General features: G+C 40.3%; 3 protein-coding genes and 1 non-coding gene across 5 annotated transcripts; 2 read left to right on the top strand and 2 right to left on the bottom strand.

Annotated features, from left to right (window-relative positions):
* Positions 1-8,933: 8,933 nt before the first annotated feature.
* On the bottom strand, positions 8,934-22,661 carry DHODH (dihydroorotate dehydrogenase (quinone)). The gene is made up of 9 exons (XM_054579029.1): positions 22,632-22,661; positions 20,482-20,694; positions 17,539-17,738; positions 15,124-15,206; positions 11,771-11,958; positions 11,088-11,201; positions 10,154-10,307; positions 9,815-9,974; positions 8,934-9,323 (listed from the first exon to the last, which is right to left on the bottom strand). Exons 1-9 carry the CDS (start codon positions 22,650-22,652, stop codon positions 9,269-9,271), a joined length of 1,188 nt encoding a protein of 395 aa, XP_054435004.1. The 5' UTR covers positions 22,653-22,661; the 3' UTR covers positions 8,934-9,268.
* A 209-nt stretch (positions 22,662-22,870) lies between these two features.
* Positions 22,871-87,879, top strand: PKD1L3 (polycystin 1 like 3, transient receptor potential channel interacting). The gene is given in 37 exon segments (XM_054579234.1): positions 22,871-22,913; positions 24,419-24,885; positions 25,583-25,702; positions 30,786-30,896; positions 34,708-34,757; positions 36,345-36,623; positions 39,627-39,758; positions 41,748-41,924; positions 43,212-43,339; positions 43,437-43,563; positions 44,218-44,346; positions 45,270-45,501; positions 50,239-50,432; positions 52,594-52,824; positions 53,846-53,947; positions 54,234-54,412; positions 56,839-56,985; positions 58,350-58,546; positions 58,876-59,075; positions 59,559-59,739; positions 60,597-60,789; positions 60,880-61,114; positions 64,410-64,509; positions 72,183-72,323; positions 72,932-73,117; positions 75,617-75,932; positions 76,831-76,964; positions 80,568-80,695; positions 81,288-81,448; positions 82,903-83,113; positions 84,111-84,212; positions 86,232-86,363; positions 87,127-87,191; positions 87,470-87,489; positions 87,623-87,653; positions 87,655-87,850; positions 87,853-87,879. Coding segments are annotated over 36 exon segments (5,589 nt in total). The 5' UTR covers positions 22,871-22,913; positions 24,419-24,590.
* On the top strand, positions 69,592-69,754 carry LOC129075334 (U1 spliceosomal RNA). The gene has a single exon (XR_008529638.1). It is a non-coding gene; the product is annotated as a U1 spliceosomal RNA (small nuclear RNA).
* Positions 87,803-109,620, bottom strand: IST1 (IST1 factor associated with ESCRT-III). 2 transcript variants are annotated; one of them, XM_054579231.1, is made up of 10 exons: positions 109,494-109,620; positions 99,311-99,413; positions 98,730-98,910; positions 97,845-97,932; positions 94,295-94,378; positions 93,633-93,743; positions 92,263-92,466; positions 91,390-91,482; positions 90,229-90,286; positions 87,803-89,153 (listed from the first exon to the last, which is right to left on the bottom strand). In XM_054579231.1, the coding sequence occupies exons 2-10, from the start codon at positions 99,396-99,398 to the stop codon at positions 88,960-88,962; spliced, it is 1,101 nt and encodes a 366-aa protein (XP_054435206.1). In that variant the 5' UTR covers positions 99,399-99,413; positions 109,494-109,620; the 3' UTR covers positions 87,803-88,959. The 2 variants fall into 2 exon arrangements, with proteins under 2 accessions (XP_054435206.1, XP_054435208.1); XM_054579233.1 differs by lacking the exon at positions 109,494-109,620 and adding an exon at positions 108,746-109,057.
* Between the last annotated feature and the right edge of the window lie 6,675 nt (positions 109,621-116,295).

Here is a 116,295-nt window from a genome sequence, read left to right as displayed (position 1 = left end):
TCAAACCCCTTTTAGACACTTCTGCAACCTGGCTGAGATGGGGCTCTAAAGAACGCACTTCCTTTTCACAATCGTTTCCCCTATCCTGCAGTGACATCTCCCTATTGCTTAAAAGCTCTCCAACCTGAAATCAGTTAAGATGTATTTGTTGTATCTTCTCTGATTGCTCTTTGCATGAAATCACACAAAATGGTTAAAGCTAAGTGTAGACTAGCACATACCACACTCAGTGGCAGTGGTTCTTATGGTTTTATAGTCAGCAATTAATCCAAATAGGCAAATGAAAAAAATTTGTATGCTTCAGTCAAATACCTGCACCTGTTTACCCCAATTACTATTCAACTGATATTTAATAACAACTCAATAAAAGATTGTTTTATTCATTAAAAAAAGGTAAATGGTTCTTAAATTGCAGTGCACAAAAGAATCACTTTGGGATATTCATGGTGACACTGAAGTAATACCACAATAACTAGAAACAATGCAAATGTCCGTTAGTAAGGGAATGAGTAAATTATGTTTAGTACAGTCCTGTCATGGAATATTATGCAGCCATGAAAATGAATGGACTATGAAAGAACCTGGATAATCTCCGATTTTGAAAGGAAACTCCAAGTTTCAGACGGTTACTTTCAGAATGACACCACTGTTTTAGAGTTTAGAACTAAGTAAAACTTGGCAATGGATTCTTAGATATGACACCAAAATTACAAGCAACAAAAGAAAAAATTGATAAATTGGTTCATAAAAAATTAAAACCTTTTATCCATCCAAGGACAATATCAAGAAAGTGAAAAGACAGTCTGTGAATGGGAGAAAATATTTGCAAATCATATACCTGATAAGGATTTAAGGTAAAGAATTCCTACAACAACAAAAAGACAACCCAATTAAAACATGGGCAAATTGTTTGAATAGACATTTCTCCAAAGAATATATACAAATGGCCAATATGATCGTGAAAAGATGCTCAACATCACTGGAAAATGTCATTAGGGAAATGCAAATCAAAACCACAGTGAGACACCACTTCATGCCTACTAGAATGTCTACAATTTTTTTCGAGTGTTCACAAAAATGTAGAAAAATTGGAATTCTCATACATTCCTCATGGGAATGTAAAATATTATAGTTTCAATGGGAAAGAGTTGAGTAGTTCCTCAAAAAGCTAAGCATAGAATTGCCATACGACCCACCAATTCTCCTTCTAGGTACCTACCCCAAATAATTGAAAACAGAGACTGAGACAGATCATTGTACACCAGTGTTCATTGTGGCATGATTCACAATAAACCAAAAGATAAAAACAATCCAAGTGTCCTTCAACAAATGAATGGATATACAAAATGTGGCATATACATGCAATGGAATATTATTCACCTATAAAAAGGAAGGAAGTTCTGGTTCACACTACCTCAAGAACACATTATGCTAAATGAAAGAAGAAATCAGACACAAAAAGACAGGTATTGTATTATTCCATTTATATGAAATAGCTAGAAAAGGCAAATTCATAAAAAGTAGATAAGCGGTTACCAGGGGCTAGAGGGAGAGAGAAATGGGTAGTTATTGCTTAATGGGTACAAAGTTTCTGTTCAGGGTGGTGAAAAACTTTTGGAAACAGCGGCGGCGGTTGCATAACATTTTGAATGTAATCGATGCCACTGAATTATATACTTGGTTAAAATCAGAAATTTTGTTTTATGCATTTTATTACAATAAAAAATTCAAGAAATAATAAAGTAAATAAACGTCTTTACTTGGGGCCAAAAAAAATTTTTTTAAAGAAAGCAAAACTAAGCAATGTGTTATGTAGGCATTTTTAAAATTTTTAATGGAATGGAAAACAAAATGTAATATGTTACCTCTTATGGGAGGTGGGAGGAAGGCATAGGAGAAAAGCACATAGGTAGACATAAATATAGATAAGTTATTGTTAATGATCCAGCTTTTTGGTGGGGTGATAGGTTCATAAATGTATGTTATGTTATTGTGCCTTATTTTTTAAAGATATATATCATAATATACCTCATAATATTTATAGTGTTAACATTTTAAAATATGAAGGAGGGGAATCATCTGACAGAGGCAAAGTCCAGATGCCTCTTTGCAGACATGTGATGCAATAAGTTTGAGCAAAGTCTGTGAATCTGCATTTGAAATGGCCATAACCTCTCCCCGTCCCTGTATGCACACTGCAATGTACTGCAGCAATTCCAGTCATAAGGGGTAGCCAATTTTTTCACCCCTTTAATCTAGGTTTGGCTGTGTGACTACTTTGGCCAATGGAATAGTAGCAAACAGAAAAAAGACTTGAAACATGCTAGTAAATTAGGGCTTACCTTCTGTTACTGCACCTGGAACCTGGGGGCTGCCAAATGAATGAACGAGCCCAAGCTACTCCTCCATTGTTGGAGGATGAGAAGTCACGTAGAAGAGAACCCAGGCATCGCTGCCCACCAGCCTCAATTACTCAGAAGCTGACCACAAGTGCATGAGTGAGTCCCTGCTGAGATCAACCCTGTCCAGCCCAGCCCAGCCCAGCCTGCTGACCAACAGAATCATAAGCTAAATAAAAAGATTAGTTGTAAGCTTTAGGAAGGTTCACCTCAGTAGCAAATGTGAACTGATACAGCCAATAGATAAAATGTGAAAATGGAGCTACTCTGGCTAAATCTGGGGTGAGGAGTTTAGAATTTTTAAAAGATTTTATTTATTTTTAGAGAGAGGGGAAGGAAGGGAGAAAGAGAAAGAAACATTGATATGTGATTGGTTGCCTCTTGCATACCCCCAAGCGGGGGCCTGGCCCACAACTCAGGCGTGTGCCCTGACTGGGAATCGAACCAGCAACCTTTCGGTTTACAGGCCAGTGCTCAATCCACTGAGTCACACCAGCCAAGACAGTACAAAATTGATCAGAGGTCAAAGCTGTGAGGATATTAATATAAGTTTAAAAATTAAATCTGTACTCAGAAGAATTCATATCAACATTCCTCATTTCTTCAACCTCCATTTTTGGAACAGACATTCTTTAGGTCCCAGGAAACAAGTAGGGGTCATGTTAGCATTTGTTTATTCATCTTTATCACTATACCCTGCAACGTCTGACACACGAACACTCAAGTCAGTTTGCTGAATTGAACAGATGTTAAACATAGCCTCTGCCCTCAAAGAATTCTGACTTGAGGGAGAAACGAATACTACAGCAGAATCAAATGCTGCTTGTCACAGCAGCTTCTATCTGCAATAAGGATCGGGGCCTCAAAGGCAGAAAAGCTGTCATTGGAACCTGCCCTACAAGTATATGAGAAGAATAGGCACTCACCTCATAATAATAACAGCTAACCTCGTGAGAGTTCTTACAATGTATCAGGCACTATTGTGTGTGCTTTCTGTGTGTTTATTCATTTAATTCTTCAACAGCTCTAAGCAGATCCTTTTATTATCTAATAACTCTATTTTCACAAATGGTATGGAGAAGATAAGGAACTTGCTCAAGGTAACATAACTAGTAAAGTGCATGAGGCAAAATTCAAACCCAGGCCAAGCCCTTGGCCACCCTGGGGTACTACCTCTCCTGCTTGATAAACTTTACGGGATTTTCAAGACCCCTCACATAATCAGTCTCAAGTTCTCACCAGTAGAGTCACTTTTAGGGATCAAATAGAGACAAATCCTCTACTGAGTTAAGAAGACATTGCTTACCTGGAAGGGGAAACATACTCACTGGCTGACCACATTAGCGCCCAAGGGTATCAGTTCTAAATGTCTGTCAAAGTCTATTAAGAACCATGTATATTGGGTTAAATCCATGACCCAGGCAGTGCCACCCAGTAAGTAGAGAAGGCAAGGAAGACCCTAGAGTCCTGACACCAAACCCGAGAAGCCTGATGCTGCAAAGTGGATGCTCCTTCTGAGCATGAGCCACCCAACCACCCTCTCACACCCCCACACAGCCCCAGCCCACCCCCATCCAGGCCTGGAGGATATCACAGCCAGGAGGCAGGCAAAGATCACATGGCCATGGCTGAGAAATGCATTAGGAAATAGCCCCAGGAAACTGCCTGGCAAAGCATTTGGGAACAGTGTACCCTGGGAGCCAGCCAGGTTCTGGGAGCAGCTGAGCCATCTACTCATTCCGATGACAGATCTCTCTAAAAGGAATGGTGTTAAAATGGGTTTCTGCTTTTGAGCCATCAGTGTAAGAAATCAGGGATTTGTGTAATTACAGTCCCAGGAAGTTGTATGAAATTAGTCCTGGACACACAGAAAAATCAGTGTCGCTGTACCTGGCTGAGCCCCCAGTGACTCCTCTCTGCCAGGGGAGCACTGAGCTCTGTCCACTGTTGTAGAATGTGACCCAGTAGAGCCTGGCCAACTGTGTTTGTCTTTGTCTCTTCTGAGACACGGATGCTGAAAAGTCCGTTATCTTCATCTCCGCACCTAGCACAGCCACTGGGAGGAAGTCAGATCTCAACAAATGATTGCTGGAAGAATAAGTGTAGGAACAAACGAATACAGGCCAGCCCTATTCTTTGTCTCTATCTGATATCTACATGTACATGCATGCATACAAATATGTGTTTGTATGTGTGTGTTTATATTTTAATGGTAACATCAGAGTCTCAAATACAGTTGAAGTTCTGACCCAACCACACTTTTTGCTCTGTTGAGGTAGGAAGATGTCACTAGATCCATTAACAACTAAAAATTTAACATCCAAGGGAAGGGTCAAGGCCCAAAACACTGACCAGTTTCTCAGATAACCAAGGATTGAAATGGTGTCACCAAGGTTAGAAGTCTTCCACATGCTTGGGTTGTGCTGACCCAGGAAACGTTCTGACCCTCCAGGCACAGCTTTGTTCCCAGGCCCACCAAGGAAACCCTAGTGACTAACAGACGTCAGGTGCTGTGGCCAGGTTGCCTTCACATGCTGTTAATTCCTTTAGTTTCCTGTGGAACATGTTCCAAATGGAGTTTTCAACACCCAGGAGACCTCTTGTTGGCTGGCAAGGGTCCAAGGAGTTTGCATGTTTATTGCATTCCTTTCCTTAAATGCCCTGCCTTTGGAGCCTCACTCCTGTGTTGCTGCCCAGGTGTTTCACAAACCTGCCATGTGCTAATTCCAAGTCATTCCCACCCTGCCCCTGTACACACACCTCTCAGCCCTGACCCCTGGTGTTCTCTTTCATGTGATAAACCACTCTAACTATTTCCCATGTTTATAACCACAAAGTTCTTAAGAAATGTCTGTTGTCTCTCAAGAGTCACTCAACACTAGAGGGTAGGTAGCATAATAGTCTGAGGACATTCTCACGGTGTGCTGGCTCCAGAAATCTACACCTGGAGGAAAGAGAAATCCTGAAGTGTGTCTTAGCCAAGTAGAAAGCAGATAACATATCTTGCAGGCAAATATAGAATTACCTCAGTTTGGATTTTTTATAAGCTAGAGTTAAATTTGGCTAAATATGAGAGAAAATCCCAACACATAGGATTTTATTTTCTCAAAGAGGTGGGAAATGAAAATAATAATAAAAAAAAGAGGTGGGAAAGTAAGCAAATAGACCTGGTATGGTCAGTTCTGTGAAGCTCTTTCTGGCTTCTGCTTTTGAGGTGACCCCGATCCTTAGGTCTAATATGGCTGCAGAGCTCCAGCCATAATACTTATGTTTCAGGCAGCAGACTTTGCAGAATTGCACATAGTACTTTCATATATATCTCATTGAGTAGATTTTGGTCATATATCCACATCCAGCTACAATGGAGATCAGGAAATACAGACTTTATCCTGGGAATCCAGAATGTAAGACCATTTACAAGACAACTAGACTGATCTCTTGAGAGATGGCTGTTCTCGATTTTAAAATACTAAAGAAATATATAGGTAAGCCTTAATTGACTATAGAAGATGTCTTGAGGACAGTAGGGAAAATTAGAATATGGACTGAATGTTAGACAATGTTAGAGAATCATGGCTAATTTTCTTTGGTATAATCATAGAATTATGTTTTTGTAGGATCATGTTCTTATTTTTAGAAAATGCAGGCTCTGAGACAACTATACTTGAACAACAATAAATTAATTCTCTTTTTTTCTCAATTAGTTAAAATAAGAGGGAAAAAAATAGATAAAAAACGCAGGCTCTGAAGTGAGGTGCAAGCTAAGAGTGAGGTAGCCTGACATCTACCACTTCCCTCAAAATGCTTTATCAAAATACAGTACAGCTCTGGCTGGTGTGGCTCAGTGGATTGAGTGCCAGACTGGGAACCAAAAGGTCGCTGGTTTGATCCCCAGTCATGGCACATGCCTGGGTTGCAGGCAGGTCCCCAGCTGGGGATGTGCAAGAGGCAACTAATGGATGTATCTCTCTCTCTCTCTTTCTCCCTCCCTTCCCCTCTCTCTAAAAGTAAATAAATAAAATCTTCTTTAAAATATAGTATATGAATAGGTAAAAAAATTAATAAAGAAAACATGGGAAAGATAATAAGGATTACTGATAGATAGGTGTAGTGGGTGGAGGAGGTATAGATATTTACTATAGCATTCTTTCTACCCATTTTACACATTAATAAACTGAGGCACACAAACTATACATGATCTCCCATTGCTAATAAGTACATAATGTGCCTGGAACATAGTATGCATCTTTGTAAAAGTTGCTGTTAAGGTATCTTTTAACCCACCAAACTACTGGTTTTCTAGGTGAGAAAACGGGGCCTCAGCGGGGTTTGGTAACTCTCCCAAGGCCAATTCCAAGTCTGCACTCTGTCCACGGTGAGTCTGGGATCACCAACATATCCTTGGCTGAGATGGTCATTCTCCTGTTATTATCTCTCTACCCCACAGCCCCCTGCTGGTACACCTGGCTCAAAGGAGTGAGGGACTTACCCATCACCACCACATAAAACTTGCAGATTTTGCCTTCTCTAATCAAATGAGACCCTGGCTGGCCTTCCTGAGTGGCAAGCCACCTGGACCTGGAGAGCAGTCCTCTCCCAGATGGAGCCCAGGCTCCCATCTGCACTGAGCAGAACCAAATGAACCCCCAGTGTCCTGCACACTCAATTTTTCTGCCAGAATGGACACTGAGATTTCATATATATGTATATATTTTACTGACTTTAGAGAGGAAGAAGGAGAGAGAAAAAGAAACACATTGATCGGTTACATACCGGGGATCAAACCCACAACCTAAGTAGGTGCCTTAACCCGGGAATTGAACCTGCAACCTTTTGGTGTATGGGGCAATGCTCAAACCGAGCCACTTGGCCAGGGCAGCAATAACTTTGTTTTTTCCTCATGCTTCGTATCTGCGTCTTCTTTCCCAGCCAGAGAAAACTCTCTGCTTTTAAAGGGGCCCATGTGATTAGATTAGACCCCCCCAAATAATATCTTCAAGAGGATTCATATCTTAAACCTCTTTAATACAGCCCAGTCCCAGGACTGCTGTTTCCTCATATTCATAGGTTCCCATTTTGATGGTTGTATTGTGGTTGCGTAGCAGAAGGTACTTGTTGGCACGAAATCCATACTGAAACATTCAGGATGAGGAGGCATCAAATCAGCAATTCACTCTCATATGATTCAGTATTTAAAAAGTTGTTTGTACTATTCTTGAAACATTTCTATATTGTGTATGCAGATAGATTAAAAAGATAGGTAGCTATGGATATGTATGTTCGTATATACAAAGAAAAATAACTGGAAAAACCTAGAGAGACACAAAAATTAACTGTGATTACTTCTGGGAAGTGGAATTGTTTGAAGGGGGAAAAGTAGACAGCTCTTACTGGGGGGCTACATTCGAATTTATTTAAGTAGGTATTATTTTCATAATAAATCTTTTTTAAAAATGTTTTTTAAAAAATCAGGAGGCACTGGCTGGTGTGGCTCAGTGAACTGAGTACTGGCCTGTGAACCAAAGGGTAGCTGGTTAGATTACAAGTCAGGGCACATACCTGGGTTGCGGGCCAGGTCCCCAGTAGGGGACACTTGAGAGGCAACCACAAACTGATGTTTCTCTCCCTCTCTTTCTACCTCCCTTCCCCTATCTAAAAAAAAAAAAAAAAAAAAAAAAATTCAGGAGACTGGCTGCTGGTTTCTTGGCAAAGAGTGAAAGGGTAGAGGGAGGGCCAGGCTGAAGCCAACATGAAAAGATAAGGCAACAGGACACGTTATCACTATTGCAGCCACATGTCTCTCCAGAGCTACCAAGAAATCAGTTAAAATACACTCTGTACTAAGGGGATGGGAACAAAGGTGATTTTCTGTTGGCTGTGAAGGTGTGCCAGCCATCAACAGCACTTCCCAGACAAGATTTGCAACTTCTCTTTCACCATGTGCTTTTCCGTATTAAAAAGATTAGTGTTTCTCTATTTCTTTAGTTAATGACTGTAACTCTTTAGCCTCTTGTTGAATATTTTCTAGCACCTTGTGTACCAGTCTCTCTGGTGGCACCCCAAGTCACATGACCTGACTTGAAAGCAGGAAAACAGCAAGTACATTTCTTGTGATGGGTTGGATTGTGCCTCCCCAAAATTGATATGTTGAAATCCTAACTCCCCAATACTTCAAAATGTGGCCTTAGTTAGAGACAGGGTCTTTACAGAGGCAGTCAATTAAAATGAGGTCACTGGAGTGGGCCCTCATCCAATATGACCGGTGTCCTTATAAGAGGTCAGGACACAGGCACCGAGAGGGAAGTTGATGTGAAGACACAGGGAGAGGACAGTCATGTAAGAAGACCATGTTTAAGTCTTCTTACAACTCCCTCTATGTTTGAAATGTTTTCAAAATAAAGTTAAAACTTAAAATAAATAAAAATAGATAGAATGTAAAAGAGTCAAGCTCCTGGGAAACCCACTGCACAACCCTGGCAGGAGAGGCCTGGAAGGACCTATAGAGTCGGAAGCCAGTGGACCTTTCAGAAAGGGCTGGGATTTACCCAGATTATAAATGGCTTTATTTTTTCCATGATTTTTTCCCCCCCAAATAACTAATGTCCTTGCAATGTTGAAGAATCCTGGTATTTGAGTCTGGAAAAACTCCCAAATGCAGTTCATGGTCTGGAAAGTGATTGAAGAAAGCCTCGTGTTGATTGTGGTGACCCTCACAAGTGACTTTTGCAGTCCAGACTGGCCTCAGAGAAAGGGCTCTTGTAGTTTGTGGGATGTGGCTTGAGACAGAGTCCTTCCTCTCCTGATCAGCCACAAAGGCTTGCCTGATTCAGTGGGAAGGTTCCAGATCAGGCTTCCTGCCGACAACGTCCTCACCTCCGATGATCTGCACCAATGGCATCTGTGACTCTGGTAAAACCTTGCTCCCTGGACAAGAGAAAACAAAACAACTTCAGCAAATGATGAAGGATGGGCCCTGTTCTTACCAGAAGCCCACGTTCATCTGGGCTCTATCTGCTCCATAACTGTACCTCCCTCTCTCTCTCAATCCCAAACACACACCTCACGCCCCCTATACCATCTTCACCCAGCAATCCAGAGGTATGAATGCCTAGGTCTTCAGATCAGGAAGGCAGTCAATTTTAAGTATTGATAGCTCCATGAATCAAGCCAATGTTGTGAATTAAGGAGAACTCCTCAGGCCTATACACACCAATTCCTTGGAAGTTAATCTTGAATTCCTCGACACTGTTCTTGTCAGGGAACAGCAGAGTAGTCATTTTGCTCTACGTTCAGAGTATACCCCTCAAATCCTTTTTGCATGAAGAGTAAATACAGATCAATAGGCTCCCCTTGATTTGAGTCATTCTGAATTGGTACATTAACTTCTGTTTTGAGCCACATGTGGCTCCACTCACTTCAAAAGGATCTCCAGCTCCCGCTTCACTCTGCCCACCACAGGCGGCCCCCAGTAGGTGAGGGCCGTGTACAGCTGCACCAGGCAGGCCCCAGCCCGGATCTTCTCCAGCGCATCCTGCCCACTGCTGATACCGCCAACCCCGATGATGGGAACTCTGCCTGCAGAGAAGCACAGGGCAATGCCATAAAGGAGGGCAGATGTGAGAACCAGAGGCTCAGTTTGGCTTCAGCCCTAGGCCCACCTGCTAAATGCAGTAGTTCAGGGGACACCAATTCTGATCACAGCCCCAGACCCCAAGACACATACAAATCTGAAGAGATGGACACTGAATGCTTGCCTTGGGTGAGTGCATACATCTCCCGGATGGTTTGCGTCGATAAGTCCCGGAGGGGCTTCCCACTCAGCCCTCCTGTTTCAGAGCGCAGAGCACCCTGAAGGCCAGTAGGGCGACTCACAGTGGTGTTTGTGACAATCAGTCCATCAATGCCCAACTGCAGTGTGAGAGAGAGAAAGCGATCCAGTCATGGCACATTTGGACTCAGAGAAGCTTCCCTGGGAAGTCTGAGACAGCAGCCGGGCCAGGTACCCACACCTACAGCCCCCAGAATCAAGAACTATCCCAGACCTCATTATGCTTCTTGAACAAGTATCAGGATGAGCCTCAACATGACAATAGCTGCCATTGTATAGTAACCACCCATAAAGTTCACTAGAACGTGGTTATAATCCTTATAACTACCCACTCTAGAGTATCCTGTCCAAAGTCTCCAGGTAGTAAGTCGTAGAATCAGGATTTGAGCCCAGGACTGTTGGGCTCAGTCTGTTTCCACTACCCTCCTATGACAGAGACCTGGTGTCAGACTGAAGACAGAGAATACAGGCATACCTCGAAGATACTGCGGGTTCAGTCCCAGACCACCACAAAAGAGCGAGTGTCCAGTTTGTGAAAAAACACAACACCCATGAAGCACAACAAAGCGAGGTATGCCTGCTCTCCAGTATGACCAAGGCTGGCCAAAGATGCAAGCACAAGCCTGAAAGCCCTTGCTGGATGAAGAAGAGGAAAGAGGGAAGAGGCGTAAGAAAAAGGCATTCAAATATTTATTCAAGCATTCACTTTTTAGTATATGATGAGCTAAGTCATAACAGATATCAAACCAGACCTCCGAATCACAGAAAGGAAACCAGAGGCTGCAACTGGCTAGCCCAGCTGGCTGAATGGTCCCTGCCAGCACTAAGGGGCAGATGGACGTCGCCGGCCCCACACTCACCTCTCTCACCACACTGGCAATATCCTCCTTGTCCTGGGCTGTGAGGTCGGGCGCGATCTTCACCAGCAGGGCCGGCTTGTGCGGTCCCTTCAGGGTATCCCTCTCCTGTATTACCTACAGCAGCATGTAACCAGAGATGGGGACCCCTGAGACCACAGCCTGAGGGTGCAGCTGTGACGGCAGCTGCAGACCAGCGTTTCTTTGCATCTGCTATCAAACTAAAGCATGAGCAATTTCCCCTTTTTGGGAAACACAGGTTCACCCCATCAAGGTGAATCCAATTCCATTCTCTTGAACCAAGACATCCCCAAGATTGAGTCCTTAATGTGCCCATTGGCATTGGCTAATATATTATGGCTTATTTAGACTTTTGTTCCCAAAAGATAATAAGGCTGTGTAATTAAAAGTCATTCAGTTCATTCATCCATTCACCGTACTAGGTGCTAGGGACAGTGTGGTAAATGGGCGATACAGTCCCTCTTATTGTTTAACATAAGGGACAGGTAATCGAGAAGTTAATTACTATTGAGCACAATTGGTGTTATGATAAGGGATTAATGGTACAGTGAGGGTTCCTAACAGGTTCAGGTGTTAGGGACAGTTCCTAGACAGTGACATTGAAGCTTGGCCCTGGAGAATGAACAGGACGTACTGGAGCTGGGCCTGGAGATGTAATTTCCCACCTTGGTCAGCAGGTGGCGCAGCTCAGCCTTTCCCTGAAGGCTCCGCAGCCCTGGGGTGTTGGGACTGGACACATTCACTACCAGGTAGTCAGCCAAGGGGCCCAGGACTCGAACCCCCTCAGCATAGTCCGAGGCAGCGTCCACCGACGTCTTATTCTTCCCCAGGTTTATTCCCAGTGGCAGCCCACCTGCAAATATCGCTGGTCAAGATTTTGTCCCCACACATCATCTCCTTGACATGAACAACCCATGAACAGCCTTTAGGCCTTCCACCTCCGATGAGAACTTCTGGCACCAGCGGACAAATACTGTGAAATACTGCATCGTGCTGCTGCCTGATGACCAGGAACAGCTCACCATCTTGGTCTACAGAGCAGTGTTTGGTCAATCACTAGGATGTTTTACTGCACTATGCCCGTGTTGTATTTTAAAATTTAATGGAAAATGGAGAAATTCAGAATGCAAACACTAGTGATAAAAAAAAAAAAGGGCAAGGTTTATATGAGGGGAGACCCCCCAAAAAAACAGAATTTATTTATAAAAAACTGTGTATTTATTCTTACATGTTTAAACTTCAGTCACCTTTAAAGTACTCTCCATTTGATGCAATATACCTATCAAGGTATTTTTTTCACTGCTCAAAACAGTTTTTGAACTCGTTGATTTTGATGCCTTTAGTGCTTCTGCTGTTTTTTGTTTCAGCCTCTTCCATACAGGCAAAACATTTCCCTCTGAGGACTATTTTTATCCAGAAAAGAAAAAAAAGTTGCTCGAGCCAAGATTGGGTGAATAGGGAAGGTGGGGCATGGGGTAGGGGGGAGTCATGCCATTTTTGGTCAAAAACTGCTGAACATTCAGCAGGATATGTGCAGGTGCACTCGTAAATCACCCGTCATGAAATGGGCAAACATGTTGAGTCTTCAAAAAAGTTCACTGAAGCCAAATGCAGCCTCTCACAACAATGCCAGCTGGTGCACTGATTCAGATGGGTTCCTAGAACACTCACCTAGCGGGGGAAGCCTGTCCTACACGGGACCTGGCCTCCAGAAGATAATCCCAGGTTATTTTGGGGCGGGGACCCCTCATAAATGTAATAAAAATGAGGACAGAAATCAATAGGCCTGTCAGAAGTTTACTCTCAAGGGCTGCTCGCTGGACTTGGGTAAAATGACTGGGTGTGCAGTTGTGAAGAAAAACCAAAATTAAAGACTATGTATAAAATACTGGAAAATATTTTCAATTATCATGCCTAAAATGTAGAGGTATAATTGTTTTATAATTTCAGTTTTCTGAGAAGGGCTTTCCCCTTACAACTAAGGTGACTGCACATTTCAGTGTCCCAAGACAGCCCCGGTTACTCCTTTAGCCTGGGCATATTATTGTACTAAAGTGTCTCAATTTGCGTAGTAAGTAACACAGCCACCTTATTTAAAAATCCACTGGATTATCACTTGACTTGCATTTTGACCTTGCAGAAAAATATATTTCAATAACAGGCTTTATATGAAAGGCGTTTTCTACTAAAATACCATCTTATCTGTAAAGGTCAATGGTATGTTGATTGTACCAACTGCTTTTCTATCCGATGATTGGGAAAAGACCTGAAACATCGAGTTAGCTCAGAAAACTTGTGTTAGGTCAAAGGGGATCAAAGAACAACAGCTAATCCTCCTAACTGCCTTCTTATACACTAAATGCAGTCACCCTTTTGTCATCAGCTTGAAAGTAAATGAGATTTATGTAGCTAATTTTGTGTGTGTTGGGAAGTGGACATGGTTAGAAACCATTAGACAAAGGTTAAATAACATCGTTTCCAAGTTTTCCAAGTGTAGCACCCATCAAGCTAAGGGCATTTGTAAGCGCTCATTCTTTTCCACACAAGTAAACTGGTTTGAATGAGAGTATGGCTTTCACATAGCCTAATGGATCTTTCAATACTAATCACTTGCCCACATTGACAAGATCTTGGAGTTAGGCTCCACAGCCTTTGTCAGCTCATGTTCCTTGCTATGGTGCTAGCAATAAGCTGTCACTAAGGCTTCTAGCTCCTGGTAAATACTACGTGCAGAGCTCAGCTATAGGATTTTGCTTCACTCCAATGAATATTAGCACCAGAGTAGGGGTGAGGGGATGGGCAAGGGAGAACGGGAGAAAGCTGGTATAAAGAGCACTGTGAATAACTAAAAGGAAAGGGAGGCAAGAAGGCAGGAAAGTATCACAAACCATAAAAGTCATTATGACCCTCAAAATTCCTCAAATGGCGACATCTGTAGTATAGCAGGGTCTGGTCTGCCAAAACCAGTGATTTCCAAACACTTCCTGCTCCCCTAATCAGAGATGAAAACCTCAGCCCTTTCAGCCTCGCTTCCTGAACTGACTCCGGTAACTAGATTCATCTCACCTTACCACGAAGATATCTAATGAGACTAAAACCTCTTGGAAGGATTTACAATGAGGAGAAAGGCTGTGGCCCCAAATAATCCTGGAGAGCACCTTCCAGGTATGGTGGGGACAACACAGCAGTACGACCATTGAGTGCATCCAGAGGGACCACAGAGCGGAGAGCCCCAGGGAATGAACAGCATCTCCGAAGGTGGACTTGCCTTCAAAAATCATGGTTTCTTCCTTGGCTGGTGTGGCTCAGTGGATTGAGTGCCAGCCTGCGAACCAAAGGATCATTGGTTTGATTCCCAGTCTAGGGCACATGTCTGGGTTGCAGGCCAGGTCCTCAGTGAGGGGCATGTAAGAGGCAACCACACATTGATGTTTCTCTCCCTCTCTATCTCCCTCCCTTCCCCTCTCTTAAAAAATATATAAATAAAATATTTTTTAAAAAAATCATGGTGTTTCTGAACTTCCAAATACCAAGAGTAGTTATCCCTGAGTGGGGAAGAATGGGAACAATTTCAATTTTCTTCTGTATGCTTCTATGTGGTTACTAAGGCTTCTATAATTAACGTGCAGTATTTACATAATGGGCAAAAGGACACAGAGCAGGACAAGGAAGACGGTGCTCGAGCCCTGCCCACATCTGAGCTACCTGTGTGATCACAGGGGAGCCCCTCTGCTTTGCTCACTGCCAAGCTGGCCCAGTTCAGATATAACATAGTTACATAACGAGGCAGAAACTAAGTGCATCTTTGCTAAATTGTGAAATTCTGTTAAAATCTTGGAAACTGTGGTGGAGCCAGGAAAATTCCTCTAGGAAAGGGGCCCTGAGTTCTGTAGTGGTTTGTTGTTTTTTTTTTCTATTGCTCAATCATGTTGATGTCACAAGGAATATTCCTGATGTTTCTCCTACATGCATCCTTCCAACAAACAAAGAAAGCCTCTTGAACGCAGCCCCACTTTACCTTCTGTGAGCCTGGCCTGCGTCTGCTGTCTGGCCCGTAGCCTGTGTTCCACCACTGACAGCCCGTGACTGTTAAATCCGTATCTGTAACACAGAAGCAGATGGGGAATGGACATGGTTAGGGCCCCTGGCCAGAAGACAAAGACTTTGGAGACATAGCTCCATGGCCCTATGTATGACTTTACAAAACAGGGAAGGAAAAACATAAGTCAGTTCTTAAGACTTCCAAGGTTTAAACACCCCTGGACTTCATAGAGAACTTGTCAAAACACTATTGAACACAAAGGGAAAGATAAAAATTTGCATACAAGCCACCCAGCCAGCAAGCATTGAATACAGCCAGGATTTGGCTACATAGCTGCCCTGGACTGTCTGGGCCCAGCCCCCACGCCCCCTTACCTATGCACCCCCTCCACCCAGTGGAGCTGGCCCCACTCAGACAACCCCATCTTCCCACCGCCTGCCTGTGCTCCATGGACAGCTGCACTCTGCCCACCCTGCCACTCCGTTTTCCCCCTTAAAATCACCCCCTCTTCCTGGCCCAGATCACATGCTCCCTCTCCTCCTTGAATAAAGCTCCCAGCCACAGATGATTCCTCACCTGTTGGCATTCACTGAGGGCTTTGTACTGGTCTTTCTCCTGGCTTGGGGTGTATATATATGCTTAAGTTCCCCTACTGAGTTATAATCTTGAGGACAAGGGACACGTCTTACCTGTCCATCACCCTGCCACTACACATTCCACAAAGGCAGTGACCTCCTCTCTTGTGCAAGTCTGTCTCCCCGGCCCCACTGTGGGAGTTGATCTAACGGGCAGCTTCCCTCCCTTCTTTCCCTGATACTGAGTAAAAATGGCAATGACTCTTTTCCCAGACCACTTGCAACTGAAGCATGAACGTGTGACTGGGCGTGGTCACTGAGACACAAGGTGATTATCTACTGGGGAGTTCCTAGGAACCGCTCCCCCCACCCAATATCTAGGCTTCCTTTTCCCTTTCTGCTTGTGGATGTTCACGTGGGAGGACGTAACGCTTACAGCTGGGGTAGCCATCTTACAAACAAGGGAAGGTCCCAAGAAGTTGGAGCAGAGTCTGGACATTGCCCAGCCGCTCGGCCATCCCCCGGAACTGCCCGCTACACCTGTCATGACAGGAAAGTAACAACAAGCGCCTATTGTTTGAGCTGCTCTGTTCCTTGCAGCCAAAAACACCTAACAGACACAGTGGCACATGCACTGGTTGACTAAATGAATAAAGTCATCCATTCATTCAGCAGGAGTTTACTGAGCACCCACTACACGCCTCACAGAGCACGAAGGCGGGACACACAGCGCCCCCGAGCACAGGTCCTCCCCCCTGAGCTGCTCCTTGTCTCCAGGACTCCACCAAGCCTGGCTGTCCTGGCACCTGCGGTGACTGACACTCTGAAGATACCGCCCCCGCCTGCAGTGCCGCAGGAAGATCAATAACCTGATCCCTAATGCTGGAAAATTCCCCTGAAATAAGCACAGTAAAGTGGGAAGTGGCAGCCTAATCAGCTTCCTACAGCTCAGTCTTCCAGAAGGCCATTCGTGGCCCCAAAAGTGCCTCTCCAAATCGTCCTAAGGAGGCTCTTCCAAACAAAAAGTAGAACCTTTTTCATTTTCTGGGTTTGCTGTAGTGAAAATTGCCTAGGGATTATGAAGAGAAGGACTACACACATTCTAGAAGGATCTCTCACTAAAAGCATGTATATGTTGATTATTAAATTTTCCAGTTCACTAAAGGCTAGCAGGCTGTGCTGTCCAACCCAAGAGCCATAGCTACATGTGCTACTGAGCACTTGAAATATGAAGAAAAACACACACTGGATTTGGAAGATTTGGTACAAGGCAAAGTAGGTAAATAGCTAATTGATCATTTTTATGTTTATGAGATGTTAAAATCATATTTAGATTTAGTATTTAATTAATATAATAATAAACATTACAAAAAACTAAATAGAATATATTACTGAAATTCATTTTACCTATTTCTTCTTACTATTTTATCATAGCTACTAGAAGATTTTAAATTACATACATATGGAGCTTGCATTATATTTCCACTAGCCAGTGCTGGGCAAGGGCAATGGAGTAACAATGTAGAAAAGCACGAACTCTTTTTAAACCAAATGAGCCTAAATCCATACCCAGGCTCTCCTGCTTACAATTTTGTGGTTGTAGCGAAGTTGGGTTGTTCTGAGCCTCAGTGTAAATGTATACATGTTAAACTGAAATCTTAAAACCTGCTCCTGTGTCTTGCACATAGTCGATGCTCCACATGGCTCCTGAACATTCCAAATGACAGAATAATGTCCACATCATACGGCAGGAAAAAACATCCCGAGTGCCCTCCTGGAAGAAGTCATCCCTGTTACCTCTGAACCACTCACCTACCTGTTAATGACAGCTTGGTCCTCAGGGAGGCGGAAGACTCTGGGCCTGGGGTTTCCTTCCTGAGGTTTCGGGGTCACACTGCCTATCTCAACAAAACCAAAGCCCATCTTGTAAAGTCCATCCACAGCCTCCCCATGCTTGTCAAATCCTGCAGCAATTCCTACCGGATTTCGGAACTTACAGCCCAGGACTCGCACTTCCTAGAGAGAAGTAGACAAAGTCACAGGTACACAAGCCTATAAGAGTGTTTCTCAAGATGTGGTCCCCGGTGCACCTATGGCAGAATGCAACGTGAGCTTGTTAAACATCCCATCTCCAGACTAAGGAGTCAGAATCTTTGGGGATGGTGAGGCAGAATGGAGCTCTGAGCGAATCTCTTTTTTAAAAGAGTTTTCTTATTTCTTTTTAGAGAGGAAAAGGTAGGGAAAAAAAGAGGGAGAGAAACATTGATCGGTTGCCTTTCATAGGCCCCCAACCAGGGACCTGGCCCACAACCTAGGCATGTGTCCTGACCGGGAACTGAACCAGCGACCTTTCAGTCAACAGGCCGATGCCCAACCCATTGAGTCATGGCTATAGATTTGCCCACTGAGCAAATCTATATTTAACAGTGCTCTCCAAGTGATTCTGATGCTTTTGGGAGTTCAAGAACCATTAGGCTTTATCATCCATCACCAAACCGAGGAGAAAAACAATGTTTCCACCATGGGTTGAGCAGGATTTGAGATAAGCACGTCTTGGTCAGTTATGGTTAATAGCCACCCTTTCCTATCCTTGGAGGGAGAGATTGGCTCGCTGGTGTCAGCCTCAAGCTAGTACTATTCTGAAATAGCGTCAAGCAGCAAAATCTTTGAATCAACTTAGAAAGTCAGCCCCAGCTGTGCTGCTCCTCAGTCTGGCTGATCCCAAGCCCCAGCGATGCCCCAAAGACCCCTGTGAGGCACTAGAGGGAGGAAAGCGCTCGGCTGGGCAGAAATGATTGCTGGGCTCCAGAGCCAGGCTGCAGTTGGAGACAGGTTCTTCCCTGCCAGACACAAGATAATTCCAGATTGTTCTCTAGAATGAGAGGGACTGCAGCCTAATTACCGTCAGCTCTCACCTCACTCTCAGTAATTCAGGATTCTTGCCCTGATAGGGCCAACAAATCCAGTAGCAGGACAAATACTTTAAAAGGCATGAAAGAGCCCTGGCTGGTGTGTGGCTCAGTTGGTCAGAGCACCAGCCCATACACTGAAAGGTGACGGTTTCAATTCTCAGTCAGGGCACATACCCAGGTTATGGGTTCAGTTCCTAGCTGGGCACTTACAAGGAAAGGGCCAATGTTTCTCTTTCATATCAATGTTAATGTTTCTTTCTCTCTCTCTTTCTCTCTCTCTCTCTCTCTCCCCTCCCCCCCTTCCTCTCTCAATGAAAAAAATATCTGCAGGTGAGGATAAAAACAAAAAACAGGCATAAAAGAAATCAAGAGCTATCAAAAAACCAGCAGTTGCCAATGGAAGCCATCACCATTAGCTGATATGGCCAGGAAATCCTTTGCCAAGACTAACAAGGGTCTCCAAGGGTGGGTGCCATCTAGTCCTGTATGCAGGAGGTAGAAAGGCTGCTCCAGGAAGGAAGAACAAAAAAAATGAAGGTGAAAGTGTGCACACAGCACCTCAGGGACTGTGAAACAAAGTGTGGGGCTGTAGCAGCAGGGCTTCCTGGGGGACAGTGGCTCTCAACCCAGGCTGCATGACAGGGCTCCGAGGGGGCTGTCAGTCCTCACTCCCAGGGATTATGGTTAAATGGCTCTGGCATGAGGCCAGAACGCCTGTGTTTTCCAAAAGCACCTCAGATGATTCTGACGCACAGCCAGGATTGAAAACCACAGAATCAGGGAAATGGTAGAGAGCCAACACTAGAACGTTAAGTTGGGGTGAGGTTATCAAGAGTGCTGGCTGTTGGTTAAGAAGTCTGGACCACTTCTCAATAATGAATTGCTGAAGGTGGGAACCAGAGCTCAAAGGCTACACGTGCTCTCCTTATGGGCAGTGTTTACAGGACATAGCTTAGTACCATCCCCAGCCATACCCTGACTTCCTTCCTAATCTACCCTATCTCTGCATCCCCCTCTTAATTCACTCCTGCTACACTGGGCTCCAGGACTCTCACACTAGCAGCTGAGGATAAGGAAGGCTTAAAGAAAACAATGCTCTGAATCTACAGTGCTTTCCAGTGCCTTTAAGTATGGTAAGTTGGGTAAAAAGCCACATCTGCTCAAAACTGCAGGATGGGGAAGTGAAGGGGATTTTAAGACCAAAACGGAAAATGCAAAGAAGGCCAGCTTTGATTTATAATAGCGACCCTTCCCCAAAGAATGCTTCTTGTTTGTTGTCTTCATGTTCTCATCATTCTGGTGTCCCCCCTTTGGTAAGAGTCTCTCAGACGGAGACTGCTAGGGCTTACATGAGGATATAGATTCTGGAAGGATGCGGATTCTTCTGTTTTGTTTGCTGCAGTAACCCCAGCACCCAGAACAATAACAGGCACCTGGGGGGCCCAGGGGTTAATGTGGGACTGAATGACCCTGGGCCAAGTGTCTGTATGCCTTCCTCAAAGGTCTTGGCTAGACATGCCTATATCATGTTAGATGTTTAATGACTCTGGCATGTTGCCGTATTTTGTCTTCACTGAGCGACCTGCTCCTAGCAAGGCGGGCCAGTGGCTAAGGGGACCACTGCCCAAGCCGGACTCCATCCAAGCCAGGCTTGAATCCTGGCTCATCCACTTCCTAGCTGTGCAACTTTGGGTAAGTCACTTAACTCCTCTGTGCCTCTGTTTCCTGATCTGTACAGATGGGGCTAACTCGGGACTCTGCTTTTCAAAAGGCTCAGCTCCAGCTGTGAAAATGAGGGGGCACTGACCTTTGCCTTGTATTGCACAAGGTGTTCCAAGAGCACCTACCAGCATGTCAGAGTCTTGAAACGTGGCACGAGGAAGGAGCCCCAAGGAGGTGACACGAACAGCCAACCTGTGGGCTGACTCAGGGTCCAGCAGCCCCTGCAGAGTCGGCATCAAGTGTTCAGCATAGAAACGCTCATCCCCGGTGGCCGTCAGGTAGGAGGCAAAGAGAAGTCCTCCGCCCCCCAGGATGACCAGGGCATCCTGGGCTCGCTTCTGGAAAAAAAGAGCCCATTGGCCCTCAAAGCCAGGCTGCAGCACCTTCTCTAAGCCCTTTAAACCCACACACGCAGAGAACATAATGACATGCCACACAAAGCAATGGCCCTAGTCTTGTGCTAACACTGGTCTCCTTCATTTCCAGTCTTGCTCACGCATTGGCATCTGTAGTCAGAAGCTGTATATACACTTCTGCTGACACACTCCTCTGGCCCTGAAGGAGAGCAGGCCAGGGGTTTCAAAAGGGGCATTACTGCCCCTACAAGACATGTGGTAGGCATTTGGGGGAATGCTAGTAGATTTAGTGGGCAGGAATCAGTGGAGTTAGATGTCCTGCATTGTTTTAGGCTAACAGATGAATTATCCCAGGCCTGTAGAACTGTTGAATGTCCTACTGACATTCAGTAGGTAAAAAATACCTACTCATTATCTGAGCCTTGAACCAAACTCTATTTCACCAAATAAACACAAACTATCTCCCACACAGTTTTCATGTGCATTGAATTTTCCAGGAATAAAATTACCTTGTAACTTAAGGGACTGTACTATTTTGCACAGAACATTACCAAAAATTGTTCCCTATTTCAGAAAATCCCATCAGGAATGGTATGATGCTTTGCTTGGGGTGTTTGATGAACATACCTGTGGCACTAGAATTTCTAAGTAGATGCTTATGAACACTTCACTATCTCACTATCTAGGTAAGTCATGCATGCCCTAACAGTTACATATTGAAATACATCTTATTTTTTTAAGTTACTTTCATTTCTCCTTTATAGTCCAATTAGGATATTATATTAACTTTTAAAAATAACAGACATAAAGACTATTATATATAAATTCCATTTCAGGATATTAAAGGGAGTTGCAAAATGTTTTTTGTTTTTGTGTTTTTTTTAAAGAGCATCAGGTCTTATTGAGTCAAGAACCAGTCTTCTAATTCAAACATGGTACTTTTCTCTCATTATCATTGCCCACTGCTGAGTCATTCATTCATTCAATCATTCATCAAATAGTGACTGACCTCTCATAGATGGGCTAATCAGTCCGAGTCCCTGCCTTCACAGGGAGTACAATTTCATGATGAGACAGAAATCAGTGATCATGCAACTATATTAACTATGCAATGGCTATGAAGAAAAAAAGGTATAGGGTGATGAAAGAACCTAACCTAATCTCAGAGGCACAGAAAGGCTTCCTTGAGGAAGTGACGCTAATATTAAAAGGATAAATAGGAGTTAACTAGGAGGCAGTGGGGAAAGGAAGAAAGTGGAAAGGCTCTCCCCGTGGCAGAGAATGACATGCGCCAAAAGAATGGAGGAAGGGAAAAGGTATGTTAGGAATCGAGGAGTAAAAGTATGGCTTAAAAAGAAGTTGGGAAGACACGAACAGATCTTGATCAGAATAAATATTTTGGTTTTGTTCCCTAAACAAGAAATGATCATATTTGCCTATAAGGATCACTCCTAGCTGTTAATGTAGATCAAGTATTCGTTATCTTACTTCTAATCTCCAGATTGTAGGAACGCCCCTTGATGTCAATCAACAATTAACTGCATAGAGCTCCCACCGTAAAATTTTACGTAGGATTGGGAACATGCCTTCCTGCAATTTCCTTACACGCTGGATGCGGCACACAATGGTAAGCGGTCTCGTATTCACTGAGCGTCCCCGTGCCAAGGTCAGTAAGTTTGGCCCACGTGGGCTGACAGTTTGTCATCTACCCAGGCACACACGTGCCTTTCACACACTGACGAAATGCAAGTGTACAAATGTGCATGCACGAGCCTTTGCAGAGACACACAAACGCGCCAGACACTCTTTGAGCGGCCTCTCGTCCACACCTCGCCCCGGCTACCTATGCATTCTCCCCGCTCTCTGCTCTCTCTCTGACTCTTCCTCGCGGACGCTACAGCCCCAGTTTCCAAACTCACTTTCAGCTGTCTCCACGCCATGGTCCTTCCGCCACTGGGCCCGCCTCTGTTTCATTTCCATTGGAGGAGATGGCGAGACCACCTCTAACACCCGCCCCCGGAGCGGCCAACTCACCAATAGCCGGGAAGAAGGGTGGGGCCGGCGCATCTGGGCGGGGAAGACCGCGCTCCGCCCTGAGGGTCTGGTTGGAGGCTGGGAAGCGCGCGCGAGCGCAGTAGCGGTAGCCACGCCTTTTCCGGCCGCTCGCACCGCTTCCGGCGGCCGCCTTGCGCGTCACCAAGGTGAGGGTGCACTAAGGTTGACAGGTGTGGTGGGTTTGTCCGTGGTCTTCCAACCTGGCCAAAAGACTACTTGTTGGTTTTTCGGTTCTAAGCAACACAGTCAGCAATTTTTTAATCATTTTATGGATATGCTGTAGATAAAGCATGTATTGAGAAAGTATTAGGCACTATAAAAAGGGTTGAAATGAAGCAGTGGGTAGACTTCAAGAAGATTCCATCAACTTCAGGTTTCACTTAAAAATGCCTAAAACGTATGTATGTTTGTATGTATGTACGTTTGGGAAAGTAAAAGTTTGTAACTGAAAGTATCCTGCACCCGAACTATTTCATTGCAGCACAGACTTGATGGACTCAGAAACCTAAGAAAATGGCAGTCTTTTTTTCCTAGAATTTGAAACACTACAGTGTTGTAGTTTCAGCTCTCACTGCCTTCCAACTACACTCCCTCACCACACACACACGCAGAGAATTATTTCTCTTTATAAATACCTGCCACTTTCTTCTATGTGATTACTCACGTTGACGGCTCTGCCAGGATGCCCATTTCATCTGTCTAAATACGGCCCTCCTGATGTGTTCAAGTGCTGGAAATAATTAACTCAATCGAACCTTCATAGATTTAAACTGTACCTCTCTTGCAGCACTTTATTAACTACACTTACTGTGTCTTTATTAAATATAATTATGTCTTTCCTTCCCTGATTAGATTGTAAACTTTTGAATGTAGGGACCATACTATGTTAATCTTTCATTTAATTACTGCGGTATTTTTAAAAACGGATGTATTGGGATCTGTATTTCAGATTATTTTTAATTTCGGTGCCCGTGTCTAATGATTTTAAAGAGTGCAAGCATCACTAGGGAAACCAGCTGAACCCTGAAACCTGTCAAGTAATTCACTGGCCACCTTTATTTGTATTTATGGTCCATTTTGGCACCAAGAAAGAAAGCTGGCTAAAAACATAAATGATAGGTATACTACAGGTGAAAATCAAATGACATGTATGAACAGAGGTTTTTCAGCAAGGTAAAGAAAAGTGATGAGAGAATTGATTCTTCCCTGCTGCATGACATATTCAAAAGAACCTCTGTGGTTGTAGGCCAGAACCATGCGTTATCTGACAAGTGGCTATTTCGTTCAGCAAATTTGAATTTCGCTGATTTTCAGTCTTGTTTGTATTTAATCTGTATTTATGCTTTCATTAAATATTTATTCTTTGGCTTTTATGGTTATATAAGATTTAGGATAGAATAAATGTATTTAAGAAACAATACAGCGATTTAAATTCATCGTTTTCTTTTTTTAAAAAAACACAATACATTGTTCAATGTTTAGCAACGCTGACTTAGATATTCATTCATTGTCCTCTATTCCCTTACAGCTTAGACTTAGCAAATAAAGATGTATTATAAAGCTGAAGGCATACCCAGTTGTGTCGACACAGATGGTGCCCAGCTATAAAGGCCCATTGCTCTATTGATCTTTGTTTGTTTTTGGCTTATAGGAACTCCACCTGGGTCCTTAAAAGAAAACCTTTTGTCTCCTTGACGGCTATTTCCAATTCCTAAAAGCATAATAATAATAAATAAATAAGACAAATCCACCAAGAATGTATTTAAAGAGCCAGGCAGCTTCTGAGCCTCCACAATTTTTTGTGCTCACAGTTCACAGAGGAAATGTTCTTCAAAAGACTAACCTGGCTTTGGTTATACATCAGAACAAGTATCATTCTAGGAAGTGAGTTAAATAGTCCAGAGCATCATGGTAAAAATAGCTGTTATCAGCTTAATAAGTTTCACTGCAGCTTTGAGGAAGCAAAAAATTACTGTCATGCCCAGGGAGGACACCTTGCTTACACTTGGAACCAGGAGATTCAGGATCTCATCTGGGACTTTCTGGAAGAAGGGAAGAAGTGGTGGATTGGACAAAATTTAATGCTGCTGGGAAAATATCAAGAAAAAAACCATCCAAGTAAGGCCCTGAGGTTTGGTGTTTATGAAGGAAACTTCCTTACTTTTATCCTAGAACAGGAGAAAGAAAAAATTTAAATCTTTCCACCTTTGTATACAGAAAAATTAGTCACTTTGCTCCATTACCATTATTCCTCTAAAATATTTCCATGTTTGTGCTGCAGCCTTTGATTTGTCTGTGTAGCAAAGATGATGTGATTTTTCTCAGAGGCTATCAGAGGTTAACTAATATTCCACTGAAAGTATTCTGCAGGATTCTGAAGTGGAAAACCTTTTCTGATCACTTTTCCTGGTAAATATATCTTCATCATCCTTGGCTCCAAGCTTTCTAATGCAGAAACTAGAAAAGAAATTGTTTGCCTCTTGTCTTTCATAGATATTTTCAAGATTATGCACCATACTCTTGTGGTTCTAGAGAAACCTCCAAGGCATTTATGTCATAATTACTGTCATTGAAGTCAAAGTAAATTAATGCTAAGCCTTGTGATTAAAAAAAAACACATAATATGAAAATATTATACTATGTTGGAGGCACCTAAGTTTTCATCTATTGAAAGCTAGCAAATTTGGTTTTCATATTTTTTTAAATGTTTGACTTCTTATTAACCAACATCAACCCAATAAAGTCAGTAAAAAAATTTTTTAAATGTTTGGCTTTTGAGTGTGAAGCTCATCTGGACCTGGTCTTTCTTCTGCAGATATCGCAGCTCACAGCACCACAAAGCCCTCCAGATGCACTTACATGTCCAGAAAGTCCAAACGGGTCTCATCAAAAGTAGACTTGTGCTCACGAGGGCATTATTTCATTTGCCAGACTGGTAAGTGACAAAGCTACATGCTACCAAAGACCTAACTTTAGAAACTGATTCTAAATAAGGAGAGTTTGTGAGAGCATTAGTTAGCAAGTCCATGAGTGATAGACCACAGAGGGATACAAGGATCTTGATTTTCATGATACTGATTAGTGTCAGAAACTGTTCATTTGGAGTGACTTCCTTATATTTCCTATTAACTCTGGTAGTTGGAAAGAGCTGTGTGTTGATATTCCCTTCATTGCCAGACTGGGGTGGAGCGTGGGAGAAAGTGTATTACTGGCAAGCCCCATTTTCCACATGTGAACCCCTAATCCATTCAGTGTTGGGCTTTAGAGGGAGGACTAAGAAGCGAAGGAGGAAAAGAGAATAGGATGAAGGAAAATCAAGAAGATGAAGGGTGAGGAGATTTTCATCAATTAGAGGTTTGTTTCTTCAGAATTAGATCAGAATTAAGGTGGGTGGGAGGGGTTGGATGGTTTTTGTTTTTGCAATTAAGCAGTGTTTTTCCTGATGGTTGTTACATTAAAGCATTTAACCCTTAGCTCAGTGAATTCTCAAAGACTGATGTCTTGGATTTTCTAGGTAAAAATTTTGTTTCACTTTTTAAGGTTACAAAATGAAAATATAAAGCATGTGTGGGTGCTTCTTAAACAACACATTGCAATATTTATTACAAGAAATATTTCTCTATTATAGTATTCCTCAAATACTGGGTATTGAGAGGACCCAGTATTTCAATATAATTAATTTCTAGTTTCCAATCTCTCATCCTTGTCTTTTCAAGCTCTTTGTGATATTTTTGTCCTGTTTTGCCTTTACAGCATGCTGTTGTTATTGAGGCCAAGGTTGTGAGCCTAATCTCTGCATGAGTCTAATGGTCATGTGTTTTATTCTCACAAATTGCATCCCTTGAATTGGCCATCTTATAATTGTGAACTCTTTTTAGTCATCTCCAGGATTGGAAAAGCCACCCCTAAATAGCCTGAATGATGATGCCTGTTGTATCCATCTTTCACTCTAAGAGTTGAGTTTTTAGACATTCTCAGCTAAATGGTTTTGGAGTGAAAGTGTGTTTTCTGATACTGTCATTCATGTACTTGCAAGAGATTACTGCTATAGAATATAGAGTGTATGTGCAGAAGATAATCTTGGACAAAAAGAATTCTATTAAATTAATCTAAGCCAGTGCTGCAAATTCTGAACCTGCATTCCCATAATGAGAGGAAGTATGTGACTGCAGCTGAGAGCTCAGGCTCAGGAGTCATGAGTTCCTGAGTCAGAGTCCCGAGCTCATATCTTGTTTCTATGACTTTCCAGTTGTGACGCCCTGGGCAAGCAGCTTAACCTCTGTGCAGCCCAGTTGCCTTCAAAGGTTTACCAGAATTAAGATAATACAGTGAAATATTAGAACAATGTCTAGCATAATAGTTTAGTTATTACTGTTAATATTATATTCTCGTGCAGTGTCTGTTTTTTGTTCAAAGTTTATTTCCTGCTTCTAGAGAGCTTCACATGCATGTCAAGGATGAAAGCAGTTTTGGAGAGCCAACATTACTAGTTACCTTTAAAAACGAAAGTATCTGCACAATGTAATTGCTTAGAAGTATTTTCAAATAACTGGCCTTGTCATAGTGTTTATACGTATTTATTATGAATCTAAGAAATGCCTCTTCCAAAATAACATGTTGTAGAAGAAATATTTTAATTTTGTTCTTTAAAATTCAAAAGAGAAATCTAATGCTTTGTATTATCGTATAATATTACTGAGGTTACAGGTTGATTTTTGCACACTGGAATCATTGAACTCAGGATTTTTCTATATTTATTTTTAAAAAGCACTTAAAGATTAAGATCACGTATAAAATCATTCATTCCTAAGAGATTTTTATTTTCAGAGTGTCAGAATAAGAAGTAATAGTTTGTATTAAAAGTGGCATTGTAGCCCTGGCCAGGTGGCTCAGTTCGTTGGAGCATCATCCCATCCACAAAAATGTTGCAGGTTTGATTCCCTGTCAGGGCACACACCTAGGCTGTGGGTTAAATCTCCAGTCAGGGTGCTTGTGGGAGACAACTGACTGATGTTTGCCTCTCACATCGATATCTGTGTGAGTCTCTCTCAAATCAATGAATGTATCCTCGGGTGACATTTTTTTTAAAAAACATGCTATTTTAGTAGAGTTGATATTCAGCTGTATGTACAAGACAGTCATACTGGTCATGAAAACTGTAAAATACTTATATGCCATTGGTAAAGTAAAATAACAGTATAAACTCATTACTTTAAATTAATTAGCATAGGATGACATGACAACCATTAATAAATGTAGTTCTGTCCTGTCAACATCTGAACAATATTTGTAGCACTGTCTGCCATTTTGGATAAGGTCACATTGTTGCACATCCTTTGAAAAGCTCTGTGCTTTAGGAAAGTCATCATTTATCTTTATCCTCCAATTATACACATATGTTTGCTACTACTTTCTAAATAACGTAGCTTTGACTTTGTTCTTGTTTCAGTAGCAAATATGTGATGTTTTAATATTTATAAATTCAGTAGTTTGTAATAAAATATTAAACACAAGTTTCCACAACCCCCAGTGGAAAAAATGGATCTAGGGAATAATCACGAATGACACTAACATCGTGAACAGAGAGAGAGACATTATGGGACTCCTGAGGGAAGATTTGACACCACCTACTAAGTATTTTTTTAAATTTTGTATTGTTGTTCCATTGCAGTTGTCCCATTTTTCCCCATTTTTCTCCCCTACCAAAGTATTTTTACAAAAAAGTAGAACTTGAATCTCAGCAAGCCTCTAGAGCCAACCATGCACATGAATGCTAATAACAGCTTTATTTGTAATAGCCCCAAACTGGAAACAGCCCAGACGTCCTTCAACAGGTGAATGGTTAAACAACTGTGGTACATCCATTCTATGAAATATTATTCAGCAATAAAGAGAAACAAACTGTTGCTCCATAGAACAACTTGAGTGAATCACCAGAGAATTATGCTGAGTGAAAAAAGCCAATCCCAAAAGGTTACATACTGTATCGTTCCATTTATTTAATATTCTTGAAATGAAATGAAAAATTATAGGAATGGAGAACAAATTAATGTTGTCAGGGCCTAAGACAGGAGAGAGGGCAGGAGGGAGGTAGGCGTGGCTACTAAAGGGCCACATGAGGGATTTTTATGATGATAGAAAATTTTTTTATCTTGACAGTATTAATGTCAGTTTCCTGACATTGGTTACACTGTAGTTTGCAAGATGTTACCCTTGGAGAAAACAAAATAAAGGGGATGTAGCATCTCTCCATTATTTCTTACAATTATGTACAATTATCTCAAAATAATAAGGTTAATTTTTTAAAAAAGAAACAAAAAAATGCCCTGATGTAAGTATGTACATCACTTATGAAGTATTCTTGCCAAAAAATAGAGAAATGAAAATTAAATATAAACTGGAATACTATTTCCCACTTATGAGATTGGCATAAATTTACAAACTTAACATATTCTTTTGGTAAGATTATAGGGAAATAGGCACTCTCATAAATTGTTAGTGGGAATGCAATAAGATGCAGTCTTTGTGGAGGAGAATTGGGCAATTTCTCGCAAAATTACATTCATATTTAGCTTTTGACCCAGCAATCCTGCTGCTAGGAATCTACCCCAGAAATACATTGACAAAAATACAAAAAGACACATGCAGGCTATTTATTGTAGCTCTATTTGTCATAGCAAGGAGTAGAAACAATCCACATACCCATCAAGAGGGGACTGGTTGTAAAAGAAATAAGAAACATCTCTATGTACTGCAATGGGGTTATCTTTATGTTTTTTATTTTTATTTTAGTGGAGAAAAGCAAACTGCCGAATACTCAGACAGTATGCTACTTTGATCTAAGAAAAGGAGTACTATGACTAGATATGAATATATATACACACATACATGTAAACATAAGAGGGGAAAAAACTAATGGCAGTGATTACCAATGGGGGAGGGAGGGAATAGGATAGAAAGGACAAAGATGGAAGTTAGACCTCTCTGAATGTACCTTGTTTCATGGTTTTGACATTGGAACTCTACATGTTTGACATAGTTAGAAAACAAATTTAAAGTGAAAACAAAGCAATACCTAAAAATAAAGAGAGAGCAGGAGAGGAATTAGGTGCATAGTTTAGATACTTTTTAAGGGAATTTTGCTCAAGAGCAGGAATGAAACTATATGTATATAATTCCTGAGGAAATGTAAATTGGTGAGGGTTTCTAAGACAGGAAAAAGAGTGTACTAGGACAGTGTTCTTGATCCAGACTGCAGGGGCTCACTTCGTGCAGGAGCATGGAGACTTTGTGGTCGCAGGAGGGAAGACTGTCTGTGGGTACAGATGCTGGCAGCTGAACAGATTTGGTGGTAGGTGTCAGTGAAATAAGTCAGTCACTTCCATTTTCCCTTGAGACAGAAAGCAAGGTTATCTACCACTTGACCTGAGAATGAGCGTCAGGGAAGCTCCTAGATGTTGGAGATTTGAGTAGAGGACGAAGTGGGAAAGGGTTGTCTGGGAGAGGGGAAGCAGGAATAGACTAGGGGAATGCAGTATGATTGCCAGGCAGTGCAGAGGCAGCCCCCGGGGGTTTGTGATCTTGAGTTTAAGCTGAGATAGAATCCATGAGGCTGTTTGGTTTTCTCTAGCCATGCTCAGCAGCACGAGGAGAAAAAAAACAGAGGCACGCAAGGCACATTCAAGAATGTTATCGCCAACCTTCTGAACTCTTATCTCTACCAATACGAATTATAGATTACAAAGGAGAGTATTATGCTTAGAATGTAGTTTCTTAAAATGAACTTAATTGTCTTCTCAGTGTTGACCCAGTCAGTGGACCTGATTTTGAGATGTCGGATCAAACAAGGTGGTGCCTGTGCCCCAGAGCAAAAGAGCTACTTCAGAATTCCTACGTTATTGTTCTTTTTAAAAATGGATATTAATCTTCAATTTGTGTTTTCTTACCATATATGTGCTTGTAATGCTTATTTTATAGCCTTACAGTTAGAGTTTATGCTATAAATTAACTCCAAACAGATGCCTTTTCAGACCAAGATGCAAGTTATGAAGGAAATGGAAATAATTCTCACCAGCGTCCCAGGAAGACAAAAAGAGAAATCACAATACCAAGAAATAAAATGACCTCAGGTAATGTATAACAAAATCAATTCTGCCTTATAGGATGCACAAGACAATGCTGAAATGTGTCATCATAACAGGTACCCAATAAATATTTATTGCATTCTATTTTGTCTGATCTTAATGTTGCAGTCTTTGCTTTCATTTTATAAAGTCTTATTTTCTTCATGTTCCTTTGGCCATCCTCTTTTCACATATGCTCAAATAAAAGACAAAGGTTTTCTCACAAAATGTTCTATCAAAAACTAGAGGCGTCTTGATGTCCTTGCAAAGTCTGTCAAGTTGTGGTGTTCTCTCTCAATTTTTTTTTTTAATTTGAAAAACAAAATCTATTTGGGGAAGATGCATTAGCCTGAAATTACCTCAATCAATATCAGTGTTGGATAATTATAGAAATCACCTTGATAGAATGGGTGGGAAAAAGAGGTAAATTTAAAGAGGATGTAGTGATTATTCTTATTACTTCACAACTTCAGTTAGATGTCCTTGTCAACAGTCCCTGTAAGTATCCCTTAAGAGAGCAATTTAGAAAGTGTCATTTTGAATAAATATCTAAAGAACAAACTAAGAAGTACAAGTCAGTTGTTACAGAATAGTCATGGGAATGTACAGCACAGGGAATATAGACCATAATGGTCTCATAACTGTGAGGTGTCAGACAGGTGTGAGATTTATCCGGATGATCATTTATTTAGTGATCTAACCACTGTGGTGTACACCTGAAACTAATATCATAATGTATGTCAACTATAATTGAAAATAAAAAATGATTTTTAGAAAAGGAACAAAGGTAAAAATCAACTTTTCTGAATGTTTTGTAAACAGGTACTTGTGAGTTGGGGGAAAGTGTTTAGTGATACAGCAGTAGATGGAATTAAAGATGATATTTTTGGAAAATTGTTAAATAACTCCATAAGTTCTTCTAATTATAATTAAAGCGATGATGATGAAGATGCATATGAAAAGTCTGAATAAATCTTATGTCATGAAATGTGAGTTTCATTAGAGTAATTTTTATAAATTAGTATACATATATTTATATAATGTGATTTTAAATGTGCCTTTAAACAACAAAATAAGTAGACATGTGATGTTCTCCTTACATCCTTCAAGCTTATATAGTCAAGTTTGCCCAAAAATAATCTTCAAAAAGTCTCCTCATTGAGAAAAGAGGAGATTGCCCTATTTGGGGAGTTGCCTTACATTTACTCATGTATATGTTAGGTCCTTTAAAAAGTTTTGTGTCACTTTGCTTTAAACTGTGTCCCTTTTAAATTTTCTATAAATTCATCTACTATTTTACTTATCCTGAGAATATTTTTACAATAGTTTATCACATTTAAATTTATCTTAATGACAGATATCCTTTCTTGCCTTGTTCTGTGCTTTCTGGTTCTAATGCTTCCTTGCTACTTCTGCCTTTTGTTGAAATTTTGTTCTTCAATATTTTTGTTTCAATTGTTTAGCTTTAAAAAGTTGTTCTTTTTAAAAACACATTCTTATACCTATGTTTTTCTAATTGTCAAGCTCAGGAATGAAAGTCTCTCTTGAAACCGTGTCATCTGGCTAAAGGAATACAGCTTATAGTAGTTATTCCTCTCCCCACCTCACTTCCTAGATCTTGTTAGTATGTTCTGTGGGTTTTTTTATTCATGTTATCATTATAGCGAATTACTGTTTTTACATTATACAACTTCTCTTAACAATGTATTTTTCAAACTTTTACCAAAGCAGATTTCCAACAATAATTTAGAACTTATTTCTATTTAACTTTTTATATTTCTCAGCAATCATATCATAACTTTACTTTTCTCTTGAGTTCTTAATTTTGTCTCATTTCTACAATTTTTTTTTCAAGAAAGATTGGTGGAAATATTTTGGGAACTTGTGAATAATCAAAAGGGGTCTTTCTTATCCCTTCCCAATATTAAAGAAAATTCTCCCCAGACAATTTACTGATTTAGTAGGCTTTTGTATTCAGTGACTTATGAATTGGGCAGCATTCAATCTAGCAAATAGAAAGGAGCTCAGAAGAACTGAACAAGGTGAGAGATTTTTTATAGACAGCTGAGCAAGGTTACTTTCCTTATTTGGAACAAAGGGAAGCCAGGTTATGTAACTTGTGCTGAGCAGGCAACCGCTGATTGGCTGGCCTAGGCCTGCCTTTTCTGGGAGAACCAAGCACAGAAACTTAGTTAAGTTTTGGTTTGCTGATATGGGGCTTAGCATGAGTAACTCCATCTCGGGCCTAACCTGGTTAGTTCAACACCAATAAGCCATATGTTAGCAGAATGTACAAGTTAAAACATAGGATCAATTGCTGTGTTCTCCATATCTTTCCTGCTATTCTTTTAAATGAAAAGATTCATTTCCTACTTATCACCTTTTCTGTTGCATTCCAGGAAAATCCCTCACATTTATCCTTCATATGATTGATTTAGTTTTTCCATATCAGTTCTGTGGGTCTTCAATGTGGATTTTGAATTTCTATAGCAATTTTAGCTTTCTTGAAATCCTCTAATATGATTTATTTCACTTTTAATCTATCTCATTCTTGTGTATTTTAGCTTTAGTTGATTTATCTTTAAGACTTTCTGTTTCTATTAAGGATGTTAATTAGCTTTCTGATTTTTTTTTTTCTGTTGATATTTTCAGAGATATAATTTCCTTCAAGCCCTCTGGGTTCAATTCCCAGGTTCTGTAATATTCGTTGGCTCTCTTTTGGTTTTAGTTTTTCCTCATCTTTGAAGGCAAGATCTGTCCAAACACCATGATTGTCAGGAGACCAAGAAATTAGGTCACCCTTAGTTCAGCAACCTGTTGGTTTATCTAATGAGCATAACCCCCTTTCAAATCTGCAGCTGAAGTGCAAGGTCAGTTCCCTGTTCCCAGCAAGCTGATAACCCTGATCTGAGGTGACATTTCTCTCAACTTTACCTCCATTGATTTAATTTTCATACAGTAGATAGTATTACACCCATTCTCCTGATGAAAAAAATGAAGAAGTTAAGTCATTTGTGTGAGGCTCTATAGTAACAGTAAAAGTCAAATCAACTCTGGATCCCAAGTCTTTTGAATCCAATTTCTTTGTTCTATCCTCCATCCCTTTGCCTTGATAGAAAGACATGGCATCTGATCAGGAGAACATCTCAGAACTCTGTCCTCCCCTAGCAGAGGTAGCTGCAATGATTCTGCTGCTAAAAATACATGTCAGTCCTATGAACAACAGGAGGAATGTTACAAGAAAACGTAGAGGGCAAAGTAGGCTTGCTATAGCCAAGTATATTTTAATGGTCTTTCTAGACACTCACGCTTTGAAAGAAGTCACCCTAAGTTAAGAGCAAATAGGCATATTAACACACCAATATTGGCTTCAGCGCATAGTTATCTTGCTGGAAAATGCGTGAAGAGTATGAAAGCAATAATGCTAATCTGACACAATGTTTTAAATGATCGTTTTCTAAAAGTCTATGAGACATATGCCCTGATTTATTGACAATGAGATCCTTTTTGTAAAATTATGAGACAAACATTTCTGCACTAATATTTATATACTGGCAGCTTTATGATTGATTTTATTTAATATTTCTTTTTATACCAAGGGTTTTGAAGAATAAACAAAAGGATGAGACATTAGTGATTTGTAATGCTTCGGCTTCATAATTCTAGCTTGTCCTATAGATTTATCAACAGTGGGAGATGATCATTTTGGTTTTCTATATGATCTGCATTTTTAACCAAGAATAACAAATGAGATAGGAAGAACTATTTCTGTCCTAGGCTTTTACTTGAACTTAATCTACTTTTTCTTTTTCTACAGGAGCCACTCATTTTTCAACCAAATGTCACCAACCTGCTCATGCTAATCCTGTAAGTACTTACCTTCACAATACACATCTTGGAATATTATTATCTTTTTCTTTTCCTGTTGGGTCCTGCCAGAACTCTACTCTGTGTCATAGGGTACTCTGAACTATAGTTTTCTTATAAGCAAAGGAAAGTACTTAACTGTAGGAAGGAATCAGGTTTAATGGATTATTTATTAAAGACTATTTTAAAGCCTGTCTTTGGCTTTCATGTGGGTATTTTTATCTTGGTTGGTTGGTTGTTCCCTTCTTCATTCCAAAAAGCATTTGTGGCATCTTATAAAAATATACACAATTCAATAAAGTTGTTAATTTTTTTAAAAGAGAAAGAAAACCGTGAAAGAAAAAGAAATGTGGAAAAAACTGCATAATCTATAAAATTTCACCTTCAAGAAATTTCTCAGCTTTCATGCCTTGTATCCTCCATAGAAACCTTTCAATGGGTGTCTAAATATAGATTCACATTTATTTGGTCCACTGCAAAAAAATAAGTGTTCTTAGCAGTATAAAAGAGAAAGGGGATGAAATAAAAATCCCTTAAGTCAGTATATCTCAAGCAATTTTCTGCAGAGTAACAACCAACATTGCTTAAAACATTGCCAGAAGGGAAGAAAACAAAGGTTTTTGACTGTAGGACTTCTCAGAGCCTTTTATATCCCCAAACCTAAGCAGTCCCCAACCACCTTCACCTCTGCCACCCTGACCTCCCCAGTCCAAGCACCATCGCTCCCACCTGAGCCTTGCACCTTTCTCCTGCTGGAGTCCCTGCTTCTGCCCTCGGCCCCTCTCTGTCATTTCCAGCACAGCAGTCAGAGGAGCCTTCACAACCCAGGTCAAGTCAGGCTGCTGCTCCCCAAAGTCCCCCACCCCCAGCTCTTCCCATCTTATTCAAGGTAAAATCACACTCTTCTCAATTCCCTGCTGCAGGGCTTGCTTTCCAACACCCTTCCCTCATTGCCACTCCACTCCCAGGATCCTTTTTTATCTCCTTTCCTCCCACTTTTGTTCATCTAGCTTTTTCGTTCTTCCTCAAACAAAACCCGCAGTCCGTGGACTCGGGGCTTTTGCAGTTCTCAAATACCCTTCTCCAGGATACTGACAGAGCTTCCTCTCTTGCTTGATATAATGCTCAGCAAAAATGTCCTCTCACCCGAGCCCCCTGTCTGAAATGCGCCCTTTCTCTTCATCTGCTTATTACTGTTACTTTTTTTCCTTCACGGCACTAATCGAATACATGCAGTAATTTACCTCTGTCTCCACCACTGAAATGGACTCAGTGAGGACAAGAAGTGGGCTCATTGCCGTATCCCCACTTCCCCAGAACACTGCTCAGCACGTGGCAGGTGTTTAATGATAATTTATTGAATGGTTGACAATAAATATACGAAGGGACACTGTGAATCTTAAAGAGGGTAATATTATATTCCACTTTCTCAAATCTGTTTGGGCACGAGATCTTTTTGAGAGAAATGCCTATTGATATCTCATGGGACCTGGGAATTGCAGAGCAATGTTGAAAACACTGCCTTAATTTTCATTATTTGGTCAAAATCAGATTTAGCTTCTTCCTTTACATATCTTTATCTTTTAGTCCAAGACCCTGTGCCATTCTGTCAGCCTGTTTCCTTCCGTCCTCCCCGAAGTCACACACCAGGGAATGTCAGCCGGGTCTGTACCCACCGGCCAGCCTCCCCCTGTGACGGCAGAGCCCACCAGACCTGCCTGTGCAACACACGCGGGAAAAGCTCTGCCGGGAATCACTTCCAGCCCCAAAGAGGACTCACGTCCAGGTGTCTCCACCACTCGTCTACGAGCATTATTTCAAAGTGCATCTGACCAGGAAAATGTGGAGCATGGCAGTCCGAACTGGGTACATTTGTGACACTGAATAGGCACTTTTTTTTCTTATTTATTTATTTACTTATTTATTGTTCAAGTACAGTTGTCTCCATTTTCCTGCCACCACTCTCCCTTGCCCCACCAACCCTTACCTCCCACCCTCAGTCCTTGCCTGCTTTGGCTTTCTCCGTGGGTCCTTTATACATGTTCCTTGATGACCCATCCCCTTTTTTTCCCCTTCCCCCTCCCCTCACTTACTGGCAGTTTGTTCTTTATTTCAGTGTTGATGGTTATATTTTGCTTGCTCATTTGTTTTGTTGATTAGGTTCCACTTATAGATGAGATCACATGGTATTTGTCTTTCACGGCCTGTTTTACTTTGCTTAGCACAATGCTCTCCAGTTTCATCCATGCTGTCACGAAGGGTAGTAGCTCTTTCTTTCTTTCTGCTGCGTAGTATTCCATTGTGTAAATGTACCATAGCTTTTTGATCTACTCATTTACTGTTGGACACTTAGGCTGCTTCCAGCACTTGGCTATTGTAAATTGTGCTGCTATGAACATTGGAGTTGCACAGGTTCTTTTGTACTGGTGTTTCAGGATTCTTAGGGTATAGTCCCAGCAGGGGAATTGCTGGATCAAAAGGCAATTCCATTTTTAGCTTTTTGAGGAAATTCCAAACTGTTTTCCACAGTGGCTGCACCAGCCTGCATTCCCACCAAGAGTGTATTAGGGTTCCCTTTTGTCCACAGCCTTGCCAGCACCTGTTGTTTGTTGATTTGTTTATGATGGCCATTCTGACCGGTATGAAGTGATATCTCATTGTGGTTTTAATTTGCATTTCTCTGATGGCTAGTGATGCTGAGCATCCTTTCATGTGTCTCTGGGCCCTGTGTATGTCCTCCTTGGAGAAGTGTCTTTTCAGGTCCTTTGCCCATCTTTTAATTGAATTGTTTGTCTTCCTGGAGTGGAGTCTTGTGTTCTTTATATATTTTGAAGATCAAACCCCTGTCCAAGGTATCATTGGCAAATACATTTTCCCATATGGTTGCTTCCATTTTCATTTTGCCGATGTTCTCTTTAGCCGTGTAGAAGCTTCTTATTTTGATAAAGCCCCACTTGTTTGTTCTTTCCTTTATCGGGGGATATAACGGTGAAAATATTGCTGCATGGAATATCTGAGATTGAAAAAGCACTTCCATTCTTTCCTTCTATTTTGGTGATGTTTCAGGAGCAGAACTGTACCGAGAGTGCCTGGCAGACAAGCATATATTCCTCTTAAAAGCAAAACCAAGACAAGTCCATGAAAATATTCCACAGTGGATTTTGTACCCAGTTCTGTGTTTAAGGTCTTATCATTAGTTAATGCTACTGTATTAGTGCTTCAGATGGGGAGGAGCCTTTGTTTACCTGCCCCACTTTTTGAGCGGCAGCAACCCCCTTGGACACCTCCTCCAACTCCCCATCTCAACTCTCCTTTCACCTTTGTTCCCTTTTAAACACAAACTGGAAAAAAAAGGCAAAGCTACTTTAACAGTGTTGACTAAAGATAAGCATCCTGCTTCTCTCTATGTTATTTTTAAAACACAAGCCCTACTTCTATACAGGCTAACATTCCCCTGTTAGAAAAGGATCCTATTTACTCTGCATCTGCTTTCAGTGTCAGTGGAAGCTGGATGTTCACTGTTATTGCCCCCATTAGCATTGTGTTCCTCTGCGGGGAAGCCGACCCACAGTAGCCTAAACAAAGGGTGTTTGTTGGCCTTAAACAGGGAGAAAGCTGAAGTATATAGAATACCCAGAAAGTCTACAAATAAGTTATTCGAAATATTAAAAGAATTTAGAGATGCTACTGAATACCAGATTAGTATACTAAAGTTAATTGTAGTATTACATATCAGCAATGACTGGTTAGAAAATTATATTTTTTAAAAAAGATACAATAGGAGTAAGTCTAATCAAAGATGTACAAAACTTCTATGGAAACAGCAATAAGGCTTGATTAAAATATTAAAGAAAGGCCGAGTGGATGGTGAGCTCTACAATGATTCCACCCAGGTTATACATTCTGCTCTAAAATATCAAGTGCAGACTCCTCAGTGACCTGCCTGGCTGCAGCGCGAGTGGCGCTGAGTAAGGTCTGACCTGCACTGGCAAACATGCAGTTGGTTGGCAACCGTGTCTCACTTTATCTTCATTTCTTCTTATTTACATCTCAGTCCCAAAATATGAAACCAAACTTGGGTGGTTCTCAGCCCTAAGATCTCTCTATAACTGATTCAACCTCCTACACACCCCATGAATCAGGAATAACCCTATTCAATTGCATGGTCTGCCAGGGCGGGTCCATAACTGACCTTCACTGCTCCAACTCCTGAGCCTGGCAATAGACAGTAGGCATTTAATAAGGACTTACTGAATGCACAATTGAAGTAAGCTGTTAGTGGGTTGTTCTCTAGACATCGGACCACGTAGTTGGTATAAACAGACTGTCTCAGGGTTGGGCTTCCAGTTCAAAAGAAGTAGCCTCTTAAGCTTTGGGACCGTATCCGGTGTTCTGGATTTGTTTTCTCAGAGAGGAGCTCGGCCTCCTACCTCCTGCCATGTGGTATTTCAAGGACTTCCCTCTTGAACAGGAACTCTTGAATTGAGGGAAATACAGTGGGAAACCTCAGGGGATAAACATACTTCTGAATAGAAAAGTTTTTGTTGTTTTCAATTTTATGTTTCCCACACTTTTCATCATGGCCATAGACTTAAACTTACTCTTAAAAATCTTATTTCCAGACTCATTTGTCCTTGGATCAATCATTGTATAACCTTATTATCCATTTTTCTCTACTGTATGGAAGAGGTGAAAGTAAATTCTATCTATTTGCCGAAAAACTTCTGAAAGTAATAAATGTTATGGAGAGCCTGTGATTCATTGAACTTGTAATGTCATCAAAGGTCAACTCTCATCAAAACATCTCAAACTACTAAAGTCCAATAATTACATATAAATAATTTTGACAAAATCCTTTGTTTTCAATAGGTCATAAATGAGATAGCATGGAACTTTAGCCAAGCAGTTCATGGTTTTCAAGCTCACAACAAACTACAGAAAGCTTGTGAAGTACTCCAGAAACTGACAGCCTTTATCCCAGGATTTTCTCAGGCAGTTCAGGTAAGCAGAGGTTGATTGGAAAGGAAGAAGATGTGAGAAAGGGGAAAATGAAAAGCAGAAAGAGAGAAAGAAAGTGTAAAAAATAGAAAACACATAATCTGAACATTGTGCTCTGTGCAGAATTCAGCATTATAAAACTATTTTGTGGAGGCTCAATGGAAATATTAGCAAGTATATTTGTACCTTTAAATCTGAAGAGTGTGAAAATATGTGGTCAGTAATGACATCCTCATGTGTCACATTACTGCCTTTCTGATACTTGTGTTAGGAGACATCATGGGAGACAAAAACAGATCCTCGCCTTGCCATACAATAGAGCAGCCTTGAAAGAAGCTTCGAGAATCAGTACCCCTGTGATGTTTGCATTTGTTGCAACCACATTTGACAGTGTTACCTCCTCGTAATTCGTGCCTATCCTACTCCCTACACATAGGTAAACTAAGGTGGTAGGATTAGTGAGGATTTAATTTTCTGTTCTCCATTCCCTGTATTTTCAAATGTTCTGCAATAAGTATATAAATGAAATCTGTATTGGTTTATTTGGGCTTTTTAATTACAGAAGTAATATGTGCCTGTTATTTAAAAAATTAGAACAAAAGCACATTTAGTCTTGATTTGTTGTGCATAACCTTCCAAACATTTTTGATGCATACACAAGTCCGTTGGTTTGTTTTATTTTAATAAAAATGGGATTAAAGTTTACAAATTTTTTGCCCCTTGATGTTTTTTTACTTAATACTGTTTCATGGATGTCTTTTCATGTTAGTACACATAAAATGAACACCTTGTTCTTAATGTTTGCTTGTATATTTGTCATTTGTTTACCCTTGCAAATAGCATATCCATGGACATCCCTTTACCTACCTCATTGAGTACTTCTGCCAATATTTCTGTGGGGCAAGGCGCTAGAAATAGAATTGATGGACTTCCAAATTTTCAGTAATGACTAACTAGCCCTTCCCTCATAAAAGGAATTATTTTACATTCCGACCAACCTGTTCCCCACACTTTTCATATTTTACAATTTTAAAAGGGAGAAAAGAAAAAAAAGCATTTATTGATTACTAAAGAGGTTGAACATCATTTGTTACATTTATTGGCCATTTTTATTTCTCCTCTGAATTACTTCTTCATTCCCTCATCCATTTTCCCCGTTGGGTTGTTTGACTCTTTAGTTATTTGTAAGAGAGCTTTATTTATTATTGATATTAACCTTTTGTTATATATGTTGCAAATATTTTGTGCCCATGTCATATTTTGTTATTTTATATTTTATTTTATTTTTTATTTTTATTTATTGATTTAAAGAGAGAAACATCGATTCATTGTTACACTTATGGATGCATTCATTGGTTTATTCCTGTATCTGCCCTGACCAGACACCTTGGAGTACTGGGACGATGCTCTCACCAACTGAGCTACCCAGCCAGGGCTATGTTATTTTATATTTTATTTTGTAAATATTTTACTTTGTAGTTTTTAATAAATGAAGCTTTGAAAATAACATTTTAAAACAAAAATAGTAATACAGTGACCAGTAAATATCTGTCATTTGGCTTATCTAACTCATTTTGCATGAGAACAACCTACAGAAAGGAGAATTGGTATTTTCTGTTTCATTCAGAACTTCTCCTTGATCTCTATTTTAAGTCTATTTTGAATAGACTTAAATAGGCTTTTGAGGTCCTCAATACAAAGGGATAGTCTACTCAGTATTTCAGTCAGGACTGTTCTTTTCTTCAGCATTTCTTTTTTAAGCTTAGTTTTGTTAATTGGGTATTTGACCCACTTACCACTCAAAAAGGGCATATCAGTTGCTTAGAATAACCTGAAATGCAAATCCTCCCTATAGGTGATATGTAATAGTATGTTTTTCTTCCTCAGCACATTGTAGTATTGCCTCTTATAAAAATGTATTTGAAATATGTAAAGAAGAACACATAAATTTACATCATTCAGGAGAGTACATTTGCTTTTTAAAATTCCCAGGTTGATGTTGTCGACTCCCTAATCTACCTGAGTAAGCAATTACTGAAAAGCCCATTTGAGAATAACAGCACTCTGGGCTTCAGAATTCCTGTGACTGTCTGCCTCTTTCATTCCCTCAACAATGTAGTGAAAGCCAGTAAAGCAAGTGGGCCCAGATCCAAGCATGACATTGAGCAGGTAGGTGTATTACATGCCAGTGGACAACTCTCCTTAGAAACTTTTTAATCTTGACAGGTCCATGTATCACACACAGCCTCTCCCTAGACTCTAAGATAGCGCCAGCTAAGTCTGCATCACTGAAGAGACTGCTCTGTTAAGCCTGGTCTGGGTCCTCCTCTCTGCCCTACCAGTGAGCCAAGACTACCCACTGCTGTAAATCTAGTGAAAAGAACTTAGTAAGGTGCTTGGCACACAGTGAACATTCAGTAAATCATATTTGTTATACACATGCAATGTTCAACATTATTAATCTTTGGGAAAATGCTGATCAAGGCACACTGAGATACCACTTCACATCTAATAACAAGTGTTGGCAAGGAGGCAGAGAAATTGGAACCTTCAAACATTGTTAGATTTTAAGATGATACAGCTACTTTGCAAAGCAGTGTGACAATTCCTCAAAATGTTAAAAATAGAATTACCATGTGACCTAGCAGTTCCACTCCTTGGAATAGACCCACATATGTCCACACTGAAATGTGTACAATCATGTTCATAGCAGTATTATTCAAATAGCCAAAAAGTTGAGACAACCTAGATGTCTATGATCTGATGAATGGATAAGTAAAATGTGGTATGTCCTAAGATGGAATATTACTTAGCAACAGAAAAGAATGAAGTAGATACATGCTACAACACAATGAAGTTTGAAAATATTATGCTAAGTGAAAGAAACCAATCACAAAAGACCGTGTACTATCACACCATTTATGTGAAATGTCCAGGAGAAGCAAATCTATAGACGTAGAATGTAGATGACTGGCCACTTAGGGTTAGAGGAGATGAGGACAGGAGAATGGGCAGTGACTGCTGCTAAATGCTGGGATTATTTTAAGAGAAAGAAAAATACCTAAAATTAGATCATGGTGCTAGTTACACAACCCCATGAATATGCCAAAAAATGTTGAACTGTATACTGTAAATGGGTGAATTGTATGTGTGAATTTCATTGCAATAAAGCTTTTATAAAATAAAATATTAAAACCTTTCAAAAGTAGATCTAGGGCAGCTTCTATCATGGGGCAAATAAATACATATTTCCTTGGGTGTCCCTCTGAGTGTTACAAAGGATGAGTCTTTAGCCAAACTACAAGTGTTTTCTATGGATTCTCTTCAATGAATGTCATCTTTTGTTACAACATTGTCAAGATCCCTGTTCCCCTTGCAACCCCATCAGAATCATCATTTCACTAATGCAGTTCACTGAGGTTACACAAGTCACATGGTATTTCCCTCTAAATGCAGGTGGAAAATATTCTGAAAATGTCCTTGCTGGCCCTTGGGGAGATCCAGGAAACAATTCTACAGCAGAATCAGCATGCTGAGCCCTCGGTGACTTTGACCTCTTCAGTCGCTTCCCTGATGTTGAGCAGGTAACATGGGAGGAAGGAAGAGGGAGAGTTTCAGTTTAGGTTTTTGACCTTTAGAAAACATACATAAATTGATTTCCATTTAATTCTTTCTCACTAGGCAAAACGTATCAACTTTGCCTCTGAGTTCTTACACTCTCGGACACCCAGCACCTGTGACATTAACCTTCCCGTCAGCTTCGGCTTTGGAGGAACTCTTGAATAAACACCCAGGAGTTAATGTTCAAGTGAGTGTGAAATTGATTCTGATCAGGATGAAAATGGGATTTGATAGCTGTAGACATTTGGGTGACAAGAATGCACCATGAAATGTAAGCTAATCAGACCAAATGAGAGCAGGTTGTGTGCCATAATTTCTATTTTACACTGGCAGTAGTGAAGGCCTCTTAAAAAATGATCCAGTATGAAAGTTAGGAGTATTAAACAGACTTCTGGATTTAACTAAGCTTCTGTGTTATGATGAGAATTCATCTCTACTCTTCACTATTTATACAAAGCTGGGACTATTTGAATAACAATTGATTCAATATACTGACCTAGTCATATCAGTATATTGTATTTTTTTCAGCAATTACCTAACAGAAGTAGGATTGTTGCTTTATCCTGAAGAACAGAATACTTACTTCCTAGTAAAATGAATCCTCTAGTTATAAAGATGTGAAAAAAGAATAATTCTTGGGTCACAAGTAAATGACTCATCTTTAATTAATTAATTCTTTCTCGTATGATCTTATAATGAGAAATATTTCATATGAGATCCTAGCAAGGGGAAAATCCCAACATTTATTTTAATTTATGGTATCAGACTACTTTATTACCTATTGGGGCATTATTTATAAATATTTTAGTAATCGATGAAACTGGAGTTTTCTTGTCTCTAGGTAACAGGACTAGCTTTCAATCCCTTCAAGGATTTTGATGACAAGAACATTGTTGGAAGCATTGGAAGTGTGTTACTAAGCTCTAATCGTAACTTGCTCAAAGTCCGTGATTTAATGGAAGATATTGAGGTATGACTTGATTATTAGGGAATCAAATATTATAGAAGGGAATAGGAATTCCTGGAGAATAGCATAGGATTCAGCACCTTGAAGGAAATCATTTGAGATTTACGGCAGTGTCATTGTTTTGTTATTAACATCTTTACTTATGAACTTCTACAAACTTCTCCTAAGAAGTTGTTTTAGGTATTAGACTGTATGCTGGGGAAACCCCCAAAAACCCAGAATTTATTTGTAAAAAATTGTGTATTTATTCTTACATGATTAAACTTCCATCACCTTCAAAGTACTCTCCATTTGATGCAATGCACCTTTTGAGACATTTTTTTCCATTGCTCAAAACAGTTTCTGAATTCGTTGATTGTGATGCCCTATAGTGCTTCTGCTGGTTTTTGTTTCACCTCTTCCTTGTTGGCAAAATATATCCCTTTGAGGACATTTTGTATCCAGGGAAACAAAAAATAAAAAGTTGCTCAGGGTGAGATGGGTGAATAGGAAGGTCGGAGCAAGGGGATCATGCCATTTTTGGTCAAGAACTGCTGAACACTCACTCAGCATGGTGTGTACAGTTGTGCTCATAAATGACCTATCATGAAACGGGCAAATGCTTTGAAAGAGTCTTCAAAAAAAAAAAAAATTCACTGAAGCCAAACACAGCCTCTCACAATGACGCCAGCTGATACAGATGGGTTCCTAGAATGCTCACCTAGCAGGGGAAGCCTGTATTACAAGGGGCCTGCCCTTCAGAAGATAACTGGTGTTTTTTGGGTCCCCCTTCATATACTCTTCCTTAACCCCTGACACTGTGTTACCCAGTAAAGTTCAAAGAGGAAGATATAGGAAGTTTCATCCCATTTTCATTATAAAGGAGACTGAAAGTTAGCAATGGATGGGCCATCCTAAATTTCAAGATTAACTGTCCCTTATTCTAGATCATTCTCTGGAGAAATGCAAGCATTGAAACCCATCCAACCGTTGTCAACCTGAGCACAGACCATTTTACTATCACAGTGAATATCACTTCCCTGGAGAAATCCCTGATCGTGTACTTAGAGCCCGAAAGTCCCGTTTCGATGACCATCTACCTGGGGTTCCAGTATCAGCCTAACCATACTTCCTTCCACCTGAACATCACCCTTCCAAAGTCTCAGGTGCAGCAGAAAGGTAAAACTCCTCTCAGATATCAGTAGTTTACTACTTTGCAATGCATTTTTTTCCTTTTTTAAATTAACTTTTTGAGATAATTATATATTTACATGCAATTGTAAGAAATAAAACAGAGATCTCATATATATTTATTTTTAGATTTAATTATTTTTTAAGTCTCGACCGAGGACAGTTTTTCATTGCTTTTAGAGAGAAACATCAAAGCAAGGGAGAAGTATTGATTGGTTGCCTCTCTTACACTCCCAGACTGGAGGTCACACCCGCCACCCAGCCATGTCCCCTGACCGGGAAGGGAACACGCAGACTTTTGGTGTACAGGACGATGCTCCAACCAAATGAGCCACACCAGCCAGGGCTCATGTACTTTTCACCGAGTTTGTCCCAATGATAACATCTTGCCTAACTATAGGACAATATCACAACCCTAAGTAGCATTGATAGAATGCATTATTCAGATTCCACTACTTTCCAAGCACTCCTGTGTGTGTGTATGTGTGTGTGTATTTAGTTCTATGTAATTTTATCACACATGTAGGTACACATGAGCATGAAATGCATTTTTAAAATGATAGATTGTGGGATAAATAGAAGGATATGTATGTTATAAAGCAAATTTAGTAAAATGTTAATTGTAGAATCTGGTTAGTGATTATATGGGTGTTCACTATAAAGTTCTCTCAACTTTTCTATATGGTTGAAAATTTTCATAATAAAATGTTGAGACCCTTGCAGAAGTTCCAGCCTAATGGGTCATAAATATTTCAGACTTTATTTATTATAGATGAATATAAATGTAATATATCATTTATAATTCAACTATTTATTTCTAATAATGCCTGGGTATATCTCAATAAATTTGGTAATATAAGATCAGAATGACTACATTGTAGTTTAGAAAAGTTAAGAATTTCTGAGATATATAAATAGTGCCTGGAAAATACTTGACCAAAAAACTTTAAATGTAGCACTGAAAAATCTTTAGAGCTACCCTTTTGCCTTAAAAATATTGGGAAAAATCAGAATGGATAAAGCATGTTATAGTCTCCTTTCATGACAGTCTTCCCATATTGGGCCATAAAGGCCATCTTCTTCTTTTTTTTTTTTAACTTATAAATCATGTTTATTCTGTTACAGTTGTCTCAATTTTTTCCCCTTTTCCCCCCCTCCTCCCATCTCACCCCCACACTCTGCTCCCAGTCAGTTCCCGCTCTATAGTCCATGTCCATGGTTCATTCATACATGTTCTTTGTCTAGTCCCTTCCCCTTCTTTCCACCATTGTCCTCTTTCCCCATCCCCTCTGTTCACTTTCAGTCTGCTCCATGTTTCCATGCCTGCGGTTTATTTTGTTCATTAGTGCATTTTGTTGAATGGAGTCCACGAATAGGTGAGATCCTATGGTATTTGTCTTTCATCAACTGGCTTATTTCACTTAGCTTAGTATTCTCCAGTTCCATGCATGTTGTTGCAAAAGGTAGGAGATCCATCTCTCTCTTTCTCTCTCTCTCTCTCTCTTTCTTCTTTTCTTAAATGCAGATTGATTTTATTTATTTTTTAAATGTCAAAGTTAATTATAAAGTATTAAAAATTTAAAACCATTATAAAGTCTCAGCAATTAAACCATGACACCAGCACAGAAATAATCAAGTAGATTATTACCTAACATCTGTCTAACAATGTAATATATGATTAAGTTGATATTTCAGATCAATGGGTAAAATAAGGCTTATTCAACAAATAAGGTGCATGGACCACTATTACTTGAAATAAAACAAATATAGAGCCCTATTTCACACATTATACAATAAATATTCAGGTGAGTTAAAAATCAATATGTAGAATCTAAGGAGTTTTAGGAGAAAATACAAAATAATATTTTTCTTACCCTGAAGTAAAATATTCAAACCCAGAAGCTATAAAGTAAAATATTGACAATGTGACTATATTAAACATTTAAGACTGTACAGTAATATACATATAAAAAATTTAAAGGACAAGTAATAGAATAGGAAAGTATTTGCAACACATCTAAAAAAGGGTTAATGGTTTGTTTTGTTTTGTTTTGTTTAGGGAAAAAATATACAAACATTTAATCAAAAAAAGGATAAAGAATACCAAAAAGTCATTTAAAGCTCTTAAAGAATAATAGAAATAGGCAAAAAAAATACAAAAACAGGTTTAGTTTCAACAAATAATAAAGGAACAATTAGAATATCACATCATTGTCATAATCAGATTAATATGTATTAAAAAATATTGGTAATATCAAGTATTGGCAACTGTGAAAGAACTGGGTATTCATAGACTCTTCTTCTTCATCTTAAAGCAGTTCCTTTAGCATATTTTGCAGTGCTGGTTTGGTGGAGGAGTATTCTTTTAGCCTTCTTTTGCCTGGGAAACTCCTTATTTCCATTTTAACTGAGAGCCTTGCTGGGTAGAGCAGTCTTGGTTGCAGGCCTTTGCTTTTCATGACTTGGAATATTTCTTGCCATTCCCTTCTCGCTTGCAGTGTATCTGTTGAGAAGTCAGCTGCTAGCCATATTGGGGCTCCCTTATATGTTACTACCTATTTCTCCCTTGCTGCTTTTAGGATTCTCTGTTTGTCTTTGGTATTTGCCATTTTAGTGATGATGTGTCTTGGAGTGGGCCTCATTGGGTTCCTCTTCAGTGGGACCCTCTGTGCTTCCTGGACTTGTGTGACTTTTTCTCTCTGCCAATTAGGGAAGTTTTCCCTCATGACTTTTTCAAACAGGTTCTCTATCCCTTCCTCATCCTCTTCTCCTTCTGGTATCCATATTATACGGATATTATTACGTTTCAAGTTGTCCTGCATTTCCCTAAATGCCTCTTTATTCTTTTTGAGTCTTTTTTCATTTTCTTGCTCTTCCTGGGAGCTTTTTTTCTACCTTGTCCTCCAGTTCGCTGATTCAGTCCTCAGCTTCATCTAGCCTGCTTTGGATTCCTTCTACTGTGTTCTTTAATTCAGAAATTGTATTCTTCATTTCCTCTTGTCTCTTATTGATAGTTTCTATGTCCTTTTTCATGCTGATATAGTTTGCCGTAGGTTCCTCATAGTTTCCCTGTAGATTTTTTGGAATTCTCTCTGAGCTCACTGAGCTCATTGAGCTTCCTTAGAACCGTTGTTTGGAACTCAATATCTGATAGTTTACTTGCCTCTATTTCATTTAGTTGTCTTTGTAATGATTCCTCCTTTCCCTTCAACTGGGGGGTGTTTCTTTGCCTTCCCATTATTTGTGAGACTCTTCTCTTTTGCTTCTGCTTCTTAAGTTGATTGGTCTTGATTCCCTGACTTTGTGGTGTGAACTTCTATGCTTGGAGACCACTGGTTTTACTTTCTGGATCTGCCTCTGATGATGTCAGATGTTGACCCTGTCTGACCTTAGGCAGTCTGTTCAAGACTTCTAGGAATCTCCTGTCTGTGGCTGTCTCCTTCAGCTGTTAATCTAGTCACTCTACACTCAGCAGGCCGCCTTAGACAACTCAGGGCAGAGCGGAGTCCCTCCTGGGGGCGGAGTTACTGGGTCCTCTCATGCTGCTGCCATATGGGGGAGGAATCAGCACTGGGATCCCACTACTCTCTCCATTCTCTCCCCAAAGCCTCTGTCCCCAGTCTCTCCTCAAGTGTCTCCAGACCTCTCTGTGCCCACTTTGGCCAGGGATCTACTATCCATGGCTACCACTCTGCACTCAGCAGGATACCACAGCACAGGGCAGGGTGGAATCCCACTTGGAGGTGGGGCTGTTGGGTCCTCTGACGTTGGTGCCGCTCACAGGGAGTGGTCTCTGCCTGAGCAAGATGGCTGCTGCTGCATGGGCAATAAGTCAGCACTGAGATCCTGCCAGCTACTCTCTCAGTTTCGTCCCAAAGCCTCCTTCCCCAGTCTCTCCTCAGGTGTCTCTAGCCCACTTTGCCCCCACCTTTGCCGGAGACCAGGGGTAAGTGGCTGCAAATAAAAATTTATGCTTAGGCCCTCATAAAGGCCATCCTTATGGCCCTCACACAGGCCTTGCTAACACAGAAACAGTCACTTTATAGGTGACTCTCGTTTTAGACAAAGCACCTAGGGTAGTAACTCACTACTGGTTACAAAGTTCTGGCATCGCCAACAGGCTCTTCACTGAGTCGGAAAATCACGCTGTTCTTCTTGCTGATTTTGGCAATCACATGTCATTTGGGGCTGGAGGAGATCTTAGAGATCCTTACAAACTCCTCATTTGGAAGATAAAAAAAACTAGAGAGATTGGGTGACTTTCCCTTAACAGGCACCTAGTGACAGAGCTGGGCCTGAAATCAGGCCTCTGGCATGCAGTCCAGGGCTCCATCCTGGAACCACTCTGTTCCTAACCTTGCTTTGTCTTGGGGTTTCTTTTGTCACCTAGTCCTTCTCTCTACTAATTTTCATGTGTGATGATTTCATTTTTCTAAAACTCATAATACATTCTAAGTCATTAGACCTAAATTTTCATTTATCAAATGAGTATGATTTTTTACTGCAACAGGAATAATCCAAAGTCCTGAATTCTATCACTGATCATTATTTTTAAAAATCATTTGTGACTCTAGGGTTATTACTTTATAAAGTAAAATAATTATTTTACTAAATAATTTATTAAATAACTGTTTATTAAAGTAAAAACAGGCTCTTCAGAAGAAAGGGTCTAATGGTATTTTTCTCCCATGTGCAATGCAAGTAAGCAATCTGCTTTGTTCTCAGATGAGGAATATACATGGGTGCTGACTCCAGAGAGTTTGCAGTATGGGGTCGGCATCTACCACATAACAGCTGCGTTGAATAAAAGCAAGGATGGTGCTCAGCAGGCGCCCATCCTGTTCTCCGTCATAACTGCTGTCACTCAGTGCTATTTTTGGGACAGCCACAACAGCACATGGAAGAGCAGCGGATGTCAGGTAAGAAGCTGAGCCACTCCTTTCCCTCTCTTCTACCTTAGCCAGCATGAAACGTGGTGCAGTCTGTGATCTTGAGTCCCTTCGACATTGTAGAAGGGAAGTAAATCAGCCTGGGGAAGAAGAGGGCTTGTGGAGTGGGCTGGGCCAGAGTGAATCTTTGCAGCAAGCTTGTGCTTTATGTATTAATTTCTTTCTCAAACATTAGTTCAGGGTGAATGTGACAAAATAAGATAAGAAAAGCAACATATGGAAGCTGTTAAATTCTTCAAGTATTAAATATGTTGTGGGTAAAATGAAATAAATGTCCTGCTAAATAAAAGAATTTTTTGTACTTGGCTGGTGTAGCTCAGTGGATTGAGCACCAGCCTGTGAATCAAAAGGCAGATGGTTGTTGGATCCCCAGTCAGGGCACATGCCTGGGTTGCAGGTCAGATCCCCACTTGGAGGCATGTGAGAGGCCACCAAACAATGTTTCTCTCCCACGTCTATGTTTATCTCCCTTTCTTTCTCCCTCCCTTCTCCTCTCTTTAAAAATAAATAAAATCTTAAAAAAAAAAAAAAAAAGGCTAGTGATGTTTGTACATCCCAGGCCAGGTTGGGACAGATTGTCACTTTTGTAATTATTGCCTACTTCCAGGTGCCTGCCCACTTTAAAATGGCACTGTAAATTTTCACATTAGTGATTTGAGATCCTGTCTGATTTAAATCCTTGTTCAGTTGCATAAATAATGTGGCTCAAGGTTCTAGAAATCATGAGGCTGTTCTTAAACCTCCTGAGAAAGTGTCACCCAGATTGGAATAGAAGGAAAGAGGATTCTCTGGAAGGCACCTGCACCATTCAAGGACTCAGACAGTGATTTTTGGATGATCTGGGGCCATGCTTCTCAAGCAAATCCTCAAACAGGAAACTTTTTAAAATCAGGGCTGAGATTTGGCCTTTCTAACATGCTCCAGGTGATGTCAGTGCATCTGGTCAGGAAACCATACTTTGAATAGCAAGACTTGAGAGCTTTTCTCCGGGCACAGCAATGACCCACTGATTGCAAAAGGCCTCAGCATATTTCCTGCCTCCGTGAAGCCCTGGGCAGTGTTTGACTCTGAAAGGAAGAGAGCTGCAGGGAACGGGATGCAAGTCCCTCCAAGGGCAGAATAGAATACAGATTGGGCAACCAGAACTTAACCTTGTGCCCAGCAAAGAAGTCATAGTGCCACTATTTTAGACTTTTCATGTGCAAAATCAAACATGGAATTGGTACCTTCCATTTGTTTGCCTAGTGACATTTAAAAAAAATTTTTATGAAGAAATGTTACAAGATACAGAAAGTTATAGGGAATAATATAATAAAACCATAAACACACCACAGCTTTATCACAAATTAGTATTTTTATCTAATTTAGCTTTTTAAAAATAATAAAACACTCAAGACTAATCTAAGTTCTCTGTGTATCCTTCGCCAATTTCATTTCCTTCTTCCCACAAAGGGTAATAACCACTGTCTGAATTTGAATTTGTTGCATGTATTTATTCTTCCAGCAAACGTTTATTGAGCATCTTCTGCAGGCTGGGCCCAAGGCTAGGAACTACAGATACAGTGGTGGACAAGATAGTGTCCTCGTAAGCTGACAGTCCAGTGAGGAGACCAAAAAAAGTAGATAATTAAGTGTGATTTTGGTCTTTGTGTAAATAGCACAAACTATACATATTGTTCTTTAACTTGGTTCTTTTTCACTCAACATTTATCCATGTTTATATCCATTTTAATGGCTGTATAGCATTCAGTCATTTTGCCCCTACTTACACATTTGTTTATATATTCTGCTGTTACTAGACATATAGGTTGTTTCTGGTTTTTTGTAGTTGTAAGCGGTGCTGACAGAAGCACTCTTTTTCACGTCTCCCTGTGCACTGTGCGGCTTTATCCCCTGGGATACACCTGCAGAGCTGGGCTTGCAGGATTCCAAGGGTTTGTGCTTCTTCAGCTTTGCTAGATGTTGCCAAGCTGCTCTGCACATGGGTTGCGCCAGTTCACACTATCACCAGCAGTGAACAAGTGACCCAGGCGTTCTTTTCCCTCTCTAAATTGCCTGCGTCTGTGTTTTATGTCTGTCCCTTCCTTAGCACTCTGTTCCATTGGCATCACTGTCTTGATTCTAATTACAGGTTGGGCCACGGAGCACAGTTTTGAGGACACAGTGTCTCTGTAACCACCTGACCTACTTTGGCAGCGACTTCTTCATTGTGCCCCGGACAGTGAATGTTGAAGACACGGTTAAGCTATTCCTGCGTGTGACCAACAACCCTGTTGGGGTGTCACTGCTGGCCAGCCTTCTGGGATTCTATACGCTCCTGTTTGTGTGGGCTTGGAGAAAGGATCGGGCAGATATGCAGAAGGTGATGAGTCTTTGATTCCAAAAGTTTTGCCAGTGTCTTGAGTGTGTAGAACAAGATGGAAAAAAATACCTTGTTCAGAAGAGGCAGGTCACACCATTCTAGACAGTGTAGAAATTCAGGTGCAACTTTTCTATAATTTCTCTTTTTATGTACTCTCTCAAAGCCTAGGAACTTAACTCTCTATCTCCTTTTTTTCTTTTAGCCAAAGTTGAATTTTCATACGATTCATTTACGAATAGGCCATAAGAACACACCTAGAGAATTTAACTGTAACCAAATGCAAGTTTATCTCACTGTATACATTGGACATGAAATTTATTTGTAAGTCAAATATTTAATGTAATTGCAATATATTAAAAACCTGTAAGAAATCTATTTTTGAAACAAAAAAATATTTTGGTGACTACCTGTCCTTAATTTCTTTTCTATTTCTTTCTAGTTCTTGTGTTTTCTTATACTTGAAATGTAGACTACACAACACATTCAGTTTCTTTGCTGTCATGGGTATAGGATTGCCAGTTTTAGGAAATAAGAAACAAGATGCTTGGCGGGTAGTGGAGGTGGAAGAGGATACGGGGGGATAAATGGTGGTCAGAAAAAACAAATAATACAGGACATCCAATTAAATTTTAGTTTCAAATAAATAGTGAATGCATTTTTATTATAACTGTGCCACCAAATTATTCAATGTTTTTCTGAAATTCAAGTTTAACTGGATGTTTTATGTGTTAGCTACCTGGGCGAGAGGGAAGTAGGAAGAGTTGGAGGCCCAAGACCTGACTGATCCTGTGACTTTCATTTTAGAGGCATAAACCCTTGGCTTCTAGCCCTCCCTCATCTCCCACCTTATCACTTCTCTTAGGTCTGCCGCTCTGTTTACCGTCTGCCCACACCTCACCTTTGCTTCCCATGCAGCGGCCAAATCTGCAGCAATGCACCCTCCTGTTTCTAGGCTGGAGAAAGCCACTCAACTGAACTAAGAAAAGGTCGGCCAATTTTCTTGGTTCTGCTTTCCCTGCAGGTGAAGATCACTGTCCTGGCTGATAATGACCCCAGCTCTCAATTTCACTATCTTGTTCAGGTCTCCACTGGATATCGAAGAAGGGCCTCTACAACAGCTAAGGTAAAGAAATAAGAGTTCTTCATCCATTGCTCTGTGTCTTCCGCCACAGGGGATACACTCTGATTTGGTGATGTCCAGTGTCTTATCATTTACAAAGGGTCTCAGAGGGGCATTTTCTAGTTCTAAACTGTAAACGTGAAGAACCCTGGATACTTGTCTAGGATCCCAAAGACTCAATCTCAGTACAGTTTCTCTGTCTTCCTCTTTCTCCTTAGAGACAAACCCCAAAGAACCACATAATCATGTTAGAACTTCCTGGATTTTATCTTTCTGTGTCGCGTTTTAGGTGGTTATCACCCTTTATGGATCAGAGGGGCGGAGTGAGCCCCATCACCTTTGTGACACCCAGAAGGCAGTCTTTGAACGAGGGGCACTGGATGTCTTCCTCCTGAGCACTCCGTCCTCTCTAGGGGAGCTGCACAGCCTTCGGCTCTGGCATGACAATTCGGGTGCCAGCCCTGGTTGGTAAGGACATGAGTCGTGCTGGCTTGTTTTTCTTCTCTGTGGAGTGAGCATTCGGGGCAAGCCCAGCATGTCATCGCAATAAATAACAATAATGCTTCGAGCCAAATAGTAACAAATGAAATAAATTTCAAAGCTATCTATAAAGAAAAAACCCTGGAAATCAATATGGAAAGTTAACAGTATGATTCTTTTTGTGGATGGTGGAATAGTAGATGTTTTATTTTTCTTCTATTTTCATTAAATGTTAATCATACTGTAAACAAGTAATAACAATGAAATATTGTCCCAAAGTACCACAAATTAAAAATATCTCTAAATTGAGAAAATATATTTAAAGGGTAAATTTAATAAACAACTCTATCCTGAATACTGTACCTTGGGTCAAAACTAAGAGCTTCAGGAGAGAGGAAAAGCGGAATGATGATGTAGAATGTGTCTAGGGAGTGAGAGAGAGAAATGTTTAGTGTCAAGTACGTAATTCTGACATGTGCTGGGTCCAGATGATTCTGCATCTTCCTTCAGCAGTGCTCTGAGAATTAGGAGAGGTAAGTGGAGAAAGTAGATGAGAAAATGAATTAAGGTTGGGGTTAGGGAAAAAGAAGGGAATGAAGTCAAAGATCCAAGGCTCAGGTACTCAGAGCAATCGGGTGCTGAAGATGGCCCCCTCTGAGGAGTACACAGCCTCCTGCCTAAAATGAGACTTTCCCTGCTGGGCTACATATACCAACCACGAGGCCAGGAGAGCCTTATAATGTGCTTGCTGACTCCATTCTGACCAAGTATCTACTGAACAGTTTGTACATTGTCATGCCAGTTTCATTTATAAAGGTGAATAATGTATAATAAGCACTTAAAAAGAGGCTCAACTTCATTAGTCATCAGGAAATGCAAATTAAAACCACAGTGATATAGCACTTAACAGCCACTAGCATGTCTGAAAAGTCTGGCTAAACCAAGTTTGGGTGCGGATGGGGAGCAGTGAGTGTGCTCACACACCGCTGCTGGGAGTGTGAGATGGTGCAGCCGCACTGGAGGGCAGTTTGCCAGTTTCTTACCAAGTTAAACATACATTTACCATATGACCCAGACATTTAGCTGCTAGGAATTCACTCAGATAAGTGAAAAACTCTGTCCACTCAAGACTTACACACACATTTTCATAGCAATTTTATTGTTAGCCAAAAACTGAAAACAATACAAATGTCCATCAGGTGAATAAATAAACAAATGTTAGTATATTCATTCAGTGGAATATTACTCACCGATAAAAGGAACAGTCTGCCAACACACACACACACACACACACACACACACCCCATGGGTGAATTCCCAAAAATGTGCCGGGTGAAAGCCATCCACAAGATGCATAATGTGTGAATCCACATATATGAAAGTCTTTTAAAAGGCAGACTCCTCTACAGAGACAGAGAGCAGATCAGCGGTCACCTGGGGCCAGGGGTGCGCCTCTTATTTTATAAGATAGAGGAAGATGGGATGCTTTTGGAGGTGGCAGAGCACTGTCACATATGGAACCAGGAAACTTAAAGAATATATGCACACACTAGACTGTTCATAGGTTATAGAAGTCTGCGTTCTGCTGTTTGGCACATGAACTCCCTTGGAGGCGGGGAAGGGAAAAATGGGATCCACTCTCATCGCTTTCTTTAGTTCCTGCCTTGCAATGAAACAGAAGCCATTTGTTTGGACATTCACTGACACTACAAATTTATGTTTTTTTAAATAATGTAATTTATTTTTATTTAGATATAATTGACATACAACGTATTAGCTTCAGGTGTACAACATAATGATTCGGTATTTGTATATTTTGCAAAATGATCACCACAATAAGTCTAGTTAACATCTGTTACCACACAGTTACAGAATTTTTTCCTTGTGCTGAGAAATTTTAAATCTCCTCTCTCAACAGCTTTCGAATATGCAGCACAATGTTAATAACTATAGTTGCCATGCTGTACACTATCTCCCCATGACTTACTTGTTTTATAACAGGAAGTTTCTGTCTTTTGACGCCCTTCACGTATTTCCCCAGCCCACCCCCACTCCCTGCCACCCCTGCCTCAGACAACCACCAGTGTATTCTCTGTATCTATGAGCTTGGGTTTTTGTTTGTTTGGTTGACTGATTGTTTTTTTAGGGTCCACATGTAAGTGAAATCATACGGTATTTGTCTTTCTCTTTCTGACTCATTTCATTTATCATAATTCCCTCAAGGTCCATCCCTGTTGTTACAAAGGGAAAGTTTCATTCTTTTTTATGCCTGAATAATTACTCTGTGCGTGTGTATGTGTGTGTGCATGTGTGCGTACACACCATATTTTTTAACATATTTATTCATCAGTGGACATTTAGGTTGTTTCCATAAGATTACCTCTTATTGCAACATTATCTTCATTTTATTATAGGTATGTAAATCAGGTGACTGTCAGCGATATGGCGAGTAACAGGAAATGGCATTTTCTATGCAATTGTTGGTTGGCCGTGGACCTTGGAGACTGTGAGCGTGACCGGGTCTTCATACCAGCCTCGAAGAAGGAGCTTTCTTCCTTTAGGTATTGTTGGGAAATGATGGCGTTTTACGAGTCTCTGAGGCTCTTTCGTTATTCTTTCCTTCAGACTGTATAATTTATTTTTATTGTTTAATAAGATATTTTTTAAAAGATTTTATTTTTAGAGAGAGGGGAAGGTAGGAAGAAGGGGAGAAAAACATCAATGTGAGAAAGAAATAACAATCAGTTTCCCATACATGCCCTGACTAGGGACTGAACCCACAACCCTGGCAGGTGCCCTGACTGGGAATCGAACCGGTGACCTTTTAATTCACAGGCTGGCACTCAAATCCACTGAGCCACACCAGCCAGGGCTCAGATTTTACCATAATTCTTTTTACTATAGATTTATTTTTTTATCTTGTTTGGTGCTCAGAAGGTACTTTTTAAAAAATGTTTTTATTGTGGTAAAGTACACATAACATACAATGTACTTATAATATACCAAACAATGTCTTCAATTCTGAAAAATTCTCAGATGTCACTTCTGAAAATATTGCTCATCTGACATTCTCTTACTGTATTTAGAGCCTCAAACTATCCTTTGTGTTTTTAAACTACTCTTGAGTATTTATTTTCTTTTGTCTCTCTGCTGTATTCTGGCTCAATTCTTTATTACTACATTTCAGTTCACCAATTTTGCCTTCAATAATATTCATATATCATAAATTTTTTGTTCTAATGGCCATATTTTAAAGTTTCAAGATTTCTAATTTATTTTAGTTCTGTTTTTTCATAATTTTGTATTCTCCTTAAGTGAATATTATTTTTTTACTTGTATCTTTGGGCAACCTGAAATAACTTATTTTAAAGTCTGTCAGACTATCCCATAAAATTCATTTCTTCTGGACTGAATTATTGATTGTGTCAAATGCCTTTTTTGGCATTAGATTTTTTTTATGTGACAAGGAATTTTAAGTGGTATATTCATTTTCAGTGGTTTTATTGTGTAATCTTTTATTTATTTATGGACAGAGAGGGATGGAGGGAGAAAGCGAGGGAACCATCACTGTGTGGTTGCCTCTCGTGCATCCCCTGCTGGGGACCTGGCCTGCAATCCAGGCATGTGCCCTGACTGGGAATTGAACCAGTGACCCTTTGGTTCACAGGCCAGCGCTCAATCCACTGAGCCACACCAGACAGGGCTTATTGTTAAATCTTAATCTCTATCTCCACACTCATTTATGACTAGTATTTTTTTTTAAGATTGTATTTATTTATCATGTAATGTGAAAACATCTTCACAGAGGTGTTGGGTAGGGACAGAGTTGTTGCTATGCTGCTTGTTGCCAGGCAAGCCACACCCTAGTCCAGGACACTTTCAGAATGAAATCTCATGTCTATCCTCTTCTAACTTATCTTTTTAGACACCTGTTTTCTTCCATGATTGTAGAAAAGTTCACCCAGGATTATCTGTGGCTCTCAATCGCAACTCGACATCCCTGGAACCAGTTTACGAGGGTCCAGCGGCTCACTTGCTGCATGGCCCTTCTGCTGTGCAACATGGTCATCAATGTGATGTTCTGGAAGATAAACAGCCCCACTGCCCAGAGAGATGAGCAAGGTATGGGCCCTGCTGCGTCGCTTGTGGCATGCAATTCTTTTACTGTATCCCACTCTCCTTACTTTTAGGTTAGAAACAGTATCATGATGTGCCTTCGTTTTTTTTTTTTCCTCTGCTGACCTAACATTAGAATACTCTTAACAAACTTTTTCACTGTCCTCATTCATTAACAAATGAAGCAGCCTTAGAAGCACATCAGGAACTTTACTGCTGTGATAACTCTCTGTCTTTAGGTAATCGTAGTTGAATTGCTAAATAAATACTTAAACCTGGAAGAGGAATGACGTTCAGCTGTTGAGGAAGAGGTTGATGTAATGCTTTTCTTTCAGTGGGTCTGTTTGCTGTGACCTGGTCCGAACTGCTTATCAGCGTCCAAACTGCTGTCATCCTTTTCCCAATCAACCTTGCAATTGGGCGGCTCTTCCCATCGATTCAACCACAGGAACCTCGGCCCCTCTTTCCCCCCATCCAGGCTTCCTGCCTCTCCGATGCTTCTTTCAAGCCTCTCTCTGTCTCAGAGGTAGTTGAGGTAAGTCTCGTATGAAATTTTACAGGTAAACCGCCTGCTTCCTTTCCCCATGTCGTAGAAAAGACCAGTGAAGTTGGATCTGCTGGAAGGCTGTCCAGTTTTACTCACCTTGCCAGCTTTTCCCTGCCTCCTGTCCCCTGATCTGTGACCCATCGTGCATCTAATCTTCCTCCTGATTATGAAGTACTCTAAGGATTAATGTCAGTGCAGAATGCACTTCTCTAGAGTAGTTTTAGCTATGGATGTTTGATCAAACCTTCCCTTCTTTCATTCTATATTCTCTTATAACATTAGTTTCGAAACTACTGGGAGGTGACTTCTTTTTTAAAAAATAGAAACAAAATGAAAAATTGAGGTTCTTCACACTAAGAAAATGCTCCTCTGAGTAAAGATACAGCCTATTGCCATCAATAGCAATATTATTGCTAACATTCCTGGGTTAGTTTAAAACTGGCTGACTTCTCATCTTGGTTTTACATGCAGGAATTGAAGGAAACTGTGGGATTTCTTCTTAGGAGAAATACGCACCTACTCGCAGGGTGTGAACAGTCTTCATGGAGCTCTTACAACGTGAACCAGCTGGTCACACTTTTATCCAGCCTCATGTATGCTCACCTAGGGGGTCGGGACTGCCACCAGCAGGCAGGACCCTACCGGGCAAACAGTAAGTTCAGCAGGAGTTAGTGACTAAGCTTTCCTCTGCCTCCCACTCCCTTGCACATCTCTTTAGTACTCATTCTTGTCTGTTGGGATAACCAAGAAACACGATACAACCTTCTCCTCATTGTAATTTCCTCGAGCTTTTAATAGAGAGCTGATACTTTGATACCTCTGATGGCCTCTGAGACAATATATCTGATGAAACAAAATAAAGGATTAATGAAAAATCCACAGCCCTGGCTGGTGTGGCTCAGGGGGTTGGCTGGCCTGCGAACTGAAAGGTCACACGTTCAGTTCCTGGTCAGGACACATGCCTGGGTTGTGGGCCAGGTCCCTAGTTGGGGGCGTGTGAGAGGCAACCGATGATGATGATGTTTCTCACATTGGTGTTTCTCTTTCTCTCTTCCCTTCCCCTCTCTCTACAAAATAAATAAATAAAATCTTTTTTTAAAAAATCCACAAAAATGACTCCCATATGTCATCTGCTTTGTTGAAGACAGTTGAAACTTGTCACTCTTTTTCTTCTGTGGAATGGTGAGATTATGCAATTTGTGGATTCTCAGATACAATTTGCGCTTCCTCAGCACTTACCTAGTGTAGGTCACATGTACTGCAGTTCTAGTGAAAATGCTCAATCAGGTTTTAAAAGTCTCTACATCAAAGCATAGAATTATGCAAGTTGTTAGAGATTGACCAGTGTACTCAAAGAAGACAATAATATTGTGCGTGTTGGGTCCAATCTCCATTGACTGAGAAATGTAACCTCATTAACAATTAATGAATTGCTTATCTCTACCTGTTATTACTAGTTATAGAAATCTTCCACTTTTTAATAAGTGTCAACCTGGAATACATTTGCAGTGGTTCCCGAAAACCACCATCATTTCTGCTGCTACCTGCTCCGAGTCCTGCAGAGACTGCAGTCTCACCTAAGCACGTTGGGTCCCACCCAGGCTGACCAGCCCTGTGACTTCCTAGATGCAGCCAGCCACCTGCACGCACTCCAGGAACTCTTGGAAACACATGTTCTTCCCACAGAGCAAGGGCCATGCAGGTAATGCACCACACCTGGCCTCCTTTCTCCCGTCTGCTACGCCTCTCTGTCAGCTGTTGGTTATGAGATTATTTGACTTCTGTTCTTCAGGGAGGCAACTAGTTTCCCCATCCTGCGCTCAGAAGAAGGGAGGCAGTTCACCTCTGATGGCCTCCCCAGATGGTTGACTTATGTCTGCTGGCTCCTTCTGGGGGTCACTAGCTTGGCTGCAGCCTTTTTTACAGCACTTTATAGCCTGGAACTGAACAAAGAGCAAGCCACCAGCTGGGTTATTTCAATGATCTTATCCATGCTTCAAAACGTCTTCATCATCCAGCCAATCAAGGTATGTGAGCAACGCATCCCGCCGGCGTGCGAGGAAGGCTTATAGTTGCAGGTAGCTTGGGACACTGAGGTCCGTGGGTATTGGTCTAAGGTGCCTAATGGTTCTGACAATTTGACCAAAAAAATAAAGCTCCCCCAAAGAGAAACAGGAAGGGTGAAATTTGTACAGAATACGTGTGAAGTAGTCCCAGAAAAACTAACAAGAACTGATAGACTAGTGGAAATACAGCAGAAAAAGATTGGGTAGTTAAGGGGGACAAGTAAAAAAAAAAATCAACTCAAAACAAACTACTTTGGAAAAAAAGCAACATAAAACTTACTTTTTAAAAACTTTTAATTAAAGAAAATGTCAAACTCACAGAAAAGTGTGTAGAGAATAGTATAGTAAATCCTGAAGTTGTATTACCTAGTTTCAACAATTACCAATTTATAGCCAATCTTGTTTTATCTATTTTGAGGGGGAAAAAAAACAGACTTAGCATTTTATTTGTAAGTATTTGTATATTTCTAAAAGATGACACTTTTTTGAAAACATGAATATAAAACCATTATCACATCTAAATAAATTAGCAATAATTTCTTAATATCCACACAACAATATGAATGTACTTACCACTGCTAAACTACATTTTTAAAAGGTTTAGATAGCAGGTTATTTGTTATGTGTATTTTACCAAGATTTTTTAAAAATCCAGTGTTCAGGTTTTTCCAGTTGTCTCATAAATGCTTATTTTACAGTTTTATTCAAATCAAAATCCAGATAAGGTCCATGTTGTTGCAGTTGGTTGCTCCATCCTTTAAGCATTTTTAATACTTAATCTACAGGTTCCACCCCCTTTTTCTCTTTCTCTGTCCTTGCCATTTTTCTCACGTTGTATTTGTCGAAGAAACCCAGCTGTCTGTCCTGTAGAGTTTCCAGTATTTTGGATTTTGGTGGCAGGATTACCTCTGCTTTAAGCACCTTAAAAAATGCTTACGTGAGGAGCTTTAAAACTCTTGGCACCCAGGCCTCAAACCCAGACCAATTAAATCGTAATTTCTGGAGCTGGCCGTCAGGGCCCGGCATGTTACGCTTCCCAGGTGACTCCAGTGTGCAGCTGCGCGTGAGACCCCGGGTCACGGGGAGGGGCCGGGACACAGAGTAGGTAGATCTTGATTTTTAAAAAACTAATGGTGGAGACAGACCAAAACCTAACAGGAGCTCTTAAAGAGATTCAGTTACAGCAGATTATTGAATAATGTTATGTCGTTCAGTGCCATTTTGTCATAATGTGGATGAGGGATGAAAATGGATTCATGTCTGGGCCTATTGTCTGTGGGAGTTTGCTCAGCCTCCCCACATCTGGGCGGGGTTTTCCTGGGGACTGCGGCTTCCCTCGCATCCAAAGGTGTGCACGCTGCGCCAGTCCAGGTGAGTGTGGTGCGGGAGCAAGCGCGCCCTGCAATGGGAGGGCGTCCTGTCCAGGGTGGGCCTCACCTTGCTCACTGAGCTGCCGGGGGAGCTTCAGCCCCCTACCCTGAACTGGAATAAGTGTGTTGGAAAATAATGATCTTGTTTTTATTAATCATTCTTGAATGTAGAGCTCACATTTATTTCAGCATTTAATTTTAGAAGTCTGGTGATGTTTTTGTCACCAGAAATGTTTGTGCCATAAGAAGGAGCTTAATTCCTGTTTCTATCAATTAGCCTGTGGTAAAATAAAATTTGGTTTTGTTAGGTAATCTCGCTTAAAGTCACAGTTTCTGAGAACCTAGGATGATGATGTTAAGTGAGAACGTACTGTATATATCAGACACAAAGGCTTTCAGGAAATGAAAATTGTGACTTAGAAATTCTAAAGTTCAGAGGTTGAATTGAAGGAGATGTCACTGTTGATGTCCAGGAAGGTCAAGTAAACCAAAATAATATAAAACATAAACCATATGTAAAAAATATTGAAATTATAAAGCAATAGAGACCTAGGCAGTAGATCCAGGGTAAGTAGCATGCAGTTAATATGAGTGGTAATAGTTAAACAATTGAAAATTTTCCACTGTTGCAAAGAAACATTGAATTTATCTGTTGAAAGGCTTCAACTAGTCCAGGCATAATTAATTTAAAAAGACACTGAAATGGAGGCTAGCAGGTCTGGGGTGGGGCCAAACACTCTGTTCCTGGCAGCTCCCAGGTGATGTTGATCCTGCTGGTCCACGGGTCACACTTTGAGTAGCATCATCCTGAATAACAAATCTAGTTCCTTTGAAAACTCAGTATCATAAAAAATATTAACGGGGAGGATAAAATGAGACATTTTTAATATGGACAGGCTATTATATTGGGAAATTATTGATCATTTCCTGAGGTGTGATAATGGTATAAGAGTGTCCTGATTTTTAGGTGATACGTGCTTGAATACAGCCAGTCCTGGCTTTGCAGTGTTTTCATGTGCATGAATTTCAGCTACCATGGTTTAGTGAAATAGCAAGTTTCCCAGCAACCCCGGTCAAACCTCAGTTACCACGGTACGTTAACTGTGAGTGTATGAAGTGCTAGCTCTTCAGTGGAGAATTCAGTTGGACCAGTGGCTTGGTGTACTTCCTACTACTTCCCACCCTAGCCTAGTCCACTGGAGGGCGACTTTAAGTCTGCAGAGCAGACAGGCCCAGAATTGCTGCCTCAGACCTGTGAAACTCCAAAAGCAGAAGCGGAAAGGATCCCAAGCCCTCCTCTGGACCTCAGGCCTGGCCCACTTTGCCCACCCCAGGGAAGCCCAGCCCGAGCAGAATGGACTCACCTGCAGGCAGGCCAGCCCAGGGAGGTTGGGAGGGAACCGCCCGCACAGGTTCTTCCCAGGGGCAGGAGGTGGGGGAAGGGGAGCAGATTATGGCCCTTGTCTTTTACTATCCTGAAGACTGGAGCACTTTACTCTTTAGCAAGACTGGGATTTCATCCTTAGAACTTTTAAAAGTGCGGCATCTCCAGTCTAACTCATTACTGGTCATCCAAAGACAGCTGTAACTGAACAACTTATGCAAACCATCACAAAACATTGAATAGCTGAAGCTTTCCTAGGCAGGCAGATTAAGGACTACAGGCAAAAATACAAATACTAGCTTTATTCAGCATTTGGGACACTTCCAGGTCCCCATGATTATGCAAAAATAATTATGAAATTATTTAATTCTCAGTTTTCCAAAGATGTGACCAAATAATTTAATTGAAATGTATTATTACCTTCACCTTTGCATAATGGTTTCAGCTTTCTTGGATCCTGTGATATCTGCTCATCAGTTTCTCCCGTGATGTCCCCATCTAGGTGATCCTCCTCTCAGTGTTTTTGTCACTGATTCTGAACAGGATGCCCTGCCTTAACAAGGAGAAGGAGCAGCAAACAAAGAGGATCTTGGCACTCTCAGGTAGCCTTGACTTCTAATAGCTTATTTGTCGAAAGCAGGTTATATCAGAACAGTGGGATTCTAGCCCCTGGCTCAAGCTCACTCAGACAAATTTATCCTTTGGAGGATCTTGTCTAATCAGCTGATTGCTCCTCCTCTGCCCAAGGCCTGCGGCTCCTCGGCAAGAATTCCTCCCTCGATGAGATCACCCTCTCACCCAATTCTAGACCTTCTCACCCACCACTTCCTCCCTCCTGAGCCCTTCCTGCCATTTCCCACTGCTCGCCACCTGCATCTGAACACGTTTCAAATTAAAAATGCCCCAAACAGAAGTATTTGCCTGTCCCGCAAACCCACTTCTTTACTGTATTTTCTCATTTCAATTAAGAGCATTGCCATTCTCTAAAAATGCCAGAGTAATCCTGGATTCCTCACACTCAGTCACCAAGCCTAAGGGAGTCTACCCTGCGCCTGACTAGAGCTACTCATACCACACAGATAAACCTCACAAGCGCAGTGGTGGGCAGGAAAACAACTTGCAGGAACATTAACACATTGTGGTCATGCAAAACAATGCATGCCTTCTTTAGAGGACTTTTTGTAATGAGGAAATGCATGGAAATGATAAACTCCAGAATTCAGGAGAGGACTTAGCTCTCAGAAGGAAAAAAGTGGTGCTGTCACAGGCATGCATAACAGACTTTTATGTTAACAGTCACTGGTTTCTTAGGGTGGAGGAGGCACCCTGTTCCTTCGGAAATTAAAAATAAGCTAACTAGAAACTTCCTTTATAGTCCTCATTTCATTCCTCCATGCTCTTGAATCGCTGGTCTCTCTGCCTAAAATAACATTTTTTCTTGTCCTCATCCTTGTCCATCTAAAGAGTTCTAGCTAATACTTAAAAACAAATAACAAATGTCACTTCCTCTGAGCTACTTTCTCCAACTCCCTCAGGGAGATCTGTTCTCTCTTCAGTGATTCCCTCAGCACTTGGCACAAACATACTGCCAAGTTTTATGTCATATTCTAACGCATTCCCTCTCTCCCCAACCTCGCCCACTCTCCTCCATTTCCCCCATCGCCCTGTCTCCCCTCTTCCCCCTCCTCTTTTTCTCCCTGGATCCTAGCATACCCCAAATTTTTAAAACCATCAAAGGCAAGACACCACAGTTATGTGTCGGCATGGGCTGATTAGTCACTAACCCATCAAGATGTCTTATTTAAGGGGAAAGAGTGGGCTACTTTCGGTAGGATGGTCCTGAAGCAAAATTCGGATGTCATTTGCAGCTCATATATAGAAGCCCCATGACTGATGGGCCTGGGGTGAGAAGAGGGGTAGGTCTGTGGAAGGGCTGCTGGTTTCTCAGGGCTTTGTAGTTAACTGGTTCTAAGCTGCAATACGCATGTTGACTAAAAGTAGTTTGACTTTATTGATCATACATATCACAGTATGATATGGTATGATATGATTATGATATGGTATGCATTGTCAACTATATTATTGTGTTATGGATATTTATGTGATAAATGTATATCTGAACACCAGTTATATATTACACAATATAGATTAATGTACATGCTTATATACATTGGGTAAATAATGTATAATTATACTACATAATGTACTATATATCATTCATGTGTTATATATGCAGCATATAGTTTAATGTACAAAGTACATACTGATGGATGAATTTGTAAAATATGTCAATATTGGCATAATACATAGATTGATTTCATATAGGGTGTTTCAAGGAGTAGTTTAAGTACAGCTTCAGCTTTGGGTGCTAGCATTGGAACTTGGGCTTCTTCCTTGAGTCTTTGGGGGATTTGTTACTCCCCTTCTCTGGTCTACAAGACCAGGGTCATAAATATACTACAAAAACTCTTCATTTTAAGAGGTCATTTCTATAATACCTGTGAGGGGCATTAGTACAAGAATAAGACGAAAGTACAGAATAGGTGCTGGTTGACCAATGATGATAAATGGGTGTTCAACTGGTTGTCCCCCAATTCATGTTAGTGTTAATAAGCCTGCTACTAGTAATCAGAACAGGCATTGGCTGAGAGGTAGGAATGCTGTGCACAGTTGTTTTTGATGTAAATAGGAAATATCATATTGGCTTGATGTGTGGGGAAATGTTTAGGGGGTTGGCTGGGTTGTAGTTAACTGGGTCTCCTAAGAGGTGAAAAGGGGACTAATGATAATGATGTTAAAATTAGGAGTAAAAGTCCTAGGATACCTTTGACTGTGTAGTGTGGGTAGAATGGAATTTATTTTGTCTGTGTCAGATGGGATTCCTGTTGGATTACTGGATCCTGTTTCATGAAGCAATAGATGAACAATTACTAGAGCTGAGAGAATAAAAGGATGAAGCTGACAGCAAAGAATTGGGTGAGGGTGACTTTATCAACTGAGAATCTTCCTCAGATTCTCTCGGCAAGGCTAGTTTGAATGTAAGAGATTGCTGAAGGAGGATTTGTTGTCCCTCAAAAAGATATTTGACCTCATGGTAGTACATAACCTATAAATGCCGTCACTATTACAGTAGATAGTAACATGATTCTGATGTTTCAGGTCTCTGTAAAGGTGGAAGGTTTGTAATACACACTTCATCCCACGTGTAGAAATAGACATGAAGAATATGAATGCTCCGTTGGCATGTAGATATCGGATAATTCCGTAGTAGTTTATGTCCCAGGAGATACAGATTATGGAAGAGAAAGCAGTGACAGCGTATTGTGTGTATGTGGAGCTTGGAAAAGTCTGTTAGGATTTGCAGGGCTAGGAAGATTCCTAGAAGGGATTTGAAGTTTCATTACTTAGAATGAGTTGTTGATAATTTTAATTAGTGGGTAAGATTTTTGGATTTGGTCATTACTGTTTTTGTAGTTGAAATATATAGCAATGAGCCCTGGCTGGGTAGCTCAGTTGATTAGAGCATCATCTTGATGTACCAAGGTTGCAGGTTTGACCTCCAGTCAGAGCACATACAAGAATCAACCAATGAATGCATAAAGAAGTGGAACAACAGATCTATCTTGTCCTCTCTCCCTCTCCCTAAAAATCAATAAATAACTTTTTAAAAATTAAGGAATACAGTGATGCCTTAGCTGGTACAGCTCAGTGGAGTGAGCGCCAGCCTGCAAACCAAAGGTTGCTGGTTAGAGTCCCAGTTAGAGCACATGCCTGGATTGCAGTCCAGGTCCCCCAGTTGGGAGCATGAGAGCAGCAACTGGTTGATGTATCTCTTGCACATCAATGTTTCGCTCCTTCTCTTTCCCCCTCCCTTCCCCTCTCCCTAAAAATAAATACATAAAATCTTTTTAAAAACCTTTAAAAAAAAAAGAAATACAATGATGACTTTTCATTTCATTGGTCATGGATAGATTGCATGTAAGAATAATGATGATGTTACTTCTTTTAAGTACTACTTTTGTGGTTAGTTTTGTAGGGTTTTCTTCAAAACCCTTACCAGCCTATGGGACACTTGAGTTGATTGGACTTGGAGGGGTTGTTTGTGGGATTGTGATGAATTTTGATGGGTCTTTTTTAGGCTTGATAATATGTTTAATATATTTGGGGAATGTTGGTAATCTTTGATTATACAACAGCTATGGCTACTGAGCAATATCCTGAGGTGTGAGTTTCTAATAAAACAGTCCTGGGAGCATTTCTCTCTGGTTTAAATACAGAAATTATATTCATTTTATGTGTACTAAAAAGTGAGGTGGTGGAGGTGGTGTTTTAAGTTTAATGGGCGAGAGAATTGGACTATTTATGATACTGGAGATTCTGGATTTTTTAGTAAGGAAGCTATGTGGGTATTGCTGCTTTATATAGATATACTACCTGATTGGTGGTAATAACAAGTTGGTACTTGCTTATTGGAGTCATTGTTATTATAGAAATTACTCATGGACACTAAATATAGTCAAGCTTATGGTCAATGTAATCAGAAAACAGAAGTACAATTTGACCAGGCCTTTTTGGTTGGATGCTAGTGTAGAAGCTTCTATTTGGAATTGGGAGATTAATTTTGGTAAAGCATTTTCTAGTCAAATTAGGTTGAGCAATAGTGATGCTGATTTTTGGCTTGCTGCTAAGTTCAGTAAAGGTGAGAGATGGTAAACGATAATTGGAAAATATCCAAGAAGATTGGAGAATTTGAATAGGTTTGAAAGACAATTAATTTTAGATTTTATGTATAAGGTTGAGTTCAAATGCCAGAACAAAACCTAGTACAGTTATGGCTGGGTCTGTTAGTTTCAGAGGGTAAGGCATAGTTGTCTGTGGAGTAGTTGTTGGGGTATTAATGTTGGAAATAAAGACACCAGCAAAGATGCTTTCAATTAAGAGACATTTAATAGAATTTGTTAGGGAAGGGTTATTCTACGATGAGGGTAGGAAAGCATGGTTGTCCTAGGAGTACAAAGATGATTCGAGTACTGTAGACAGCTGTCATGGGTGTGGCAACGAGAGTAATTAGCAGGGCGGCGCCAGCATTGGTACCTGACATAGTAACGGCCTGGAAACGTCTTTGGAGTGGAATCCTGTGAGGAAATCGTTCCTGTGAGCACTAGACTTCCGATGATGAGTGCAGTCATGGCGAAGGGTAATGTTTGAATAAACCACCTATTTTTCTGATACCTCGTTCATCGTTTAGGTTATGAATAATAGACCCAGAACATAAGAGTAGCATTGCTCTAAAGAATGCATGTGTGCAGATATGGAGAAATGCTCGTGGTCACTATTCTTAGGCCTAATTGGCTTGAGTTAGACAAGGCAATGATTTTTTAAATTCCTTTTGAGTAAGAGCTCAGATTGCAGTGAATAATGTGGCAATGGCTCCTAGGCATCCTGCTGTTTGGATAAGCTTGTTTTCTGTTAATGAATAAAGTCAGATTAGTAGGAAAATTCCTGCTATGACTCTCATACTTGAGTGGATGGAGTAGGGCTGGGGCAGGAGGGTGTAGGCTCTGCTGTAGTGGAAAATGGTTATGGGTGAAGTCTGAGTCAGGTGCATTTTCTGGTTGCAGCTTAGGAGGAGCCCAGCCAGTGGGAAATTAGTATTGTTAAGTTTGAGTAAAAAGATCTGTTGCAGACTTACCTGGCAGGGGCAATACCATGATCACGAAGGTGGTTTTTCCAGGCGAGGCTTGTCCATTGCGCTCAGGATGTGCTGACCCCTGCGATGTCCCCAAATGTGGGAAACGTGACTGCATAACTTGCGGTGGTGGGGGACTGCGTTCACGCTCTCCCCTGCGGGGAGGGAAATAAAAGAGCTGCTGCAGATCTCATGAGCCAAAATTAAACCAGAATCTTGCCACTGACACAGGGAATCTGACGTCCCTGATGAAACGATGTGCAGTTGCTTGGAGAGCAGCAGTGTGTGTGTCTGCTCGGCCATGCCATCGTCCAGTTAGTAGGGATGGCGTAATTCCCGGCCCTTCGCGTCCAATGACCAGTGAAAAAGATTGTTACTGGTGACTAAGATTAGTATTATAACTATAAGGACGTATTTTAAAAAAATGATTAATAATGGGATCTGAGTGTATATACCATGTTGAGGATTTTATGATTGATGATGTGATGAATAGCACCACTGATATAAATATTATTGAAAAGTAGTCTAGCTTGAAGCTGAGTGTGATTTTTAGAGTTTGAGTAGTTATTCAGCATCAATTTGTGATAATTATTTCTTGGTCCAGATGGATAATCTTCATTGGAATTAGGCTAGTAAAATTGTAGTTTTTACATAATGAGGATACATCTTGCTTTTGTAGATACTAGAAATGGTTGCTATGATTGGTAGGATTAGTACAAGTAGAAAAATTAGTATTGCAGCAAATAGAAACTATTTCTTGTATTTGGAGTTGCACCAATTTTTAGTTCCCAAGACCAATGGATAATTTCTGTCCTTCAAAAGATTGAAAAGGCCATACTGGGGGGTGGGGAGGTGAAGGAGTGGAAGGGAGGGGTGAGAAGGAGGGGTGTGTATGTGTGCACGCACGTGCGTGCGCACGTGTACATGCACGGAATTAGCAGTTCTTACATACTTTTTCAGCAAATACGAATTTTTAGTTTCTTTGATTCAGTTTAAAATCTAATGTCTTCATTAAGCTATATTTATAGTATTTATAGTACAAAGTTCCCCAAATGACTTTAGGGTTGGTGGGCAGGAACAGAAGAGGCAGCAAGTGTGCAGTTGTGAGGGTATTTTCTTGTGGGGAGGGTGGTTTACTGTTGTCACTATGATGCATGCCACTCGTTGTGTCTTAATTAGTATTTAGAGGGAGTGTAGAGCGGTAATAACAATGTTGGCTCCTTTGAGAGTGATAGACATATTAGACCATGAGAATGTTGATAGAACTTTGAAGAACTCCCCAAATAAAGTGTTGCTGGGGGTAAAGCTTGGTTAGTAAGACTTGCTAGGAGTCATCATGCTGCTCTCAGTAGAAGGACGTTATAGTCTGGCTATGGATTCGTTCATCATTTCAGTTTGCCAGGGCGAGTGGTACTGAGTGAGGATGTAAGGCTGTGTGTGACTAGCAGGGCAGTGGCCCCATGCTAAAGCTTCCTGGAGTTTGAATAAGGATGGCTGCAATTACTAGAGCTGTGTGGCTGATGGAGTACGCGATGAGTGACTTGAAGCCTGTCTGACGTAGAAGAACTGGTCATAACTGTCTCAGGAGGATGGTATCAGGAAGGGGTATGCTATAAAGTCTGTTAGGAGGGTTAGCGTTATTGTGACTCATAGCAAACCACAGCTTTCTAGTGTAAGTAATACAGCTGCCAGAGTATAGAGCCAGCAATGGGGGCTTCTCTGTGTACTGTTGGGAGTCATAAATGCTGGCCATAGAGAGGCATTGTCACTGTAAATGCTATTATTCATACTAGTCATAGAAAAATGTTAGATCAAAAAGGAGGCTGAGGTAGAATTCAGTATTGGAGTAATAGGAATTTAAAGAGCCCGTAAGGTTTTAAATATAGATTAGTGTGATAAGGGGCAGAAGTCGTCCCACTAGTGTGTGAAACAGGAAGTGAAGTCCCGCATTTAGTCGCTCTGTTTGTCTCAGCCAGTGATGATAATTAGGGTTGTCACTAGCGTTGCTTCAAATAGAATGTAAAATAGGATTAGTTCTGTGGTGGTGAATGTTATGACTAATAACATCAACATGTCCTGGAAATTGTCAGAAATACAGAATCTTAGCTTCAACCTACAGTCTGCACTTAACAAAATTGCCAATTGATTCCTATATATAGTAAAATTTGAGAAACACCTCAGATTATGCTTCCAACATGTGCTCACTGACTGGAACTGTTTCTAGTCCAAGATAAGTACAGAAATGGAAAGTAGGCAATTTTGAAACTTTTATAGCAATTGAACAGACTTAACTTTAGGCCTGGCTCTAATTTTGTAGGCCCATTGTTTTATAGGCTGCTGTTCTACTTCATTTTTCTACTAATTCATTTTTATTATACTTTATAAAAGTATCAGTTCCTGATGGATTGGAATGTTTTTAAAGAAGTCCTTCATGATAATTGGAAAATCTCTGCTTAGTTAGCTTTTTTTTTCCTTGTATCTTCAACATTTAATAGGAGGTACTCGGGTACTCATAATAGATACTCAGCAAACATTGATGGATAAAGAAATATAACATTTTTTGGCCTATATTTGAATTTTTTATAGCAAAATGTTCTTCATCATTATCTGGTTCAAGAGACAAGAGGAACCCCATCTACATAGCCCCAGCTATGAACAATCCAGTTAAGCGCCCAGAAAGAACCTTGAAAGAGAAGAAACTCTTCAAGCTGACAGGAGATATTTTGGGTATGGAGAGGAAATGGCAGCATGTTGTTACTGCAGCACAGTGCCCAACAAGGATGGCAGGGAGTGGGAATAAAATGGGAAATGTGGCAGGGGAAAGGCATAGTATGTTCATATTGAAAAATTCTGGATTCCAGTAAATAAGGTGTTATGGTAAATGGAAAGACTCCTGGGGTCTTGAGATCTGTGTGCTTGAATAAGTCACTTTCTGTACCTGCAGAATGCAATAGCAAAACTTGATCTACATACTTCACAGAGTGGAGGAAAAATAAATATGCTTTGAAAAATGACTCTCCTGTAAGTGCACGGTAGCTGTTCAACACAGCAAGTGTTGGCATTATTGGGTTCCATGACCCAAAGAAGACAGATCATTTTTGCTTTGCCTTCCTTTCCTGTGAACACAGACTTGAGAGGGGGGAGGTCTGACAGGGGGCATTTAGTTCTAAGAACTAAAATACAAAAGTTTTGTGTGGGATTTTATGTATCTTAACTAAAATTTCTAATTAGTGTCAGAATAATTCTGAGAAGAAATATATAGATATATATATATTGATTATCACTAACAGTCAAATGTTTTGGCCTGTTTTTTTTTTTTTCCTGTTCTACAATAGTACAAATCCTCTTCCTTGTCCTGTTGATGATCGCAGTCAACTCCACACAGAACTCCAGTAGGTTTCACCTCCATCAAGCTCTCCAGAAGAGCTTTTCTCACCGTTTCTCAGAGATCAAACTTCTGAAGCATTTCTACCCCTGGGCCACTCACACGCTCCTTCCTAACCTGTATGGGGATTACAGAGGTAAGAATACTGTCCTGGGCCCAGCCATGCAAATGTGGGGAGCAGTTAGTTTTCCAAACGCCCTACCATGACATGTTAGAACACCAGCAGAAGGTCAGCTGGCGTTTTCCACATGGCTGCACCCCGGTGGGCACCCCAAGGCTTCCACTCCCTGGACCTCAGCGAAGCAGGCTCAGGTTCCCACCTCTAGTCAAGGGCGATCAGGCCCATGGGGCCGATTCCCACTGCTGTGTTCACCTGCAGCATGACAAGGGGTGGGAGTGATCCCTGCGACTGGTCGCCTCTTTGTGAAGGAGGGAACCACATGTAGCTGATGAGGTTGTTCAGTGAGCACAGAACCAGAAGAGCTGTGTAACCAGAAAGATCTCTGCACCAGAGGACATTTGATATATTGCTTCATGTGCAATCTTTTCCAACTCTTCGATGTGTTTGTATAACTTTTCTTGTGTGGGGTTATCCAGTTCAGTTGCACAAATATGTTTTGAACACCTGATATGCTGGCAACTGTCCTAGGAGTGAATGATAAAAAGATGGATATAATATGGACTGTATCTTCAAAGAACCTCACCATCACGAGGATTTGGCATGCTTTCAGCTCACAGGCCTGCGTGCAATCCACTGAGCCACACCAGCCGGGGCTGGGCACCAAGCTTCTAATCAGCCACCGCTGCAGAGAAACTTTCTTTAATCACTCTTCCTGAGTGAATAGCACGGCCCCGTCCTCACAGAACACTCTCTGTCCTTCCGTCCTACTTAATTTTTCTTCATTACCTGGATATTGCTTGGTTATTGTCTGTCTCTCTCCCTCCCCCAATGTAAACTCTCTGTGGACTGGCACACTCTTCCATCCAGTGTTGTGTTCCCGGCACCTGGAACAAGACCTGCTATTTGTGTTCACTTGATGCATGTTGGCTGAAAGAAAAAATGAATGACTCTCATTCCATAATCTTTGCCCATCTTTCACTGGGCTGCTCAGTTTTGTTTGCGTGTTTTGGTAAATAGGAACCTTTATGTATTAAGAGCTTCTTTAGTTGTAGATACAGATTTAAATACTCACATGGATACGAACTATGAACTTAAAAATTTAATTTAGAGAATCAATATCTTTATAATGTTCTCTTCCTATCTGGGAATATGGTATGTTTTTCTATTCTCATCTCATCTTCAGTAATATTCAAAATTGCTTTTCATATAATTCTTGCACATCTGTTGTTAGGTTCATTTTATCTTTTGTAAATGAGATCTTGTATTTTTCTATAACTCCTAAGTAAATACTATTTGGACATGTGAAGGATATTGATTTCTCTATATTTAGTACCCAGCCACCTTGCTTGTCTTTTGTAATAGTTTTTAGGTTATCTTTTCCCTCCCCAGATTTACTGAAGTATAAGGGACAAAAATTGCATGTGTTTAAGGTACAATATGGTATTTTTATATACAACTACATTGTATGATTACCACCATTAAGTTAATTAACATTTTCATCTCACAAAATTAAGCTTTGCTTTTGGTGTGGTAAGTTACAGGGCTGTTTCGGGGTCTTCAGGCAGCCTGTTGGGTGAGCTGGCCCTCTCCCAACAGAAGAAGTCCTCTTCGGGACTTCTGGCCATGGCTGGGACCGGGGCTGGGACTCAGTCCCAGCTGCTGTCAGTCCACCGTCCAGGACTCATGTCTGCAGGCCTGTTCTCTGAGGCACAGGCAGGAGTGACCCCTCCTCGGTCCCTCGGACTGTGGTGCTGGTGGCAGGACTGAGGTCACATGGCACTGTAGCTAAGTCCACAGGAGGACAAAGCCATTTCTAGATCTGGCGCCAGGCCCACAATTGGTAATCAGCCACGTGGGGACCTGCCTTCTCACAATGGACCTTGCTGGTCTTGGACTCCACCAGAGTTTCACATTCACCTGCCTAAATCCCCAGACTCCCACGAAGGCACTTTTGTATGTGAATGGCTGCAGAATTACAGTCAAGGACAGATGCAAGGAAGGGACCTCCTATTCCACCATCTTGCTGACATCAAGCAGTTGATTTCAGTTGATTATAATGCTCTACCTAGACTGTTACCTACACAGCATATGTAGATCATTATCTAAAAGTTATAATTTCACTTCCTCCTTTTTTATACCTCTCATTTTTTCTTAAATCTTGCTGCATTAGCTAGAAACTCCAAAATTTTTTAAATTTTTTAAAAAGATTTCATTTATTTACTTTTTTTTAGAATGGAGGAAGGGAGGGAAAAAGAAAAGAAACATGATGTGCAAAAGATACATTGATCAGTTGCCTCTCTCACACCCCAAACTGGGGACCTGGCCTGCAACCCAGGCATGTGCCCTGACTGGAATCAAACTGGTGACTTTCCAGTTCACAGGCCGGCGCTCAATCCACCGAGCCACACCCATCAGAGCCAAAAATGTTTTTTAAAATAGTGGTGAAACTGCATTCTTTTTATCATTAACTTAATGAGGCAATTTTTACAGTGGATTCCTGCACTCTCTCATTAGGATTTGTTACTGATGGGAACTCCTTTCTTGTGGGCAATGTTCTGCTTCGTCAGACTCGAACTCCTGGTGCTACAGTCCTTCCAACAAAAGTGTCTCCCCAAGAGCAAGTGAAGCCATCTCACCCAGATCTGGAGGATACGGAGAACTATGGGGTGAACTGGAGGCCCCTGGAGACAAACAACACAGACTCAGACAGCATTTGGCATTATCAGAATCAGGAGACACCGGGCGGCTCTCCCATCCGAGGGGAATTTGCCACTTACCCAGGAGGAGGATACGTTGTCAGACTTGGAAGAAACTCCAGTACTGCAGCTGGGTGAGTGACCCTGAGGCCCGAACAAGGGCACCAAGATGTTTGCTCCTGTCCATTCTTAGGACAAAGTAGGAATGAAGGACCCACTTGAATAGTTTTGGCAGCTACTATAATACTTGTGGACACTTTTATTTTAGACTTTTAAGGAAATTTAAGTATTAGTTTAAAAATGTGTTCAACCTCAAACTACAGGTATATTTTAGTTTGGCAGTTTGCCAAATCCCATGTCTTCTGTCATCTGGAAAAATGTATCTGTTTCAATCCTAGCTGCTGGTGAACTCAGGGAGCTCAAGCTTGGGCAGCCTGCGCTCTCCATTCATGAGAGAAAACACTGCCCTGCACTGAGAACCATGATCAATTCAAAATAATTCAAATGCCGAAGATAAATTGCCATGCTTACAGAGTGGTTTTGTATATAAGTCCTGAGTCTTTGTCATTATGTATGAAAAACTCTAAATTAAAATAACTATCTCTTCATTTAAGTTTATAGCAAGAAACTAATACGACATAATGCCAATCAAATGACATTTCACCCCTTACAACTCTCAAAACTGAGTAACTATTAGTAAAGCATAGCCTTTAACACTTCAGAGAGTTGACATAGCCGCATATAAAATTCTGCCTCAGGCCTTAAATGCCAAATATATGTTCTTGAACATTTAACTACTTAGTGTGACTACTATGGTGAAAACTTTCATTTTTATAGCCTTCTAAATTGATATTCATGGTATCACTAATGACAACTTTGGGCATTAGTAATTATAAATATTGCACAGGAAAACTAGCCTGGGAAACAGAGCTTCCCAGTTGGAATGCGTAACATTGGCAATGCCAGGGCGTTTTCCTACTTTGCAGGGTCGAGTGGAGAGAGCAGCAGCCCTGCCCCCCTCTGTCTTTCCAGAGTCCTGCAGCACCTTGAGCAGAGCCACTGGCTAGACCGTCGCACCAAAAGCCTCTTCGTGGAATTTGTGGTCTTCAATGCTAATGTGAACCTGTTCTGTGCAGTGACCCTGATTTTGGAATCCAACAGTGTGGGTACGAAGACCTCTCCTCTCCTCCCTCTGACCTGGGTATCTCAGAAGTCCCAATTTCTTATACCATTAGAAAACTATTTTAATTAAAGTTATTACAGAATATAATTTTAAAAGTCACATAATTCAAGACAAAAGCTAGCAGTCCTTATTCTCCACTTCATTCCTATACCCCAGAAACTGCTACTTTCAAGATTCTGGAATTTAAAATCAATGTGCTTATTAGCTATTTCATGAATCTTCCAATTTAGAAAGTATGTATTTTTTATAACAATGAGGATTTAACTTATACCCATACACATCCCTAAAATAAACACACACATGCACACACACACACACGCCCCCCACCCTCCCATTTCTTTTCCCTCATTTTCCCAATATAGCGATATAGTTTGATTATTTCCATTATTGTGATATTTTCCAAAGATGAGCCATATATTACAATTCAGTTTCCTATCTTTCACAACCGTTTGTTTCCCCTAGTTTATTATTATTTCTTTTTGTTTGTTTGCTTGGTTTTGCATGCATTCTATCATCGGAGATGAATCAAACTCATCCTAGAAATAAAAATCTCATTCTTTTCAAAAGTATCGCTATCATTCTGTCCTTCAGAGTCGCCCTCTCTGGGCCCCCCACCCTTTTAGCACAGCCCGGGCCGGTTGCTCTCTGGGCCTGTCCTGGAGCCCTTACCCCGACCCTCCCCTCACCGTCTGTCCCACCGGGGATTAATTTGCCTCTCCTCTGCTGGGTTCCCTTTCTCCTAGATCCCACATCTTCCTCTCTCGGTTTATACTTTCTCATTTTGCTGAAGCACATCCTATAATAACTTCCTGGCAGGGTACAAGGGAATTACTTGAGTCTTGCATGTCCACAAAAATTTTTGTATCACATGTGATTGCTAGTTTGACTGGATACAATTGTTTTTCACAGAATTTTGAAAAATATAGTCCATTCCCTTGAACTTTTCACACTATTGTTAATCAGTATGATGATGTTCCCACTCACAAGTTTTTAGAACTGTCTCTTGGTCCTTATGAAAGGACCTGATTGACCTCATAATGAGTCCTTTAAACTGGGACCGTGTCCTCAAGTTTTGAGACATTTTCTTTTCTCCTGTTCTTTCTTTTTCTGATATCCCTAGGATTTTGAGGTAGGAACACCTGGACTGATCCTCTGTTTTTCTTTTTTAAAGGTTTTATTTATTTATTTTTAGAGAGAGGGGAAGGGAGGAAGAGAGGGAAACATCGATGTGCAAGAGAAACATCAATTGGTTGCCTCTTGAGCGCCCCCAGCTGGGGAACTGGCCTCCAACCCAGGCATATGCCCTGATTGGGGATCGAACTGGTGACCTCTTGGTTCGGAGACCATGGTTCAGTGCACTGAGCCCACAACATTCTGGGCTGATCCTCTGATTTTCTTTTGCTTTTCCATCTTTTCCTTCTAATTTCTTTGAGATCACTTCATTTTCTAAACCATTTGAATTTTCATTTTTATTTTAATTTCCAAAAATTGTAGGTGTTCTCATTTATTTTTCATAGTCTCCTGTTGTTCTATTATGGAATCAGTATCCTTTCAACACTCTGAGGATTCTATAGGTTCATTTGTTTTTATCAGCTCCTTCACTTTCTCTTAATTCCTCTGAGCTTTTCATTTATTTAATATACAGGGTCCTGCGCAAGTAATGCCCCTGTTTTTTTACAAAATCGTAAGCATGTAATCCTGTGACATAACAATATCACACCCATATGACATTTTAGGTGCAATGTTCATATTAAAACTATAAATTATTACCCCCATATTATCACTCTACCAGCCACATTCAAGCAGACATTACTTCTGCCAGACCTTGTATTTTGATCTCCAGTTTTCAGTGTTAGAGGTTTAAACATCTATTTAGAAAGAAAGAGGCTATTCTTTCATATTTAAGAGGCAGTAAAACAAAAACAAACAAAAAATGCTGATCAGCTCTGTATGCATAGACCTTGTCAACTGGTATGTATGGCTTCTCTCTTGGGCAGTTTTCAGAGAGGGACCCTTCAAACTCCTGCCTTGAGGCTAGTAAGCCTGTTAGACTTCTCAGAGCCAGTTGAGGGAAGGGCTCTGGGAAGGGTCTCACCAAGCAGTATGTAAACTTTCTCTTAATCCCCTTTTCCGGTAGCATTGCAGATGCACCTGGTGCCTCTTGAGTTCAGATTCTCTCTAGTTCCTCACTAGGGTAGTGGAAGGCAGGGCGGGTGGCAAATATCTGGTTGTGACAGGAAGAGAGGAAATCTGGGATCTAGTTGCTTATGTTCAGACTTGCAACCTGTTCTATTTTTGGTTCTACTTGACCCTCTACCTTCGGAGGTACCTGAGGCCTCTCAATTCTCAGCCTTTCCAGGGTTTGTGGTAAGAACTGGCTTGCCTCTGGGTTTCCTGCTTAGGTTTCTGCTTTCTTGAATCTGCTGAGTTGGTGTCATGCATCTATTTTCCAGCTTCCAACAGTTTGTCACTCTCATTTGCTCTCCTCTTCTTTGTCATTTTTAATTCCTTCATTGTCATTGTAGTGGCATTTTGAAAGGTGCTGGAGGCAACCTGGTATATTCAGTTTCCCCGCCTTTAACAGGAAGGCTGTACTAATCCTGTTCCCTTTCTCCTCCGTCCTCTTCCCCCACAAAATCTGCCCACCAGTGTCTTTCCATTTACCACCAGGTTTTCATTCCTGATCAGGAATCCTTTCTTCCCAGACCCACACAGAGTGGACCACTTCTCTTATACTTCTAAATGAAGCATGAAGACTACTGGAGAGTCTTCATAGGGTTTTTATTGTTAGTAACTACCAAAAAAATAGGCAGGAGTAAAATAAACAAAGGGAAAGTCCCAATCTTGAGAGCTGGCTATGTGAAGTAGGAATTTCTTTGTCTTAAAATGTGCTTTCTACTACAAGGGGTGCATCTTAATTCTAGTATTTAGGGGCTTTATGAAAAACTATATTCACAAGATCTTTCATGCTTTCATAAAACTTCAACAGTATTACTGCGTTTCTAGGTGGAGGCTGAAGCTTTAAAAGTCCATTGTCATACAAACACCTGAGTGTTCATGGGATACCGTTAGTATTCATGGGACAGTATTAATGCTTTACACACAGAAAATAAATTTGAAATGTTTCAAAGCATTTTAATCACGCTAATTTCTGAAGATGTATTTTAAATAGCTTTAAACAAAAGTGCCACACTTAACATTTAACGCCGTTGTCCCTGCTTTACATTGCAGTCACCAGTTCTTGCTCTAAAACATCGCACTGCAGCAGTGCATCTGTCTCTGCAGCTTTTCTAACTTGGCAAGGGTAACACCTGGGACAGCTGGCAGGTCACTGACACTGCCCTCCAGGTGGGATCACCAGTATCATCTCCCTCTACTGACTTTTAATTCAATCACCACATTTCTCCAATAGCTTTTCACACACAATCTCATTAAATATTCATGACACCTCTAGAGGAAATACTGAGCTTAGAAACTCAAGGACGTTTTAAATTAATGATATAGGTACAGTTGAGGTTATTTCAAAGACAGAGTTTGAAGGGAAAAGGCAAAAGTTGTAAAGACTCTTCATTCTGTTTTTTCACAGGTGCTTTCTTTGCCTCTGTAAGACTGGACACTTTATCTTTTCTTCACACATCAAAGAAGGACTTTGCATGGTCTGTCATCTCACAAGTCGTCTGTTATCTCCTAGTCGGTTACTATGGCTTCATACAGGTGAGCTGGAAATGTTAGATCTAAGAGAGTCTCAAGCTTGCACAATGAGCGGCACAACGAGCTATTGCTTGAATTACAGCTATGATTTTGGTCCTTTCCAGAAGTTTGACTTCAGTTAAAAACCAGCTGGTTTTGCACAAAGTTAGCTCTTCCACTTTGCAAGAGTCAAAAAATTAAGTCTGTAGAAAGAGTATTATTTTTTGTACAGTTGTATTACCCCCATATAAGGCAATAGCAGAGACTGGAAGTATGACAGAGCAAATACTTAAAAATACTCATTACTGTACCCAAAAGATAATATATCCTAAGCCAAACACAGTTTCATTTTCAGTTTTTAAAAATTTTCAGACTTGGTAATTTAGAAACTTTTTTATTAAGCTTAAGCAACAAGAATAAAGTTGTATTAGAGGCCAGCTTTTTAGTAAGTAGCAGCTCTGAGTGACTTCAGAGCAGAAACAAGACCATAACCCACTGTGTCCAGGGTAGAGCTGACAGGTCTCCAGCTGAGTGTGTTGCCAGTGTCCATACCACTTCACAGGGGAGACGCAGCTGGTCTTGCAGGCAGGCAGTAGTGACTGTGGTGTCTGTCTAGGGTTGCCGGCTGAAACAGCAGGGATGGAGGTTCCTCACAAGGAAGAAAAACATTCTGGACATGAGCATAATCCTTATTAGCTTTGCCATCTTGGTGCTTGACGTGAAGCTTATTTCTCTACATAAGAAAAACATGGCACAATACCGCCATGACCATGACAGGTAAGAGGGCGCCTGAGAGGAACAGGATATTCCTCCTCAATGTCCAGTTTCCTGACTACACACAAGAATTCTCTCAAACTTCCCCTCTTCTGCCACTGCTGTACCAAATCTGTATTTTTGTATAATGTCCACAGCAGAGAAAACAATTAACTAGAAGCTTATCACGTTGAAAAGCTCTTCAGCAGTTCACATAGCAAAGGCCTGGACTGGTCATTATTTTGCACCCTAGTCAAGGAATAAGAACTAAGGCATGAAAAATGATCATTCTTTAAATAAAACCACAACAGATAGTACATACATACTTTAAATCAAAAGCAGGCTGCATTCTGGGTACGGACATTCATCCATACTGAGACATTCTGGTGCCCCTTTGGGCTCCTTCTCTGGTCTTTCTCATGAAGAACAGCATCTATGCCCAAGATCAAATACGGTCATGAAGTGCTTCTCTAACCATTCAGTGGTCAACAGCCTGGACCACTGATCTGTTTAAGACCAAGGCAGTGTCCCAGGGAGGCCTATGAAAGTTGTTTATGCAGGAGCAGTGGGTCTGTGCAGTTTGAATGACGCTGGCAGCTGAGGTCCAGCCTGCTGTGTGCCATTCATTGCCTTGGTCTTAGACACTAAAAGAATCGTGACCGAGTGCCAAAATGTTCATCACAAAGGTCTTTCCCAGAAACCTAGTTGCTGTGACATGAAATTACGAATGCATTTCTCAAATAACAAAACCTTAATAAAAAAAACAACTCCTAATTGGTAACACCCCTTATCTCTAGTTTAATCATCTTTCTACTCTCAGCACTGTTAAACCTATTAGAGGATCAGTTATCTACTGCCAGAGAACACCACAGGATTAGTGTTACAGAAAACAGACTAATATAATGGCACATCTCATTACGTTAATTCATCTGCCTTCCAGAGCAGCAATTTAACTCAGACCAAAGTAGAGGCGGCTGGGTCTTGACTTCCAGGATGAAACTGGAGTAAAGAAATCTGCTAGAGATCAGATTTTGAGTTTTCTTCAATACAATCTCCCAATCAGATGTTTTGAGGTTTGTTTGTTTTTTTAAGATTGTATTTATTTTTAGAGAAGAGTGTAAGGGAAGGAGAAGGAGAGGGAGCGAAACGTAAGTCAGTTGCCTCTCGCACACCCCCAATTGGAGGCCTGGCCAAGTCCACAACCCAGGCGTGTGCCCTGACTGGGAATCGAACCAGTGACCTTTCAGTTTGGATGCTGGCGCTCAATCCACTGAGCCACACCAGCCCCAAATGTTTCTTTTGCTAGTGTTGTCATATCCACAAATAGGAGGCCACACTGGAAAGCAACAAGCATCTCGCCTAATAGGACTCACAGAACTGCTGCACTTTGGCAGCAGAACACTGGAGAAACTGACGTCACAGGAGTTGATGATGGCATACACTTCCTGCTGAATAACTGCCAGGCTTCTTTGGTACAGGTTCATCAACTTCTCTGAAGCAGTAAAAGTGAACTCAGCCGTCATTCACCTCATGGGCTTCCTGCTTCTGTTGGCAACTGTTCGGCTATGGAACCTGATGCATCATAACCCACGGTTGCAGGTCATCAGTAGAACACTCAACAAAGCCTGGGATGAGGTGGTGGGCTTCTTGCTGGTTATCCTGATCCTGCTGACTGGCTATGCCATTGCTGTAAGCCCCCACTGCAGTGTCTTTCTTTCCCCAAGTGCTGTGGTCTTGGAATCACGTTGCTTCCCTTAGAAAAGGCCACTATATGGGAAATCATCAGTTCAAGTTGGCAATGAGCTGGGTGGAAAAAATGTAGTGGAGTAAGAAAGCTAGTTTTAGTTGGAGTTCCATACTTAATTAGGAGTATGACTTAAAACTCATATTGGGTTGGCCAAAAAGTTCGTTTGGTTTTTTCCGTGAGATGGCTCTAGTAGCGCTTAGTTGTCAACTTCATTTGAAACAATTTTGTTAGATTGTATTGTGACAGTTGTCATATCAGCATACATTTTTTTTAAAAACTTATCAAAATTGGTGAATTTTTGTTAAGCCATTTTAATATTGAAGATGGAGGAAAATATGCAACATTTTGGCATATTATGCTTTATTATTTCAAGAAAGGTAAAAACGCAACTGAAACCCAAAATAAAGGATTTGTGCAGTATACGGAGAAGGTGCTGACTGACTGCATGTGTCAAAAGTGGTTTCCAAAGTTTCACGTTGGAGATTTCTTGCTGGACAATGCTCCACAATCAGGTAGGCAGCTGAAGTTGATAGTGATCAAATTGAGACATTAAGAACAATCAACATTATACCATACAGGAGATAGCCAACATACTCAAAATACCCAAATCAATAAAGTTATTGGTAAAAATGAAAAACGTGTTTTATTTTACAGGGGAAAAAAACAGACTTTTTGGCCAACTCATCACATTTGTTTCATCTCAAAAATGGCGATAAAATTTAGCTCACAGGAATGTGAAGGTCAAATTTACATGAAAACACTATGTGATTACAAAGGAATTTTTTGTATTTTTTTAGGCATAATTGATGGCCACTAAGGAATTTAATTTCCATTCCACTGGTTCTATGTTGACCTCATCATTACCAAGCACCTCAAGACAGAAAGAACTGCCATAGCCTCCACTGTGCTCCGTACCCTCTGACACTTCTTTCTTTTCAGTTTAACCTGCTGTTTGGATGGAACATTTCTGAATACCGAACGTTCTTCAGCTCAGCAGTGACTTTTGTTGGTCTCCTGATGGGACTCTCTCATTACACGGAGGTGAAAACCCTTTCCTGTTTTCCCTACTCTATTTGCTTTAATACACAGTGTAGGGTAAAGCAGGTTTACAATTTTGAGTACATGAAACAAAGTTTTGTTTTTTTTTTAACTGATTTTTTGAGAGGGAGTCATCAATTTGTTCCACTTATTTATACATTCATTAGATGATTCCCATCTGTGCCCCAAATGGGGATCAAATCCACAACTTTCGTGCATCAGGATGATGCTCTAACCAACTGAGATACCCAGCCTGAACCAGAGTTTATTCTTGTAGTAGTATTTTCCATAAGAATAACTGTAAACTTACTTTTACCCCACCCTGTATCTAACAAAGGGAGTACTGTTCACAAAAGCAACCCTACTATACCACTGCACATTGGAGACATGTAGATCCTTTGCCATTCTGGTTTATGGTATATACAGCTTTTGGGTGGGCTATTACTTTTAGAAATCTGTCGTTTTCCAAACACATGGTCCCACCTCTCTCACTTCTTACATACTTCATCTTATTGCCAAGGACACTGGGCCTGAAGTATTACATGGAAGTGATTTTTAAAAAGCTAGGGAGGTAAGTTCCAGAAGAGCTATGCTATTTCTGTTTATAGTTAACAAATATTCATTTCAGATAGCCTATTATTTTCCCCCAGGAACTACTAACACAAATCCCTTTCTATTGAACAGAAAGTAGGAAACTGAGATGAGGATTTGGGTCCAAAGCACAAGCATATATAGAGATTGGATCAGGGATGAAAAAACCTGCAGTTCAAATTAGCGAAACTGATGAGATTTTCATTAAGGCTAATCATTCTGATAATCTAGATTTCAAAGGTTACTAATGAAAATGGTTAATAGTTTCTAATGTGGAAAGTTGGCACCTTCCTGGGTGGACTGTTTTATTGTAGTTTTAGCCCCAATCACTATGGAATGAAGTCCTCAGCCCTGGAACACTTTACATACGAAAGAAGATTCATAATACACTTTTGCCAACACCTACTTTTGGGTGTTTTTTTAAGTTTTCTGTTCTAATCATAATTATACAATGTAAAGGGTTAGAGTTATAATAGTTACTGGGGAAAAAAATCTTATATCACAGAGAATGTCCAAACTGGGTATAATTAAGTACTTTTACTTAAGTGGATAATAGACTGACTAGGAAATGTTTTGACATGTAGATTTCCACCACAGTGAGATTTAGTGTAAGTATTCACTCTCTAAGTTGCTGGGTTTATTTAAAAGTGCCGACAGTGAAAGAGCCAATTGCAAGGGAAAATAACATCAGTATTGGAGAATCAACATCGTTTGTTAAAATAAACACCAAAGTTAAAATAAGACTGTTATGGAAACCATTCTAATTAAGTTCTAAATTTCAGAAAGATCTCTTGGTGCTGAAAAGTAAATAGCAAAACTCAGTATTTACACTTTTAAAGATAACAATGAAAAAAACATACTAATTTAAAACCTAGTTTTCTCTGGCTATTAAATTTTATTGGAATGGTCTGTATTTAGAATCTAAGTTTCTTGGAGTGGCAGAGATAGTTTTCATTGACATTTCTGGTATCTATTCTTTCAAAATGTTATTGCTGCTGCTTGAAGCTTCCATGTTTAGATATACCGGGTTGGCAAAAGTAGGTTTACAGTTGTCTGTAGGGAAAGGAATACAATAATAATACAAGAATAAACTTATTTCATGTAATACAATAATTAATAAATTTTGCCCATCCCTGTATTTTCTGAAATTGCCGAACCTCACATGGGCTTTGAATCATTTTCATTTTTCAGCTCACCTGTTTTCTTTTTGTGAAAAGCCCTGAAGAAGGCACCCTTCAAATCAGTAATTCATGCTCTTTTGTCCACTCAAAAGTATTCTTTTCCCTTTTAATAGTTCTGCTTTTCTCCCTAGCTTCTACCAGACATTGTTTTCTTATGTGACTATATCCCAAACATTAGCATATAACATATTTTTAAAGTAAGAATGAAACTGTCAGTGTTTAAACTCAAAGTATTTTATTGTCTTTCCAGATTATTGCTTTAGACCCAATCCTGGGCTCCTTCCTGATCCTCGCCAGTGTCCTCTTGATGATACTTGTGATCCTAAACCTTTTTGTTTCTGCCATTCTGATGTCCTTTAGCAAAGAAAGAAAGTCCCTTAAGGTAGGTAACTCTGTGGTTTGGTAATTTATATACAGGTTTCTCCCCCTACCCAAAAGTACGGTGCATCCCTATAAAAACTTTCAAAAGCTGAAAGGGCATAAAGAAGCCATCACTGTTAACTTACATGGGAAAAGTCTGTAAGCCTTCCCACACCCCCAAAATAACCTATCAAATAATACATCAAACCTAAAACATTGACATACAGTAAAAGCAGGAATGATGTAATATTCAGTTTATGTAAAGCAGAAATACTGTGCAGTGTAATTTCATGGTGTGCACTACCTCTGACAGCTTACTGCAGACACTGAATGCTGTTTCACTTTTCTGCCTTTTTCATAAAAGTGAAAAGCCTCTTCAGATCTCTTGGTTAGTGAAAACAGGTACTAACATAGGTCTTTCCTAAAAATGAAGTGGCGTAAAGTGGGGAATACCTGTATAAACTGTAATATTTTCTACCACTGGAAAAGCTCAGCTATAAGCTGCTCTTAAGATTGCAGATGCACAGGATCAGCATATTCCCTTTATTAGTCTCCACAGCTCTGTCAATTACTTTTCTAGGAAACCCAATTTACCAAGAAAGAATAGCCTTTGGCCTATAAATAACTGACCCACAGCTATTGGGCATTGGAGTGCTTCTGCTTAACAGCACATTATTAAAGGAAACAGTATTTTTACTATACTTCCTTTTATCTTTGCTACTTTTTTCCTTCAACATTAGCAACAAATTCAATTTACTTGCTTTTCTCCTCCTGACTTCCAACAGAGTTGGAAAGAAGCTGCACTAATAGATATGCTGCTACAGAAACTGTCCAGTTTGTTAGGAATTCAGTACACCAGAACGCAGGTGAGTAAACAGCAATGGGCACTGACGCTGGAGTGTTAAAAGGTGAGCTATCTTACCCTGTTACCACCTAGCTAATACTTATCTTTGCATGGTGTACCTTAGAGAATTATAGATGTTTACAATACACTTTGTTAATTTGGTCAGTGAGGAATCAAAAGTCCCCTTCCCTGGAAGTTCTTATGTTACGGATCTTGGCACTGTTGGGAAAGGGTTAACACGGCCAAAGTGACATATTAAGGTGGCTCTGCTGCCAAAGAGGGAGAAACCACCCTTACAACACATGTTCCAGGATGGCTGTGGGCAATATGAATGAATCAGATGTGAACTCACTGCAGCATATTAAAAATACACAAGCATGGAATCTGGCTGATGGGGAGCATTCCTAACACCATGCTCCCTGTTCTAATTTAGTTAGGTCCTGGACCCAAGCCAGAACTCTCTGCAGAGCCCCAGGAGTAACCAAGCAAACTCCCAGATGTGATCTGGGCTTACAGAGAATAGAACGGGCCCCTTATTGCTATGGGCGGCCACATTACCCAGGGAGCCAAAGGTGCCAAAGGCCAGGACTGACTTGTGCCCAGCATGGATCACCTGCTAAAAATACTCTCCACTAAAATCCACAGCTCATCACTTGATCAAACCAGTGGAGAAAGCAGGGCACAGAATTTTTAACTTTATTATCAGCTACTGAACTATGAGACACAAACCAATCAAAAACATTAAGGAAGAGTTACTTGAAACAGGTATATACAGATAACACTACACAGAAGCCAAAGTTGTATCTTCTGATCCCAAAACCATCCCTGTGGGAAAAGATGGCCTTAGTTAAGGAGGAAAGGAGCAGGTTAGTTACAACATAACAACAGTCTTGTCCATCAAGGAAAGCAGGAAACCACAGCCACATGGGCACCAAAATTTATGAGATCAGTTTTTAAAAGGTTCTCCTTAAATCAAAGTTTTCAAATGAAAACAGGAACCCATCCTCCTGTAGGCTTTCCAGCTCACTATTCAAAAGACTTGAATACTTCTATTAAGGCAACTGGAAGCCCACCTTCATCTTAAATGGTAACTTCTGTTCAATGCGTGGCCTGTCCTGCCTCAGTAACGCGGTCCAACAGAACATGCTATGGGGAAAACAGGAATTTACACAGTGCTGTCCTCTGTAAAAAGGGAAACACAGCACTCAAAGCAAAAGGCCACAAAGGGCTCCCTGTAAATCCAGCAGAACTGAGAGGCCTTCAACTTTACAACTGGATCAGGGTGGAACACTGCCCTGCAGCAAGTAGTGTATATGCCAATGACAGGACCCAGCTCCCAAGAACCATTACAGTAGCTTCCTGAGTCATTTTCTCTCTCACCACAAATGCCTCTGTAAAGCTGCGTTTGTTTCTAACTCAACTCTAGAACCTCAGCCTAGGACTGGGATACTTTCTTCCACAGCCCAGCCATCTTTGTAAGCTCTCCCCACAATGCTTTGTGGGACAGGTAAAGAGAGAACCTGGGGTCACACTGTCAGGAAACAGGCAGGGCTTACAGGACTCAGCTGGTCTGGTCTCATAGTGTCTCCAGTGGTTTGTCTGTTAGGAACAACAAAGAACTGGCAAGCAGCACAATTTGGTAGAACAGGAAGAGCCCATAGAAGAGTGTGCTCAGTGATGGTTAAGAGATGAAACAGAATTCCATGGAGATTCTTTGTTACAAGGAGAAAGTCTTCAGTCTCAACTCCCGTAACTGTTGTCTGGTTTAAGAGACCTATGTTTTCTTTTTCAACTCTTCAAATCTCCGGGAAAGATCGTCAAAGTCAATGTCCTCAGATGCTGAGGTGGTGGCACCAGCAGATGGTAGTGTATCTGGCACAGACGGCAACTCTGGTAGTACAAAGTTGTCATAGGTGTCCACAGGTCGGGAAGGGGGCTTTGCAGAGACTTCTGGCTTAGGTCCAGGACCTAATTAAATTGGGGCAAGGAACAGTTAGAAATGCCAGAGAAGTGGCTCAGACCCTGAGCCCACAGTCCCCTTTAGCAGAAACAACCAAAATACAGTAGAAAACACTAGTTTTCCAGTAGAAAACACTAGTTTTCCATTTAAATGGTTAATATTTAATTCTAAAGGTAAGTACATAAAACATTCATTTAAACAAACTGCCCCCTTTCACAAAGGCTTGTTCCCAAAACAACCAAGTCCAAAGTCTGAAGTGGTACCAGGATTCTGTTGGGACAAAGCTACTCTTTAAGGCTTAGGGGGAAAATTTTTTAACAAGATAATGTCAATCTTATTTGTAGGATCTATATTCTTAAGTTAAAAATCGCCCACCCACCTATCTACTGTAATGGTTCTGTTTATAATAAGTTCTAGAACAGGCATAAAAAATAAGAACCATGCTTGCCTCTGGGGTGGAGCTGACTTGAAAGGAATATAAGGGAACTTCTCTGGGGTGATAGAAATGTTCTATGTCTTTACTGAGGTAGTGGTTACATATCATGTGTATGTGTACAGACACGTGTAATAAATATCAAAATATATACTTCTATACTTTTGTACATAGATTATAGTTAATTTATATATATATAAATTGTATAAAAATAAAATTTTAAAAAATATACACCCTCTGGGTTTCTAGGGCGCTTGTTTTATTTTTTGAATGGGCAGCAACATGAGCATGCCTGCTTTGTGAAGTCATTGAGCTATTCACTTAAAATTTGTGCCTATTTATATCACCTTTTTTAAATTTCCAGGCACAATGGAAGCTAAAGCAGCAGGAACTTAAGGGTAAATGAAAACTAGACATTGAAAAAAATAAAAATGTGTGAAAAAGAATGACACCAGAAACAGGAAAATTCTTTGGAACCAGGGAAGATTTTTTTCTTTTGGGAAGAGGGAAATCCTGAGTTCTGTTTCTGCCATACTTCATTTGGACAGAGGACAGGGCACAGACAGGGAAATCATTTCTGAGGGAGAACCAATAATGAGAAACCAGCAACGGGCTGGGCATTGAGGCTGGAGGGCTTCTAACACACTTACCAACAATCTGTGCAGAAGAGACAGAAGAGACAGTCTTATCAGCATTACTGTCATCAACCTGAAACAAAAAAATTGTTACCAGAGAAGCAATGGCATCACTGGAGAAAGTACTGATACTATATATATATATATATATGTATATATATATAAAATGAACCCCTGAGCTTTCCAAAAGCTAAGCTGCTCAGCGAAAGCAACAGTACCTGCTCCAAAGAAACTGCCCCTCCACTCATTCCTGATCTTCCACACAGATACCACAATGAACTCTTAACCAGGAAGCAGGGAAAAAGAAATCTAACCACACCTTAACACCTCTTTAATCTGATACCTTCATCTTCAGGAACTAAATCCTCAAATACTGATGAAAACCATGTACCCCATTCCTAGAAACAGTTTTGGGCAATGCTTCAATTCATGCAAGACCAAAACATAAGACCCAAAGGAAAGAATATAAAGCAAGCTCGGGAACAGGAGACTCTCCCTAGATGAGTAATTTCCACAGCAAATGCCATACCAATTTGTTTTCTCAGTAATGCGTCAGATGGAAATGGCTCTCAAAGGGCACCTACTAGCTGAGCAAACAAGGCTGGCAGTTAAAAAGTCACCTATTCAAAACCAAAGCTGCTACAACCACCTACAGTTCAATGCAGCATTACCATAGTAGCCAATTACAACAAATTTTAACTGCAAGACTAATAAATAAAATAATGCTACAGGCCGAAATTTACTAACTGGACATTTCTGTGTAAGACAAAAATCTGATCACTATTTCCTTACACAGTATTGACTATTCTAAAAAACTGGGCGTTTAAATTATTACAATATTCTAGCACCAAGACTGTACCAGCTTCAAGTAATTCTCTACAGAGTCAACCGGTCCTTTTCTTCTTGTTTTTGGGTGCCCTGCTAGAACCGCCTAAGAGATGTGCGGCTCCCTCCGGACCCCTGGCTGAACTGCAGACAAAGCATCGCCACCAATGATGCTGCTGCCGCCACCACCGCACCCCACTCCCGGGCTGATGTTAAAGCGACACGAGAATCCAAAGCAAAAGCAATGCTGGTACTGAGTTGATCAAAACTTTGCCTTCCCTGTGGCCATTATTTTGCTCTCTTCAGGGGATTCACTCTTCTGCTGCTTATACAAGAGGCTCAGGCACTTACAGATTCATATGAGGGGGGAACGGCTGGTATCTGAGGTGGATGAATATTGGGAAAGGCCTGGAAAGTCCCCATTGGCAATCCATTGAAATCCGACTGCAAGAGTAGAAAGACAACATCAGAGACACTGCCCCTAATCAGCAATTTCCTCAGGTTTGTGTATGAGAAGGGAGAAATACATATATATACATACAGAACAGGTCCTCCAGTAGCATCGTTTCATTATAATGTTGAATGCCACAGGAGTGTAACTCTTGTTTCTATCATTTAGCCTATGGTAAAACTGAGTTTCTTAATACATCATTTCACTTAAGTCACAGAACTATCAATTACATTAAATGAGGACTTACTACACATATAGTCAATAAACATACTAAAGAGCCGCAAAAGAAAAAAAAGCCCAAAATACCACATGTCATCAGAAGGATTCCAGATTTCTAAAGATCTGTAACCAAATTACTAAATCACTTGTTTAGGGAAGATGAGACTTACTAGCAATTACCTTCACTATCTTGTCTACAAAAAGAGGTTCTTCTACTTGGTAATAAATGATTGTATTCATTTTTGGAAAAAGCTACTAGTACAGCTACAACAGGTCCCAAATATGTTCAGTGAAAAAAACTATATGAAAATGAGTTTTTCTAGCACTCTCTCTCTCTCCAGATTTATCCACTTCATTACCTACAGCTAAACCAAAAGACTTTCTCTAAATCTCAGTATTTTTTCCATAATATGATTATTAAGCTAACACCAAATGCTCTTACTGTTAAATCCTCTTGACAACTTATAATTCCTGAGTGCATTCACAGAGCCAACTTGTCATCTTGTGTTGCATTTTCTAGAGCTTACATCACACATGGTGGTATGTATACTTACCGGCCCCTTTGGGAGAGGGTATGAGAAAGGAGTACTTGGCGAGGGCATGGGCATGGGCATGGGCATGGGCACCGCTCCGTCAGGTCCACCGACCGGGGCAGTGAACCCGCCCCCACCACCTCCTCTTCCAGGGCCCCCTTTCTTCACATCATCTGTGAATCCAACATCAATAAGGTCGGTCTCTACTCCAGGGGGAGCTTCTGCCTGAGAAAAACAGAGAAATCCACGTCATCAGTCCACATCACAGGCTGGGTTCCCAGGAAGCAGACTTGGAGATGGAGACCGGCAGGAAGGAAGTGTACAGGGCGGTCTCTTAGAATAATGACCTGTGGCAAAGTGAAGGAAGCAGGGAGGGGTCAAGGAAGAAGCTGGGCTGTCATGCAGTCCGAGGCTTCCGCCAATCCCCCGGGGAGCTCTGGACAGCACTCTAGGTAGGATGGGCCTGCAGCAGAGGAACCCCTGGGTCAAAGGGGAAGTGTCTTTAAATTCCTGCACTGGCCAGTTACTGAATATAAGTCACCCTCAGGAAAGACTCTGGATAAGTAAGCTCGCTCTTCTGAGAGCTGTTGCTGGAGGGGCATTCAGTTTTGTATGAGACATAGGTCACCAATTCTCTCAAGAGATGGGAATGCTTCTGTTCTGAAGCCAATGTGTATACTTGGGGTGGTAGTTGCCTAGAAAGCAAACCAAAGCATCTACTATACCCATTGATCTTAACTGCTGAATAATTATTATTTGCCTATTTACCCTCCTTACACTGTAAGCCTCTTCATGACACGGACCTTGTTTTTATACATCTCTACTCTCAGCTTTCTGTGTATTGTGTGGCATTCACAGGTACCCAATGAACATTTCAGGATTTGTTCTGGGTCTTGGGGCATTTTGCAATACCCACAGATGACTGACAGTTCCTTGATCTTCATCAAAATGCAGCAATGCCCTGGGCCAGGTAGCTCAGTTGGTTAGAGCACTGTCCCGCTATGCCAAGGTCGCAGGTCCAATCCCTGCTCAGGGCACATGCAGTAATCAACCAATGAGTGCATAAATAAGTGGAACAACATGTCGATGTTCCCCTCTCTCCCCCTGCCCCACCACCTTCCTCTCAAATCAAAACATTTTTTAAAAATGTATTAAAAACAAAACAGCAATAGTACTATTTTGAGGATTGTACCTTTTCAAAGTGCTTTCAGGCATTCATTTTTATCTGATCCTAAGTACCCTAATTGAGATAGGGAGCCACAATTATTTTTGTCCAAAAGGCAAAGGTTTATTAAACTTTCACATACAAACTGTGATGCAAATGATACTGTTATAAAGAAAGCATTGTCCAGAGACTCATTTTTCTGTGTACTCTGAAAGACTCCACTTACCATGACCACAGAGTCAGGTTCATAGGGCACATTGTAGTTCTTGGCAATTTCAATCAGGTATCTCTCCACCAGGATTTTAGGTGGAGCTTCCACACTCAGTTTGTGCATTAGCTGTAATTTAAAGACCCAGGATTAAGATGCATCAATACCAACCAGCCTAAGCCTACCACATCTCACTTTTAAACTTTATTCCTCTCATTTTATAGGTAAACTGGGGCAAAAAAAGAAAAAAAGGTTCAGACCAATTAATGATTTCTTTTTCCCAGTTGCAAAGTACATTACAAGACCCACATCTCTCTGATTTTCTCTGGTTACATACAACTGAGGTGTTCGTAAAAGACTGGTAACTGCTGCCTTCTACATCTGAATTCATCCACCCTTCTCCCAGCCTCACTTCTACCTCCACAAATTATAAGGGACACAAAAAACAGCAGCAAATAAGAAATGACACAGGACAACAGCCTCACAAATCAGAGGTGTAGGGTCAGGTTAAGGAGCTGGCTGCACTGCCTACTAGAGGCTCATCTTCTCACCCTCACTATGAAATGTGCAACTATAGAGTAACCCGACCACACAGTGGTACCCACTAGAGCACTGCAGGCAATAAATTAACCTGGCCCCACCATGCCCACTGCTTCATGTTTAACAAGTATGTTTGTTACCCTGTCATTCACAGTTCCAATCTGGTTGGTTCTACATAACTTGCCATATTCCTTGCTATACTTGGCGCAAAGCTGATCAGCAACCTACAGGAAAAAAAGAGCAATAAATAAAAGTGGAAACCATTTCTATAGGCTGCTTCCAGCTTCCTCCTATCAACAGTAAACAGGCTTCTATTTACAGGATATCCAAAAAAACTGGGGTCTGTAAAACCTCAAGTGTACATACTAATTCATTTAGTTGTTTATGCATCCATCCACTGAGCTGCAACTAAGTGCACAACTCTACAATAAGCATTATGATATACACTATAAACATGATGAACAAAACCAGACAATGTTTCCACTCGTAGTCTTACAGACTGGTGAAAACATTCACTACTCAATCACACAGATAAAAGTACAAATGTATCCCTAATAAGTGCTACCAAGGGAAAGTACACCATACTATAAACAGCTTATAACAGTAGAATCAGATCCAATGATTAACAACAACAAAAAAATAGCCCTGACCAGTGTGGCTCAGTTGGTTGGAGCATCATCCTTTAAAATGAAAGGTCGCTAATTTAATTCTCAATCAGGGCACGTGCCTGGGTTGTGGGTTCAGTCCCCAGTCAGGGCACACGTGAGAGGCAACAAATCAATGTTTCCCTCTCACATCAGTGTTTCTCTCCCTCCCTTCCCCTCTCTCTAAAAATTGGGGGGTTTTTTTGTTTTTTTTTTCACATAAAGGTAACTGGGTGGTGGACATACAACCCAATATACAGAAGTTTGACTCATACACTTCAAACTCTTATGTTACTAACAATGTCACCCCAATAAAACTTAAAGTGTCAGGTAAGGCTTCCAGAAGAAAGCAATGCTTCACTAAGATACAAAGGATGATTAACTAAACAAGGGAAGGAAGGGCATCCCAGGACAAGAAAACAACTTGTACAAAGGCCTCAGGGGGAAAAACAGGGCCAATCCTAAAGCCAAAATAAGGACAGCGAGCCTCTAGTGCAGAGCCTGAGGGGGGATGTGGTAGGAAATGAAGAAAGTTAACTGGGGGCCAGACAATGCAGGGCCAGACAGGCCGTTTTAGAAGTTTTGTTTCTATCATAAGCACAATGGAAACCTACTTAAAAGGGCTTTAAAACAAAGCCTAGTGACAGGATCAGATCAGTGTTTTGAACAGAACCTCAGTTCTGATAGAATGGTGAACAGAACAACGAAAACGAAAGCAGGTCTAGGAAGAGCATCCAAGAAGTTACTGTAACAGTCCAGGCAGGAGATGGCAGTGGCACTGGGCCCGAGTGGCGCCTGCACCTGGGAGCTCAGTGAGGGAACACTCACTGGGCGAAGTGCAGACTTCCGGGGATACCTGGTACTTATCAGTTTGTCATTTGTCTTTCAATAATGATTTCTGTTTTTCTCATATTATGTAGGATTTTTAAATATTTTAATTTATCACTGCTTATGGCTTTGGGATTTTGTGGCATTTTTCAAAAATCTACATAGTTTTCTTCAAGTTTTTCTGGTTGTTTTAAAAAAACATGTAAATCTTTGTTTTCCTTGGAATTCATTTTGCTATAAGACAACAGCATAAGAGAGGCTAAAAATGAGACTGAGGTTAAAACTGTAAGTTGCCTTACTCTCCCCTTCCTCTACCCATAAAACTCTACTGACTATCTCCCTGCCCTATCAGAATACAGGTTTACTCTCTGGGGAGGTTAAACTACAGGGACTCTGGACTCCAAGCATAGCAGAGAGCAGAGATACTTACTGACAACAGAAGAATTAAGTGTAGGTCTTCTTCAAGAAAAGAATGAGACCTTTGGCTTCCTTCTCTCCTGGGCTCTCAGAAATGCTGACCCAGCTTATACCTTCCAGGTGTAGGATTCCTCTCTGAGGAAAATGACCAACCCAAGGAAAGAAAACTAGTTCTTGACAGTCTGGCGTTCCCTCAAAAAAGGGCTTAGTCAGATCATTCAATAATGAAGGCATCTGACAATAAGCCCCACCCAGGCACACAAAAGGTTCCAATCTGCTTTTTAGTATCTCACTCATAAATATAAACCAACAGCCAAGAGTCATGAAAACTTTGAGAAAAGCATCTACTGTAAGATAGTCCAAATCTGTCCTGGTCGGGTGGTTCAATTGGTTGGAGCATTGTCCTGTACATCAAAAGGATGCAGGTTCGAACCTTGGTTTTAGGGCACGTATGGGAGGCAACTGATTGACATTTCTCTCTCACATCGATGTTTCCCTCCCTCTCTCTCCCTCTCCCTTTCTCTCTCTCAATCTCCCTCCCCTTCTTCCTCTCTCTCTAAAATCAGTAAGTATGTCCTCAGGTGAGAATTAAAAAATAAATTTAAAAAATAAAATAGTCTAAATCTAAGAAATAGAAAAAAACAAACATTACAGAAACAAAAATTAAAAAGAAACTATAATATATTCTTGGTAAATTAGAAGACACTGTAGCCATGAAACAAAAACAACAGATTACCCTCTCTCTAGAAATAAATAAATAAAACATTTAAAAAAACCCAAAAGGCCAGAAGAGAAGGAAATCTCAAAAGATGGGCTGGGAGATAAAAAACAATCTCCAAAAAGATACACACACAAAGATACAGAAAGAAAATAAGGAGAAAGTAAACTCAACTGAACTGTTTTCAACCGAGTCAATACCATATCTATGTGTGGCAGGCAATTTTTTAGCTAATGTCTATCTCTGCTAGACTCTAAGCTACAAGTGTAGGGCTGGTACCCTACTTTGCTCACCACTGTATCCTCAGTGCCTACCTAGCTCTAACATCTGCTCGAAAAATATTTGTTTAATGAATGAAGTAAAACCATCGGAAATAAAATGAATGTTACTTCAATTTTACTGTAGGAACTTTTCTTTTTGTATACACTTTTAATAACATTTGTCAAAACACAAAATAAATGGTGCCACTTTAAAATGGAACAGGATCTCCCAATGCCTAGGGAACTGTTTTGCATGTCTTATGCCTCAAATCTTTGGAATGTTAAAATAGGGCAAAATAACCTTTGGGTTGGGCCTAGGGCAACAGCGTGTCCCAAAGAACTGTTTGCCAAGGCAACAAGAAACCACTAAAATGAAAATCAGAACACTTGTTAGCATTAACATTACCATTATCTGTCCCAATAGAAATGTCTTCCTTCTACTGATGCAACTGTTCCCCTTTCCCTTCCCATGGATACCCAGTACCTTTGTCTCCTAATGGAAACACTATTTGGGCTTCTTCCTAAAGCTGTGAGTCCCCAAGAGCTGTTCTAATTGATCTGATCTTATTGATCTGAAATAAACACCTCTCACTTTGAAAGGCCCTTTGCTCCTTAAAAGAATTATTCAGGTTTGCAAAAACACTTTTATTCTATGATATAAGAGGCCTGAAAAGGAGGGAGAAACAAATTCACAAAGGCTGTGTCAAAGGCAGCATGAGAAGGGGACAAAATACCTGGTCAAATAAGCAGAAATGACTTATGTTAACCAACATTTCTAACACTATGAAATACTACAGATATCACCGAAACTGGTCGTACTCACTATTTTCAACTCCGCCACTTCTGACTGGAGTCGAGGAGCAGCCCAGATAAGTGTAGACACAGATTCGGCCAGACCAGAATCTAGCTCCCTAATTAAGAAAAAAAATAATAAAACTTAAACATTCTTTACAATAAACAATCTAGCATTTTTATGATACACCACATAGCCTCTAAAGCTATTTCACAAATCTCATTAAATTTTCAATAACTCTAAACTTCTAGCCATTTTCATCATACTATTTTACTTCTGCCAAAACTCAAATTAAATAATGCACCCAAAGTCAAGAAAATGGTCCAGCCAAGACTAACTCACACTCAGGCCTCTCGAGTTCAGATTCTATATTTTCTTTTCAACAGCTGTCTACAATGGGATCAGGCCTTCAAGCAGATAGTAGGAAAGAGGTCCTTGGGTATGTGAAATAGTTCCTTGGTGCTAGCCCCCTACATGTAAGAAGACCAATATTATTCCTTTCTCAAATTCCAGAGGTGATTTTATTTAGGTCTTTGATAAAAATCTTACTTCATTAAGGTCATACAAGGTAAGTTCTAAAGATCTGCTGAACAACACTGTGTTAACTAACAATACCATATTGTACACTTTAAAATTTTAAGAGGGGACATTTCATTCTGTGTTCTTACTAAAAAAGGAAGGGGGGAAGAAGGGATACAAGGAAACTTTTGGAGGTGATGTTTATTGCCTTGATTGTGGTATTTGTATACAGATGTATCCATGTGCCCAAATTCATCAAACTCTATATATTAATTATGTATAGTTTTTCTATATTACACATCAATAAAAGAGACACGCACGCGCGCGCGCACACACCCCCACACACACACCCCCACACACATACCCCCCACCCCCGACAGACACACAATATCTTACTTCATAGACTGAATGAGGCCAAACCGGGCCAGCAGCAGGTCGCAGTACAGCTCCAGGATCTCCATGGCCTCCACGAGGTAGTCTTCGCGTATAATGTGCTCCACTCGGATCCGAGCTCGTTCATCCTTCCCAGCAGCCAGATAGTCAGCAATCTCTTTCCTTGCTTTCTGGGCCAGTTCCGCTAAGGCACAAATCCCACTCTAGTCACACAGTAGTAGTACACTGGGCCATGGCCTGCAGGCGACCTCTACCACAACAGAGACAAGTGGCTGTTTCTATTATGTCCTACCTAGCTCACTCTCCCTTAGCAAATCTAGTCTAGAATTTGCTACTTAGTCTAGGTGAGAATATTGTTTGTGTAGCCAGAAATTTCAGGAGTCATGCTACCTATTTCCTATTAACAGAGTAGATCCCTTTCCCCGCAACAAAGTGATTTAACCTAAACAGATGTATCCAACGTTTAAAGAAAAAAAGGATCCCTACCACTTCATTGTGCCAGCCTTACAGAGCCACTGTTGGAGGGCTAGGATCCAGCGATGTATTTTGGGAGAGAAAATATAAGGAACCAGCCCACTACTCACTTTTTTTCTTCTCCAGTAGTTTAAGACGGTTTATGACTAATCTCAAATTGACTCGTAAACGCTCAGCTTTAAATCCAGAGCCCAGCATGCTGTGCTGTTCCTCCTGGAAAAAAATAAGCAGCACAATTATTTTGACTATTTTCAAATTAAAATTAGTTCAGAAACTAACACCATTTAGAAAGTGGATTATTTGACACTATAAACCAGAGTGTTTTTTCTAATACAGACAAATGACATGATCTGATTCACATTTTTAAAAGATTGTTTTGGCCCTGGCCACTGTGGCCCAGTTGGGTGGTGTGTCATCCCATAAACTGGAAGATTAAGGGTTCAATTCCTGGTCAGGGCACATGCCTGGGCTGCAGGTCCAGTCCCCGGTCAGGGTGTACACGAGAGGCAACCAATCAATGTTTCTCTCCCTCCCCGTCCTCTCTCTAAAAGCAATGAGAAAAACATCCTCAGGTGAGGAAAAAAATGAAAAAATGAAAAAATATAAAAGACCTTTTTGGCTGTTGTGTGGAGAACTGACTGGGGGGACAATAACAATGGAAGCAAGAGGACAAGGGAAGCTATTACTATATTCCAGATAACAGATGGAAGCAGCTTCGACTGGAAAGTTAGCAGTGGCAGAAGTGCTCAGATTTGAGATCTATTTTGAAGCCAGACCTGAAAGAACTTGCTGACAGATGAAATGAGTATCCATGTACTGGTGCAGGAGTAGAGTGATAAAAAGACAGAGAAGCAAGAAGGCCTGCTTCTCCCAAAAATCTCACCTTAAAACAGAAAGTTTTTCTTCCAAGATCAGGAAGAAGAAAATACCAACCCTCACCACTGTTATTCAACACAGTGCTAGCCAGAGAAATCAGGCAAGAGAAAAAAATAAAAGGCATCCCAATTGGGGAAGAATAAGTAACGCTGTCACTTTTTGAGGATGATACGATTAGATATACAGAAAACCCTAAAGATCACACCAAAAGACTATCAGAAATTAACAAATAGAGCAAAGCTGCAGCATACAAAAATCAATGTACAAAAATCCCTTGTGTTCCTAGATACTAACAATGAAATATCAGAAAAAGATATGAAGAAAACAATTCCATCTGCAATTGCAACAAAAAGAATAAAATTACTAAGAATAAACCTAACAAAGGAAGTGAAGGATCTGTACACTGAGAACTACAAGACACTGTTGAAGGAAACTGATGAAGACACCAACAAATGGAAAGATACACCTTGCTCATGGATTGGAAGAATCAACATAATTAAAATGTTAAAACATAGTTAAAATGGCCATATTACCTAATGCAATATACAGAATGCCACCCCCTGTCAAAATCCAAAAGATTTTTCAATAAAAAAAGGAAATCATCATATTTGTATGGAACCATGAGAGTCCAAACAGCACAAAAGACAAAGCCAGAGTTATCACACTCCCTGACTTCAAGTTATACGATAAAGCTACAATGATCAAAACAGTATGGTACTGGTAGAAAAAGACACACAGAGCAACAGAAAACAACTGAGGGCCCAGAATAAACCCACACATATATGGGCAACTAATTTTCAACAAAGGAACCAAAACACACTGGAGAAAGGAAAGCCTCTTCAATAAATGGGATTGGCAAAACTGGAAAACTACATGCAAAAGAGTATTACCTAACAGAACTAAACTGTTACTTGACACCATACTCAAGATGTGAGGCAATAAAATCCCTAGAAGAAAATATAGGCACTAAACTCACAGAACTTGGTCTCAGAGAGGTTTTTGTGAACTTGACCCCACAGGCAAGGGAAATAAAAGCCAAAATAAATGAATGAGACTACAAAACTAAAAAGCCTCTGCAAAGCAAAAGAAACCATCAACAAAACAAAAAGGCAACCAACCAAATAGCGAAGATATTTGCAAACAATACCTCTGAAAAGAGATTAATATCCAAAATATATAAAGAACTCACACAACTCAACAAAAAAACAAACAATCCTATTAAAAAATGGGCAGAGGAACTGGATCAGACAGATCCCAAGAAGATATACCAATGGTCAACAAATGTAGGAAAAGATGTTCAACTTCACTAGCTCTAAGGGAAATGAAATTCAAAACCACAAGATATTTCAATACCATTGCACACGTTAGAATGGCTATTATCAATAAGAAAAGAACAAGTGTTGGAGAAGATGTGGGTAAACGAATCCTCATACATTGCTGGTGGGAATGTAAACTGGTACGGCCACTATGAAAAACAGTATGAAGGGCCCTCGAAAATAAAAATTAAGAATAAAGTTACCATATGACCCAGCAATCTGTCTTCTGTGTATCTACCCAAACCATCTGGAAACACTTATTCATAAATATATATACATATACCCCTATGTTCATTGCAGCATTATTCACAGTAGCCAAGACATGGAAACCTAAGTGTCCTTTGACAGATAATTGGATAAAGAAGATGTGGTACATATATACTGAGCTGGCCAATTTTCTCTGTAAGGTGGCTCTTGTAGTGCTTAGTTGTCTTCAACTTCATTCAAAACAATTTTGTTAGATTGTACTGTGACAGCTGTCATATCTATATGCATTAAAAAAAGTCAAAACTTGAACTTTTGTGTAGCCATTTTAATATTGAAGATGGAAGAAAATATGCAACACTTTTGGCATATTATGCTTTATTATTTCAAGAGTAAAATACAATTGAAACACAAAGATTTGTGCACTGTATAGAGAAGGTGCTGTGACTGATGAACGTGTCAAAAGTGGTCTGTGAAATTTCATGCTGGACATTTCTCACTGAACAATGTTCCATGGTCAGACCAGTTTAAGTTAATAATGATCAAATCAAGACATTGAGAACAATCAACGTTATACCACACAGGAAATAGCCGACATACTCAAAATATCCAAGACGATAAAGTTACTGATGAAAATGAAAAATGTGTGTTTTTACAGAAAAATACCATATGGATCCTTTGGCCAACCCAATACAAAGGGATATTACTCATCCATGTATACTGCCAGGATGAAACCTGCCATCAGCAACAACACAGATGGGCCTTGAAAGTATCATGCTAAGCAAAATAAGTCAGACGGAAAAGAACAAAAAACATGTTTTCACTCATACGTAGGGTATAAAATAGAATGCAACAAATGAACATACAAAACAAACTCACAGACAATAGTACGGTGGTTACCAGAGGAGAAATGCAAGTAGGGGAAGGTTGAAGAGGGTAAATTAGATGATAAAAGGTGACTAGACTTTGGGTGGTGAGTACACAACACAACATATAGATATTATTTAGAAATATTTAATAATTATTATTATTTAATAATGCTTTTAACCAGTTTTACCCCAGTAAGTTAAAATTTTAACTATTTCTCACCTTAATTACCCAAATCCTCCCTCTAAAAACTAGCTGGAAAAAAACTGGTGCTAAAGATCACGATAGTTCTTGGTACATAGAGTGTTATATGTACACAATAAGCACTGTATAAATATCTGTCAAATAAAATAAATTAGAAGATGGAAGTGTAGGTCAACAGGGCTCGTCTTCTCACACAAACACATCAAAATTACAACTATACTACAGAACAACCATCATTAACAACCATCAGAAATCCTGGAGGACAGCTTTCTCCCAGGCAGAAAAGTGAGCAGAGGCCATTGTTCCTTTTCTGAGCCAACAGGCAGGTACCATATTTGAGACTCCATCAACCCAGCCCACAGGGCTTGCTCTGCCCTGGTGAATCCCTGAGGATCTGCCCCGCCCAACTTATGGCCCACCCAAAGCTGTTAACAGTGGCCTTTTACATGAATGACTGGTCTCAGCTCAGGCTTCACATCTTTCTAAATCCTCTCCAACAAGCAACAGCCAGCCTCAGCAAGCCCGCAGCCCCTGTACTTGGCACTAGCAGCAGCCAGCCTAGATTCACAGCTTGGCTTCACCTGGGACTCTCCAAGCCCAGCACAAGTAGCAGCCATCTACAGCATGCTTTGTGGCTTATGCTGGGTGGCCCTGAGGCTACCTTGGCCTGAACCACCTGGAAAATCCCAGAAGCTGTGCACAAGTGGATAGCTACAGACCAGACCAAAGCACTACCATCCTGTCCCTCACAGCTAATACTCCACACACAGCAGAGATTGGTGGAAAATGGTCACAGCCAGTCCTTACAGCTGACAGGCCTTGGTAAATCCACCCACTGACCTGCCAATAGTTATTAAGGCTCAACTACAAGATGAAGATGTACTCAGCCCACACAGAGGGCACACCTCAAGTACACAGCCTGGGTGAAAGAAGCTGTGCCACTGGACCCTACAGGACACCTACTACGTTAGGCCACGCCACCAAGACAGGGAGTCATAGCTCTCTACCTAATATATAGAAACAAACACAGGGAGGCTGCCAAAATGAGGAGACAAAGAAACATGGCCCAAACGAAAGAACAGATCAAAACTCCAGAAAAAAAAAAACTAAACAAAATGAAAATAAGCAATCAGATGCAGAGTTCAAAACACTGGTTATAAGGATGCTCATGGAACTTAGTACCTCAACAGCATAAAAAAGATCAAGACAGAAATACTCATGGAAATAAAGAACAATTTACAGGGAATCACCAGGAGCAGATGAAGCTGAGAATTAAATCAATGATATGGAACATAATGAAGCAAAAAACAAACAATCAGAGCAACAACAAAAAAGAATCCAAAAAAAACAAAGAGAGTGTAAGGAGCCTCTCAGACACCTTCGAGCGTTCCAAAATTCACACCACAGGGGTACCAGAAGAAGAGAAAGAGCAAGAAATTGGAAATCTATTTGAAAAAATAATGACAGTAAAATTCCCTAATTTGGTGAAAGAAATGGACATGCAAGTCCAGGAAACAAAGAGTCCCAAACAAGATGGACAAAACAGGCCCACACCAGGCCTGGCACCCCTTGTCTTGGTGCCACATCACCCCTTATAGACACATCATAATTAAAATGCCAAAGATAAAACATAAAAAGAGAATCTTAAAAGCAGCAAGAGAAAAGCTGTTAATTACCTACAGGGGAATCCCCCATAAGACTATCAGCTAATTTCTCAAAAGAAACTTTACAGGCTAAAAGGTATTGACAATAAATATTCAAAGTCATGCAAGGCAGGGACCTACAGACAAGGCTGTTCTACCCAATAAAGACATCATTTAGAATTGGAGGACAGATGAAAAGCTTCCCAGACAGGAAAAAAACTAAAGGCGTTCATCATCACCAAACCATTATTATATGAAATGTTAAAGGGATTTATTTAATAAAAGATCAAAACTACGAACAATAAAATGGCAATAAACATACTCCTATCAACAACTTAATCTGAAAAACAAACTAAGCAAACAAGACCAGAAATAGAATTATGGATTTGGAGAGTATTTCAGTGGTTGCCAGATGGGGGGTTGGAGGAATGGGCAAAAGGTGAGGGGATTAAGAAGTCAAATAGGTAGTTACAGAATAGCCATGGGGACATAAAGTACAGTATAGGAAATGGAGTAGCCAAAGAACTTATACACATGACCTATAGACAAGAACAAAGGTGTGAGGACTGTCTCAGGGAGTGGGAGGTCCTGGGTGGAGGGGGGCAAAGAGGGAAAAATTGGGACAACTGTAACAGCACAATCAACAAAATAATTTTATAAAAATTCCAAAAATATAAAAAGTAAATTCAGTCACCAGACCCATACTCAAAAAGTCTTGCTCATCATCTAAAGATGAGCTGATAAATGTACTTTTATGTGCTTCAGATTAAAATAAAATGTTTAAGGTATGCTTTTCATCCATCTTTCCCTCTACTTTAGCTTTTTGATTATTAACCTGTTTCAATCACACTAAAGGATTTCAACTGTACACAATCAGTATAGCTCCTGAACAGCAACTGTATACAATCAATATAGGTTTCACTGTTATTCTCACACTGCCTACCATAGTGCTTTGGACAAAGCTGTCATTCATTGTTAATCAGCAGAAAATGTAACTAAAAATAACTTTAGCCCTGGCTGGTGTGGCTCAGTAGACTGAGTGCCAAAGGGTCACCGGTTTGATTCCCAGTCACAGTGCATGCATTGCTGCAGACCACGTTCCCAGATGGGGGCTTGCAAGAGGCAACCAAACATTGATGTTTCTCTCCCACTTTCTCCTTCCCTTCCTCTCCCTCTAAAAATAAATAAAATCTTTAAAAAAACTTTTTAAAAATTCCACTAACTTTGTTTTAAATTTAAAGGAAAATAATTTGCCAAAGTCTTTTGCTAACTTAAGTTTTGATGATTTTCAAGTTCAGAAAATAGATTCCTATTCTAAAAAACTAATTAAAGAAAATGACACTAAACCACAAAGGTAATCAAGAACATGTCCTAAATAATTATCAATATATCAACTAAATCAGTAGTCCCAAAATTACACTAATACAAAAAATCAACTTAATTACCATTTCAGGATTTGAATCTGTTGTTTCCAAAGCTAACATAAACTTTGTATCTTACATGATTAGAAATGTCAGTTTTAGGAATAACATAAAAGTTAATAAAATACTGTGGTCAACTGTTACTGCTTTATAGACAAACATCACTACAGGATAGGGCAAAAGTAGGCTTACAGTTATTCATATGAAAAATAATACAATAATACAAGAATAAACTGTGTTTTGCATACTCACAACTGTAAACCTACTTTTGCCCCACCCTGTATATATAAAACAAACATACACAAATGTATGCATATATGAATATATATACACATCTCACATACTAATATTGCACAATTACCTAATTTAAAATTCCTTTTTGATTCCGGGGTTATTCTAGGATCACTCTGTACCTTGATATCTTTAGTGTCATTCATTCACTCCACAGACACTTGAGTGCTCGTCTATCAACCACTGGGCAAAGTTGCCATAGAGGAGACTTTTAAATGACCCTAGAGCTTCAAGGAGCTCAAAACCTAATGGAGTGACATAAAAACAACTACAAGAGAAAAACACAACTTTAACATAAACAGGATTACGAACTAGTGACTGCAGAACTAGTTCTCAGTATTCTATCTTGTTTATATACTTTACTATTTTTATTAGTGAAACACCATTGTGTCTCACATTAGTCAACAGTCTTATGTTCCCTTCTTTGTTCTGATCCTTCACTTTACCCCAATTCTTAACATTGGAACAATCAACTCATCTAGTCCCTCTTTTAATCACTTAGTTCCAGGAGCCTTTTAAAACTGGATAATCCCTCCATTCTGAATAAGGGAAGGTGTAAAATACATGGATTAAGTTATTCCTCATAGTGGCAGCTCACTGCCCCAATAGGTGAAACTGCCCAGTTAGTGGAAGCTCTATTTAAAGTCATTAAAACTAGCAAAAACGACCCTGAAGTCCTAAGGGACCAGATTTCAAGTCTGTAGCTCCAAAGTACAAAGCGGGTAGGGGGCAACAGAGTCAACAGCGGCTAGAATGGTATTTGGTAGTATACAGGAAAATTTTTGTATTTGCAATATATTATTTTATTGATCCTGCAACTCTCTTTTTTTTTTTTTTTTACCTTCACCCCAAGAACATGCTTACTCATTTTAGAGAGAGAGGAAGTGGTGGGGAGAGGGAGAGAAATATCAATGTGAGAAAAACATCAGTTGGTTACCTTCTTGCAGGCTTCCTGGCTAAGGATAGAACCTACAAGCAAAGCATGTGCCCCAACCAGGAATCAAAGCTGAAACCTAAAGGGGTGTCCACCCTGCAGCCCGCAGGCCGCATGTGGCTCAGGATGGCTATGAATGCAGCCCAACACAAAATTGTAAATTTACTTAAAACATTATGAGATATTGTGTGTGTGTGTGTGTGTGTGTGTGTGTGTGAGAGAGAGAGAGAGAGAGAGAGAGAGAGAGAGAGATTACTGTCACAATGTATTTAATTTGTGGCCCAAGACAACTCTTCTTCTTCCATTCTGGCAGAGATGCCAAAAGGTTGGACACACCAAGATGATGTGTCCAACTGAGCCACACTGAGCCACACCAGCCAAGGCTTGAGCTCTTGTCTTATAAAATAAGTGGTATAAACAGTTTTAGGTATAACCACTGTATTGCAGCTATGAAGTAGCAACATAAGAGTAGGAACAAGTCCTCTGGTCAGTGTGCATGCAAAAGGCAACTAATTGATGTTTCTCTCTCATTGATGTTTCTCCCCCCACCAAAAAAATATGTTTTAAAAAAAGAGAGTAGAAACAAGCTACAAGGCATGTCCACAGTAATAGAGGTCAATCCTTAAAACCACTGTATGTACTATATTTTCACACTATAAACTGTCATCAAATCTCCATTAATCAAACTAATCATGATAGAAAATTTTAAAAAATTAAAAAACCACAAAACCAGAAGCATCGTGTGTAACTCACAAGCAAAGTACAAGATGGTTCTTCATAATTCAGAGACCATCATGATTTTATGGAAAGCTCTATTAAATCTGAAATGTGTAGGCATTATGAAAGTATTGTTTCTCAATGAAGTTATTATAAAAAAAAACACTTCAGAAAATTAATTAGGTGTAGTTTTTACCAAGGATTTTTAAGACATATTTTTATGAGGTTGAAATCATGGACTCTGAGGACTACTGAATCCTTCTACCACTTAATATCGGATAAAGACTGTTATAGTCTTTATAAACGATTTTAATGGCTACCTAATATTCCACTGTGTAATGATTTTTAAATTAATTCCCCAACCTTTTGACATTGGCTGTAAGTAATGTTGAAAATATTCATGTGCTTACTACTTTCCTGTATTTGAAATTATTTCATTCGACTAACTCTGTGTTCTAGTTTTGTTTTTACATCAGAATAGGCTACATGTAATTGGGACTGATTTTAAAAAAATGAGAGTTTAAATTAAGTATACTAGAGTTGGCAATTCTGGACCTCCTGGTCATTTAGAAGCCAGAGGCACAGGAAGAAAGGGAAAATGAAAAATAATACCGACAAGTCAGTAACACTACTTTAAAAATAAGAGGACTTAAACTGGGTGCCTTTAAAATGTAATACTAACATTAAGGTTTTCCCTCTTATTCTCTAATTAAAAGGATATATCAAGTCCTCCTATCACAGAAGACGGGTTTCTAAGTAAGCTGTAAAAGCAAAATTTCTCGTAGACTATTTGTAGGTACAGAAGTCAAAAGGCTACTGAGGGGAGGGCGCTGTACATACATCAAAAATTATTTTATTAAATAAATACATAACAGGGATATAAATGAAACAAGACTGGCCTTAAATTCATTGTTATTGAAGCTTGATGAGGGAATTCATTATACTTTAAATTTTTCGTAATACAAAGTTAAAAAATAATAAATACATAAGCATAACAGGAAAACTACAATCCTCAAGAAGAATTAAAACCAGCTCTTAACTTTAATTTTACTACTAAAAATAGTGAAAGTACCTCTCTTGTGCCTTTTCTATTGCCTATTAAACAGACGCTCTTGGGTCTTTCCCCGATCCCTGGGCAAGTTTATGCTGGTCGAGTTCGAGACCCTCACCTCCAGCACCCCGGAGGAGGAACGCTGAGAACACAAAGAGAGGCGCAAGGGCAAGGTCAGGGCCATGGGCTCCTCGCATAGTCCCTCATCAGACAGACAGGGGCCTGCGAAAGGGAGCTGAGACCGCTGTTTGCTTCAACTAAAGAAAAACGTAATTTCCTTCAGCCCAAGGGGCCCCACCCCAGGCCGCCCAGGAACCAGTCCAGGACGCCGCCGGACTCGGAGGCCAACAAACACTTGCAGACACTGGAAACACAACCTTCCCGAAATCTTTCTGGGCCAGAGGAAATGGGGTAGGGGTGTCGCTTTTCCGAGCTCAAAGTGCAGCCCGAGCCCTTTCACCAACGGACACCGAGGCGTTTCCGCCCCAGGGAAGACACCTGGGGACAGGGAAGACGCAAGGGAAGTTTGACGGCTTCACGTAACCAAGATCAGTGAATTCCAAGCTACTCGCAACACTGTCATGCCCCCGCCTTGGGCGGCCTCCAGCTCCTCAGCCCCGCCGGCCTGACCCTCTACAACCAGGATCCTTCCCTTTCTCTTCGCCTGCCACATCAGGATCGTTTGAACCCCGGGCTGGGGACTTTTATATCTGAGCCCCAGTGCGAGGAAGATAGAAAAGACCCTTGACGCTGAGAATGCTACACTCACCTGGCCGAATCCAGGCGCGAAAACGACAGAAACGGACTTCGGACTGCAGCTTAAGCATCCAAAATGGCGGCTCCCCGAGCCTTAGCACAGCAACCGCGGGCGGAGGGATTCGCGGGTCGAGCTAACCACGCTTTCCTTTCCAGGGATTGGCTGAGTTTTCGTCGCTCCCAAGACTAACGCTCCGAGAACCTTGGAGCTCCCTCTTCCTGCTCCCTTTGGAGCCTGCGCGGCCGGGGACTACTTTCCGCGGCTGAGACCGGGTGGTGACGCGTAAAGTCCTGCAACTCGAGCACACTCTTGTGAATCACCTGCTGGGGCGTGCCCAGGGCGTAGGGAGGCTGCGGACGGAATTCGCTGCCAGTACTTTTCACCGGATTGTCCCACTCCCTAGAAAAACCGGTTCCAGTATTGCATTTCAGACACCCTAAGTTGTTCCCTGAGACTTGCTCTCTTCTCTCGCTTGACTCCAGCTCTCCCTGGGGGCTTTGCCTTTGAGTTTCGGATTCTTTCTTCGGGTGGAAAGGCCGAGCAGGTTTCGACCCTTCTCTGATAAAGTCATCCTCCGCCTTTAGTCGCCCACCATCTCTCAGTCTGCACTCTCATACCCCTGCCCCGCTTTTAAACCAAGTCTGATTGCTCTTTCAACCAGAAACTCTACCAGAAATTAAATACTGTCGCCTTAGCACCACATTCTCTGGGAATTTATCTTAACTATATGCAGAAGAAAATTTTTCATTGAGTTATCTTTGTTTTTAACTTGAAAACCATTCTCTCGGTTTAGCTTTGGAGGGGGTTTCCTGGACTCTTGGCCTCTGTAAGGAGGGAATCCTGCCCCCTGCTGTAAAGGCTGCAGGTACCGAGACCAAAATTGTGGTTCGTTGAAGTGCTATGTGGTCATGTAACAGGGATGGACCTACGCGATACCATGGGAGGTTTACATGAATTTACAAATACTGTGCCTTTATAATGCTAAAAGTATTTCTAAATAAAATCAAGCTACAGAACCTGAAAATTCATGGTGTTTGGTTCCTTTTAAGTGTGTGTGTGTGTGTGTTGGTGGTGCGGGAGGAGTTTGCAGTAAATGTGTGCATATATAAATTAAGTTCTGCAGAAAGATAATGACATTTAAAAAATAGTAAAAGCTAGGGCAAGTTGCTAGAACTTAAAGAGATGTAGAGACACAGCAACCAAAAATAATGGATATGGATCTTGTTTAGATACGATTCAAACTAAAAGACGTTTTTGAGACAATTGGGGAAAATTAGATTATGAACCAGATATTACATGACAGCAACCAACCAAAGAATTGTTTTGTTAAGCATGAAAATAGCATTGAGATTTTTAAAGAAAATGTTCTTTAAAATTTTCATGCATATTGTACAGGGGTAAAGTTGTGGCAAAAATCTTGATAATTGTTGAATTGGATGACAGTTACTATTGTAATATTTTCTCTACTTTTAAGTATGTTTTCAAGTGTTCATAGTTAATCGAAGGGTGGAAACAACCCAACTGACCATCAAGAATGAACCGATAAGCAGCCCTGGCTGGTGTGGCTCAGGGGGTTGAGCGCCTGCCTGTGAACCAGAGGGTCGCTGGTGCGATTCCCTGTCAGGCCACACGCCTGGGTTGCGAGCCAGGTCTCCAGTAGCAGATGTGTGAGAAGCAACCACACATTGATGTTCTCTCCCTCTCTTTCTCCCTCCCTTCCCCTCTGTCTAAAAGTAAATAAATAAAAAACATTTTTAAAAAATGAATGGATAAACAAAATATGGTATCTATATATACAATGAAATATATTCCACCTTCAAAAGGAAATTCTGACATATGCTACCATATGGATGAACCTTGAAGATACTGTGGTAAGTGAAATAAATCAGTCACAAAAAGGCATACTGGCCTTGGCCAGGGAAGTCACTTGGTTAGATTATCATCCCCATATGCCAAGGTTGTAGGTTTCATCCCTAGTCAGGGCACACACAAGAGTCAACCAATGAATGCTTGAATGGGTGGAATAATAAAACTGATGTTTCTTTCTCTCTCTCCCTCTCTCCCTTTGTATCTCTCTCTAAAATCAATAAATAAAATCATACCACATGTCTGTCTCTGTCTCTTCTCTCTCTCCCCCTTCCTTTCTCTGGGAAATAAATTTTAAAATTTCAAAGACATATACTGTATGATTTCACCAATATGAGGTACCTAAAGAGGTCAAATTCAGATAGAAGGTAGAATGGTAATTGACAGGGGGTAGGAGTAGAGGAGAGTGGGAAGCTTTTGTTTAATGGGTACAGAATTTCAGTTTGGGAAGATGAAAAACTGCTGGAGATGGATGGTGGCTATGGTTGCACAACAATGGGAATGTACTTATATTTTATCACAATAAAAAATGTCCATAGTATAATTTTAAAAATTGTGTTATGGAGGATTAATGAAACAGTATACATACCAATCATTTCATTGTAAAATGTGGAATCTTCTATAAGAAAACTGACTCTAGATTGAAAGAAACTAAAGAGATAACCAAATGAAATACATGAAATTCAATTGGACTCTGGTTAGAAAAAAATAGGTATTTGGAGGAACAACTTGGGAAATTTGAATATGTACTCTATTAGATATTATGAAATCATTGTTAACTTTCCTAGGTGTACTAGCTGTAACGGAGTTGAGATGCATATTGAACTATGTGGAAGTGAAGAGTCATGGTGTCTGCGGCTTACTTCCGAGTACTTGAGAGCAACCTGGAGAAGATTATGCTAAGTGAATGAAACCAGTCAGTGAAAGAAAAATACCACAAAGTCTCATATGTGGAATCTAATGAACACAGTAAACTAATGAACGAAATAGTAACAGAAGCTTAAATACATAAAATAGACTGAGACCTACCAGAAAGGGGGATTGGGGGCAGGATGAAAGATGGCAAAGGGATTAACCAAAGAACATTTATGTACAACCCATGGGCCCAGACAACAATATGGGGGTTGAGTTGGGGAGGGGAGAGTGTGGGATTGGGGAAGTGGGGTGGAAACAACTATAACAGCATAAACAATAAAAACTTAAAAATACATTTTAAAAGCTAAAAGAGAAAAAAGAAAACAAAAAGTGTGTGTGTGTCTTAAGTTATTACATATCTACATGGGAAATGGTAGTTTTCTCTCAGAAACCACTGGACTAAGCCAATGTCCCAGAAATAAGTATATTCTGATTCTATTCTGCACTTAACTTAAAAGGAGAATAAAAGGGACTGAATTCAATGCTTTATTTTGTTTTTTAAGAGTACAGAATGTTTATCATCCTTACTAATTTGAGAATATATAGGAAGAGTATAATAAAATGAAAGACCTATGTAACACTTCCCATGCCATTATTAATTTTTTGAGTATATTATTCCAAATTTACATATTGCTCCACTGATGGGCACTTAGGTCATTTCCAGTAGTTTGCCCCTATAAATAATGCAGCAATGATTAGATATTTGCCTTCATGGATTGTACTTATAGGGTAAATTTCCAGAAGCAGAAGAACTAGGTCAAAGGATAGGTATATTTTTAATGTTAACAGATAGCGTGCCAAATCACCCTTCAAAGGGGAAGTATCAATTTACAACACCACCACCAATGTATGAGAGTTCCTATTTCCGCATGCCCTCATTAGCACAGTGTGTTTAGATTACTTTTGGAATCCTTGGCATTATTGCAACTTGGTTCAAACAATGAAAGTAAAGACAAGTGAAAACTGTTGTTGATGTCTTGCTAAAAATGACGATTCATTTAGACAAATTTCCTTCTGCTCAGCAATGGCTTGGATTCAGCAATCATCACCTGTATCCTGCCCTTTGCAATTATTTAGGTCCTATAATACACCAATGTGAATTGTACCACAACCAGCCACTTATCCAAAAAAGTATCTTTGTCCCGACCTGAAGAGACCAATTTTATTCAGATGCTGAACATAATCCAAAAAACCAAACTGACTCACATTGTTTTGCTTGAAAATCCTGTTCTGCTGTTAGGATAAAAAGTAACACATGACATTTCTTTGGTTAACTAACCATTAACACTTTTTTTGTGCAAATAATTATAACTAATGTCTAAAACTAAAATCTGCTTGAACCCAAAAGAATGAATCCATAACATGCCTGCAGGCCACAATCTGTTTTTGTACAGCCCCTCCTACTAAGAATGGTTTTTACATTATTAAAGTTTTGTAAAAGAGAAAGTGAGATATGTGCCAAAACCCTATGTTGCCCACAAATTCTGAAATATTTACTATCTGGCACTTTGCAGAAAAACTTTGTTGACTCCTGCAGTAGAAGAAAATACTACACACTGTTTGAGAGGGAAGGGAAAGATGATGGGCAGAGAGTAATTTGCCACAAGAACCGCTCTAAATATCTATCTTCCTAAGACATAAGAAAAATTCAAGAGTATTTTTAGAGTATCTATGGAATGACTCTTCAGAGAACTTATTATTAATTAGGGTTATATGCAAATATTAACTATCTCTAGCATTTTGCAGTTTACAGAGTACTTACAAGCACACTAATTTGAGGCCCACATATTCCTGTGATGCAGCTGTAGATACATAAATTATTTTTGTTATTATACAAGGAAAGTGGAGTTTAACGCTATAAAGTGACTAAGCCAAGGTCAGTAGTTTAAAAGCCAGGATCAAATCTTGTACCCAAATCTTGAGATGACTGACATCATATACTTTCCATATAACCATGTTTCCATAATAATTTACCTCCTCATTTTCCCTTCAATTTATGTACATTGAATTTATCAATAAATGAGAAATGCATTAAATCTAAGTTATTATTCTGATTTGGATTCACTTATAAGATTAAAAGACAGTTCTAAATATCCCTGGCCAGGTAGCTCATTTGGTAAGAGCATCAACCTGATACACCAAGATTGTGGGTTCAATGAACCAATGAATGCATAAATGAGTGGAACAACAAGTTGATCTCTGTCTCTCTGTCTCTCTGTCTCTCTCTCCCTCCCTTCCTTGCTCTCTCTCTACCTCCCTCTTTCTCTAAAATTCAATAAACAAAAAAAACTTTGAGTTCTCAACTCAATTGTTTTCATGACATTTATTATCATTGTAATCATCTTAGAAAACTTTAGTTTTTCTTTAATGAACTCAAAGGAATGAAACCTTATAACTCTAGATTTTAGATAAAAACTCAAAAGTTTAAATGATCTCCTTAAAATATAATGTTCTTATCAAGACTGTATGACAAAAATTTTTTAAAATCCTGTGCCACTCAATTAAAGGCAGCTGCTCTGTCCAAAAACAAACAAAAATAAACAAAAAAAGAGACTGTATTATATTGGCATAAGGACACACATAGCTAAATGGAATAGAATTGAAAGTTAGGAATAAACCCCATACATTTATGGCCAATTGATTTTTCAAGAAGGATAACAAAACAATTCAATCAGGGGAAGAATACTGTTCAACAAACAGTGCTGGTAAAACTAAATATCCACAAGCAAGATAAAGTTGTACCTTGCTGCCCTACACTTGTACAAAAATTAATTCAAAATGGACCAAAGACTTAAAGGTAAGAGCTAAAACCATAAAGCTCTTAGAAGAAAACATAGCTATAAATCTTCATGATTATTTCTTAGAAATGACACCTAAGTCACAAGCAACCAAAGGAAAAATATATAAATTGGATTTCATATTTTAAAAAACTTCAGTGCTTCCAAGAACACTATCAAGAAACTGAAAAGGTAGCCTACAGAATGGAAGAAAATTTCTGCAAACATATCCTATAAGGGTCTAGTGTCCCAAATATTAAAAAAGAAAAACTCCTACAAAACAACAATAAAAAGACAACCCAATTTTAAAATGGGCATAAAATTTATATAGACATTCTCCAAATGGTCAACAAAAAGCTCATGAGAATATATTCAACATCCTTAGTTATCAGGGAATTGCAAATCAAAACCAAGTGAGATATCACTTTGTATCCACTGTTATGGCTATAATAAAAAAGACAAACAATTAAAATTGCAGCTGAGGATGTGGAGAAATTGGACCCCTCATCTATTTGTGGTAGGTATACAAAATGATGCTGGCACTTTGGGAAACAGTGTGGCAATTCCTTAAAACATTAAACATAAAGTTACCATATAATCCAAAAATTCCATTCCTGAGAGAATTGAAGACATGTTCACACAAAAATTATACACAAATGTTCACAGTAACATTATTCAGAATAGCCAAAAAGTGGAAACAACACAAATATCCATCAACTGATGAATGGAAGTAAAATGTGGTACTGTAGCCCTGGACAGGTGGTTCAGTTGGTTGAAGCATCATTCCATACACCAAGATGTTGTGGGTTCAATTCCTAGTCAGGGCACATACCTAGGTTTTGGGTTCAATCCCCAGCTGGGGTGCATAGAAGACGCAACCAATTGATGCTTCTCTCTCTTTCTTTCTTCCCTCTGGCTTCCCCCAACCCTTCCTGTCTCTGTAAAATCAAGTTTGAAAAAAATCATATTTCTGGTGAGGATTTTTTTTGATGTGGTACTGTATATCCATACAATGGCATGCTATTATTTGGCCATAAAAAGGAGTGAAATACTGACACATACTACAACATGTACGACCATTGAAAACACTATGCTAAGTGAAAGGAGCCAGACACAAAAAGGCCCCATATTGGATGATCCATTTAAGTGAAATGTCCAGAATAGGCAAATCCATAGAGACAGAAAATAGATTAGTGGGTGCCAGGGACTGGGGGAAAAAAGAATTGGGGAGTGACTGTTAAAGGGTATTGGGTTTC

The sequence above is a fragment of the Pteronotus mesoamericanus genome, unplaced genomic scaffold (assembly GCF_021234165.1).
Source record: "Pteronotus mesoamericanus isolate MK-2021 breed Mesoamerican mustached bat unplaced genomic scaffold, CSHL_Meso_final contig_52, whole genome shotgun sequence".
NCBI lineage: Eukaryota > Metazoa > Chordata > Mammalia > Chiroptera > Mormoopidae > Pteronotus > Pteronotus mesoamericanus.
This window is presented reverse-complemented; position numbering and strand designations above follow the sequence as displayed.

Bases quoted from the DNA above. Each gene is read 5' to 3' on its own strand.
- DHODH (XM_054579029.1), bottom strand. From the start codon at position 22,652: ATGGCGTGGAGACAGCTGAAA. The intron at 17,739-20,481 runs GTAGGTGCTCTT...ACTTCTCTCTAG, and splicing joins TTCAAGACTCTGACATGCTG to GAAGTGCGAGTCCTGGGCTG. The intron at 9,975-10,153 runs GCAAGCATTCAG...GCTTCTCTGCAG, and splicing joins GATGTATGCACTCACCCAAG to GCAGAGTTCCCATCATCGGG.
- IST1 (XM_054579231.1), bottom strand. From the start codon at position 99,398: ATGCTGGGCTCTGGATTTAAAGCTGAGCGTTTACGAGTCAATTTGAGA. The intron at 98,911-99,310 runs GTGAGTAGTGGG...TTTGTGCCTTAG, and splicing joins ACTACTGGAGAAGAAAAAAA to CGGAACTGGCCCAGAAAGCA. The intron at 94,379-97,844 runs GTGAGTACGACC...TTTTTCCTGTAG, and splicing joins AAGTGGCGGAGTTGAAAATA to GTTGCTGATCAGCTTTGCGC.